The sequence below is a fragment of the Chlorocebus sabaeus genome, chromosome 5, assembly GCF_047675955.1.
Source record: "Chlorocebus sabaeus isolate Y175 chromosome 5, mChlSab1.0.hap1, whole genome shotgun sequence".
Lineage (NCBI taxonomy): Eukaryota > Metazoa > Chordata > Mammalia > Primates > Cercopithecidae > Chlorocebus > Chlorocebus sabaeus.
In genome coordinates this window covers 81,153,534-81,292,141 of record NC_132908.1, presented here as the reverse complement: position 1 = coordinate 81,292,141, position 138,608 = coordinate 81,153,534, and the positions used below count along the sequence as shown (strand labels likewise).

General features: G+C 49.7%; 2 protein-coding genes across 4 annotated transcripts; one reads left to right on the top strand and one right to left on the bottom strand.

The window, feature by feature from the left end:
- Window positions 1–36: 36 nt before the first annotated feature.
- Window positions 37–14,488, bottom strand: KLHL36 (kelch like family member 36). 2 transcript variants are annotated; one of them, XM_007994235.3, is made up of 5 exons: window positions 14,333–14,488; window positions 12,035–12,113; window positions 4,404–5,477; window positions 2,425–2,582; window positions 37–769 (listed from the first exon to the last, which is right to left on the bottom strand). In XM_007994235.3, exons 2-5 carry the CDS (start codon window positions 12,095–12,097, stop codon window positions 214–216), a joined length of 1,851 nt encoding a protein of 616 aa, XP_007992426.1. In that variant the 5' UTR covers window positions 12,098–12,113; window positions 14,333–14,488; the 3' UTR covers window positions 37–213. The 2 variants fall into 2 exon arrangements, with proteins under 2 accessions (XP_007992426.1, XP_007992427.1); XM_007994236.3 differs by lacking the exon at window positions 14,333–14,488 and adding an exon at window positions 14,083–14,201.
- Window positions 14,489–19,542: 5,054 nt separating this feature from the next.
- Window positions 19,543–98,673, top strand: COTL1 (coactosin like F-actin binding protein 1). Of its 2 annotated transcripts, none has more exons than XM_073015614.1 (4): window positions 19,543–19,693; window positions 45,953–46,035; window positions 73,270–73,427; window positions 97,318–98,673. In XM_073015614.1, the coding sequence occupies exons 1-4, from the start codon at window positions 19,656–19,658 to the stop codon at window positions 97,426–97,428; spliced, it is 390 nt and encodes a 129-aa protein (XP_072871715.1). In that variant the 5' UTR covers window positions 19,543–19,655; the 3' UTR covers window positions 97,429–98,673. The 2 variants fall into 2 exon arrangements, with proteins under 2 accessions (XP_072871715.1, XP_007992425.1); XM_007994234.3 differs by lacking the exon at window positions 19,543–19,693 and adding an exon at window positions 45,402–45,695.
- Window positions 98,674–138,608: the final 39,935 nt, after the last annotated feature.

Sequence of the window (138,608 nt, the reverse complement as noted above, 5' to 3'; positions counted from 1 at the left end):
GCTCATTGCCTGGGTTAGTTATTCGAGCAAGATATGTAAAGTTACAGAGAGTATTTAATTGGTTACTGTGATATCATAGAAATACCAAGAATCATAAAAGTAAAAAAAGCTGCTAAGTTGTACATAATGTTTCCGGAATACTAAGAAGTTGCTGCTGGTCTACAGAGCCCTGGGATATGATGGTGAGGATGGTCCCAGGAGGCGCAGCTGGGGTCACTGGCCCCGGTCCTGGTGCCTCTTGCCTTTGCCTTTCTTCTTCTTGTCCTCTGGCCTCGGCTCCAGGGCGCAGACACAGGCAGATCCGCCAGCGATGGCCTTGGGCAGGTCGACGCCCCTGCTCCACTTGTCGGCCTCTCGGTCGTACACCTGCACGGTCTTGGAGAAGGCGGTGTTCTCCCAGCTGTAGCCGCCCAGGATGTAGATGCGGCCCTCCCACACTGCTACGCCAGACTCACTGTTGGCGTGCAGAAGCGGCGCCACGCGGGTCCACTGGTTGCACTGCGGGCTGTAGGCCTCCACGCCCAGCACGTCGAAGCGCTCCATGGACTCAATGTTGTCGTCGCTGCCCCCGATGGAGTAGATGCTGTCGCCCAGGCTGCACATGCTGTGCCAGCCGCGCGCCGTGGTCATGGGCCGCCGCTCCTCCCACACGTCTGTCCGGTGGTCGTAGCACAGCAGGTTCTTGCGGTAGGGGCCGATTTGGTAGTCGTGGCCCCCAGAGATGTACACGAAGTCTTTGTAGATGGTGCCCGCGTGGCCGTACGTGAACCTACAGGGTTGACGGGCGGAGACAGAGAGAGTGCTCAGGGCTGTGCCAGGCTTACCCTCCCCGAGCCAGGGAACAGCCTGCCGTCTTAGGGGGCCATGAGGATTTAAGAATACAGGGATTTAAGAATACCCCACGAACACTCTATAGACAGCAGATGTCATTAGCAAAGAAATGGCGGGCAGGGCGGGGAAGTGGACAGCTTTGCAGTCAGACCGCCTGGACCAGAACCCAGCTCCACTCAGTCTCCCTTGCCCCATCTGGGAAATGGGAATAATCACAGGACCATCACCCCTTTCACAATGGCTGGAAATGACTAGGACAATGAGCCAGCAGGCACACACGCACCCAGTGAATCGCACATCAAAGAGGAATAACGACATACAGTCCAATTCTAACTGCGCTGGCACTCAGGAAAAGTTTTGCTTAAAATCGTAGAGACAGCAAAATCAGTGGCTGCCAGGGGCTGTGGGGAGAGGGGAGGGAGGGATGGACAGGGCGTGCACAGAGGGGGTTTGGGGCAGTGAAATGATTCTGCGTGAGGCTGTAATGGTGGATTCATGTTGCTTTGTGTTCCTCAAAATCCACAGAACTGTGCCAGGAAGTGGGAACCCTGATGTAAACCAGGGCTTTTAATGAATAAGAAAGGATCAATATGGCCAGGTGCAGTGGCTCACGCCTGCAATCCCAGCGCTTTGTGAGGCCTAGGCAGGTGGATCACTTGAGGCCAGGAGTTCAAGACCAGCCTGGCGAACATGGTGAAATCCTGTCTCTGCTAAAAATACAAAAATTAGCTCAGCGTGGTGGCAGGCGCCTGCAGTCCTAGCTACTCAGGAGGCTGAGGCAGGAGAATTGCTTGAGCTCAGGAGGCGGAGATTGCAGTGAGTCGAGACTGTGCCACTGCACTCCAGTCTGGGCGACAGAGAGAGACTCCGTCTTAGAAAAACAAAAACACGAGCGCTTACCCCGCACACTTCTAACTCTTGGGGGCACCTGGATGTATTCCACAGCAGACTGGTTCAGAAAGTGCACTGCTGGGTGTGGCAACAGGGAACTGGTGGGAAAAATGGTGTGCACCTGCTGCTAATCCCATGGAGATAATAAATGCTCGATACATGCACACCGGAAGGCAGGCAAGACTGAGGAGGGTGAGGCGGCCACCCTGGGGCACTCCCTGCATGTGGGCGCAGGTTTTCCGAGCAGCACCGCATCGGCTCTGCACAACAGTGCTGTGGGGTGGGTACGATTATCGTCTCCCTCTATTGATGAGGAACTAAAGGCTGAGCGGGGTGAAGACCCGTGCTTGAGACTTAGATCTAGCAGATACCCCCGTCTCTTCGAGCTCCTCTTGCCCAAGCTCAGGGAGATCCTCAGGCCAGGCCCTCACCCTCTGAAACTCAGCGACTGCACAGACTCAGCCACAGAGGGATGTCCGTCGTGGCGGCAGAGCTGACCCTTGCCCTAAGTCTGAAACCGGAGCCCGGACTGTGCTCCACCACGCCCTCTGCCCCTCACGGTGTACCCACTCTTCCTGACATGCCAGAAGATTTCATTCCTGGAATTGGAGGCCGACATGCCCAGAAAGTGAGGCACGTGGACTGAACTATGTCCCAGAAAAACATCCCATTTGGAGAGCCTTCCACCAAGCCCCAGATCACCTTGGCAAGCCCGCCACATAGGACCAGGAGTCGGTCTTCGGACTGTACGTCTCTACCGAAGAGAGCGCTCCGTTCTCATTCCGGCCGCCGACGGCCACCAGCATGTCTTCGATGGAAGCAAGGTAGAAATCCACACGGCGCTGGTTCATGGAGGCCACCTGTGGAGGTGAGATACCTGTACCTTCCCTTCCCCGAACCCGGGACAGCATCAACATCTGGCGCTGCGTTTCCCAAATGTGTCTGCGGAACACACAGTCCCGGAGAATGTCTGGGAAAGGGAACTGCACCTGAATAAAGGGGGCTTCTTTAGGCAGGAGCTCTGAGCCCCTGAGGTTTCCCCAAGATGCTCTGAATCCCCAAAAGTGGGATGGAGACGCTCTGAGCCCCCACACTTGTCTGGTCATGTGGTCAGCCTCGTGGACGGGAACTCTGTGGGTCACAGGGGTCAGAATTGCTGATCTAGGGGCTTTCTGAAATAAAAATTCATCTTTCCCCTCCCGGCATCCGATCTGTAAAGTTAGTGCTGCTCTGCCACTCTGTGTTAACAGAGCAGGATGTGGCATTCGACAGGAAATTAAACAGAAGAGGCCGGGAGCAGTGGCTCATGCCCGTAATCCCGGCACTTTGGGAGGCCGAGGTGGATGGATCACCTGAGGTCACGGAGTTCGAGACCAGCCTGGCCAACAGGGTGAAACCCTGTCTCTACTAAAAATATAAAAATTAGGCAGGCGTGGTGGCAGGCACCTGTAATTCCAGCTACTCAGTAGGTTCAGGCACCAGAATTGTTTGAACCTGGGAGGCGGAGGTTGCAATGAGCCGAGATTGTGCCACTGCACTCCAGCCTGGGCAACGGAACAACTCTGTCTCAAAAATAAATAAATAAATAAAAGTAGAAACTTTTTTTTTTTTAAATGAATCCAAGCCAAACACACAGGGAGCAAGAACAAGTCCCCGCGGGAGGCGAGGTTCAGGCCGTCGCTGCTGCCAGGCCTCGGGGAAGAGGGTCCAAAGCCAGGGACCCTGTCCAGTGGTGAGACTTCGACCTTGGAGGGCGGTCTCAGATTTCTGAGAGTAAAATCAAAAGGTCAGCTGGAGTCCATTCTGACTGCGTTTTGAGCTAAGAACAGCACTGAGTTGGGCGCGACGCTGAGGTGTGAGAATAAAGGCTGACACGACTGTCCCGGGGGAGCGGGTGGCTGGAGAGTGCTCCCAGCAGAAAGGAGACACCTTCCCTATGCCAGGGGCTTGCCAATCAACATGAGCTACTGCACTCCCTGTCCCCCATGTATTCCTAGAAGGGGAATCCAGAATGTGGAGAGGACAAGAATCTAAAATTTCCTAGCTATGACTTAGCCAGGCTGGGATGAGACCTCAGGTCTGACATCAAGGCCCACGCTCTTTCCAGAATCAGGCCACAATGCGTGCCCAACGGCCAGATGTGAGCCCTGGTGGCCTCCTTAAACTCTCTCCCAAAATGCTTCCAGAGGAGCCCCACAGAGACTCCAGGACCTGGGGACCTTGAACCACGGATCAAACATCTAGACCCATGCTACTGTCCAACAGGGCAGCCACGCCTCGTGTGGCCACACACACTTGCACACCAATCAGGTAAAGTGAAATGAAATTGAAAATTGGCTTCTTCAGTCGCACTGGCCACATTTCAAGCGCTCAGTTGCCACATGTGGCTGTGGCTACCGTATGGGGAAGTCCGGACACAGACCCTTCCATCTGCACAGAAAGCCCCACCAGGCAGCGCAGCTCTGAACCACGACCGACCCCTCGAAGGGGGTCGGTCAGCTCTCCCTCTCCCTGTCCAGGGTGTAGGCCCACGGTATGCTGCTCGCCACTTTATCGTCACACCTCATTCAGAAGCAGGATAGTGGCTGTCAAGGCCCCAGAGAGGTAAGGAAAGTCAAGGCTAGGTTAAGGAAACCGAGAGAGTCCTCAAGAGAAAAGAAATAATCCGGCTTTAATCTCACCTTGATCCACTGTTTACAGCGGGGGTCATACCTATAAAGAAGATTGGAGGCCGCGTCCCCTCCGTTGTCCCGTGAGAAGCTGCCGCCGGCGATGAAGATGAAGCCCCCTAGCACCGCGACACAGTGGTGGCTCCGCCGGGCGGGCAGCGGCGTCTCTTTGACCCACTGCTCGCTCTTGGCGTCCAGGTAGCAGGTGTCGTCACTGAGCTCCAGACACCGCTCGGAGACCTCGCCGCCCACGAACAGCAGGCGCTCCTGGTTGGTGCGCAGCGCCGTGCGCTTGGTCTGCATGACAGGCTGGGCCGCCAGGTTGTTGTGGTAACGCACGGCCTCCTCGATGAAGCCCTCGCAGTTGGCCTCCTTGGGCAGCAGCGAGCACACGGCTGGCTTGACGCGGTGCAGCAGGTCGTTCTTGGGGATGAGCGGGAAGTGGATGTTCTCCAGCACCTGGCGGGCGTGGGCCTCGCGCTCGGGCTGCTGCGTCAGCCACTGCAGGGCGGCCTGCAGGAGGTCGTGCTCACACTCCCGCTGCACCTCGCTGCTGCTCAGGTAGACACACAGCTTCTGCATGGAGACGTTCTGCAGGAAGTCGGGCGTGAAGGACAGCGTGCCGAAGTGGTTCAGGATGAAGCCATCGATGAAGGCGTCAAGCCGTTTGAGGCTGTAGATGGAGGCCAGCTCCTGCAGGTACAGGTAGTTGTCCTCGCTCACTTCCTGCTCCAGGTACTCACAGCAGAAGTCTACCACCGTCCAGATCTGCAGCAGGTGGGCCGTCTCCAGCACATAGTCAATGTTGCCGCCATCCAGCACCAGCTCCCCGCCGTACAGGAAGTCCACCACGGCCTTGAGCCCGATGTACGAGGCGCCGATCAGCTCCACCTCCTTCTGGAAAGCTTCCCGCATGCCAATGGTGAACATGGAGTTAAAGTAGTCGCTGCACACGGCCAGCAGGTTGCGGTGGGCTGGGACGCGCTGCTCATCGGCCACTAGGACAATGTCGCAGAAGAGGCCCCGGAGTCGCTGCTCGTTCAGCCGCTGCAGCACCGTGCTTGAGTGGTCGGCCCAGCGGTATACCTGGCCAGAGAAGACACATCAGAAACGGCACAGCAGCCTGCTCAGCCCTGGTCCAACCCAGTGGGTCCTGACCAGTATTTTCAACAAAATGAAATAGAAGAAAACAAGAAATAAAATGCTGCATCAGAGGGCATTGCAGGAAGTACAGGTGTTTCTTTTTTTTTTTTTTTTGAGACGGAGTCTGGCTCTGTCGCCCAGGCAGCAGTGCAGTAGTGCAATCTCAGTTCACTGCAAGCTCACTCCGCCTCCGGGGTTCACGCCATTCTCCTGCCTCAGCCTCTTGAGTAGCTGGGACTACAGGCGCCCGCCACCACGCCCCGCTAATTTTTTTGTATTTTTAGTAGAGACGGGGTTTCACTGTGTTAGCCAGGATGGTCTCAATCTCCTGACCTCGTGATCCACCCGCCTTGACCTCCCAAAGTGCTGGGATTACAGGCGTGAGCCACCGTGCCCAGCTCGGGGTTTGAGACCAGCCTGGCCAACATGGTGAAACCTTGTCCTACTAAAAATACAAAATTTAGCCAGGCATAGTGGCATGTGCCTGTAATCCTGGCTACTCAGGAAGCTGAGGCAGGAGAACTGCTTGAACCCAGGAGGTGGAGGTTGCAGTGAGCCGAGATCACACCACTACACTCCAGCCTGGGAGACAGAGCAAGAACTCCATCTCAAAAACGAAAAACCAAAACACAAAACAAACAAACAACAAACAAAACAAACCAAAAAACAAACAAACAAAAACCCCAAAATCAAACAAGACAACAATTCAAGCCAGGCATGGTGGCTCCTGCCTGTGATCTCAACGCTTTGTGAGGCTGAGATGGGAGAATCGCTTGAGGCCAGGAAGTTCAAGACCCATCTGGGCAACATAGCGAGATTCCTGTCTTTACATAATATTTTATTTATTTTTTTTTTTTTTTTGAGACGGAGTCTCGCTCTGTCGCCCAGGCTGGAGTGCAGTGGCGCAATCTCGGCTCACTGCAAGCTCCGCCTCCCGGGTTCACGCCATTCTCCTGCCTCAGCCTCCCGAGGAGCTGGGACCACAGGCGCCCGCCACTGCGCCCGGCTAATTTTTTCTATTTTTAGTAGAGACGGGGTTTCACCATGGTCTCGATCTCCTAACCTTGTGATCCGCCCGCCTCGGCCTCCCAAAGTGCTGGGATTACAGGCGTGAGCCACCGCGCCCGGCTACATAATATTTTAAAATGGTGGCATTCGCCTGTAGACCCAGCTACTCAGGAGGCTGAGGCAGAAGGATCGCTCAAGCCCAGGAGCTTGAGGCTGCAGTGAGTCATGATTGCGCCACTGTACTCCAGCCTGGGCAACAAAAACAAATCCTGTCTCTAAATTAATTAATTAATTAATTCAACAGAGGGAGAAACAGATAACTGAAAACTATCACATAGATAGATAGCTGGTCTATTCCAGGGCGACTGAGGTAAAGAACTGGCTGGGCACTAAGCCTGAAGACAGGAAATGTGGTGGGAGGAGGAAAATTGACTGAGAGCTATTAGGTATTAGCAGCTATGTGGTTCAACTTATTTATTTATTTATTTATTTTGAGATGGGGTCTCACTCTGTTGCCCAGGCTGGAGTGCAGTGGCACGATCACAGCTCACTGCACCCTGGACCTCCTGGGCTCAGGTGATTCCCCCACCTCAGCCTCCTGAATAGCTGGGACTACAGGTGTGTGCCACCATGCCCGGCTAATTAAAAAATTTTTTTGTAGAGACGAGGTCTCACTATGTTGCCCTTGACCTCCTGGGCTCAAGTGATTCTTCCGCCTTAGCCTCCTGAGTAACTAGGACTACAGGCACACACTCCCACCCTGTCTGATTTTTATAATTTGGAGGGACAGGGTCTCCCTAAGCTGCCCAGGCTCTGAATTCTTAAAAGTTACTTCTTAGCATGTGTCCTACAGCAGTGGGTTTTATTTTTTTCTTCCCTTTCGAATCTTCTTTTTGTTGCCATGCATGCATTTGTCATCGAGACACTTTATTTCCCTGTGGTTATTTCCACGTCCAGTCAATTCAAACAGCAACGTCTCTGTCCATGTTACAGGAGCAGGCCACGTTCTCACAACCTGTGGAGGATGCCACACAGATACGACCTGGCATTTCCTTCTGAGTTCAGAGGGCCAGGCTGACCCGCTCTTCTACTCCAGGCCGGCTTTTCGGTTCATAGGTCACATGCATGGAGATCTCTATTTATCCTGGTTACTCGCAGAGAGAGCCAGGCTGGCCTACACCGGGTTTTTAAAGTCTTTCTCATTTTTAGAAACAGGGTCTTGCTCTGTTGCCCAGGCTGGCATGCAACAGTAGATCAGAGATCACTGCAGCCTGAAACTCCTAGGCTTGGCCAGGCATGGTGGTCATGCCTGGAATCCCAGCACTTTGGGAGGCCAGGATGGGCGGGTCACCTGAGGTTAGGAGTTCCAGACCAGCCTGACCAACATGGTGAAACCCCATCTCTACCAAAAATACAAAATTAGCTGAGTGTGGTGGTGGGCGCCTGTCATCCCAGTTACTTGGGAGGCTGAGGCAGAAGAATTGCTTGAATTCCAGAGGCGGAGGTTGCAATGAGCCATTGCACTCCAGCCTGGGCAACAAGAGCAAAACGCTATCTCAAAAACAAAACAAAACAAAACAAAACAAAACAAAACACCTCCTAGTCTCAAGCAATCCCTCCACTTCAGCCTCCTTGGTAGCTGGGACTACTGGTGTGTGCCGCCATGTCCAGCTATTTTTTACTTTTATTTTTTGTAGAAATGGGATCTCACTACATTGCCCAGGCTGGTCTTGAGCTCCTGAGTTCAAACAATCCTCCTGCCTCAGCCTCCCAATTTACTGGGATTCCAGGTATAAGCCAGCGTGCCAGGTCTCGGCTTCTAATTATGCAGGAATGGTCTGTGCTTCTACAGGCACTGACGGAGGCCCCTCTTGGGTGCGAGCTGAAGGAAGGAAATTAAAAAGTACTACAGTGGCTGGTGATCAAGTCACAGTACAGGCTTAGTGGCCTGAGAGATGCAAGTGAGGGCATGAGGCGGCTATCTGCCACCCAGGGCACCTGGCTGTCTCCACGCTGGTGAGAGTGCTGACCTACCACGCTTAGATGGAGATACGCACAACCCCAGACTGCAGTGTAAAAAGGGAAAGAGCCCAGAGGGTGGGACTGGCGACAGCCCCAGTTAACGGCTGCGGCGGGGAGCCACCAGCTCCAGTTAGCTAGGACAGGGGGCAAGAGCAGTGTTATTTCCAAAACTGGGTTTCTGTTCTAAGTTGGCTGGACTGATGCTGCGCCCGGGTACAATCAGCTGCAATCTGCTTCTGGTGTTTTAGCACAGCTGCATAGATGACAACTTTCCAAAAACAAAGGCACATGATTTCCTTTATTTTTTTATTTTTATTTTTTTTGGAGGGGGATACAGAGACTCCCTCTGTTGCCCAGGCTGGAGTGCAGTGGCTCGATCTCAGCTCACTGCAACCTCCACCTCCCGAGTTCAAGTGATTCTCCTGCCTCAGCCTCTCAAGTAGCTAGGATTACAGGCACGTGCCACACCCGGCTAATTTTTAATTTTTTTTTTAGACAGAGTTTCACTCTTGTTGCCCAGGCTGGAGTGCAATGGTGTGATCTCGGCTCACTGCAACCTCCGCCTCCCAGGTTCAGGCGATTCTCCTGCCTCAGCCTCCTGAGTAGCTAGGACTACCGGCATATACCACCATGCCTGGCTAATTTTGTATTTTTAGCAGAGACAGGGTTTTGCCATTTTGGCCAGGCTGGTCTTTAACTCCTGACCTCAGGTGATCTGCCTGCCTCGGCCTCCCAAAGTGCTGGGATTATGGGCATGAGCCACTGCTCCCAGCATACATATATTTATTTATTTCAGTAGAGACGGGGTTTCACCATGTTGGCCAGGTTGGTCTCGAACTCCTGACCTCAAGTGATCCACCCACCTCAGCCTCCCAAAGTTCTAGGATTCCAGGCATGAGCCACTGCGCCTGGCCAATGTATCAATTTTAAAGGGACATTGGTAACAGAGTTTCCACATTTCAGGTAACTTAGAAGCTCCAACCTACAGCATTCTCTGATGATATGAGTCCTGTTCATTTCTCTGTTTCCTATTTTAGTGCCTTAATCAAATGCAAGGCCGAGCAGAGGGAGAAACTCAGGTTGTCAGGGGCTTATACCTGGGAGGAGGCAGCAGGTACAGGGTATTAGATGTGGAAAAAGAATTTAGTATTAACATGGAACAACACTTTTTTTTTTGAGATAGGGTCTTGCTCTGTCACTTAGGTTGGAGTACAGTGGTGTGATCATAGCTCACTGCAACCTCTACCTCCTGGGCTCAAGTGAGCCTCCCACCTCAGCCTCCTGAAGAGCTGGGGCTACAGCTGTATGCCACCAGGCCTGGCTAATTTTTGTATCTTTTGTAGAGATGGGGTTTAGCCATGTTGTCCAAGCTGGTCTCAAACTCCTGAGCTTATGAGATCCTCCCGCCTCCGCCTCCCAAGGTGCTGGGATTCCAGGTGTGAGCCACTGTGCCTGGCTGAGCAACATGTCTTACGGCAGACAGGTGAACAGTGTGGTCACACAGTGGGAAGACGCCAACATGCTGGAATGCACAATCTACCACTATCAACTAAAGCAGCAACACGGGTGAGGCTCACAGGCACAATGTCGTGCAAAAGAAACCACACAGGAGAGTACCCAACCTCGGATCCCATTTAGATAAAGTTCAAAAGCAGACCAAACCACAGCGGTGGGGTTGCGACAGTGACTATCTTGAGTGTAACAACTGGGAGGGTTTGGTAGTATTATTTCTTGCCCATCTGGGTGCTGGTGACATAGGTGTGTTTAATGTCTAGAAATTCATGGGTACACTTTTTAAAAATAAAAAGTTAGAAACAGGCCAGTCATGGTGGCTCACGTCTGTAATCCCAGCACTTTGGGAGGCTGAGGCGGGCAGGTCACGAGGTCAAGAGATCAAGACCCTCCTGGCCAACATGGTGAAACCCCGTCTCTACTAAAAATACAAAAATTAGCTGGGCGTGGTGGCACACACCTGTAGTCCCAGCTACTTGGGAAGCTGAGGCAGCAGAATCGCTTGAACCTGGGAGGCAGAGGTTGTAGCGAGCCAAGATCACACCACTGCACTCCAGCCTGGGCAACAGAGCGAGACTCTGTCTCAAAAAAAAAAAGAAAAAGAAAAAAAAGAGTTAGAAACATAATCCAGTGATACAGAACCCTAGTCCTAAGAGATTCAGTTCAGAGAAAAACAAACTCAGGGTCCTGGCGTTAAGGGACAAAGATTTCCAGTGCTGTCAAACTTAGAAAGCAGCAGTGTCTCCCAAGCCAAGCTCCAAAACAAAGCCCTTTTGAGCAAGCGGCGAGACCTCGCCGGGTTTTCACATTCGATGAAGCTGGGCTTGGCAGAAACCTTCTTGGGGAACTCACGTGAGAATAGGAGGTCATTTCGCAGGAGAACCAACCTCTCTTGAAAATGACAGCCAGTTTTTCTTTTAGAATCTGTAGAATCTCTTTTCCCCCTTTGTCTCAACTCTATAGGCTGCTCCCAGCTCCCTTCATCTAAAGAAGTGTTTCTGTACGTTTTTTCATTATTGCCCCCCAAGAAGGCTTTTAAGATTTTTTTCACTCATAGCCTCCCCAGCAAAATTTTAACATCACAGATGCACTGTATGTCTGCTCATGTACTGTATGTATAATGGTGTCTTATGCACAAAAGGAGTAAAATTCCTTCTACTCTCCCAAGAACCAATTTTCTCCCACTTCAGGGCAATATCATACTCATTGAGAATCCATGATCTGAGGTAACCGTAAGATTTAATCTCCAAAAGTGACACCTCTAAAGAACTGAGGGTATTACGAATATCTATAATGAGGAGACAGGTTACCAGGAACCTCGAACCAATGGCTCCCCCCATCTTTACCAACAGCAGCTGTGGTGACAGGAGTTTGTGGAAAGTATAGCAGCCGGGTCTGGCTCTTGGATTTTAATGTGGCAGGTGGGAACAGGCTACATATTTCTAATTAGAACTCCCCCAGCAGCCTGGCTCTGGGGAACTCACCCTCACTTGCTCTTGGGTTCCAGGGAATCATGACCAGGGAAGAGGACTCCAGGCCCTTGGGGTACAGGTACACAGTGTGTTACCCTCACCCTAAGATAGAAGGCTGAGTTCTCAATGGACCTGTCCTTGGAGTTTTTGAGCCCCAAAGCGGGCATGGGAACCCCAGTTTTCTTCCTGTCCCATCCACCTCCTTGGGTTGATGAATGGGTCAAGTTGTCACAAAGAGAAAGCTATGGGATGTCACGCTGAAAAACGAAGACGTCTGGCCATAGTGTCTCTAACATCCCTCACACTTCCGACTCTCTGATTTTATGACAATTTCCGCTCCTTGCCCATTTCCCCCTTTACTTGTCATGAAGGAGATTGACAACACCAATGACAAAAAAATCAGTCTGTGATTAGAAATGAGTGAATCAGAAAAAGGATCACACTTCTTAGGCAATTTGCACAGGTGGTGAGCGAACATTCACAGACCTTGGATGATTCGCTGATCTTGTATGGCCGAGACACTCGCGTCTGCCTGCTTCCCTCCATCATTAAAGAGATCTCAGCCCTAGGAGAAGAACAGGATTTCTGAGCATGCAGTCATAACTCTAGCTCATTCATTAATTTCAGGCTCTGCTAGCAGATACCAAGGACGACAGTGAAAACAGTCACACGGAGGAAGGAGGGAGGGAGGACTGTGCACTACAAAGAACTCTTTTACACTGAGTTGAGAACTCATCGGGTTGTTAGAATTGGACAGAACATTTAACTTGCATTCCTTTATCATCTAAAATCTGACATCATGTCATTTAGTTCACTTCCTACAAATAATTACCTTTTGGCTACACCGAGGTTATAATGATAAGTTATAATTTTGGAGCCCAGACTATAGCCCTAGAACCAAACTAAGGGACTTACATGTGCCATCTCATTTAACCTCCACAAAGACTACACTTGGCCAGGCTGATATCGCTTATCCCATTTCACACATGAGGATACTGATCTCATGGTCACAAAGCTAGTAGGTGGCTGAGAATCACACCTGGGTCTGTCCAGCTTCAAAACCTGGATCCATCACCATGACACGCTGCTGAATGAGGCCTGGGGTTCGAGAGTATCACACTTTAAAAATATGATACAGGTGAAGATGTGGTACAGCGATGACTACCATGTACACAGTACATTCTAGACACACTGTCCCCAAGTGCTTCTCTGTGGCTTCACTCACTTAGTCCCCATTGCAACCCCATGAGGCCAGCACTGTGACTGGAGGATGCTGACAGCAGTGAGGTGAAATAACCTGCCCCGTGTCACACAGCTGGGAACTGGCAGAATTGGGATTCCAGGTCAGGGAAAAGTCCATGCTCTTAACTCTTAGGCTACACTGCCTCGCTCTTGGAGGGGGGGATCACTGCAGGCAGAGTTAGGCTTTGGTGTGTAGGGGGGAGGGCAGGTGCTTCAAGGATGGAGGGGAACACAGAGAAGGGACTTTGCCAACTAATATTAGTACAAGTCACACACTGAGACTAAGGTTTTAAAGAGGATTTTTCCCCCTGCTATTTGAGTTCAGGAGAAGAGTTTGTTACCTATTGAACACACTGTCTTTACTAATAAAGAACAATGTGACAAGAAGTCAGCACTGTTCTTAGATAATTGGGGACACAGGGAGGGCACTCCAGTGTTCCCATGGAAGGAATGAATTCGGGCACAGTCCGTCCTGTGCAACTCCCCTAGAGAGAGAAGGGACGACGAGATTCCTCTTGACAAACTAGAAACTTTGTGACAACAACAAGCTGTTCCCATTCCCGGCCCTCCTGACTACCCCTAGGATGCTGGAGAGCCCAGAGAGGGAAGAGAAGAAACCCAGCTTTCGGGCAGTGCCCACCGCGGACCCGACTTCATTCCACCTTCACCCTTTGAGACAGGTGCCACCGTAGTTCCCACAGTGAGACCCGGCGCTCGGGTGCCCCGGGGGGGTTGCCCAAGGTCACAGAGCAGCAAGCAGCAGGTGCCTCTCTCTCCACCGCCCCAGGCAGCCTGCCCGGGCTCAGCCAGGCCCTCTAACGCTCAACGCTTTCTTTTCTAGGCCAAGATACCTAGAGAGAGTTCCCGGGGCTGGAGGCTCCCTGCTGTCTCCTGCAAGTGCGTGGGGGTAGGGGCTGATTTCCACGCGTGTTGGATGTCAGCGGCCTCCGACGCTTTTTGGAAGCAGGTGAAGGGTCAAGGCCACCCACACACACAGTGACAATCCCAAGTCACTGGAAAAGGTCTTCCAGTAAACATGGGAACGCAGGCCCCGTACGGACGGGGGGGGGCTCCCAGGGAGCCTCCTTCCCAAGCTCCCTCCCGACCTCAGCGTTGGAGAAAGCGACGCTGCTGACACCGGCTCGCCCGCGGGGTCTCCGGGGACGCCGCTGTCGTTCACTCGGACCCCGCAGCCCAGGCGGAACTCAGCGCAACGGCCGCCCAGGCAGGCTCCAGCCGGCGGCGAGGAGGCGGAGGTGGAGTCGGGACGGCCCGGGGCGGGGGCCACTCACCTGCCACGCGCGGGGCGGAACGCACAGGCCGCACCTGTGTCACCTGCGGGGGCGGCGGCCCCTCCCCTGGCCTCTTCCCCCAGCCGCGGCGCCCCACTCGCCCACCCGCCCGCCCGGGCACCAAGGGGCGCAGGGGGCTCGCGGCTCGCGGGGGCCGGGGGCCCTTCCGATCGCCGCCCGCCCCCCGCCCCGGCCGGGCGCGGCTTCCCGGCGGTCCCGGGCTGAAGGGTGGGCGCGCGCGTAGGCCCACCTGGCAGGACGCGCTACGGTCGCGGCGGGGATAGCCCCGGCGGCGGGGCCGGGCGGTCGGGGCTGCGGGGCCCAGGTTCAGGAGCCCCCCGGCCGGCCCGCTGCGCAGCCATGGCTCCGCCAGGAAGTGCGAGGCCGAGGGCGGAGGCGGCGCGCGTGGCCAATGGCGGCGGCCGCGGGGAGGCGGGGCCGGGCGGCGCGGGGCGGGGCCTGCGGCCGAGGGCGGGGCGCGGGGGCCGTTGGGTGAGCTCGCGGGGTGGACGCCCCCCTCGTCCGCGCCCCGGGGATCCCCAGTGTCCACCCCACCACGACGCCCGATTCCGTCCCTTCAAGGGCAGGCCGCAGCCCCGCCGCGCGAAATGCGCCCTGGTGCCACCCACCGTCACGGACGCAGGGCCACGGCGGGGACGGGACACGCAGGGTCCCGGGCCTCGAGGCACCGACGCGTAAGCTGGGACCTCCTTGCTGGCCCGGAGTCGCCGGGACGGGCACCGCGCCTCTCGCCTCCTTCCAGGCTGAGCTGGAACGTCCCTGCGGCCACCCTGCGGGGAGGCCTTTGCTGACCACTCTGCTTAAAGTCACATCCCCTCTCTCTCCACCCCAACTTCCAACCCCACGCTTCACTTGCGCTCTTATCAGCGTCTAATATTCCAAAGAATGTACTGGTTTATTCGGTTTATTGTCTCTCCTTCCTACCAGAAACCCTCCAGGGCAGGGTTTACTGTCAGTTCTATTCCTGACTGGACCCCCCAGACTGGCACACAGTAGGTGCTCAGTAAATACGTGTGGAATGAATGAACATAACCTTCATCGATCAATCTGTCGTCACACTTCGCTCATGCTACAGCGAGATAACCCTTGAGGATATAATACTTAGAGAAAGAAGCCCGACACCAAAGACCACACATTGCATGATTCCGTGCATGTGAAATATCCGGAAGAAGCCAATCCATAGAGACAGAAAGTAGATGAGTGGTTGCCAGGGGCGGGGAGTTGCTGGAGTGGGAAATGGCTGCTGAAGGATCAGCGATTTCTTTTGTGTAGTACTCGCTACAGCCTCCACCTCCCAGGCTCAAGTGATCCTCCTGCCTCAGTCTCTCATGCAGCTGGGATCACAGGTGCCTGCTGCCACAACCGGCTATTTTTTGGTTATTTTTTTTTCTTTGATTTTTATAGAGACAGGGTTTCAGTTTGTTGTCCGAGCTGGTCTTGAACCCCTAGGCACAAGCGATCCTCCTGCCTCAGTCTCCCAAAGTGCTGGGATGACATGTGTGAGCCAGCACACCCAGCCCACTTACAGGATCTTTATTTTTTAGTTGTTGATTTTATTTATTTATTTTTTGAGACAGAGTCTCTCTATCACCCAGGCTGGAGTGCAATGGCTCAATCTCAGCTCACTGCAATCTCCACTTCCTGGGTTCAAGTGATTCTCCTGCCTCAGCCTCCCGAGTAGCTGGGGTTACAGGCACCCACCACACGCCTGGCTAATTTTTGTATTTTTAGTAGAGATGGGGTTTATCATGTTGGCCAGGATGGTCTCAAACTCCTGACCTCAGGTGATCTGCCTGCCTCAGCCTCCCAAAGTGCTGGGATTACAGGTGTGAGCCAAGGACCTTTAAATGATGTTCTCACTGGATTGCTGTCCCCCATCTCTCTCTCTCCCCTTTTCTTTAGGGACTGTACACATTCACCCTTCCAAGCCTTACTTGCCCATCTTTGACCCTTCCTGGACCTGTCCCCACCACAGACAAAGCTAATCCTCATGTTGTTCTATCTCTGTTCCCTGACATGTGGATCTCTGTCTGACATGAATTCATGCACTGCCTCTCATTCATCAAACAGACTTTTCAGTAACACCTGACTTTTCAGGCACTGTGGTAGGTGCAAGGGATACAAAGAAGAAACTTTCAGGGCTTTTAGGAAGAGAGGGAAACAAGTCAATCAGCGATGGTCCTATCGTGGTGAGTCCTGTGTTGGGGCGATACATGGAGCACCATGAGTTGTACATATTCTTTTTTACAGCTAGAGTTAAAGATTCTCTTGATAGATAGATACAGGTAGATAAACAGATACATGCCCCTGTATATGTGGGTATCTATCATATCTCTTTATCTATCTAACAAGAGATTTAGCTGTATTTTAAGAGCCTATAACTCTTACATAGATAAATAGATACATGCACCTCTATATATGGGTATCTATGTTATCTATCTAACAAGAGATTTCACTGTAGATATTTTAAGAGCCTATAACTCAGCATCGACATCGGCCTTCCGGGTGTTGTGTTCATTATGAATGAGAAGACGTGCAACCTGGTGTATGGGGGCCAGAGTAAGCACCTAAGACAAGCTCATCCACACGTGACCTTGACATGAAAAGGGTGTGGACTTGGCTAACTTGGCTTCACCCTGCGTTCCCCAATGGCACTTTGTGAATCACCCTCTCACTCTTTTTCTTTCAGTAATGTTTTTGTCCTCCCAAATTATAAAAGTAATGCATACTTTACTCAACTACTCTCAATACAGAGAAGTTCAAACAGCCGAGTGTAGTGGCTCACGCCGGTAATTCCAGCACTTTGGGAGGAAGAAGGATCACTTGAGTTTAGGAGTTCGAGACCATCCTGGGCAACATAGCAAGACCCTCGTCTGTACAAAAAAATTAAAAATTAGCCAGTCATGGCTGCATGCGTCTTTAGTCCCAGCTACTTGGGAGGCTAAGGTGGGAGGATTGCTTGAGCCCACGAGGTCAAGGCTGCAGTGAGCTGTGGTTGTGCCGCTGTACTCCAGCCTGGGTGACAGAGCAAGACCTTGTCTCAAAAACAAAACAAAACAAAACAAATACTCATTTCTACATCATTCAAAAAATTGGTTCATATTTTTCTCTTGATATTTTCCTCTTACATCATTTCTTTGCCATAATGAACTAGACAGTGCTCTAAGCCCTCTGCATGTATTAACTCATTTGATACTATCTCTGTACCCTGGGATGTGGATCTCTGTCCTTACATGCATTCATACATTCCCTCCTTCATTCATTCAGCAGACTTTTCAGGAACACCTGCTGTGTGCTCGGCACTGTGGTAGGTGCCAGGGATATTAAGAAGAAACGTTTCAGGGGTTTTAGGAAGAGAGTCAAACAAGTCAGTCAGCGATGACCCTATCGTGGTGAGTTAATACCTCGACCTTTAAGGAAGGTATCACTACCTTCCCTGTTTGCAGATGGGGAAGCTGAATCCTGGAGAAGTTAAATCCCTTGCTCAAGGTCCCAGAACTCATAAGGAGCAGAGCAAGGCTTTGAACCCAGGGAGTCTGCCTCCAGTGTCTGCAGCCCTAGCCTTGGCCACTGCCCCACAGTACCTCAGTGCACTGATGACAGTAATGTGTGCTCAGTGCAGAGAGCTGGAAAACAGGCCCAGAAGAGGAAAGTATCACCCACCTGAGGAGAACAGCTGTTGGCATTTAAGGATAAACCAGCTCAATATTTTTCTCCTGCGTATATTCCCTGCATGTCTATGCAAATGAGATCCTGTGGTGCACACTCCTTTTTAGCTGACTTTTTCCCCATTTTGCGAATGTCATGAGTTTTTCACATGTCAGTAAGTCCTCATCTATGATATGATGTTTAATGGCTGTGCCTGATCCTTCAGCATCGATTGTGCCCTTCACCTCCCCGCATTGTTGGGCATCCATCTGGCGTCTCTATTATGAATCATGCCATGGTGAACATCCTTGCACACACATCCATGTGCACATCTCTGACAGTGAAGGGGAATTGCTGGCTCTGAAGGACTGCATGTTTGTAAGACCCCAAACCATGCCTCTCCCCTGAAAGCCCGTCCTAATCGGTGGCCCCAACAGTGGCTCAACACTGTCACTTCTGAGATTCAGGCACCATCCAATGGAGCCAGCCAGCTATATGTTTTGCATGGCCCAGTGCAGAATGAAAATGTGGGCCACCTCTTGTCCCAAAAGCAGGAGAAAAGCTTGTTCCTTTCTTCTGCAGATTCTCTCCCCAACATGGTGCCTTTCTTTCTGTTCCCTCCCTCCTCTCTCTTTCTCTCTTTCTCTCTTTCTTTCTGTCTTTCTGTCTTTCTGTCTTTCTCTCTCTCTCTCTCTCTTTCCTGGGTGGAACAATTGCCACTGTCACCAAAGACGATGACTGCAGGCTCAGGTTATCTTCATCCTCAATACCTCTGTCCAGAAACAAATGTCACAGAAGAGTACCCAGTGAAAGAGGCACGCCATCTGGAAGCCCAGAATGTCAAAAACATGAGGCAGGGCCTGGGCAAGTTAGGCCTAGTTTGATCGTAATTCACGTACAGGCCCCGTGCTAACTGCTCTGCTCCCTCCCCTGTCTAATCCTCACAGTAACTTATGGTCAGTGCTATTGTTCTCCCCACTTTACAGATGAGGAAACTGAGGTTCTGAATGATTAGGTGACTCACCCAATATCATACAGCTGGTAAGCATGTGAACCAGGATGAGAAACTCAGGCTGTCTATGCCAGTGCCCAGTTAACCAGTTCACTAGCACACCAGAAGCCGCCCCCAGGGCAGCAAGCTGACCACGCCTGGGGCACAGGAGGTTGCAGTGTTTACTAAGAACAGGCGGGGCGAGGAGCATCTCTGTCTTTCTCTGAAGACCATTTGGAAGGAGGTGTGAGAGCTGTCTCCGGGCTTCCCCAGAGAACAGCTGGGCCTGGAAGGGGCGGTCCAGGTCGCATAATAACTGCTACCTGCTGCTGCAGCAATTTTCCCCGTGGGGGTTTCCATGTCCGAGTCTCCTGGGGAAGGAGGCTGGCAGGAGGAGGAGGAGGGCTGATTCTCTAAACGCCCCATGCTTCTTACCGAAGGTCTGTCCTTGGCCCAGCTTCCCTTCCAAAGGTTGAGTAATCTCAAAAATTTGCAGCCTGGCATGAAAGAGCAGGCCTGCAGGCCAAGCCGGATCACGTCCACACGCAGGATGCTTGGCCCACACGCTCCTGTGTGCTTCTGACTGTTAGACCAGAGGACAAGAAGCAACAGATGTCCTCAGATCATCAGACCAGCAAATGCACAGAGCCACGGCGGGCATCTGGGCCCAGTGCTTGGGTGGCCCCTAACATCAGATTAAGGAAAAAAGACTTCCCCTCAGTTGGAACGTCCCACTTCCTCCTCCCTCCTCCTCACCAGTATTTTTCTCTCCGCTCTGCCTGGATTGGAGTCCTGACCTGGCTACTCCCCAGCCGTGTGAACTGGGCCAGCAACTTAGCTCTTTTGTGCCTCAGTTTCTCCATCTCTAAATGAAGCACTTATTCCTCTCTCATGGAGCTGCTGTGAGAATGACATGAATGAATACACGCTGACTACTTTGATCGGTGCCTGGTACGTAAAGCCCTGCACATTGTAGCTTGTGCTGATGGTGGTGGACACGCTGCTATTTAGAGAGGTGTTCTTTGTCTTGAGCCTTTGATTCCTGTTAAAATAGAAATCATTCAGAAATGAATAGCTTTTCCTAGTCACTTATACCATAGCATCCATCAGGTTCAGGCACTTTTTAGAGATTGTGTTTTGATTGGAATGAAAGGAAGATAGCAGCCCCCTAGACAGAGCGCTGGAGAAGGAGGGAGGGAAACAGGTAGGAGGCTCCCTGTGCATCAGTTTCACCTGAGCTGACTCTTGTTGTGGGGTCTGTTGGGTCAGACAGAATAGCCACTGAGGTGTCCAGCCAGCTGGCATTGCCCACAGCCTGTTCCTCCGAGGCACGCTGGACCTGACTGCGTGTCTCTCTTTCTGTCAACTGTGGAAATGAAGTGGCTCAGGGACTTCAAATTTCAAGGTTGCAAACCTGGCTGGACTCCAGGCTCAGCAGGTAACCCTATGTGAGCCACGCTTCCTTTGCACCCATCAGATCTCTCATATATAAAACAAGGCAACTCGGATCAAAGCCCTCCCAGCATTGTTGCAGCAGGAAGGGCACACACGCAGCTGCTTGCAGATTCATTCTGGTTACTTGCTGCCACTGTCAGCTACACACACGTCTCTGTATCCTGGAGACTTTTCTGTTTTGCTCTGAGATAGTAAGTTACTTACCACTCTGGGCCTCAGTTTCCTCATCTGCAAAATGAGAGTTAATCTACTTGCCAGCAAATACTGCCTGAGTGTCTGCCATGTGCTAGGAACTATTTTAGGTGCTGACACAGCATTCATCAGTGCAGATTAGAAAATTATGGCCCTCATGGTGCTGACCTTCTAAAGGAGGAATAATAATAGTATTTCTCTCCTAGGGTTAGTTTAAGGATTAAATGAGATAGAGCAGGAAAAGCATTTAACATGGTGCCTAGCATATTCTAAGTGCTTAATAAGCTGCTAATTGCTAGTAATTTGCCCAGCTCCCTTCTCCCGCGGCTCTGCTACTCAGGACGGGGGACAGTTAACATGCCTGCCTTCACTGTCCATCCCATGCCCATGGAAGCCATTGCTAGTTGATCACAGCAGCCCCCAAGCTCAGAGGTCCCCAGGGGATTCTAGGAGCAGAGCAGCAGGCAGCACTAACAGACACATCCTCTCAGAACTCACAGTCCCCCTCTGCACCGTCACCTCCTGTATCACCTTCCCTGACAAGCTGCCTGTCCCACACAACTCTGGAGGCTGGGACCCCTTAGGTCCTGTCTGCAGAGTTCAAGCTGGAACTCCAGGCCAGGCCTACCTCTTCTTAGGGAAATAGCAAGGGCATGGTCAGTTCCTCATCAGCTAAGCAGATGCCCTCACGTTGACCTGGTGCCAGGAAGTGGCTTCTTGCTCGGCTGCCTCTGGAGTGGATCTGGCTGTGTTCTCACCAGAGCCCCTAAAATCTTGAATCCTGTTCTCTCCTTTATTTAAGAAAAATGGGGGCCAGGCACGGTGGCTCATGCCTGTAATCCCAACACTTTGGGAGGCTGAGGTGGGCAGATCACAAGGCCAGGAGTTCAAGACCAGCCTGACCAACATGGTGAAACCCCATCTCTACTAAAAATACAAAAAGAAAAAAAAAAAAAAAAAAAGCTGGGCATGGTGGTGCATGCCTGTAATCCCAGCTACTCGGGAGGTGGAGGTTGCAGTGAGCCGAGATTGTGCCACTGCACTCCAGCCTGGGAAACAGAGTGAGACTCTGTCTCAAAAAAAAAAAGAAAAAGAAAAGACATAAAAGAGAAATGGGGCCCAGCATGGTGTCGCATGCCTGTAATCCCACACTTTGGGAGGCCGCAGCAGGTGGATGGCCTGAGGTCAGGAGTTCGAGACCAGCCTGGCCAACATGGTGAAACTCCGTTTCTACTAAAAATACAAAAATTAGCTGGGCATGGTGGCAGGTGCCCATAATCCCAACTACTTGGGAGACTGAGGCAGTAGAATCGCTTGAGCCTGGGAGGTGGCTGTTGCAGTCAGCTGAGATCGCACCATTGCTTTCCAGCCTGGGTGACAAGAGCGAGACTCCATCAAGAAAGAAGAAAGGAAGAAAGAAAGAAAGAGAAAAAGAGAGAAAGAGAGAAAGAGAGGAGGGAGGGAGGGAGGGAGAAAGATGGATTGTTTCTAGGCGAGGCAAACAGTCCTGGCTGAAAGGGTTGAGTGGAACCCTGGCCCTGTGTCTGAGGTGGGAAAGGCAGGTGCATGAACATGCAATTGCAGTATTGTGAGATACAGGAGGGCAGAGGCTGGCCCTTGGCCATGGGAACCCAAGGGAGGAAGAACTGCAGGGCCCTGGGAACCTGCTTCCCACAGGGGGTGCCCACCCTGGACTGCCATCTCCATCTGAAGCCAGACCCTTTAACTGCCCATCCGGGACCTTCTTTCCTGCTGCAGGAACTGGCTCAGTAGGGCTCTCTTCTCTCTAGATCTTGCATCATTTTGGCGTTTCTGGTTGCATTCATTCAGTCATTTGTTCAGTACAGCATGCTGGAATGACACACGGTGTAAAGACGGTCTGAGATCGACCCTTGCTTCTGCTGCTTGCCAGCTGTGTGACCTTGGGCAAGTTACAAAGCCTCTCTGTGTCTCCCTTTCCTCCTCTGTGAGGTGAGGGTTACAATAGAGCCCACCTCGAGGGTTGCAGGGAGGCTTTAGCAAGTTATGACATAGACAGGTCTCAGCACGGTGACTGAGGTGCCATAAACAAGTGACTGATACAGGTTTGCTGCTGCTGTCAGTCACACACACATCTCTGCCTCCTGGAGACTTTTCTGTTTTGCTCTGGGGATGGTAAATTCCACTAACTTAAAAAGAAACACTACACTTCCCTGGCATCCCTGGGATACGGTGAATTTGCTCATGATGTATAAATATTGAGGAGAGACGTTTGAATGGTATTTGAAAGTGTAAGTGGGGGATCACCCTGCAGATGAAGGAGAGAAGGGATCCAGGTGAAGGGAAGAGCATGCGCAAAGGCCTGGAAGAACGAAGCAACAAGGCCGGGCGCGGTGGCTCAAGCCTGTAATCCCAGCACTTTGGGAGGCCGAGACGGGCGGATCACGAGGTCAGGAGATCGAGACCATCCTGGCTAACACGGTGAAACCCCGTCTCTACTAAAAAATACAAAAAAAAATAGCCGGGTGAGGTGGCGGGCGCCTGTAGTCCCAGCTACTCGGGAGGCTGAGGCAGGAGAATGGCGTGAACCCGGGAGGCAGAGCTTGCAGTGAGCCGAGATCTGGCCACTGCACTCCAGCCTGGGCGACAGAGCAAGACTCCGTCTCAAAAAAAAAAAAAAAAAAGAACGAAGCAACATTCTGAGCCCATGAAGAGCCCAGACTGGCTGAACCACGATATGCTTGCAGGGAACGGCAGGAAATGGGGTGGAAGCAGTAGACCTTGGATTCCATTAGAGCAGAAACCACTCAGCACTGAGTTGGGTGTCTGGATGGGCTGATTCAAGTAGCTATATTTTATTGTATTTTTGTATTAGTCTGCTTTCATGCTGCTGATAAAGACATACCTGAGACTGGGTAATTTATAAAGAAAATGAGGTTTAATAGACTCACAGTTCTCTGTGGCTGGGGAGGCCTCATGATCACAGTGGAAGGCAAGGAGGAGCAAAGGTACATCTTACATGGTGGCAGGTAAAGAGAGAAAGACAGTCAAGCAAAAGGGATTTCCCCTTATAAAAACCATCAGATCTTGCAAGACTTATTCACTACCATGAGAACAGTATGGGGGAAACTGCCCCCATGATTCAATTATCTCGCACCCACTCCCTCCCACAACGTGTGGGAATTATGCGAGCTCTGATTCAAGATGAGATTTGGGTGGGGACGTGGCCAAACCATATTAATTTTTATTTTTTTTGAGACAGAGTTGCACTCCGTCCCCCAGGCTGGAGTGCAATGGTACGATCACAGCTCACTACAGTCTCAACCTCCCTGGCTCAAGCGATCCTCCCACCTCAGCCTCCCGAGTAGCTGGGACTACAGGTACAGACCACCACACCTGGCTAATTTTTAATTTTAATTTTATTTTTAAAATTTTTATTTTAGGTTTGGGTACATGTGAAGGTTTGTTACACAGGCAAACACATGCCATAGGGGTTTATTATACGTATTTCATCACCCAGGTATTAAGCCCAGTACCCAATAGTTATCTTTTCTGCTCTCTCCCTCCTCCCAACCTCCCCTAATTTTTAAATTTCTTGCAGAGAGAGGTCTCACCATGTTGCCCAGGTTGGTCTCAAACTGCTGGGCTCAAGTGATCCTCCTGCCTTAGCCTCCCAGAGTGCTGGGATTACAGGTATGAGCCACTACACCCTGCCAGTAGCTGTATTTTAAATTTCACAAGTAGATTGTAAACTTTGTAAAGATGAAACTCACATATTCTAACTCTTTGTCACATTCAATACACATTTGTTGTCTGCTTCAAAAATCTCAGCAGCTGAGAGGCTCCTTTTTCTTATCACTTGCAATCCCCAAGCAGACGATGCTGTCCAGGCCTCACTCACATCCCTAGTTCTGGGCCCCTGCACCCATCCCCTTCCTGCTGGGACTTTCAGTCCCTTGGGTAGGAGAATACTGAAAGTGCCCGAAAGATTCCAGCCTTGTTCCCTGGTTGCTGAGGGCAGCATGCAGCCGTGATTGGCCATTGAGAGGGTATAAAGGTCTGGCTCCTTTGCCTCAAGGTAGAGAGGTCAAGCGTGTGGCCCTAGCCACGCTCCAGAGCTCCCTGGGGATCAGGCTGAGGTCAGGCTCCTGCAGAGATGCCTCTGTGCCAGGCTTTCTCCCTGCCCTGTCATGTCCTGTTTCCCTCTTCTCCCTGTAGGCATCTTCCGAGAGCCCCTCCTCAATAAACCACTGCACAAGAATCCATATCTCACATCCCGCTTCTTAGAAACCTGGCCTGGCCGGACATGGTGGCTCACGCCTGTAAGCTCAGCACTTTGGGAAGCCCTGGCGAGTGGATCGCTTTGGCCTAGGAGTTGGAGACCAGCCTAGGCAACATGGTGAAACCCCATCTCTACAAAAAATACAAAAATTAGCCAGGTGAGGTGGCATGTGCCTGTAGTCCCAGCTACTCAGGAGGCTGAGGTGGGAGGGTCACTTGAGGTCAAGGCTGCAGTGAGCAGTGATTGCGTCACTGCACTATAGGTTGGGCCACAATGTAAGAATCTGTCTCATAAAAAAAGAAAAGAGGAGAGGAGTGGGGAAGGGAGGGGAGAGGAGAGGAGGAGGAGAGGAGAGGAGAGGAGAGAAAAAGGAAAGGGAAAAGGAAAAGGAAAGGAAAAGAAAGCTGACTTAGGATGCTACAAATGAGTGAGTGAAAGAGTAGGCGGGGCCAGGGCTGACAGTGACTGGTTCTGTCCTCCTTCCCAAAGAGCGAAGGCCGCTGCTCCCACCAATCCAGTTTTCCTTAGTCTGGGCTCCTGCTAAAGACACCCCTGAAGTTGGGCCTCAAGTTTGAGTAGTTAATTTGGAAAGTGCCGGAAGCATTGATTGGGAGGGGAAGTGAGTCAGGGAAGGGAAGGGATCCTACAGGCATGATAAAGCCTGTCATTGCTGAGGGTAACAGGGGCCTCACACTACAGAGAAGAGCCATCCTGCCCAGGGGTGGGGCGTTGGGGTCCTCACACATCCATCTTGGCAGTATTGGCTGACAGCTGCTCACAGGTGTTAATTAGCCCCCACGTCGAGCCTGCTGGGTAACTGGGAGAGCCATCTTCCGTGAATTTGGGGAAAAGCCCTCAGGCCCAGAGTCGCAGATACTGGCAGCCAAAGATTAAAGCCTAAGGGATATGGATCAACAGCTGCACCTCCCTTTAGGGAGCTCTTTCTCCTCAATGCCTTTCCAGAAATTTCTGTTGCAGCTGCTAATCTCTGTTGAAGTTGTCCATCTGAGAACCCCTCATAACACACCCCCATGGGCACATGGCCAGGTCCAGCCAATCACAGGAGCCTATTCCTTGGCTACAGTGATTGGTCCAAAGAATGGACATGTTGTCCCAGCAGGGCCAATCAGAATCCTTCCCTAGGATTTTTATATAGTTGCTGGGAGACAGACCTCTTCTTTCCATCTGTCACTTACTGGGGGTGATGTAAGCTCAAAGTTCTCTGCGTGGAAGAAAACTGTAGCTCATCTGTAGTAGAAGTGAATGTGAGGTCTGGTGCAGTCTCTCGTGCCTGTCATCCCAGGACTTTTGGGAGGCTGAGGGAGGTGGATCACCTGAGGTCAGGAGTTCAAGACCAGCCTGGCCAACATGGGGAAACCCCATCTATACTAAAAATACAAAAATTAGCCGGGCATGGTGGTGCATGCCTGTAATCCCAGTTACAAGGGAGGCTGAGGCAGGAGAATGGCTTACACCTGGGAGGTGGAGTTTGCAGTGAGCCAAGATGGTGCCACTGCACTTCAGCCTGGGCAACAGAGTGAGACTCGGATTCAAAAAAAAAAAAAAAAAAAAAGAAAAATGTGACCAACACAGAGAAACAGGACTGAGAGATGAACAAGACAGAGGGAGACAGAGGGTGAAGATGATGATGCTCAAGTCCCCAGGTCTCTCTGTACCTCCCCTTTCTATGGGGTGTTTACATGTGCCAGTAAATCCCCCATCTTCCCCCGGCTCTCCAAAACTGTTGGCTTAAGCTGATGTAGCTTCTGTTTCTCTTGACTGTGACAAGAACGTCCTGACAAATGCAGGATCTAATGATACTTTAATGCCCCAAACTCAGAAGTGGCGGTATTTCAGGGATGAAGACATATTTGTCTGCTGAGAGCCCTGGGTTATGAATCTGTGTACTTGAGGCCAGGCCAGGCCATTCCCATGCTGTTGATTCCCGGAAGAAAACTGGCATGCTTCATATTTTTCTTTTCCAAGTTACATAACACGTGTAACTTGGAATGTGGGATGGGGGTGTGGAAGAGGGTACTGGGGAAGCCAGTCTGGGATGCACTGTCATGCCATCCGGTGTTCGGGTGACAGAGTGGTCAATCCTGTGGGAGCTCCTGGTGAGTGAAATGCATCTCAGAACTGTCCACCCAGGAGTTGAAAGGGGGACACATGCATGTTTTTTGTTCATTTGTTTTGTTTTGTTTTTGAGATGCAGTCTCACTCTGTCACCCAGGCTGGAGTGCAATGGCACAATCTCTGCTCACTGCAACCTCCATCTCCCGGGTTCAAGCGATTCTCCAGCCTCAGCCTCCTGAGTAGCTGGGACTACAGGCACCCGCCACCATACCTGACCAATTTTTGTATTTTTAGTAGAGACAGGATTTCACCATATTGGCTAGGCTGGTCTGAACTGCTGACCTCAAGTGATCTGCCCACCTTGGTCTCCCAAAGAATGGGGGACACATTTGATTAACAGCTTTCACACTCCCATTGGTTGAGGGTGTCCATGGGTGTTGAGTCCCCTCCAAGCCCTGTCATCCTCTGCTTGTGCATGTATGAGCCCCTAGCGGGCTCTTCACTGTTGCACCCCATGGGGTCTGGGAAGTCCTGGGACAGAAAAGAAGAGGTAGGTGGTCCTGGCTGGTGGTCCCTGCCACTTTGCTCTTGCACAAAATATCGAGGCCTGTGCAAGCAGCTAGCTGTGCGGCAACAAGAGGAAGATGTGAAGGATGTGCCTTTCACCAGGACACTGTGTCTCATCTAACAGATTGGCGATCACAGTCCCATGCTTACTGGGACTGCCCTGAAGCAGGTTGGGACCTGTAGGGTCATTGCCCTGAATCAGGTTGGGAACTGTAGGCTCATCTCTGCCATCCTCTCGTGTGCCTTCTTGACCTTCAATCCCTTTTCTGGTCTAGGTGTCACCATTAAGAACATTCCTGGTTTTGTGACTTAGTTCCCTGATGCTGCCCACTGCCACTGGCCGGCTAAGAGGACTGGCACCAACACTGGTACTGCCCTGGCTGGCATGTCCTCCTCCTGCCCCCGCCATGTCTCTTGAGTCAGTCTCAGAAAATTCTTCACATTTTAAGAAAAAAAAAAAAAAAAAAGAGGCTGGGAACGGTGGCTCACGCCTGAATCCTAGGACTCTGGGAGGCTGAGGCAGGCAGATCACCTGAGGTCAGGAGTTCGAGACCAGCCTGGCCAACATGGTGAAACTCTGTCTCTACTAAAAATACAAAAAATGAGCGGGACGTGGTGGTGGGCGCCTGTAATCCTAGCTACTCAGGATGCTGAGGTGGGAGAATTGCTTGAACCCAGGAGGTGGAGGTTGCAGTGAGCCCAGATCGTGCCACTGCACTCCAGCTTGGTCGAAAAAAAAAAAAAGAAGAAAGAAAGAAAGAAAGGAAGAAAGAAACCTGACTCTATTAATTAAGCAGCTTACAGCACTTTTTGGCAAGCGGTGTGGGTTGGTTATTCCCTGTTCACTTCCCATTTTCCACTTTCTCTGACCTTGTCTGACCTTGAGGGATGGCATCACCTGGGCTCCTTCCCCTATGACTTCTGGTTGGGTTCAGCCACTGGGAGGCAGCGGAAGGAGACTGGAGGCTGGGGGGAGAGAGGTTGGGGCATTTCTCCCCAGCACACTCCCTGCTTCGGACTGAGGTCAGCCCGTGGCCACATCCTTCCATGACCACTGCTTCTGCTGGGCGATCTTGTAACAGAGAAATTATTCTGATGCTTTATTCAAAACTATTGCAATGGGGGAGAGAGACTGAGCTCAACTACAAATGTAGTAAAGACAGTGGAGATTGGTAGCTGGTGAGCAGATGAGAAGTCACTAAGGGAAGACACCAGGGCGGGGGGAGTCCTGCTAAACTGACTTCACAGGATTCTTGCTACAGACAGATCAAGAACTTACATAGCAAGGCTGGGGAGGATGGGGAATGTGATCAGATATCAAGGGTGGGGGCATTGTCCCTGAACTGACTTAGCAGGATTCTTTACTAAAACTGGACTCAGCAGACCAAAGACTGGATGGGTCCAAGGTCAAGGCCGAGTGGAGAGGCAGGCTCCGAGGAACCCGACTTTGGTCCAGGTGATCCCTCCCGCTCAACTCCCGCTCCCCGGCACAGGCTTTCCTCCTGCGCTCTCCTGCCGAGCATGGGAACAGCGCCCGTTCTCGTTCCCCTGGGTGTCTCAATGGGTCTTGTTGGCTCTTCTAACCCAGTTCTCTAAACAGTCCCTTGTTTACAGTCCCTTCAGAATTCCACCTGATGTGCCTTCTGCTTGGTTTCAGCACCCTGACTCTCTACACTGGGACACTGTGACTTTCCATCCATTTATCTGTCATTCTCCGGAATGGCTCCCAGGATGGCCTGTTTTCTAGGTGTCAACTTGGAGAACCTGAACTTCTGTCCTAATGGGAAGGTCAATCTGAACCCACAGCATTCCATAGAGAGCACATCAGGGTCTACAATCACGAGTCCTGGCTTCAGGGGCTGGCACTTTTACTTAGTTTTTTTTTTTTTTTTGAAACAGAGTCTTGCTCTGTCACCCAGGTTGAAATGCAATGGCACGATCTCAACTCACTCCAACCTCTGTCTCCCCGGTTCAGGCGATTCTCCTGCTTCAGCCTCCCAAGTAGCTGGGATCACAGGCATGCGCCACCACGTCTGGCTAATTTTTGTATTTTTAATATAGACAGGGTTTCACCAGTGTTGGCTGGGCTGGTCTTGAACTCCTGACCTCAGGTGATCTGCCTGCCTCAGCCTCCCAAACTGCTGGGATTACAGGTGTGAGCCACCATGCCTGGCCTACTTTTACTTACCATATATGACAATGAGCAAATGGCCGAGCCTTAGTCTTACCACCAATAAAATGGGCACAGCAACACTGACCCTGCCAGTCAGCCTGCAGCAAGCACTGTGTCTAGTGTTGTGAGGTTCCCAAGGGGATATCTGTTGAATGGAAAAAAATGAATGGATGGGACATGCACGGTGGTGCAGGCCCGTAATCTCAGCACTTTGGGAGGCTGAGGCAGAAGGATCACTTGAACCCAGGAATTTGAGACCAGTCTGGGCAATACAAGGTGATCCTGTCTCTACAAAAATACAAAAATTAGCTGGGCATGGTGGCATGCACCTGTTGTCCCAGAGACTTAGGAGGCTGAGGTGGGAGGATCACTTGAGCCTGGGAAGTTGAGGCTACTGTGAGCCGTGATTGCACCACTGCACTCCAGCCTGGGTGACAATCAGACTATGTCTCAAAAACAAAAACAAACAAAAAGAATGAATGGATGATTGAATGAAATTAGCCAATGCATGAAAGACACCTCTAACTTCTAATGTCTAATCAAATTTTAATTATTAAGCCTTTATTTAATATGCTTTCTTAACCAACTTCTTCTGAATCGACTCACTAGATTAACAGACTTGTCCCATTTCTCCTGTGAAACATGCCGGCAGCTGAACACAGGGTGCTGAAGCCTCCTCCCTTACCACCCGGGCTCTGTGCTTATCTAGAACTGGCTGCGTTTGCTCCCAAAACTGTTCATGGCAGTTGTGTTGATTATTGTCATTAATTGATTTAATTAAATGTTAGGTAAGTTGTGGGAACATGAGGGTAAACAGAAGGAATATCATCGCTATAAAACTCAGATGAAACTTTGGATGATTTGAAGATGTAACTAAGACAATTTATACTGAATTAGTTGCAAAAACTGGGGAAGGTTGGGTGGAGGGAATTGTGAACCCTGGAATGATTCTACACATACATGATTTTGAAAGTGTCTTTGTGTAAAGAGTAGGAAATGGGAAATTGTAGCAGAAGGATTATGGATGTGGTTTACGGGAGAAGAGAGACACAACGCCTATTTCAGCCAGCCCCGTCTGAAAGAAAGGATGCACTCATAAACATCAGGGCAAGTAAAAGATGTACGATATGAAAGAATTTAAGAGGACTCCCTGAGTTAACTGACTTCTTAGATTCACCATTAGCTGATTGACCAAAGTCCTGATTTCACAGGACAAGAAGGCTTCCACATCTTTCTGTTTTGTTTTGTTTTGTTTTGAGACAGGGTCTCACTTTGTCACCCAGACTGGTGTGCAGTGGTGCAATCTCAGCTCACTGCGATCTCCACCTCTGGGGTTCAAGAGATCCTCCCACCTCAGACCCCTAAGTAGCTGGGACTACAGGCGGACACCACCACACCTGGCTAATTTTTGTATTTTTTGTAGAGATGGGATTTCACCATGTTGACTGGGACGGTCTCAAGCTCCTGAGTTCAAGCAGTCTGCCTTTCTCGGCCTCCCATAGGGCTGGGATTACAGGTGTGAGCCACTGTGCCTGGCCCCACATCTTTCTGAAGGTCTGTCTTCTCTTTGCTCCTGTTCTTTCCATTTCTTTCTCTCTTTTCTCTGTTGTTTTCTTTACCTATTATGTGCCCAAATATGGAACTGAAGATCAGTAATTTATTATATTTACTGAATTAAATGGGGTATTCTGTGTTAAGTAACTTAAACAGTATTTCTTTACCTACTGCACACTGCTGTTATAGGCTGAAAGTCAAGGGCAGGCTTACTTCAGAGTCAAAGGCAGGCTTACTTTAGCAAATGCTGCAGATAATTGTGGCCTTTTATTTGCATGTTGTTCACATTAATTTCTTCCTCTCTGTGGGCCTCCCCAGTGTAATACTTTCTCCTTTCCAGCATGTAATAAATGTTTCAGAAAAAAAATGTATGAACCTACAATTATATTTTTATTGTTCTAGGAAAAATTACTGTTTAAAGGATTTCCGTGGTACATTTGTGTGGTTTTGGTAAAACCAAAACCTCAGATTTTCTTTTTCTTTTTTCTTTTTTTTTTTTTTTTTTGCCTAAAGTCACACAGATAAAAAGATCTGTCTGCCAGAAACTTATAGCCTGGTAGTGGGAAATAGAACAGATAGTTTTTACAAAGCAAGTGTAAAAACTCAACGAATGATACAAGATCCTCTGTGTCACCATAACTTCTTTGATGCAGCGAAAGGAGAGACCAGTTCAGAATGGCCACAGTCAGTAGGTCAAGAATTGACTCCTGGCTGGGTGCCGTGGCTCACACCTGCAATCCCAGCATTCCAAGAGGCCAAGGTGGGTGGATTGCTTGAGCCGGGGAGTTCGAGACCAGCCTGGGCAATATGGTAAAACCTCATCTGTACAAAGAATACAAAAAATTAGCTTGGTGTGGTGGTGCATGCCTGTAGTTCTCCCAGCTACTTGGAAGGCTGAGGTGGCAGAATCACCTGAGCCTGGGAGTTCGAGGCTGCAGTGAACTATGATGACACCACTGCACTCCAGCCTGGGCAACAGAGTGAGACCCTGTTTAAAAATATTCTCTCTAAAATACTATTAGAGGCTAAGCGTGGTGGCTCATGCCTGTAATCCCAGCACTTTAGGAAGCCCAGGTGGGCAGATCACTTGAGGTAAGGAGTTTCAGACCAGCCCAGCCAACATGGCGACATGCTGAAACCCTGTGTCTACTGAAAATACAAAAATTAGCTGGGCGTGGTGGCACACGCCTGTAGTCCCAGCTACCTGGGAGACTGAAGTAGGAGAATCCCTTGAACCCGGGAGGTGGAGGTTGCAGTGAGCCCAGATCACACCGTTGCACTCCAGCCTGGGCAACAGAGTGAGACTCAGTCTCAAAAAAAAAAAAAAAAACAGAAAAGGAAAAAAAAGCAAAGTACTATTAGAAGTAAAAATAAATACACAAAATTCTGAGAGCCTTTTGCTGTCACGGGGAACTCACTACCTCACAGAAAACAGTGTTTGGTCTCATTTGGAAAGAGCTTCTTTATGTCGACCCCAACACTGTCTCTCTGTAACTGGTTTTGTTCTGCTCTCCAGAGGTTCACGTAGGAAGATGACCGTCTGTGGCAAGAGAGAGCCCTCAGGAACGGGGAGACGGTTCTCAGGTCTCATGGACCACACTTTGGGAATTGTGTTCTGATGTGCTTAAGCAGGGACTTAGCTGACACGGAGTGGGCTTAGGAGGGGAGGAGAAGCTATGGGTGCGGGTTCATTGTGCAGAGGAGAGGCTTCCTGAGGCCCTAAGACCTGAGAACTGTCTCCCGTTCCTGAGGAGCTCTCTTGCCGCAAAGCAAAGTGTGGTCCAGCAGCTTACGGTAGAGCACCCTTGTTTGGGGTGTGAGCCCTGCTCTAGGACTTGTTAGACCTGCTCCTCCCCTTTGCCCGGCCCACTCTGCTGGGAATTTTGGGATGCTGGAGTCCTGTGGTGGGGAGGTGGAGGGGTGGGGAGGCGTCACCCTTTCAGGCTGTGTTCGCAAGTCCCTGGTCAGTGGCTCCCGGCTGGAGGGCAGGAGGGAAGAAAAGGCGGGGGTATTTCAACCACTCTCTGGAGCAAATCTCCAGCAGCCGCAGCTCTGCACTCCAGCAATCCCTGGGTGATGCTAGGCCCTGGTCTCCAGGGTCCCCCCTCCTTCCCCTAGCCTTCTGGTTCAGGGTCATTCGCTAATCTCTGTGCTGTGGCCAGTCTTGGGGGGCTTCACCAACCTGCTCAGCTTTCCAGCTTGCCCATTCCTGATGTAGCCAACGTTAACACCTTGCATTCATTTTTTCCTAGTTTGTTTGTTTGTTTGTTTGTTTTTGAGACAGAGTCTTGTTCTGTTGCCTAGGCTGGAGTGCAGTGGTGCAATCTAGGCTCACTGCAACCTCTGCCTCCCTGGTTCAAATGATTCTCCTGCATCAGCCTCCCTAGTAGGTGGAATTACAGGTGACTGCCATCATGCCTAGCTAATTTTTGTATTTTTAGTAGAGATGGGGTTTCACCATGTTGACCAGGCTGGTCTTGAACTCCTGACCCCAAGCAATCTGCCTGCCTTGGCCTCCCAAAGTGTTGGGATTACAGGCGTGAGCTGCCACGCCTGGCCTCCTACTTTTATATACTTGATAGTTTCTGTTTTCCAGGGTGAAGTCTAGCACTGCGTGCTACTTTTGGTAATGTAGTTAAAACTTGTGTACAGATATACAGGTTTGGGAAGCTAGCACTTAAAATACCTGCTATCATTTCATATGTTTACATGAATTTTTCTTTCTTTTTTTTTGAGACGGAGTCTCGCTCTGTCGCCTAGGCCGGAGTGCAGTGGCCAGATCTCAGCTCACTGCAAGCTCCGCCTCCCAGGTTCACGCCATTCTCCTGCCTCAGCCTCCCAAGTAGCTGGGACTACAGGCGCCTGCCACCTCGCCCGGCTAGTTTTTTGTATTTTTTTGGTAGAGAAGGGGTTTCACCGGGTTAGCCAGGATGGTCTCAATCTCCTGACCTCGTGATCCGTCCGTCTCGGCCTCCCAAAGTGCTGGGATTACAGGCTTGAGCCACCGCGCCCGGCCCCTTACATGAATTTTTCTACTGTGATCCGCAAAAAATAAAAACCCTCCATGAGAGATACTCACAGAAGAGAAAACTGGAGCTCAGGGGTGTGGCAGAGCCAGGGTTTGGGTGAGCAGCTGCCCAAGCTCCTAATCACTGGAGCACACTTCCTGGCTAAACGACCTGGGCTCCCTCTGCCACCTCTGCCCTTACTCACCGGAGGCTGAAGCCCCAGGTTGCAGGGCCTGGGGAGGACCACTCAAGAGTGCTGTTTGACACTCCCTCAGTCAGGGGCTCCACGTCTGCAACTTCCAATGTTCCTGCAAGCCTCTTTTCAGAGATTTGACAATCAGTGAGATCAGCACAGATTCCATAAATATCATTTTCTATAAATAGCCATTTCGTGTAAGGCACCTGCTTCAGAATGACAACTACCTTGCTGAGAAAAGCAAGGTTCAGGGTTATGTTTTATTCCCAGTTTCCAATTACAGCTGAGGTGGTTTTTAAAATTATTATTATTTTTATTTTATTTTTAATCTGTAGCCCGAAGGAAAAACCAGGACACCGACCTTAAAGAGTCTGTGAGGTTTTTGCAATGAAAGGAATAAAGTCCATGCAAAAACCAGGTTCTTAAAAAGCCGGCACAGATTTTTCAGTTGCTTCAGGGCACGTGTAGTGAGCTACCCCGGTTCTATGTCAAGGTCCCCAAACTCTACTTCTTGGTGTAGAGGCCAAGACCCTGGGTTCAAATGGCATCTCCACAGTGCTCGGACATGAGGAGGTATACTTTCCCGTCTTGAGGCCTGGGTTCCTTCATCTGTATTGGGGGAACAGTTGCAGCGTCTCCTCGGGTTGATGTGAGAATTCACTGAGAAAATAGCCATCAAGCACTTAGCATGCAGCCTGGCACATAGTGCACAATATATAGGAAGACGTTACATTTTTTTCTTTCTTTCTTTTTCAGTCTTGCATTGCTGTCTGGGCTGGAGAGAAATGGTGCGATCTCAGCTCACTACAGCCTCCGCCTCCCGGGTTCACGCGATTCTCCTGCCTCAGCCTCCTGAGTAGCTGGGATTACAGGCGCACACCACCACATCCGGCTAATTTTTTGTAATTTTAGTAGAGACGGGGTTTCCCTATGTTGGCCAGACTGGTCTCGAACTCCTGACCTTGTGATCTGCATTCCTTGGTGCTGGGATGACAGGTGTGAGCCGCTGTGCCCTGCCAGGAAGACATTTCTAGTATTAGTTTTACATAATGTGGTTACTATATAACATATATGATATAGAATATGATTACTATTACTAATATATGTTATAATAATGTAATTTTTTTTTAAGATGAAGTTTTGCTCTTGTTGCCCAGGGTGGAGTGCAATGGCGTGATCTTGGCTCACTGCAACCTTTGCCTCCTGAGTTCAAGCGATTCTCCCACCTCAGCCTCCCAAGTAGCTGAGATTACAGATGTGCACCACCACGCCTGGCTAATTTTTGTATGTTAAGTAGAGATAGGGTTTTCTGGTCAGGCTGGTCTCAAACTCCTGACCTCAAGTGATCCACCCACCTCAGCCTCCCAAAGTGCTGGGATTACAGGTGTGAGCCACTGCGCCTGGATGACAGAGCGAGAATCTGTTTCAAAAAAAAAACACAGTGAGAATCTGTTTAAAAAAAAAACAAAACAAAACTCTTCCTCTCTCTCTGTGGACCATCTTGTCTTCTTTGCAAGTTCCTTTCCCCATAAATGCTGGTGTTCCATGAAGCTCTGCCCCAGACCTTCTTCTTCCACCTAAGCATCCTCCACAGGCCAACTCAAACACCTTTGAGGCCTAATCACCACACAAAGACCTGTGGCTCCCAGATCCGTATCTCCAAGCCAGGCTCTGTCCTGAGTCTCAGACCTGTCCAGCTGCTGGATGTCTCCACTGCCATGTCCTACCAGGAGCTCAAATGCAGCGACCCCAAGCACGATGCAGCACTGCCACCTCATCCACCACCCGCCTGGGTGCTCAGCCCCAAACCTGGCCGCTTTCTGTGATTCTCTTTTTTTAATTCAAAAATATAATTTTGGGGCTAGTATTTTGCTGAGCTTAAAAAATATACAAGACTTTGGCCAGGTGTAGTGGCTCACCCCTGTAATCCCCACATTTTGGGAGGCCGAGGCGGGTGGATCACTTGAGGTCAGGAGTTTGAGACTAGCCTGGCCAACATGGCGAAACCCCGTTTCTACTAAAAACACAAAAACTGGCTGGGCGTGGTGGCTCACGCCTATAATCCCAGGACCTTGGCAGGCCAAGGCAGGTGGATCACCAGAGGTCGGGAGTTCCTGACCAGCATGGCCAAGATGGCGAAACCCCGTCTCTGCTAAAAATACAAAAATTAGCCAGGCGTGGTGGTGCACTCCTGTAATCCTAGCTACTCGGGAAGGTGAGGTGGGATAATCGCTTGAACCAGGGAGGTGGAGGTTTCGGTGAGCCGAGATTGCGCCACTGCACTCCAGCCTGGGTGACAGAGTGATACTGTGTTTCAATAAATAAATAGTAAAACATAAATAATAAACATACAAACATTAACTGGGTGTGGTGATGCACACCTGTAATCCCAGCTACTTGGAAGGCTGAGGCAGGAGAATTGCTTGAGCCCAGCAGCGGAGATTGCAGTGAGCTGATATCGTGCCACTGCACTCCGTCTCAAAATATATATGTATGTATGTGTGTGTATATATATATGACATATATATTACTTTTAAGTGTACAATTCAGTGATTTTTAGTGCAACCAAATTCACAAAGTTGTACAGCCATCATCACTATTGAATTTGAAAACATTTCATCAACCCCGAAGGAAACCCCATACTCACTAGCAGTCACTCCCCATTCTTCCTCCCCCTGCCCCTGCAGCCACCAATCGGCATTCTATTTCTATAGATTTGCTTATTCTAGACTTTTCATATAAATGGAATCATGCAATGTGTGGTCTTTTGTGGCTGGCTTCTTTGACTTGGCATAATGTTTTTGAGGTTCGTACATGTTGTAGAATGAATCAATACTTAACTCCTTTGTATGGCTGAGTAATATCCTATTATATAGACAAACCACTTTTGTCTATCCATTCATCAGCTGACAGATATTTAGGTTTCCACTTTCTGGCTATTATGAATAATGCTGCCATGAACACGCACATCCAAGTTTTCACGTGGACATATGTTTTCATTTCTCTTGGGTATATTCCTGGGAGTGGAATTCTTGGGTCACATAATAACTCTATGTTTCACATTTTGAGAAACTAACAAATTGTTTTCCAAAGCAGTTGCACCATTTTCCATTTCCACCAGCACTGTGTGAGAGTTCCAGTGTCTTCACGTCCTCACCAATGCTTGTTATTGTCTGTCTATCTTCTGGTGTGAAGTGGTATCTCTTGTGCTTTTTTTTTTGAGATAGAGTCTTGCTCTGCTGCCCAGGCTGGAGTGCAGTGGCTCACTGCAACCTCCGCCTTCTGGGTTCCAGTGATTTTCCTGCCTCAGCCTCCCAAGCAGCTGGGATAACAGGCACCCACCACCACGCCTGCTAATTTCTTTTTTTTTTTTTTTTTCAGTAGAGACGAGGTTTCTCTATGTTGGTCAGGCTGGTCTAGAACTCCTGACCTCAAGTGATCCACCCGCCTTGGCCTCCCGAAGTGCTGGGATTACAGGTGTGAGCCCCCACTCTCGGCCTCCTTGTGCTTTTGATTTGCATTTCCCTAATGACCAATGACACTGAACATCTTTCCATGTGCTTAGTGGTCATTTCTAAAACTTCTTTGGAGAAATCTCTCTTCAAATTCTTTGCCTATTTTTAAATTGGGTTACTTACCCTTTTATTGTTGAGTTGTAAAAGGTTTTTGTTTTTAATATTCTGAATACTAGACCCTTATCAGATACGATTTTGCCCAGACTTTCTTCTCTTCTGTGTATTATCTTTTCACCTTCTTAATGGTGCCCTTTGAATCACAAAAAGTTTTAGTTTGGGCTAGGCACAGTGGCTCACGTCTGTTATCCCAGGACTTTGGGAGGCCAAGGTGGGTAGATCACCTGAGGTCAGGAGTTCAAGACCAACATGGTAAAACCCCGTCTCTACTAGAACTACGAAAATGTAGCTGGGTGGTGAGTGCCTGTAATCCTAGCTACTCGAGAGACTGAGATGGGAGAATCTCTTGAACCTGGGAGGCAGAGGTTGCAGTGAGCTGAGATTGAGCCACTGCACTCTAGCCTGGGTGACAAGAGCAAAAAACTCCATGTCAAAAAAAAAAGTTAATTTTGATGAAGTCCAATTTATCCAATTTTTAAAATCACTCCTGCTTTTTGTGCCACAGCTAAGAAATCTTTGCTTAATACAGGATGACAAAGATTTATGCCTATCTTTTCATCTAAGAGTAACTCTTATGTTTACGTCTGTGATCCACTTTGAGTTAATTTTTGTATATGGTGTGAGGTAAAGGTCCAACTCCATTCTTTTGCATGTGCTATCGAGTTGTCCCATCACCATTTGTTGAAAGACTGTTCTTTTTCCATTGGACTGGCTTGGTATCCTTGTCAAAAATCAATTGACCAGGCCAGGCACGGTGGCTCACGCTTACAGTCCCAATACTTTGTCAGGCTGAGATGGGCAGATCACCTGAGGTCAGGAGTTTGAGACCAGCCTGGCCAACATGACGAAACCCCATCTCTACTAAAAATAAAAAAATTAGCTGGGCATAGTGGCGGCTACTCAGGAGGCTGAGGCACGAGAACTGCTTGAACCCAAGGGGAGGAGCTTGCAAAGCCAAGATTGAACTGCTTCACTCAAGCCTGGGAGAAAGAGCGAGACTCTCAAAAAAAAAAAAAAAAAAAAAAAAAAAAAAAAAAAAAAAAAATGGGGGGGTCATAAATGTAAGAGTATATTTCTGGACTCTCATTTCTATTTCATTGATTTCTATGTCTGTGCTTTTGTCCATACCACCTTCCTTGACTCTCCACTCTCTGTCGCCCTGCATCCTTCCATTCAACAACAAGTTGTGTGTCTGTCTGGGACTGGTGCTGTGCCCAGAGCTGGCATTCAGTGGTGAGCAAGATGAACATTGTTCCTGCCCTCATATACCTGATGTTCTAGGAGTGGATAGACAATATTCAAGTAAAAGGATAAATGAAAAAGGTAATTTCAGATCGTGATTAGTGAGTACTATGGAAAACAAAAAATGGTGATGTGATAGTGGCTGGTGGAGGGTTACAGAGGAGGACTCCTAAACTTTGGGATGCTGGGGAAAGCCCCTCTGAGGGAGGGGGTAACATTTGAGGTCAGAATGAGAAGTGAGCCGTTCAGATTTTGGGATGGGATGTGCCAGGCAGAGGGGTAGAATTTGCTTGAAGATGAAACTGATACACAAAGGAGGGCAAAGTAGAGACATGCAGAGCTACAGAGCCAGGATTAAACCATGCCTGAATTCTACCTTCATCTGGACTCTTGTCAGCGGGTCTTTACTTTTTTTTTCCATTGTTCAAGCCCATTTGAATTGAGTTTTCTCTTGCTGACAACCAACAGTGTCCACACTGAAGTAAATGCTTGTTACCCATAATAGACTTTAAGCCCTGAGAGATATTTGGGAGATATTTGTCTAGTTCACATCTGTACACAAGTAGCTCTTGTATGTCACATTTTTATCACCAAAATATAAAAATAAGAGATTTCACAGAGACATCCAGATTTTTTGCTTTGCTGAAACAACTGGAAGCTTGGCATGTGCATAGCAACTATGGCGAAGTTGAGAACCAGTGACCCTCTTTGGATAAGGAAGCTGCTCTGAGCATGAAACTTTCACCTGGAGGAAGACAGAGCAGAGAGGATCACCCTTTCCAGAACAAATTTTCTTACATGATCTGTGCTTGGTTCATTTACATTCCATGCCTGCCCCCTACAGGCAAGTAAGTTTGTGACCCCCTTGGACATGAAATAGGCTCAGTGCCAGGAAAGAATGAATGAATGGATGGATGAATTTATAGCACTTCCCAATTCCTTTTTTTTTTTTTTTGAGACAGGGTCTCGCTCTGTCACCCAGGCTGGAGTGCAGTGGCCGGATCCCAGCTCACTGCAAGCTCCGCCTCCCGGGTTTACGCCATTCTCCTGCCTCAGTCTCCCGAGTAGCTGGGACTACAGGCACCCGCCACCTCACCCGGCTAGTTTTTTGTATTTTTTAGTAGAGACGGGGTTTCACCGTGTTAGCCAGGATGGTCTCGATCTCCTGACCTTGTGATCCGCCCATCTCAGCCTCCCAAAGTGCTGGGATTACAGGCTTGAGCCACCGCGCCCGGCCTTTTTTTTTTTTTTTTTTTTTTTTTTGAGACAGGGTCTTGCTCTGTCACCCAGGCTGGAGTGCAGTGGCCTGATCATAGCTCACTGAAGCCTTGATCTTTTTTGGTTCAAGCAATTTTCCCACCTCAGCCTCTCACGATCTGGGATTACAGGCACTTTCCATCATACCCTACTAGCTTTTATTTTTATTTTTATTTAGAGACAGGGTTTTGCCATGTTGATCAGCCTGGTCTCAAACTCTTGGGCTGAAGAAACCTTCCTGCTTTGGCTTCCCAAATTGTTGGGATTACTGTGCCTGTCCTACTTCCGCAGTTCTTTTATTTTAAATATAGCTTTATTTTATTTTACTTTTATTTTTATTTTATTTTATTTTGAGACGGAGTCTCGCTCTGTCGCCCAAGCTGGAGTGCAGTGGCATGATCTCTGCTCACTGCAACCTCCACTCCCAGGTTCAAGCGATTCTCCTGCATCAGCCTCCTGAGTAGCTGGGATTACAGGCGCCCACCACCAAGCCCGGGTAACTTTTTGTATTTTTTTGTTTGTTTTTTTTTTTTTAATAGAGACAGGGTTTCACCATGTTGGTCAGGCTGGTCTCGAACCCCTGACCTCATGATCTGCCTGCCTCGGCTTCCCAAAGTGCTGGGATTACAGGCGTGAGACACTGCGCCTGACTTCCGCAGTTCTTAACACAATGCATAGCACATAGGTAAGTGTCAAATAGTTTGATTTCTCTTAAAGAAACATGAATTGAATTAGATTTTTTTCTATCACATGGATTGCCATTTAAACAAATATTTACACAGAATGTTTATTTCTGATATGAGGTTTATTTTTCTCCTTTAGCTGGGCAAATGGACAGCAAGGTGCTGAAAATTAGGGTTCTCTTTCAAACCAATCCCTTACACTTTCAGTCCAGTAGAGGGCGATCGCAACAATGACTAGAAAGAGAACAGCAACGAAAGGCGGAACCAAGTGGGGCTTCCCAATCCCCAGCACATTCATGGGGTTCCTCCAGGAACGCTGAACCATGGAGACTGAGGATCAAATTCAGCATGGCAGCCACGTTTTTGGGTGGTAGTTTAGCATCCTGAACAGAAAATACATTCACATGGTTGAGAACTAAACTAAGAAAGTATATAGTAAACCCCCCCTACCCCAATCCTTTTTGCCTGACTTTCTGCTTCATGTCCACCACTGGTACTGTTACTTTTCTCTTGTGTACTCTACCAGAAGTTTTAATGCCAATATAAACAAATGCAGGCCGGGTGCGGTGGCTCAAGCCTGTAATCCCAGCACTTTGGGAGGCCGAGGTGGGTGGATCACTTGAGGTGAGGAGTTCGAGACCAGCCTGACCAACATGGTGAAACCCCATCTCTACTAAAAATACAAAAATTAGCTGGGCATGGTGACGCGCACCTGTAGTCCCAGTTACTCAGGAGGCTGAAGCAGGAGAATCACTTGAACCTGGGAGGGAGAGGTTGCAGTGAGCCGAGATTGTGCCACCGCACTCCAGCCTGGGTGACAGAGTGAGAGTCTGTGTGAAACAAAACAAAACAAAACAAACACAATATTAACACTCCACCCCATTTTACCCAAAAGGTAGTATTGTTCCAAACACTATTCAGTAGCTAGCTTTGCTTATTCATGATCTATCTTGTAGACTGTTCCATATCAGCATCTAGAGAGGGTCCTCATCCTTTCTTTCTTTTACAGCTTCATAGCCCTGCATGGTTCACCAGCATTATTACCTATTCGTCTAGCCCTTCATTGATGGGGACTCAGGTTAGCTCTCACCTTCTGCCTTAAAAATAAATCTCAATGAATAACCTGGATATATTTTGCACACATACAAGTGTATCTAGCAGTGACTTTCAGCCCCAGCTGAACATAAGCATCACCCAGGGGGCTTTACAAAAATCCCCATACGGGTGGCGCACACCTCTAATCCCAGCACTTTGGAAGGCTGAGGCGGGCGGATCACTTGAGCTCAGGAGTTCCAGACCAGCCTGGGCAACATGGCAAAAATCTGTCTCTACAAAAAAAATACAAAAATTAGCCAGGTGTGGTGGCACACGTGCCTGTAGTCTCAGCTACTTGAGTGGCTGAGGTGGGAGGATCGCTTGAGCCTGGGAGGTCAGGGCTGCAGTGGGCTGAGACTGCGCCACTGCACTCCAGCCTGGGTGACAGTTTTTTGAGGCAGGCAAGAACCAAAAAAAAAAAAAAAAGGCCGGGTGCAGTGGCTCACACCTGTAATCCCAGCACTTTGGGAGGCCGAGGCGGGCAGATCATGAGGTCAGGAGTTCAAGACCAGCCTAACCAACATGGTGAAACCCTGTTTCTACTAAAAATACAAACATTAGTCAGGCATGGTGGTGTGCACCTGTAACCCCAGCTACTCGGGAGGCAGAGGTTGCAGTGAACCAAGATCACGCCATTGCACTCCAGCCTGGGCAACAGAGTGAGACTCTGTCTCAAAAAAAGAAAAAAAAAAAAAAAAATCTCCATACCCAGGGCATATATCCGACCAATTATATCAGAATGTCTGGGTGTGGGATCAGGGGACCTTGGTGATTCCCATGTCCAGCCAGGGCCGGGCACCACTGACCCTATAGGGTAAATGGGTTGATCAAGGGCACACAGACTTGTAAATTTGCTAGACATTGCCCACTGACCTCCATGCTGCTCCATGGGGGTTTTGTCAATTCACACTCCCACCAGCAATGTACAAGAGGGCCTGGGTCTTCACAGCCTCCCCAGCAAAGTAGGCTGGTCAGAGGTTTTTATTTTTCCCAACTTGCTTGTTTATTTATTTATTTTTAAAGGTATCTGTTTTGCTTGAATTTGCATTTCTCTTACTAGGAGTTGAGGTTGGGCATCTTTTCGCATGTTTAAGATCATCTAATCTGTCTGGTCATGTTCTGTGACCATTTTTCTTTTCATTTTCTTTTTTTTTTTTTTTAAGGTTGACTTATCTATATTTTAGCAAGACTAATTCTTTACTTGAGTTGCAAACACTTTTTACTGCTGTGTCTTTTAATTTTTATTCTTTGCATCAGGTGGTATGATATGGGTTTTTTTTTTTTTTTTCTTGGATCACTTTTTATGTTTGAATGTATTCATCTTTTCAATGGCTTTTGGATTTGGATTTGGGTAACATGGTTTGTGGTTAGAAGGAAGCTCCCCATATTTTCTTCTGGCACTTTTGTGATTTCCTTTTTTTGAGACAGAGTCTCGCTTTATCGCTCAGGCTTGAGTGCAATGGTGCGATCTCAGATCACTGCAACCTCTGCCCCCCTGGGTTCAAGCGATTCTCCTGCCTCAGCCTCCCGAGTAGCTGGGATTACAGTCGTCCACCACCATGCCTGGCTAATTTTTGTATTTTTAGTAGAGATGGGCTTTCACCATGTTATCCAGGCTGGTCTCGAACTCCTGAGTTTATGAGATCCTCCCACCTCAGCCTCCCAAAGCGCTGGGATTACAGGTGTGATCCACTGCAACTGGTCTGATTTCCTTTATTTGTGTTTACATTTTTGATCCTTTTGGAATTTTCCCTGATCAATGGATCCATCTTTGTTCTTCTTTCCAATGGCCAATTGTCCCATTACCCTTATCAAAGAGTTAAGTAGGAACCGCTTTGTGAGGAATGAAATGAGAATTTCTTTTTGTCTTATAACAGCATCTAGCCTCTATTCTTCTGAAACTGTGTTCCCGTCCATCCACCCATTCAACTACCCATGGATTGACTGGTTGATTCGTTCATTCAATCTCTTGTTTTTGTTTTTTTGCTTGTTGAGAATTCTAATACTAATTGGACATTGTCCCTGACCTTTTGGGTTTCTATTTAGGATTTGTTTTTATCACTTAATAACCAAAAATGATGACATTTTATCGAATGTCTAGTATATTTGTTCCATGTGTCATTTCAATTAAACTTAAAACAAAGCAGTGATATCAGTTATACTATTTTTCTCATTTGAGGAGTCATTTAAGAGAGGTTTTGAGGCTTTCCAATGGTCCTTTAGTTGGAAAGTGGCAGTACTGGATGCAATTTAAGAGCCCAGTCTTCAGGATCCTGCCTTTTTACCTGCCTGGACGCTGTAACTGGTCTTTGTGGAATGGCTGGATGAGGGAATGAATGAATGAGTCAGTGAAGGAATGAGGAAGACAGAATGAGTCAGCTCTTGCTTTCACAGGAGCCCAAAGGGAGAGGTTAAGATAGGAATGCAAATGAGTAAACAGAGAGCCCACCAGCGTTTTGGAAGCAGTCCACTTTCTACTTCTTCCTATTAAAAATGCTTCATTCTTTCCAATTCTTCCCCACCTAGAATCCACGGAACCAAACGCTGGGGTAGGTAGTGGCCAGCCTGTCTCCTTGGGTTTGATGCATTACGTCATCCACGTGGAGGTCCCCTGTGGAGCTCTGCAGCCCTGCAGCCTCGGGGCAGGGGCATGGGGAGAATGAGGAAAGGGGAGAGGGGGAATGGGAGGAGGGAATAGGGGACAGGGAGGGAAGAGATGCCGGGAGGATAAGTGGAGAAGAGGGAGGGGAAGCCAGGGGGAAGCAGGGGAGGGAGTCAAGGAGGAGGAAGGAAGAGAGCTTGGGGAGAAAGAAATAGGGAGGACGAAGAAGTTTCGGGCTGGGATAGGCAAGAAGAGGGAGGAGGAGAGAGAAAGAAGAATAAGGGGGAAGGGAGAAAGAGGGGGAGGGAAGGTAGGGAGAAGAGGTCAGGGAAGTGGGGGAAGCAAGGAGTAGGGGGAAGAAAAGGAAGGAGGAGGGAGAGGAGGAAGGCGGGGTGGGAAAGGGGGTTAGGATAGTGGGAATTTCCAGGGAGAGGTCGGGAGGGGAGGAGGGGAAGTGAGAATGAAGAGAGAGAAGAGGGATGTTGGGTGAGAAGAGAGCGGGAGGGAGGAGGGAGAGGGAGGAGGCAAAGCCCCTACTCCGGCCCCCATCTCCGAGTTGCGCAAGCCTTCCGGGCTGGGATTGGCCGCCGGAGAATCAAGACGCTCCGCCCCCGCAGCCCGGCGGCCAATGACCAGGCGGGCCGCGGCCTGGGTGGCCAATGGGCGCGGGGGGGCGGGGTGGGCCACGGCCTGGGGGTCCCCGCGCGCTCTCCGTCCGCAGTGGAAGCCGCCGCCGTGCTCGGAGCTCGCAGGCGCCGCGTCGCCGTAGCCACCGCCGCCAGCCCGTGCGCCCTCGGCGCGTACCCGCCGCGCTCCCATTCCCGCCGCCGGCCAGGGGCGCGCTCGGCCGCCCCGGACAGTGTCCCGCTGAGGCCCCGCGGCAATGGCCACCAAGATCGACAAAGAGGCTTGCCGGGCGGCGTACAACCTGGTGCGCGACGACGGCTCAGCCGTCATCTGGTAGGAACTTTTCATTCCTCTCCACGCCCCGCTCCCCGGGCTCGCGCGGGGCCTCGTGCACCGAGCCGGCCTCCAGGCGGGACGGATTCGGGGCCTCCCGCGCTGTCTTCCTCGCCTTATTCCGGGACGGCGTGCCAGGCCCCCGCGGGCTTCTCCGTGGCCAGCGCGTCTGTTAGATTGTCCTCTGCAAGCGCCGCGCCGCGCAGCCACCAGCGCTGATGTATGTGTGTGTGTTTTTTTCTTCTCCCAACCCAAAGGGTGACTTTTAAATATGACGGCTCCACCATCGTCCCCGGCGAGCAGGGAGCGGAGTACCAGCACTTCATCCAGCAGTGCACAGGTAGGGAGGCGCGCCTGCCGGGCGGATGCGCGGTCGTTGGGAGGTTGTCTGCACCCGGGGAGCCCCCGCCAGAGCCAACCTGGGAGGAACCGGTGGCCACATGGGGTGCCCCTAGCGCATGGCGTGGGAGGAACCCGATGTGAGCGTTTTAAGGCCTCATAAAACCTTCTCCCCTCTGGACATCCGAAGCAACAGAATTGACCCACCTGCCTCCGCCATCCCACAATGCCTTCTCCAGGCGGGGCAGCTCTTTTGCCCCCTGCGGTTCACTGGTTTTCCAAGGTCAACTCCTGTGTTTCCAAACTCCAGTGTCCAGCTCTTCCCACTGACCCGTTTGATCAGTCACTGAGCCCAAATACGAACAGGCTAGGGGGCTGCTTGGAAGGGAAAGAAACTCAGCCGCGCCCTCCTTTCTCCCACTATCATTGTCTAACCGTGTGCTAATTTTATGTGATTTTTAATTTGACGAGTAGAATCAGATGCAAGAGAGTACACACCATATGATTCCATTTATAAATCCTAGACAAGGCGAAACGAATCTATGGTGTGAATGTCAGACTCAGGTTAGCTTTTGGGGTAGATAGCCTCTGATTGGGAGGGGCACACCACCCGGACTGCTGGGAGCCGGAAATGTCTCTGTAGACATTTGTTGATCTGGGAGTGGGTTCTGCAGGTGTGTACCCACGTAAAAACATCAGACTGTATACGTAAGATTTGTGTGCCTTAGGCACTTCCCGGTTGTGTATGAACCATGAAAAGAAAGACCACGTGGCAGGCATGGCCATAAACCCCTCAGTAGTGGCAGAGGCTCTGCGATGTTGGTAATGGGACCTTTTAAAGAGATTGGAGAATGCGACTCCCTCCCATCTCTGGTCTTTAGTTGGAAGCAAAGTTTTGGACAAAGGCAGCACAGCCTGGAGGTTAGGGCGTGGACCCTGAGCCAGACCGTGTGCGTTTGTTATTTACTTATTTATTTTGTCTTTTTGCGACAGAGTCTTGCTCTGTTGCCCAGGCTGGAGTGCAGTGGCCAATCTCAGCTCACTGCAACCTCCCTCTCCTGGGTTCAAGAGAGTCTCCTGCCTCAGCTTCCTGAGTAGCTGGGATTACAGGCGCCCACCACCACGCCCAGCTAATTTTTTGTAATTTTAGTGGAGACGGGGGTTTCACCATGTTGACCAGGCTGGTCTCCAACTTCTGACCTCAGGTGATCTGCCCACCTTGGTCTCTCAAGGTGCTGGGATTACAGGCGTGAGCCACCGCGCCCAGCCGACCATGTGGGTTTGAATCCCTCAATGGCTGCTCCCTGGCTGTGTGGCTTGGAGCGAGTTCCTTCATCTCTGGGGGTCTTGGTTTCCTCACCTGCACTCTCACAGTGCCGTTGTGAGGGTAAGTGAGTCAGTATGTGTAAAATGCTCAGAACAGTGCCTGTACAAGCTACATGATTATTTGCAAAATAAATAAAAAGCACAAAATTGTGCCAGGGATCATGTGGGTGTTTCTTAACTGCTTCCATAATCAAATTATATTTTACATTTAGTTCAATTCAAAGGATATTTGTGGAGGGACTACTAGAAGCTGAGTGATACTAAGAATGTGCACACACACACACACACACGCACAACTAAAATTACTCCTTGCGCGCTGCCTCTAGACATTCATTCATTGCTTTTGTAAACAGTTGGCCTAAAATAGCAGCATAAAGCAGTGCAACGATGTGAAGAGTTGGCAGGACAGGATTTGAACCCAGGCCTCCGTCCCTCTGCCTCTGTGGTTGAACGTTTTTGCAAGCGGAATAAGTGTAAAATCTTAACTTTCTCCCCTCCGGTTAGTGAACAGCCAGAAGATTCAGCAGTATTTCTGCTTTGCCAGCTCTGAGGCTGTGCTTTACAGGCCAGCTTCCCTCGCTAAATTCACTTCTTTCCTCCCGCTGGTCGCCAGTCACTCCCTTCCCCCATCAAACCATGTTCTGCCCCTGAAGCTACTGTTCTCTCCAGCAAGTAGAAGGTGATGAGGAAAGGAGCATCCCTCCCTTCAGGAGACTCCTGGCAGATGCTCCCAGGCCTCAGCCCACTCCGGTGTAGTGGGAAAACACTTCCTCCCGAAGGCTTGTGGTTTTCTGCTCATACGCACCCCCTGCCCCCCAGGGACGGGAGTGGGGAGTGGCGCACGTCTGGCGAGGAAGCTAAAAATGCTCCCCTGCTGTGTGTGGATCCTCATGAATGGGCCATGGGAGCTTCAGCTGCAGTCTGCTTTCTTTCCCCAGCCATCTGTTGGACAAATGCATAGGAGAATTATGGTTGCCATGTCTGCTCTTGTTCCTCTCGGAAAAGCTTGTTCCTTCCTGCCGTCGTGTCCTCATAACCCAGGGACAATGGACTCAACCCTGGCGCTGGCTGGATACTAGTCACGCTCGACATGCCTCATCTTGGTCATGCCTCAGAACAGCCCGGTGTGGCAGGTACTGAGGTTGTTCCCATTCTACAGATGAGGAAACTGAGGCCCAGAGAGGTTAATAGGCTTCCTGTGTTCACCCAGCTAGAAAGTGGCAGAGTCAGGACTTGAACCCAGGCGGGCTGGCTTGGGGGACGTACTCTTGGCTTCTGAGGAGGTCGCTTAGATTCTCACCTCTGGGTGGGATTGCTTGCAGGTTGCACATGACATGTTTTTGCCCACTTGTGATGCAGAGAGGGCTCTTTTGTGGCCCCAGTTCCCTGCCAGGTATCCTGATCGGCCTGAGAAGAAAGGTTCCACTCTGGCTCGCGCTTCCTGCTTCCAAACATCTCACAAGGTGGCCAGCAGACTTGGAAGGCCAGAAACAGCACCCAGTTTCTTCCTTATAAACTCAGGGTGTGGGCCTTCCTGGGGTCCTGCTCTCCTCCCAACACTCCCTGCTCTGGCACTCAGGCATTCTCTCTAAAATACCCTCTTCCGTGGCCCTCCCACCTCAGGCTACTGTCCCTTCTCGCCTTCCTCCCCCGAGGCTTTCCAGAATGGGATCTCTCCACCCAGCCTCCCCTCCTCTTCTCTCCCCAGCCTCCTGGCCTGGCCTTTCCTCCCTCGGAGCTGTTTTCCAGAGGGCCACTGGGTGTCTGCACTGCCAGACCAGTTCCCTCCCACCCCCGCACTCATCCTCTCAATCTTTCTGCCTGCTCTGTGTCTGTACTGCTTCTTCCTGGGCTCGCCTGGCTCCCGGCCTTCCTCGCTGTCTGCCCCACCACTACCTCTGCTCTTGCTTCTTGCTCCATAGCTCAGTTCACCTGGGATGGTCAGAGACCTTGCAAGGGCCGTGAGAGATGCCCAGTGCAGATTAATGTAAGCAGAAAATCTACTGTGGCCTCTAGGTTGGAAACTCCAGGGGAAGTTCTAGCAGCAGCAAAGGCTGCCCAAACTCCAAACAGCCTGTCTTCCTCCTCCTAGCTCTGTTTTCATCCTTCACCTCCATTCTTGCGGGGAACGGGAAGGTTTAGCCCCTGGGCAGAGCCATCTTGGTGAAGAGACAGAGCAAGCCTCTTTGCCAGTGATTTTGGGGGTCCCTGGACTATCTGTGGCTCCCCTGAGGTCATGTGCCCATCCCTAGACCAACCACTGAGACTCTGGGTGGCCAGGCCTGGATCACATGCGCACCTCTGGAGTGGGGGGAGGGGGCAGCCCCACCCAAACCAGGAGACTGACTTGGGGAGGTGGCCTTCTAGGGAAGAATGGATGCCATTTTCAGAAAAGTGTTCATTTGCCCCTTAACATCTCTGCCTTCCTCTTTATGGCAACAGTCTATTTGCCCTTGATCTTTCTTGTCTGGTATCTACTCTGTCCTCCCTTGCTGGGGTAATGCTTTCTATAGTACATTTCTAATCAAGTCACTCCTCCGCTTATTAACCTTCTATGGCTCCCTTCTGCCCATTGGGTTACACTCAGGCTGTCTGCTTGGTTTTCTAGTCGGTTTGTCGCCACCCACATCTCCTCTCTAGTATCTCCATACAGCCTCCCTCACGCACCTGCGGCCCAGCACTGTAACATTCCCCGCCTTGGTGCTTTTGATTTTGGAGGTTTCTACCATGAGGAACTCCTCTTCCCCATCTCAACTCATCTGGGACTCAGCCGCCCACCTAGCTTACTGTGATTCCTTCTTTATTTCAACTCTGAGTACACTTTGGAATCAGAAACGCTCTAGTCTGGGCGCCATGGCTCACGCCTGTAATCCCAGCACTTTGGGAGGCCAAGGCCAGCGGATCACTTGAGGTCAGGAGTTTGAGACCAGCCTGGCCAACATAGTGAAACCTTGTCTCTACTAAAAATACAAAACTTAGCTGGGCATGGTGGCCAGTGCCTGTAATCCCAGCTACTCGGAGACTGAGGCAGGAGAATCGCTTGAACCCAGGAGGCAGAGGTTGCGATGAGCTGAGATCGTACCATTGTACTCTAGCCTGGGCAACAGAGTGAGACTCTGTCTCAAAAAAAGAAAAAGAAAAAGAAAAAAGAAACATTTTAGGCCGGGCGCGGTGGCTCAAGCCTGTAATCCCAGCACTTTGGGAGGCCGAGACGGGCGGATCACGAGGTCAGGAGATCGAGACCATCCTGACTAACACGGTGAAACCCCATCTCTACTAAAAAATACAAAAAACTAGCCGGGCGCGGTGGCGGGCGCCTGTAGTCCCAGCTACTCGGGAGGCTGAGGCAGGAGAATGGCGGGAACCCGGGAGGCGGAGCTTGCAGTGAGCCGAGAGAGCGCCACTGCACTCCAGCCTGGGGCACAGAGCCAAGACTCCGTCTCAAAAAAAAAAAAAAAAAAAAAAAAGAAACATTTTAGATTGACATCTCAGCTCTGCTTCTCACTCACTGTGTGGCCTTGGGCAAGCGCACCCCTCCCTCTGTGCCTCAGTTTTTAGGTCTGTAAAATGGGGATCCTGACATGCTTACCTCTGAAGGTAACTAGGAAGGTTCCCTGAAGTAATGGCCCTAAAATGAGAGCACAGGCCATGGTGTGTGTTGGCTGCCCTTACCACTGCTTTTCTTTTTTTTGAGACAGTTTTTTTCTGTCGTCCAGGCTGGAGTGCAGCCTCTGCCTCCTGGGGTCAAGCCATTCTCCTGCCTCAGCCCCCCAAGTAGCTGGGACTACAGGCACGTGCCACCATGTGAGGCAAATTTTTGTATTTTTAGTAGAGATGGGGTTTCACTATGTTGGCCAGGCTGGTCTCAAACTCCTGACCTCAAGTGATCCACTTGCCTCAGCCTCCCAAAATGCTGGGATTACAGGTGTGAGCCACTGTGCCCGGCCTCAAATAATTGTTTTTACTCTGATAGCACTCATGGAGGCATTATGCTTTCCATTCGGAAGCTTTCAGTACACGTCCCCACTCAGCACACAGCAGCACCTGGCCCAGGCTGGTATGCAATAGGCATTTGGCCCCATGTGGACACGCATTAGACCTTTGGCACGGGTCTGCGTGCAGGAGCATGGTGAGCGGTGCTTAGCTCAGTGGTTCAAGGTTTGGGTTTTGTCCGATTGCCTGGGTTCAAATACTTGCCAGTCGTGTGCTCTGGAGCAGTGAGTTACCCGTCTGGTAACCTGCTACAGTGTGGTCATTAGGAGGATTAAAGAAGCAAGTCCTTATGCTGCCTGGGACATAGTGAGCACTCCATAAATGTCAGTCACTGTGATTGCCATTTTTGTCTGTGGAATTTAAGTGACATGGAAGAAGTGTTCAAGAGCACCAAGAAGACGGAAGCGGGAGAGATGATGGGAAAGAAATGGGTGCTGAGCTGGGCTAGAGGGTCACAGGTTCACCTAACAGAGCCACTGGGAGCCAGGAGCAATCAGGGCTCAGCTGGTGGAGGTGGAGGGAAAGAAGCCATTTACCAGACTGGTCATATGATCTATCTGACCCCAGCAGAAAGGGCTTACAGATCATGTATGTATGGCGAGGCAGTGGCTGGGGCTGTCTATGAAATCACATTTTGTTTCTGTACCACTCAAATAATACATATTCTTTGTAGCATACTCATAAACCAAGATTAAACCAAAAGAAGAGAATACCAAGTAATACAGTTCAGATACAGTTTTGCAAACACTCAGGAACTTGTTCCCTCATTCATTCATTTATTCCTTCATTCTCTTGTTCATTTCTTCATTTAATTTATTCAACATATGGGAGTGCTACTCTGTGGGGGCACGATTCTAGGCACTGAGGTTAAGTATAGAAGCAGAAAAGGCCCCTGTCCTCATGGAGCTGACATTTTATTTTCATCTCCCAGGACAGACTACTGGTCTCATTTTTATCTATGTTCTTGAGATATTTTTGTATTTGTAATTCTACTACAAAAGGGGATCATAGATATTTTAGAGCCACCTCCCCCCATTCCAAAGTTTCCTCCCTATCTTCCTCTCTTATTCTGCAATACCAGTTTGAAAATGGCTACATAGTTCCTCTCATACAAATGTAACATTGTTAAACCAATCCTCTCTCCATGGACCTCAAATTATGTGTTGCAAGCAGTTTTATTTTAGAAGGAATCCAGGCATCTGGGAATGAGTCCAGTTTTCTGTTGGTGCAGATTTTAGAGCTGATTGGTTAAGAGCATCAGTGGTGGGGCTGGGGCATCTTGCTTTGAACGATAGCCTTGTGCTGTGTGACCTTGGGCAGATCTCCCAGAGTTTCTGTTTTTTCGTCTTTAAAGATGGGGATAATGATTGCACGTAGGTTGTTGTAAGGATAAACCGGCATGTTCCATATAAAGCTTGTAGAGTACTGCCTGACACAGAATAAATGCTCAATAAATGTGGTTGTTGTTAAAGTAGCACCTTCTGAAAGGTGTTACATATCAATGGATAGGTTGAAATAAATTTGAGATGTGGGGTGGTTACCAGAAAAGGCATCTTCATACAGGGCAGCATCGGCTTACTTGGAGGCAGGTGCCCTATAACATTTGTTGGATGATGGTCTGGGTGGAGATGATATTCCCATGAGGCTCTGGTCAACCAGTAATGTTTAATCCAAAACGTCACACAGAGAGATGTAGGGATTGATGGTTTTTTTGGTTTTGTTTTGTTTTGTTTTTGTTTTTGTTTTTGTTTTTCTGTCCAGCATTCCATCCTTTGGGGGAAACTCTTCCTTCCATTTCATAATAATCCTGGGCAGCCAGTGTAGTGCCTGTGAGAGGGCACATGACCCAGACTGTCCAATCAGAGTAAGCCACCCCTCTGCCAACTGGTTCAAGGGCCCTTGTGACTCACATCTAGCCAATCAGATTCATCCCTGAGACTTTGGACAGAGTTATTGGTAAAGAGTCTTTTTATCTTTCTCTGGGATTAAAACAAATAAGAATGATGAGGACTTGGAGCTCACAGGGCGTGTCTACCATTTATAGAGAGAACCTGTCTGAGAACTCAGGAACAGAGCCTGGTGGTGGGGGTGGAGACAGGTGAGGCGGCTTAAAACTCTGGGATCCAGCCATGCTTGAAGCTTTCTCCTTAGACGGTTCACTTTCATGAGCCAAGTAATATTTTTTCTTAGGCCAGCGTGAGTGGGTTCTGGATTTAGTTTCCATCTAAAAGAGTCCTGGCCATAGTCTCCAGGTTAGGCAGCTGGACACAGTCTCAGAGGAGAGGAGAACCCAGGCTGGACAAGGAATTTAAAGCCTCTCATGTTAGAACTGACTGAGGAAATTGGGCATATTTAACCTTGTGAGATCAAGAGGAGAGATCCTTGGGGGCACACGAGTGTTGTCTTCAGATGTTTGAGGGGCTGTCATGTGGAAAGTGTGGACTTCTTGTGTTCCTACCCCCACACCAACCCTATGTGGTAAATGGGACTATGCAGTAGGAATTCAGGGATAGTGTGTGTCTGTTCTCATACTGCTATGAAGAAATATCCGCAACTGGGTAATTTATAAAGAAAAGAGGTTTAATTGACTCACAGTTTTGCATGGCTGGGGAGGCCTCTGGAAAGTTACAGTCACGGCAAAAGGGGAAGCAAACACATCCTTCTTTACATGGCAGCAGGAGAGAGACTGAGAGCCAAGCAAAGGGGATAGCCCCTTGTAAAGCCATCAGCTCTGTGAGAACTCATGATCACCAGAACAGTGTGGGGGAAACTGCCCCCGTGATTCAGTTATCTCCACCCCGTCCTGCCCTTGACACAGGGGGATTATTACAATTCAAGGTGAGATTTGGGTGGGGACACAGTCAAACCATATCAGATAGATATTGGGTGGACCTGGAGAGGAAGAACGGCCCTCAAGGTAGAACGGGCTACCAGAGGAGAAAGCGAGGCCCCCGTCATGGGAGGTATGTGAGCAGAGTCCGATTAACCGCTTGGTGTAGATGTTGAAGAAAGGATTGAAGGAGACGCTCCTTCCCTCTGGGCTGTCCTGTCTCACAGCCCCGTTTTCTGGCCTGTTGTGCCTCCAGGAAGACTGACCAAATGTGCCTTAGTACAGGCCTGGCGGATGCCTCTCGGAGGTGGGATCAGCCCTACCTGGACGACAGACTGAGAGTGGTGGAGGGGTGGTTCCTATGGAAAACTGGAGTATAGTTACCAAAAGAAGGGAGCTGGAATGCTAAGGAGTCAAATTCACTTGCTGTCCATGACCTCCTCATATATAGCAATACAACGCACAGAGAGTTGGCAGTCTATGTATCATGCTGTTTTGCACCTGAATATTTTTTCCCTAGCTGCACATACACACACAGGTTTCAGAAATTTGGGTGAGAAGAGAAGGAGAGAAATTCCCTTCTTTCCTAAGGTCTAAGGGACTGAAGCTGTCAATCTGTGACAGGGCTTTGGGCAGTTATAAAGTGCTGAACAGTCTGTCCGTTATGCATGCGACAAACATTTTATTGAGTCCCTACTTTGCTCCAGAAACAATGTTGGGTTTTTAATTTAATTTAATTTTAGAGATAAGATCTTGCCCTGTCACCCAGGCTGGAGTGCAGTGGCACGATCTTGGCTCACTGCAACCTCTGTCTCCCAGGCTCAGGCGATTCTCCTACCTCAGCGTCTCCTAGTAGCTGGGACTACAGGCACCTGCTTTGGCTCATTTTTGTATCTTTTGTAAAGATAGGGTTTCATTGTATTGTCCAGGCTGGTCTCGAACTCCTGGGCTCAAGTGATCCACTTGCCTTGGCCTCTCAAAGTGTTGGAATTACAGGCGTGAGCCACCCCGCCCGGCTGGGTTTTTGCTTTTAAGTAGTACCCTGAAGGGCTGCTGAGACATTACCTTTGTAATTTTGTGCGCTATCCAGTCTCCCATTGCCTTCTTTGCCCACATATCTGTTGCTGGGAGGCCCTGAGCCATGCTGCGTAGGTTTTTTGTGTGTCCAAAGGCGCGTGGGCTTTGTGGTAGCTCTTTCAGTCTACTGCATGGTGATGTTTGTGCTTTCTTTTCTGTTTGTGGCCTTGTCACCCATGATGAGGGATGGTAGATGTGTATCTTCCTGGTAAGTACAGTGTCTCATGTTTAAAAAAGGCCTTCCCCAAACACTAGTTAAATTGTGTTTTTGCCCCTTGAAAATCTTCAGAAGTTAATGCAAACTTTTTGAAAGCATTGCTTACAGGTTTTAGGGACGTTATAAATACCTCCTTGTCTTCCATCCTTTCTTTACCCTATTTCATTCTGGCACCCACCCACACCTGGAGCATGGAGCTCTATGCCTAGGTCTTTGATCATATTCCAGTTGCCAGATTTAGTGGTCATTTCTTTGTCTCTGATTCACTTTACCTCCCTCCAGCATTTGCCAGTGGCCAGCACCTCCTGAAAAGATAGTCCCCCTCGCTCGTGCTTCTGCTTCTGCACGGCTAGACTTGCCTAGTTCTCCTTTTATGTTTCTCTCCTGTCGTTCTCACTTCCTTCTGCTGCTGCTGCTTCTGCTTCCTGCCTGATAAGTCTAGGCGTTTCTTAGGGCTCCACCCTTGATCATGACCTTGTCTTCTCCAGGACATTTCTTGAGCATCTACTATGCGCCAAGCCCTTTGCCAAGTACTGAGTTGAGTCCTTTCCCTGACCCCAGTGAGCCTGCAGTTCAGGCCAGGGGTGGCTTTCTAACCTTCAGGTCGGGCTGCTCCCCCACCTCCCACTCCCAACACCTTTTCCCCATAAGGTCCAAATGCTCAGACATGACATGGGGTGCCCTTTATAACAGGTGCTGGCCAGCCAACTCCTCCAGTGCGTGTCCCCAACACACACGATGCTGACCTCAGGGATGCCCAAGTCCCAGGCCCTACGTAGGGGCTCTGCGCGTGTTAGCTCATCTAATTTATCTTCTCTCTGAGGGTGTAATGAGCAGAGTGACACCCACAAGTAGGAATTATCCGCACTTCACTGAGGAGGAACCTGGCATTTTCCTTGGAGAGTCAGAGTCGCTTGCTGGAGATGCTGCAGCTGGGAACAACTGCACTTTGAATCCAGATCTGTGTCCGAGGCTCCCAGCCCTTCCCTGTGCCGCACTGCCCTGCCTTTCCGCTTCCCTGTGCCTGTGGATGCTCTTCCCTCTGCCTGCACTGTCTTCATCTGTTTCGCCTTCCTGGAGGACTCCTACACACCCGTCAAGGCCCGGTGTGAATGTTCCCTCTGCTCGGATGCCCTCCTTGTCTTCGTGGTGCTAGTGTCCTGTGTGGTAGTGGTGTGCATGTCGGTTTCTTCATCTCCTTGGCGAAGTCCTGGAGAGAGGGACTTTGTCCGTTTAGTGGTGGAATCCCCACGCTTCATGGTTAGCTGGCTCCCAGTCTCTTTTCCCCACGGGTGTGTTGCTTCCTTGAGTGGGCCCAAATCATGGGCTGTATCCTGGGTCATAGGCTTTTCCCAGCAAGTGCTGGCTGTCCACCCCTTTGTCTCTTGCTTATAGAAGAGAACTCATAATGCCTGGGTTCAAATTTCAGCTCTACTTCTTATGAGCTGTAGGCACCTGGGACAGAATCCTACAGTTACTGCTGTGGGCATCTGGGACAAAGTCCCACAGGAACCCTTAGAGGAACGTGGAGAGTACAGCCCTGGGAGGTGGGGGCACGTAGCCACCGACTCTCATCCCCCATTGGTTGAGGGGTCCTTTAGGGGCTTTAGGGTTTCTGCACTCCAGGCTGTGCCTCTGTGGGGTTGAGCAGCTGGCACATGGCAGGATGTCATGGTGTACCCAAATGGCTATGCCCACCACCGCTGAAACCAGACGTGGCCTTCGAGAAGGTGACAAGGAGTCAAAAGGCATATCCTTACAGCATTTAGCAGTGCCTAAGATCATAGCTACATGTGCAGTTATGCACCTGTTTATTGTGTGACTTTCCTGGGAGCATTCAAGCCCCGTGGGGCAGAAACCTGGTCAGCTTTGTTTTCTGCAGTATTGGCAGTGCTGGGAACAGCGCCTGGTAGCCTGCACAGATGTCATTGAGTAGGCATATGAGTGACAGTCTATGTAGATGTCTGAGAGCTAAGCTCACACAGGAGGGCCCGCTGTCCCCTCCTCCAAAGTAACAGCCCAGTGGCCCACAAGGCTCCCCGGCTGCTACCACTGGCCATGTGACTGCTCTGGCCCCAGGCTTCTTACTCCAGAGCCCAGACATCGCCACCTTCCTCTCCCACTTAAACAAGTGCCAGAGACTTTTCTGATTTAGCTCAGTGGCCTCAGCAGTGGCAGGTCCCCAGAGGCTGGTTTCAGAAGACAGGCATGGCACCTCAGCATTTGATATTTTATTTCATGCGTGGATTTTGAAATTAACCCGTCATAGATCTTGTTTTTAGTTCTGTACTTAGTTTGTGGCCATGATGCTTTTCTTCATGCACTTATTCTTATTTTGTCTTCTATGTAGTTAGGTAAGCTTCCTTGCCAGTAATAAATAACTAAGTTGATAACAGCAGTGGTTAACAGTGGACCTTTATTAGGCCAGGCATTAGCGAAGGTCATTGTGTTAATTTCCTATGGCTGCTGTAACCAATGACCACAAACTTGGTGAATTAAAACAACATAAATGCATCATCTTATAATTCTGGAACTCAGAAGTCTGACATTAGCCTTCCAGGACTAAAATCCAGGTGTGGACAGGGCAGTTTCTCCTGGAGGCTCCAGGGGAGAATCCATTTCCTTGCCTTCTCTGGCTTCCAAAGGCTGCCTGCATTCCTTGGCTTGTGGCCTCTTCCTCTGTCTTCAAAGCCAGTCGTGGCAGGTCGAGTCCTCATGATGCCATCTCTCTGGTTCTGGCCCTCCTCCCCACCCTTCCCCATTTAAGGACTGCAGTGATGACACAGGTCTCACACAGATAACCCAGGAGAATCTCCCATCTCAGGATCCTTACCTTAATCGCATCCTCAAAGTCCCTTTTGCCATGTGAGGGACATATTCACAGTTTTGGGGTTTAGGACGTAGATGTCTTGGGGGCCATTGTTTTGCCTGCCACAGTCACTTTCTTGTGATTTCATTTAATATGCACGGTCACCCAGCATCACAGGCCCTGTTGCTATCCCGTTTCACAGCTGGGGCGGCATGTGGCTGGACTGCAATTCTTACCTGGTGCATGTGCTTCTCGCCCCCATTCCTGACACCCCCTGCACCCCAGCTTGCAATGTAAAATCTTTGTGAAACAAGGAGGTAAGACCATGGGAGGCTCTTTTGTGGAACACCAAGGGGCAGACCTAAGGCCCAGGCCCAGGCTGTGGGGGAGCCGTGGCACTGTTTAGAAGCCACTGTTGTCTAGAGGCCATTTCTGCCATTGTTGTTGACACAGAAAACCTGTGAGTGTGTCTGGGGAGCAATGCTCCTTAATTCCTGAACCCAAATGTTCCCTCCTGCCCTGGAGAGACTTTCCCAGGAAATCCCGATTTCCCTACTTTTGCCTGAAGGGCTGGCCTTTGGAGGTCTGATCTGGCCCGGAAGCGGAAGCGCTTTTCTCCCCCTTTCTGGCTAGAGCTTTTCTCCCCCTTTCTGGCTAGAATTCTACCCTGCTTATAAAATGGAGTGTATTGTTCATGGCTTGCAAATACAAGCTGCTGCTGCCTCAGGCGGGCCAGGGGTCAGCTGGAACTGGGGGAAGGGTGAAAAGAACCTGGCTTGAGATGCAAAGAGCCAGGCTCGTGGCGCCCCCTGTGTGACCCCTGCAGCCACAGCCCCCTCTGGGCCCCTGCCTCACAGAGGGACAGAGAGGGCTGTGTCCACCCTGGAGCTCTCTGGATTTGGCCAAACCTGGCTGCTGTGTGGCCCGTTCTTGGGAACACCATACTCTCTTCCTGGGTGACTTTGATCACTCATCCCCACAGCAAATATAAACTGAGCACTCATGGTCTGCTGGGCACTCGTGCTGGGAGAGCTCAGTGGGGTGCATCACTGTGCACAACCTTGTGAATGGACCGAAAACCACTGAATTGTACAGTTTAACAGGGTGCCGTTCATGCTGTGTAAATAATATCTTAGGTTTAAAAAGCGTAAAGAAAAAAGGAGGATGAGGCTCCTGGGTGGGCAGGAGGGCAGGAACCTAGCAGGGCCGTGGGGTGTGGGCCATGGGAGGGGAGTGTGGGTGGGGAGTGGAGGTGGAGAGCAGGGGGTGAGGACTGGAGGGTGAGTGTGGGGTGGGGATGGGGAGCAGGGGATGGGGGCCGTGGGATGAGGACTATGGCTGGTGAATGTGAATGGGAGCGCAGGGTTTGTGGAGTGGGGGGTAGTGTAGGTGGGGGCCATGGGGTGAGGGCTGTGGAGAGGGAAGCGTGGGTGGGGAGTGGGAGGGGAGCACGGGTGGGAAGGCGGTTGGGGAGCATGGGGTCCTGCTGTGGCGGGGCAGCGGGAGGGAGAGGGGAATAGGGGTGTAGTAGGAAGTGGGGAGGTGGGGAGCATGGGGTGGGGGCCATCGGGGACGAAGTGTGGGTGAGGAGTGGGGGGTGGAAAGCGGGATGGTGGGGAGCTGGCAGGGCCCAGGGTGCAGTAGCCCCCGGGAGCCACGTGAGGCCTCCGGGTTTTCCTGGAGCAGCACACATTTTATTCCGACTGCTTTGGTTTCATGTCCTCCTAGAACTTTGCCTTGGCCATTTTTGTGGCTCATTCCCAGCTGGGCAGTTTTATTCTGCCACTTCTTCCTCTGGGTCCCCAGGGATGATGCGCCAACCCCACAGGCCCTGAGCAGCCTCTTTCTCTGAGCACAGCCCTGCTTCTCCCCACTGAACTCCCGGCTCCCCCACTGCCTCCATTCGCTTCATAGTCTGTTGCCATTGTCCCCGTTGGTCCCAAGGCCGCCTTGTCCTTATCCTCACCCAGCGCTTCTCAACACTTTGTATGCCAGGCCCAATTCCCAGGGCGTCACCCCCTCAGCTGACTCTGATGAGGATCAACGTGCTGTGTCACCGATGAGGAGACCTCCAGGGGGAGGCTTGCTGGTCCCCTGGGCTCTCAGTGGAGTCCTCTTGTGTTTAGGGCTGAGCCACGACGCCGTATCGTACCCACGTTTCCAATGTGCTCACTCAGAGTCTGGCGCAGAGCCCTGGCTGAGTCATGCTTCGTTGCCTCGGTCCTTTGGGAAGAGGGGAGGTTCTGCCTCCGACGTTGCATGGGGTAACGAATAAGTGAATCTATAGAAGAGTAAAGTGAGTCAGCCATCCCCGTGGGGGCTGGTGTGCGCAGGCTTGCGGGCTGGAGTGTTGTTAAAGTCCACCGGGAAGGAAAACCAGCTGCGAGTCTGCCCCCGCCAACCAGGGGCTCCCACGCAGAGGTGGAGAGGCCTCCGGGGAACTGGGGGGCAGAGAGGGGAAGTCGCTGGGCCATTGTCACATGGGAGGACAGGGGCAGAGCCAGGACCTAAACCCTACTCTCCAAGCTCTTCTGCAGCTGAGGTTTCAAGCCAGCTGCGTCCCTCTGGGCCACCGTCCTTGGGGTGTGTGAAAGGTGGAGAATCAGCTTCCTCATTATGCAGGCATCGCTGACTCTAGCAACACTACCTTATCGGCCTGCCCTTTCCATGCACGATTTTTTTTTTTTTTCTTTTGAGATGGAGTCTCACTCTATCTCCAGGCTGGAGTACAGTGGCATGATCTCAACTTACTGCCACCTCTGCCTCCCAGACTCAAGCGATTCTCCTACTTCAGCCTCCTGAATAGCTGGGATTACAGGTGTACACCACCATGGGTGGCTAATTTTTATATTTTTAGTAGAGACAGGATTTTGCCAGGTTGGCCAGGCTGGTCTCGAACTCCTGAGCTCAAGTGATCTGCTCACCTTGGTCTCCCAAAGTGCTGGGATTACAGACATGAGCCACCGCTTCCAGCCCTATGCACATTTACTAAACCACAGATTTGTCAAAACAAATCACTTGTTATGTCTGTCCATATCCATTCATTCTTGCCTGTCTGTTCATTCCCGCTCTCGGGGGGTGGAAGTCACACTTCAAAAATCCTGAGAAGGAATTGGTTTTATTCTTTTTTTTTTTTAAATTAAAAGAAAAAAAATTTTTGAAACAGAGTCTCACTGTGGCCCAGGCTGGAGGGCAGTGGTGTGATCACAGCTCACTGCAGCCTCAACCTCCTGGGCTCAAGCGATCCTCCTGCCTCAGCCTCCCAATGTGTTAGGATTACAGGCCTGAGCCACTGTGCCCATCTGCTTTGTTTTACCTTATAAAATTGCACCCCCAGCTGCAAATTGGGAACTGAAAAGCCTCTGAGAGGTCAAAGATGCCATGCAGATGCCCTTCATTTGTTCAGGATGTATATATTGAGCACACGTGGGGCATCGTCTCGGTGCTTTGGATGTGCTAGGGAACAAGATTCCTTCCCTCCTGGAGTAGGGCTGAGCAAGCTGAAGGAGCCCTGTAGCTCATTCTGAGCCTTTAAGCTCTTATTTTGCACACAGTTATAATCAACTGCATCCCATGCCCCTCTGGCTTGTGGTGAGTGAGAAACAGAGAGACGGCTGGTGGAGGAAGGCGTTTTGAACTTGCCAGCAGAGGCTGTTACTTTGTTTGGAGTTTTGTCACAATCTCTCTCTCAAATTGTTAACAAGAACCCTCTTTGTCCTTTCCCTGTTCTCTGGAGGAACTCTAAGTCATCCTTCAAGACCCTGATCAGGAAGGGTGCGGGCGCTCATGCCTGTAGTCCCAGCACTTTGGGAGGCCAGGATTGGGGGCCTTTGCAGTGAGTTCGAGACCAGCCTGGCCAACATGCTGAAACCCTGTCTATACTAAAAATACAAAAATTAGCCAGGTGGGGTGAAGCGTGCCAGTAATCCTAGCTACTCAGGAGGCTGAGGCAGGAGAATTGCTTGAACCCGGGAGGTGGAGGTTGCAGTGAGCCGAGATCGTGCCAATGCACTCCAGCCTGGGTGACAGAGTGAGACTCCATCTCAGGGAGTAAAAAGAAAAAGACCCTAATCAAACATCACCTCCTCTGCGAAGCCTGTCGTGATCACAACCGTCCAGGCAGAGTGGATTTCCTTCTTTCCTTGATGCTCCTGTCACTGCCAGCCACAACTCTTTACCATAGCAGTAGTGTCATGGTATTCACACACTACATTTTTGTTTGCCATGGTAGACGGTATATTTTTTGAGGGTAGGGATTGCATGTTTTTCAGCAAAATCCCTATATCACAGATTGTCAGTGTTTGTCAAATAACCATCTCACAGCGATGGAAGACGCAGTACAACAGTAAAAAGCAGATACAAGAGTATAAAGCAGTGTGTGCCAGGGCTGTTCAGTGATTGGGAGCCAGACACTGAATCCCTCAGTGGCCGAGTGTCTCCTTGTAAATGCCATAGATGTTGTAATAAGGTCCTCAGAGCCTCCAGGGACTGGTTACAGCCACCCTTCACTAAGTCAGAGGGTGGAGTCAGGTCTAACACACTAACTCCCATTTAAGGAAGTAGAGAATTATCATTGAAGGAAAGTGCTAGTGCTTTATCATAGGGGGAAAACCTTTAGCTCTCGGTTTAATTTGGGTATCCAGATCAGCTTATACCCTGGAGGTTCTGCTGAAGTAATCATCTTTCTTTTCCTCTGGCCATCCTGCACTCCATTTTCTTATATTCTCTGTCAAGCTAGGAAAGCTGGGTCATTCACACCTAATGAAAATGCAATGAGTCAGGGATCATTTGAGGAGTCTTCTGCATTGGATATCAAACTGCATTTACAGTGTGAGCTCCAATGCAGAAATGATGTGCCTACACGCAGATACCCACACAATGCAGATCACATAAAGAAACAGAGCCTTGACCGGGCGCAGTGGCTCATGCCTGTAATCCCAGCTCTTTGGGAGGCTGAGGCGGGCGGATCACCTGAGGTCAGGGGTTCGAGATCAGCCTGGCCAACGTGGTGAAAGCCCGTCTGTACTAAAACTACAAAAATTAGCCGTGCATGGTGGCAGGCAACTGTAATCCCTGCTACTCGGTAGGCTGAGGCTGGAGAATCGCTTGAACTTGGGAGGCGGAGGTTGCAGTGACTAAGATCGTGCCACGGTACTGCAGGCTGGGCAACAGGGCGAGACTTCATCTCAAAAAAAAAAAAAAAAAAAAAAATGCCGGACACAGTGGCTCACGCCTGTAATCCCAGCACTTTGGGAGGCTGAGACGGGCGGATCACGAGGTCAGGAGATCGAGGCCATCCTGGCTAACACGGTGAAACCCCGTCTCTACTAAAAAAATACAAAAAAATTAGCTGGGCAGGTGCCTGTAGTCCCAGCTACTCGGGAGGCTGAGGCAGGAGAATGGCGTGAACCCGAGAAGCGGAGCTTGCAGTGAGCCGAGATCTGGCCACTGCACTCCAGCCTGGGCGACACAGCAAGACTCCGTCTCAAAAGAAAAAAAAAAAGAGCTTTTAGTCATTCCCTATAAGGAATAAACCAAAAGGAGTTTATTTCTAGAGTAATGGGTTTTAGTTTTTACACTTTTTAATATTTTTGCAAAGTTTTTTGAGCAGGACAGGAGGGTGCGTTTGGTTTGGTTTGGTTTTTGTCAGTCAGGGGAAGTTACGAAAGTCACTCTGAAAAAAGACAGCAAGTGCTACAGTGATACGCGGCCTCTTAGTAGTGAGAGCTCTCCCTTCAACTTCAGCCACGAACCTGGCGCCTTCCAGCCCCAGCCTCAGGCCCCTCCCTCTTACACACATGGGCGCCCACTGAGCCCTCCTTCCTCTTTGGTGGCGAGAAGACATTTCTCCTTCCTCAGCCTTGCCCCCCTCCCCTTAGCCGCCTGCTAGAAGCCAGCCGCTGCCATGGCGACTGCCCAGCTGTCCCCTTGCTCTGGGCAGCAGGATGTAAGAGTTCTTTCCCATTTCCTTTCCTCCTAGCTCCGGGGAGCTCCCTCGGTGGAAGCTGACAACTCAGCTTTTTAGTGTGTGGGTTGTTTTTTCCCTTCCTGAGCCGTGTTTGCATAACCTCTCCGGAGTCTGTAAAGTTAGGGCAGCGTTAGAGTGAGCTGCAATCTTGCCGCCCTCTGGGGCAACTTCCTCCCACCCTCCCCTTCCCCCTTTCTTTTGCCTTGCTCTAAGGTTGAGTGTGGGGTTGAAATTCTGAAATGATTCTCTCGTTTTTCTTTCCGTTGGCCCACAGATAACGTAGAGGGTGCCTATGACATGCCTGGCGTGGGGATCAGTGCTGGGGCCATAACAAGACCCAGACAGATATGAAAGTAGCTGAAAAGATCAAAAGGACTTACACAAAGAAGTTTCTAGGGTGGTGGGGGACCCTTAATTTCTTAATTTGGCTTTTTTGTGTTTCTCATTATTCTACACCTAGTATATGCTTTTGTAATGAAAAAAAAAGTTGTTCAGAACATTTGCAAACGTGTTAAGAGAGTTGTGCGGTACTTGGCCCAGCCAGATCCTCCTTCCTCCGGGGGTTGGTCCTCCAGCCAGGACTGGCTTTGGGGATAGGCAGAGGAGACTAGAATCTCTTTGGGGAGAAGGCCCCCAGTCAGTGTGGATCCTGTGTCGGGGCTGCCCTGGTGAGAACACTGGGTGGGCCTGGTCAGAATCTCTTCCTCAGAGCTGACCTGAGCCTGAGATTTCCAGTTTGGGTGGGAGGGGGAAGGGGGGAGGGGCAGGCCTTCCGAGCTTAGTGGGTACCATATGCCGTTTGTAACTTTTGGGGAATTATTAGAGCAGCTCATCCTGGTGGCTTTGGTGATTACAGAGAATTCTTGCCTTTGCCCCCCTTCCTAGCTAGCCACTTTGAGGTCATCCTCCGTTTCCGTTGTCATTGGGGTTTTTTCCCCACATCCCCATCACTTTGACTGCTCAGCAGCTCCGGCTTGTTCTCCTCCGATCCCGCTTTAATCCACCCCCCCACCCCACCTTGGTCCCCACCCCCACTTGGTTCTCCCGCTGGGTCTCCCTGTGTGGTCCCTCCCACCCCCACTGTCTCTCCTTTACCCCCTCCGGCCTTTCCCTGCCCCATCCCTCTCTCTTCCTGAGAGGTTGGGAGGAGGGAAGAAGGGGAGGAGGAGGCACCGAGGAGGAGGAGGAGGAGGCAAAAAGGCACTTCCAGCACCCAGGGGAAAGGTCAGAGGAGAGCCAGGAGGGGGAAAGGTCAGAGGAGAGCCAGGAGGGGGAAAGGTCAGAGGAGAGCCAGGAGGGGGAAAGGCCAGAGAGAAGAGCCTGTAACAGCCACCAGGGCTGAACTCCGCTCTGCGCCAGGCAGTGTCCTGAGAACATTAGGATGCTGATGTGTTGACACAGATGAACTTACTTAGTAAATGAAGGTGGGGAACCGTGAAGAGATGACCTGGGCATTGGACTAAGGCTCCCTTTACCTACCTGCAGGGCCCTGCCTGGGGCTTCTAGGTCTCCAGGGGTCCTTTCCAGGAGCCAGAGCTCCATCGTTGGCCTCTGATGAGGCTTCCTAGACCAGCGGAAGGAAGGGTCAGGCTCTTTTGAGAGTGGAGTTTTATTAATGTTAAACGTGACAGCTGCGTTTTCATAAACAAGACTCTCCCTGGGTGGGAAGGGGAGGGCATCCATAGTCTCCAAATCGGGAACTTCCAGTGTGCAATCGGCCTGGGCTCTGAGTGCATGACACTGACCAGAAGGAGACCACGGTCCTCAGGATGGAGCTCCTGACCTTGCTGTATCCTCGGTGAGACAGGGCTCGGTGTGATGCTGTGATGCACATCTGAATCCTCGTGGCTTATGGGCAAGCAGAGGAGCTAGAGGCAGCACAGGCAGAAAGGCCTCCTGGTACCCAGGGCTGATCTCAGTAACTCTCTTGCTAATGATGGCTGTTCTGTTCCCTCTCTTTGGGTTGGGATTTTGGGGAGAGAACACTGGAGGGACTGTCCTGGTGGTCTTTGATGGACGAGCTCAGGAACCATGGACTCTGCAGGAAGCTGCTTCATGCCGTCACTTGCTTAAAATAAAAGGCAGACAGGCAGCAAGGAGGACGTGGGGAACTGAGCTCTGAGCACTTCAGCTTTTCTGCCCTTGAGACCTTTGTCTCGTCCCCTCTCCCAACAGCGAGTTGTCACCATTTCCTCTTCTCCACCTCTTCCTCTAAGCCAGTGGGTCTCAAGGTTCAGCAGCCTCAGAATCACCCTGGGGCTCATCCGAGCCCAGTTTCAGAGCTCCACTCCCAGTGTCTGGATCAGTAGGGCTGAGTGGAGCCTGAGCACTCACATTTCTAGTAAGTTCCTGGGTGTCGTGGTGCTGCTGGTCCAAGGACCACGCTTTGAGAGCTGCTGCTTTCGACTTCAGCAGCTCTGCAGCGGGCAGGGAGGATTGTGTGGTTCATGATCACTTCACCTCTCCAAGCCTCGGTTTCTTCATCTGTGAAATGGGTCTGTGATCTGTGCTGCCCTCACAGAGAAGAAGAATCTGCGATGTGCAGGTTCTTGGAGTGGGGCCTAACCCCGCATAAGTGCTCGGTAGACTTGGGGCTCAGTTCCCTCCCAGACCTTCACTGTCTTCCATCTGTCCTCAAGAGAGACTCACAGGAGTGACTCTGTGACTTTGTGCCTCGGAATGCCCCACTCTGAAACCCAGAGCTGGATGCAGAAAGTTGTCCCCATTCTACAGCTGGAGCAGCTGAGGCTCAGAGCATGAAGCACCCTCATCTGATGTTCCATAGCTAGAAGGAAGCCAGCTGGGATGCAGCCCCGGCTGGGATGCTGCTCCGGCTGAGATGTGGCCCCGGCTGGGATGTGGCTCTGGCTGGGATGTGGCTCTGGCTGGGATGCGGCCCCGGCTGGCTGAACTCTGGAGTTTGTGCTCTTCTCAGTGCGCCAGGTTGCCTTAGCAAACAGTTGTGTGTAAGGGGCACGAGGTGCCAGGAGATGGCGAGAAACGGAGGGCAGACTCTGCGTATCTTGTTAAGGACAGAGCAGTGGACAGTTGTGAGGGCAGGGGCAGGTGTGCCGGTGTTCTGTGGTGGTAGCTGAGATCTCCCGGGGAGAGAGTGTCAGGGGAAAGGAGAAGACGAGGTAGAACCCTGGGGAGTGCCTGTGTGGAGACAGAGGGGGTGGAAGAGCCAGGGAGAAAGTAGAAGGCAGGATCAGCGCTATGAGGACCAAGATGGCGCCATGCGCTGGGTGCCATGCGAAGGGAGAAGTTCAAGGAGGGCAGAATTGACAATGGTGTGAAACGCCACCAGTGGGCATGGAGAAGATGCTGTTGGCTTTGGCAATTAGGGTCCCTGTGGACCCCTGAGGGCAGTTTCACTGGAGAGGTGTGGGGGGTCAAAAACCAGCAATGAGTCCCATCCGCCAAGCCCTTCAGATCTCGTTTCTTTTTCATGGAATCCTCCCAACCACTTTATGAGGTAAGTATTTGACCCATTTTGTGGATGAGGAAACTGAGGTTTAGAGCCATTCAGGACTCCGGTCTGGGTCACAAGGCTAGTACATGTGGGGGTAAGTTTTTAAAGGATTCTGAAATTTGAACTTGCCATCTGGATGTTGCAGAGAAGGTTAAGGGTATAGACTGTTCCACTGTGCCGAGGCCTCCAGCAGAAGCAACTCATGGCATCTGTCTCTGGTGCCTGTGTTTGGGTGAAGTCCTGGGTCCCCTGTCCCCCACTGGGGTTGCCCAGTCTCCCTGTCTCCTCTGTCTAGACCTGGACTCTCAACCTCAGTCTGAAGAGATGGACCGTTGGCCGTGTTGGGGACCAAGTGGCACAGTGGGGGTGATGGAGAGCCCAGGTACCAACCTTCTTCTGGTGCATACAACCTTCATCTTAGTGCATACACACACAGACACACACATATATATAACACACATACACATACACAAATACTTGAATATATATACACATATATATGTACACCTGTACTCACAAATATATGTATATACACACATACAAACACACCTATACACATATATATACATATTATACACACAAATATATGTATATATACACGTACACAAATATACACACACACATCACATTAATATATACATGATGGCGTTTCTTTGTGCCCTTTAGTAGATATGCTGGTTTTCCTGTGTATAGGAGTGACAATAGCCCAAGGTAGATGAGGGAGCCTAGGGCTGTCCACTGCTGATGGGGGCTGTGACTGCCACTGGGGCTTGTGGACCCGATTTGTTCAGAAGAGGGAAAGTAGCTGAACCAGGGACGAAGAACTAGCACTTCCCCTTCCACTGCCCAGTGTGAGGTCAAAAGGGGCTGAGAACCTCCTTCAGGGTGAGCGGAGTAGGGGAGAGGCCTCCAGTCTGCCGGGCAGCTGCAAAAACGATACGCAGACCAACAGGTTTTCCGTCTCAGACTCAGCTGACCTGTCACTGTCGTGCCAGATCTCTAGCAGCAAACATTTGTAAGCACAACGTGACTCGGATTTTCAGAAACAGGCCTGTCAGCAATCTTGTTGACCAAACCATTGTCAGATAAGCACCCAGCAGTCACCTAGCAAACCATGTCCCTCTTTACCCCGCTCCCCCACGATCATTTAAATGACATCAGGCTGCGGTTCTGGAAGGTTCCCGGTGTCCTTGGGGCTGGGGCTGTGACTTACTTATTGTACATCTATCTTGTGCCAGGCCCTGGGCTGCTACTTGGGACATAGGGACAATGCTTGTGGTTCTTCAACAAGAACCTGTGAGCCTACAGGGGCAAAGGGTGTTGCCCAAGGTAGACCTGGGGAGGTCTGAAAGAGGGGAAGGGTGGATGTGGAGGGTTGGAGGTGTACAGAGCACGGCCGTCGTGTGGAGGCACTTGGCAACCAGCAGAGAGGGCAGACGCTGGAAAAGCCGTGACGCTCCACAGAGGAGCCTGCCAGAGCCGTGGGAGGGGGGGACATCGAGAAGAGAGAGGCTGGGAGAGCTGGCTCAGCCCAAAGGCTTGGCACTGGGCTGAACACATGGTCAGGGTCCCCAAAAACTGCGTTGGCCCAAAGCAGGGCTAGTAACTTTCCTCCATGGAGGCTTGGGCCAGGGATGGGCAGTTTGGATCCGAGTCTGGGCTGACCACTGTGGAAATGGGAACCTGAGAGTGGCTACCATGGAAAGTGGCTACCATGGAAACAGACTCATTGCATTCTTTTGCTTGTGAAATGCAGTCGGAGGCGAATGCGCAGCCCCTCCTCCCCCTCAGGTCAAGGCTGCCATTTAATTAAGCACTTTGGTGTTGATGCTCTGACAACACTACTCTAAACAGAGCCCTGGCTTCCCAGACACCACGGGGACTGCTGAGAAATGCTCTTGAGTTGAAGGGCTGCTCCCCCACACTCCGAGTCTGCACCTGCCGCCTGTGGCTGTGCACTTTGCACCTTAGAAGGGAGGAACTGCCCTCTCTTGCCCCAGTCTCATTTCCTGTGCGCAGTGGCCACCTGGCAGCCCCGCCCTGTGTCAGGAGCTTGAGGTTGGAGGTTCCACCCTGACAGCTAGGTGGGTTTTGTAGCTTTCACATTTAATCACCATGGTTACCTGATATGGGAGGCGTGAAATCACCCCCTTTTGGAAGGATCCCAAATGTCTATCAACTGATGGACTGATAAGCAAAATGTGGTCTCTCCATACAATGGAGTGCTGTCCAGCCACAAAAAAGAGTGAAATGGTGACCTACACACGCAGCAGCAGGGATGAACCTTGGAGATGTGGCGCTGAGTGAAAGAAGCCGGACCCCAGAGGCCACAGAGCGTATGAGTCCATTTCAATGAAATGTCCAGCACAGGCCAATCCATAGAGACAGAAAGTGGACGAGTGGTTGCCAGGGCCTGTCCTCACTTCGCACATCCAGTTGGTCACCAGGCCCTGTTGATTCACTTGCACAGTGTCCCTGAGATCATCCTTCCTTCTATCCCTGCTGCCTTGTCACCTACTGACCCCCAGATGGCCATGGCCTGGTGGGGCAGTTCCCTGGAGAAAGGGGGCTGAGCGCACACACCTAAGGTGTCCAGGCCCTTGGCTGTGGCCTCACTATGTTGTGACTCTGGCCACATCACATGGCCCCTGAGCCTCCAGCCCTTATCTATGAAGGTGATTTGGATGTTGATGATGAAAGTGATCATGGTGTCTCTACCTCATCTACCTCCCAGCATTGTTACAAAGACCAAATGAGATGAAACAGAAGCATGTTTTGTAAACTGAAAAGTGCTGTGCCAGTGTGAGTGTTTCCTTTAAGAAACACGTGTGAGATGATCAGTTTCCTTTAAGAAGTAAGTGTAGTGGAGTCCCTGAACCTGGACCCCAGTGAGGATCATCTGTTCATGGTCTGCTGCGAGCTGTGTGTTCCTTAGCTCCCGGGGACAGATGGATGATCCATTAGACAGTGCGGCTTCTTGTCGAAGGCGAACTTGCTGGTTGCCCTTCCGGTTTTGAGATAATCACCAGGAAGTGAACTTGTCAGCTCCAGGCCCATGTCTCCTTTAGACAGGTGGTTTGTGGCCTTGGGTCTTGGTACTAACTTACATACTTTGTGTGGGTCTCTGCAGGGAGGTACTTAGATTCTAGGAAGAAATGCAGATTGATTTTTTTTTTTTTTTTAAACTCAAAGTGTGATCCTTTGACCAGTAGCATCAGCATCACTGGGAGCTTCTTAGAAGCGTAAACCCCAGGCCTGTTTAATCAGAAGCTCCATTTAGGAGGATTCCCCCAGTGATGCAAATCCACGCAATGTATGAGAAGCAAACGTATCACTCTACGATGTCATTGGGTGCCTGAGAAACCCTCACACCAGCAACTAAATGCCCTGAGAGAGCATCAGTTCATGCAAGTGGCTAACACAAGGTGCATGACTCCAAACCAGTGGCATCCCTATGTGCCAGCAACCACCAGTTAGGAACTGTCATGAGATCTTGGTGATAATGGCAATTAAAATATGAACTAGTTGTGAAGTAAGCTGAATAAGGATATGTGGTCCCCTCAAGAGGCAGAGAACTTTGTTGGAAAACATAAAAGGGGTCCTGATTAAATGGGGACACCAACGGTTTAGAGCAGAGGTTCTCAACTGGGGGTGTTCTGCCCCCTTTGGGGGACATCTGCAATGTATGGAGGCATTTTTGTTTGTCATAACTGGTGGGTCCAGGTGAGGGGTGCTGCTCAGCGCCCTGCAATTTACAGGACGGTCCCTATTAGAGAGAATGATCTGGCCCCAGATGCCAATTGAGCTGATGTTGAACAATTTTGGTTTATCCTAGTGGAGTACACATGCACTCACATGTCACACGCACACACATGCAATGCACACAACACACATGCACACACACATATTTTGTTTTATTTTATTTTATTTTATTTTATTTTATTTTATTTTATTTTATTTTATTTATTTTATATTATTTGAGACAGGGTCTCACTTGGCCACCCAGGCTGGAGTACAGTGGCGTGATCTTCACTCAACTGCAGTCTCAACCTCCTGGGCTCGAGTGATCCTCCCACCTCAGCCTCCCTGGTAGCTGGGACTACAGGTGCCCGCCACCATGCCCAGCTAATTTTTTGGTTTTTTTTTTTTTTTTTTTTTTTTTTTTTAGAGAGGGGGTTTCGCCATGTTGCCCAGGCTGGTCTCAAGCTCTTAGGCTGAAGTGATCCTCCCACCTTGGCCTCCCAAAGTGCTGGGATTACAGGGGTGAGCTACCACACCTGGCTAATACATCACTTTAAAAATTCAAGAATATCAGGCCGGGCTCAGTGGCTCACACCTGTAATCCCAGCACTTTGGGAAGCCGAGGTGGGTGGATCACGAGGTCAGGAGATCGAGATCATCCTGGCTAACACGGTGAAATCCTGTCTCTACTAAAAATGCAAAAAATTAGCCAGGTGTGGTGGCGGGCCCCTGTAGTTCCAGCTACTCGGGAGGCTGAGGCAGGAGAATGGTGTCAACCCCAGAGGCAGAGCTTGCAATGAGCAGAGATTGCACCACTGCACTCTAGCCTGGGTGGCAGAGCAAGATTCCGTCTCAAAAAAAAAAAAAAAATTTAAGACTATCAGATGATATTTTGATAACAGAGCAGTAGAGGATGGGAGAACTTAGCATAGTGGATTGTGAAACAGATTTTAAAGTCATGATAATAAAAACAGTGTGACATTGAAATAAAACTGAATGTGGATCAATGGAACAAAATAGCTCTCAAAGCCATTTTAATAAAAATGACTGTATAAGATAGAACAAGCCTAACACAGCCAATGGAAAAGTGTTCAGAATTCATTGTTGACCTAATTGCCTAGTCATAAGAGAAATATCCCCGGAGCCATATTCCAGGCCAAATTTAGAGCCCCTTTCTTTGTTTCCTCTTCATACCCACCCCGCCTTGCCCCAGGGTAGTTCCTGTCTCTCTACAGTGTAGAGTCTTATTCCAAGTAGGACTGCACAGATTGAGGCAAAAAGAGTTGATGAATTTCTGGTCTACAAAGAGGATGAATTTCTGGTCCCTATAAATAAGAGCCACAGTTTGAGCCTTTTTAAATTTTCATTTTTAAATTTTTTTTGGCTGGGCCCTGGCACTGCTGGCGGTACCCGCATCTGTGCAATGGGCCCACCCAGAATTTGAGCCTTGATTGTAGGGAGACTGTAGGCGTTGCAGCCAGAGAGGCCTGGGTTTAAATCCCAGCATGACCTTGAATTCCCTCACAACCTTTAAAGTGTCATGTGACTTCTCTGAACCTCCATTTCCCATCTGTGAAATGGGCATGAAGCCTGCAGCGCTGTTGCCAGGATTCAGGAGAGAGTGCCAAGGGCAGCCGATGAGTGCTTCCCTCCTGCCCTCTGCACATGGCGCTCCCAGGGAACGGCACCGGGCTCCTGCTGTGCTGCTCCAGGCGCACTCACGGCTCATGGCCTCTCCTCGGGGACATGACGTGGGGGTGTTTTAACGGAGCACCATGTTCTCTTTTCGCTCTTGGCCACAGATGACGTCCGGTTGTTTGCCTTCGTGCGCTTCACCACCGGGGATGCCATGAGCAAGAGGTCCAAGTTTGCCCTCATCACATGGATCGGCGAGAACGTCAGCGGGCTGCAGCGCGCCAAAACTGGGACGGACAAGACCCTGGTGAAGGAGGTCGTACAGGTACTGAGTTCCTCCAGGGTCTGGAGGTCACAGCTCACCAAGGGTTACCATCCTGCAAGGAGAGAGAGGGCTGGGTTGGACTCCTGGGTCTGTAGCTTAGCTGTGACTTGGGACAAGCCATGCTGTGTCTCTGCACCTGTAAAGCCATTGGTGAAATGTCACCAGAATTGTTTCAGGATGCGGGCTAGGAGGAGGTGACTGTGTCTGTGGTTCCACCTATCCCGTAACAGAAGCATGGCGGCTGGGTGCCTGCCTCCGTGGGTAGGGCAGGTTGCTTGCTTCTAGAGAAGGGGACCGGTGGGGGGACCAGAATAGCGGCCACTACCCTGTGGCGTCCTGGCTGACTGTTGGCGGTGGTCACAAGGATCCCGTGGGAGAATCCGTGTGTGCCCTCTCTGAACAGTGCCTACTGTAAGTCTTTTCCATTCTGGCCGTTAAAGAAAATGGACATTTTCAATGTCAGAAACTTCCAACGTTGTTCACTTGGGATACGGGTAACGGTCATGTTGAGAAAAGAACATCTGAACTCCACAAAGGTAACCCTGGGGTAGGGTAGAGGAGGGAGAGAGGCCTTTCCCTACTAAAGGAATCTCCATTTTGCAAAAGGATTTCTCACAACCCATGAACTAGGGAATCTCTCCCTCTTACCACCCCTTTAAACTGTTGTTCAGGTGAGCAGAAATAGTGCGTTACACGTCCCTTCAGCAGCTTGTCTGTTACAGAGGGCGGGGGGTACCACTGCCCGTCCTCCACCATGCACATTGTTTTAAAGATTCAAAGCAGTGTAATTGGTCCATGATAAAACAAACGTTTAAAAAGAATAGACTCAGCTGGGTGTGGTGGCTTACGCCTGTAAATCACAGCACTTTGGAAGGCTGAGGCGGGAGGATTTCTTGGCTAAGGAGTCTGAGACCAACCTGGGCAACATAGTGAGACCCCATCTCTACAAAACATAAGAAAATAAAATGAGCCAGGCATGGTGGTACATGCTCATAGTCCTAGCTTCTTGGGAGGCTGAGGTGGGAGGTTCGCTGGAACCCAGGAGGTCAAGGCTGCTGTGAGCCACGATTGCACCACTGCACTCCAGCCTGGGCAACAGAGCGAGATCCTGTCTCAAAATAAATAAATAAAAATAAAAATAATAGTCTAATGATGGAAGTCTAATGATGATAGCTAAAGACACAGGGTTTCTTTTTGAGGTGACGAAAATGCTCTAAAATTGACTATCATGGTGGTTGCACGTATCTGTGAATATACCAAAAATCACCAATTGTCAAAAACAAAAACAGGCTGGGCACAGTGACTCACACCTGCCATCTCAGCACTTTGGGAGGCTGAGGTGGGAGGACTGCCTGTGTCCAAGAGTTCAAGACCAGCCTGGGCAACATAGTATTAATATTACTCCATCTCTACAAAAGAATAAAAAATTAGCCAGGTGTGGTGGTGCATACTGGTAGTCCCAGCTACTTGGGAGGCTGAGGTGGGAGGATCACTTGAGCCTAGGAGGTCGAGGCTCCAATGAGCCGAGATCTTGCCGATGCACTCAGCCTGAGTGTGGTGAGACTGAGACCTTGTTGTAAAAAGAAAAACAACAACAAAATAGGCTATCTGCAATGCACTATCTTGAATTGGACCTCAGAACAGAAAAGCTGTGGAAATATGAAGCAAGTCAGGAGTTTAATTAATTGTAAGGTATCAGTGTTGACTTTTTCACTGTGACAGATGTACTGTAGTAATGTAAGATGTTAACAATGGGGAAATACGTATGTGTGTGTGTTAAGAGGAAGGTAATATGGAAACTCAGTACTACCTCTTGCAACTTTTCTGTAAATTCAAAGTTTTTCTAAAATATATATATATTTTTAAGAGAGACAGGGTCTCACTATATTGCCCAGGCTGGCCTCAAACTCCTGGGCTCAAGCATTCCTACACCTCGGCCTCCGAAAGTGCTTGGATTATAGGCCACCACGCCCAGCCCAAAATAAAACTTCTATTTAAAAAATAACAATATGGCCAGGTGCCATGGCTCATGCCTGTAATCTCAGCACTTTGGGAGGCCAAGGCGGGTGGATCACCTAAGGTCAGGAGTTCGAGACCAGCCTGGCCAACATGGCAAAACCCTGTCTCTACTAAAAATACAGAAATTAGCTGGGCGTGGTGGTGGGTACCTGTAATCCCAGCTACTCAGGAGGCTGAGGCAGGAGAATCTCTTGAAACCAGGAGGCAGAAGTTGTAGTGAGCCGAGATCTAGCCACTGCACTCCAGCCTGGGGGACACAGCGAGTCTCCAAAAATAAATAAATAAACATAAAGAATAATGATAGGACATAATAGAGTCATGTTGTCCCCCTGTCAGCTCCTGCTTTTGGACGTCCCTCCTGGCCACTCTCTGGACGGGCTCGCCTCCTGCCTTTCGGCTTTGCTGTGGTCCCAGCCTACAGGTCACACTCTTGTCTGCAACTATTTTTTTTAAGGTTAATGTAATTTCATAAATGATATGGCTGTACCGCCTCTGTAATTCATGGTTTTCTGGTAGCAGAGTGTCCTGGTTCACAAGCGTACTGTCATGTACTAAATGTTCCCCTGTTCTTGGTCTCTTAAGTTGCTTCCAATTTTTATTTTTATAAACAATGTTCCAACCAACATTTTAATACATGCGGCTCCTTTCTTCTGTTGAATTATTCTTTTAGAATACAATCTCGGCAGGTGGGGTTCTGGAGTTAAGAGGCGAGATCATCATTTTTTTTTTTTTTTTTTTTTTTTTTTTTTGAGACGGAGTCTAGCTCTGTCGCCCAGGCTGGAGTGCAGTGGCGCAATCTCGGCTCACGGCAAGCTCCGCCTCCCGGGTTCACGCCATTCTCCTGCCTCAGCCTCCCAAGTAGCTGGGACTACAGGCGCCTGCCACCGCGCCCGGCTAATTTTTTCTATTTTTTGTAGAGACGGGGTTTCACCATGGTCTCGATCTCCTGACCTTGTGATCCGCCCGCCTCGGCCTCCCAAAGTGCTGGGATTACAGGCGTGAGCCACCGCGCCCGGCCGAGATCATCATTTTTAAAAGGTATGGGCATCAGATTGGCTTTGAGCAGTGCTCGCACTGTGCCTGGGACCGAGGAAATGCTGACAAAGGCCATTTGTTTCACATGCTAGTCAGCGTTCCTGGTTGACACTGCTGTCTGCACCCTGTCTGGCCCTGGAGCCCTTGTTTTGGAAAACCACTTATTCAACCCTACAGGCTGTTTTTCTCCAGGCCAGTTGGGTTTTAATGGTTAACCAGCTTCCAGGGGTCTTCCGAGGGGCAGCAAGATGGAAAATGAAAAAGAAGGCCTGTTCTGTGGCCAAAGGTCTCCTGCTGAATTCTGCCCGCCGTGCTTGGCCCACTCTTGGACGTGGCCGGGAGGAAAGGGAGCAGAGGGAGGGGGCGTTCACCAGGATATGTGCACAGGGCACCACACTGCAGATCTTGCGATTCCCTTTTGTCTTCCCATTTAAAAAACTGTGGTAAAATACAGGCCAGGCATGGTGGCTCATGCCTGTAATCCCAGCACCTTGGGAGACCAAGACGGGTGGATCGCCTGAGGTCAGGAGTTCGAGACCAGCCTGGCCAACATGCCAACACAATGAAACCCCGTCTGTACTAAAAATACCAAAAAATTAGCCAGGGGTGGTGGCGTGTGGCCTGTAGTCCCAGCTACTCGGGAGGCTGAGGCCAGAGAATTGCTTGAACCCAGGAGATCACGTCAGGAGATTGAGCTGAGATCGCAGCAAGACTCTAAGATAAATAAATAAATAATAATAAATTGTAAAGTACAATAACATAAAGTTTACCATGTTAGCCATTTTAAATTACAGTTCAGCAGCATTAAACAGAGTCACAATGTTGTCTAGTTCCACACCGCTGTCTAGTTCCAGAACTTTCTCATCACCCCCAAAGGAAACCTCATATCCACTAAGACAGTCTGCAGAGTTTCTTTCCGCTCTGGAACTCTCTTCAGTTTGGGTAGATGCGCCGGTGACTGAGGGGGATTGGAGGAAATTAATTCCTTGGTGGGAACCTTTAGGCGGGAGTAGTGGCGATAATTTATATGTTTGCAAGCTCGAGTAAGTTGAAGCACAAAGAGGAATTGCTTGGCTCTTGGTAGTGGGAAGTGCAGGGGTTTTGGCTTTAGGTGTGGCTAGATTGAGGGCGCACGTAGTATTTTCATCTCATCTCTCAGTTCTGTTTTTCTTTGCGGTTGGCGTCAGGCAGCCTCTGCACAGCCAAAGAAATGGCCCATGCTATGGTGGTCCGTCTGGGTCAGGATCCCAGAAGAGAGAGGCCTCTTTCCTCAGTGTCAATCAGTCTCTTCAGAGGACCCTGATTGGCCCAGCTTGGGTCACATGCACACCTCTTTGGGCAGGGAGGCGGGGTTTCGTGGTGGCAGCTCCAACGTAATCCCAGTTGTTAAAGAAAGTCATGCTGGTGAATGAAGAAGCTCAGATGTGCGCTGCAGTGAGGGAGCTGGAATACTGTCCTGAACTACAGGTGCAGGCTCATATTTTGACCATTATCATTTGCATTTTCCACCTCTCCACTTAAAAATGTTAATTATCTGAAGCTGCTACAAGACCTATGTTTATGCTGCAGTTGCAAATATAGCCATTTAGGTTACAAAGGGTCCGTTCTGCTGGTATCATGCTATCTTTCCACAGCCGCTAAAGCCATGCAGAGGCTGGCATGCCCATCAGCTTCCCCTCTGCTTCATGGGGGTTCAGAGCAGACGTTCCCTAAGGAACCTTCCAGATGGGCCCATTCTGGATGCCATGTCCTGGGGACCGGGTCACTTCCCCGGCTGCCTTTTTGCCATCATTTCCATGTGAAGAAGAAGTAGATTGGTTTTTAAAGATTACTGTATTAATAAACTCTTGACTTTGATTGTAATAAAGTAATGCACATACATTCCTGTGCTTTGTGTGAAACGTGGAGGGTGTAAATTAATTGCATGGTCATTGATGTGGAGGAACTGGAATCCAGGGGGGCGTTTTTTTTGGTTTTTTTTTTTTGGAGACAGAATCTCAGTCACCCAGTCTGGAGTGCAGTGGCACAATCTCAGCTCACTGCAGCCTCTGCCTCCCATGCTTAAGCAATGCTCATGCTTCAGCCTCTCGGGGAGCTGGGGATTACGGGTGTGCCACCACGCCCAGCTAATTTCGAGGAGGGATCTGCATGTCACTAAGCACCTGCCTGACCATGGGCAAGTCTCTCCCTCCCTGGGCCTCAGTGTCCTCATTTGTAAAATGAAGAATGGGATGAGTTGACTTGCTGTGTCATATTCTATTTTGGGGTATTCTGGAAATGTTTCTCTTCTTTTCTTTTAGTGGAGTAATTTGTTTATGAAGGCATTTTGCCTGTAAATGAACCTTATTTTACTTTGCCAAGGGGGAAGGTGTAGTACGGTGGACTTTGGAGCCAGGTGGCGTGGGTTCAAATTTCAGCTCTGTCACTTACTGTGTGGCCTTGGGCACATGGCTTACCCTCTCTGGGCTCAGTCACCTGATGTGTAAAATAAGGGTAATATAGTGCCTGCCTTTAGGGTTGTAGTGAGGATTAAATGAGCAAATATAGGGAAAGTGCTTAGAACAATGTTTTAATTTCTGGGACCCGGAAGTAGTAGCTGTTATTTCCAGTTTTCCGTCTAGACAACCCTGTGATGCACAGTTTGGGCAGGAAATGTTTGTATACTGTAGATTATTTCCTTAGGAGATGCTAGATACAGATGCTGAGCTCCAGGGCATGAATCTTGTTGTTCACCAATATTGCCAGTTGTTTTACAAATGACTTGGGCCAAAGTCACAGCCATCAGCCACACAGGAAGGGTCTGGCCTCACCCACACTTGCCAGCGCTAACCTCAAAAAGTTCATACTTCACCTGTGGCCGGCACACAGGTGCATCAGCATATGGGGAAACTGAGGCCCACAGCAGTTATAGGACCTGCTCTAAACCCACAGCTAATGAATGACAGAGCTGGAGCTAGAGCCTGGAAGAATTAGGAGTGAAGTTAGACTCTGATCCTCTTTAGTTTGTATTCAGAGCCTGAGAAACTGAGAGGCGTCTGTGGCTGGGGGAAAACAAGACAAAACAAGACAAATGCCAGCAAGGCCACGGGGCAGCAGGGGCTGCCAGGCAAGCAGGGCGGGGCGATTGCGACGCCCAGACTCGAGTCCGGGGAATGCGCTGAACGCACAGCACGCACGGCTGGCTGGCCACAGCTGTTGTCTGCCACACAGAAGTACCCGGCTGGTGCCCAGGACAGAACCTCGGTCCCATTGTTCTCGTGTCTCTGCAGGATTGTGGGGACAATGCAGTGACCGCTGGTAGTGACCTGTGATGTGCCAGGGCCAGGCTCTCTTGATTTAGAGCCATGTTTGGTCAATGCTGCATCATGCTTGTCTTGCAGAATGGGCTCATTCACTTGATCCTTTTATTTATTCTTTAACATAATATGAACATTCACGGAGCCAGGAATCCAGAGGGCGTGCAGCTCAACTTTCAGGGTCAGGAACAGAGGACATCAGAGGGTGCTGCCTCTAAGCAGAAGTGGAAGTGGGAAGGACGACATGCCAGGGATGGTGTGAACTAGTCAATTGGAGTCTATTCTGATGGTTTCTAAGCCCCAGGAGTAACCAGGCTTAGTGGCTCACACCTGTAATCCCAACACTTTGGGAGAACAAAGCAGGAGGATTGCTTGAGCCCAGGAGTTGGAGACCAGCCTGGTCAACATAGTGGGACCTTGTCTCTACTAAAAATAAAAAAAAGCTAGCTGGCACGTGGTGTTGCATGCCTGTAGTCCCAGCTACTCAGGAGTCTGAGGTGAGAGGATCACTTGAGCCCAGGAGTTGGAGGCTGCAGTGAACTGTGTTTGTGCCATTGTACTCCAGCCTGGGGGACAGGAAAGCTCTGTCTCAAAAATAAGTAAATACATAAATAAAAATAAACCCTAGGGGCAGGATCGGCTTAATTTCTGGAACTAGATTTACCCACCCCTCCCCTCTGAGGGCCTCTTTTGGGTACCAATGTAGCAATAATATGAATAACAGTAGTTTTACTGTGGCCCTACTATGTGCCTGACACTCTTTGAAGGACTTCCGTGTATTAAGTCATTTGTCCTTCACGAGGCCAGGTCTGCCACTTTCCCTGTTTTATAGATGAGGAGCTTGGGATCCGAGAAAACTGAGTAACTTGTTCAAGGTCCGGGTGCTTGGACGTGGCAAAGCTATGCCTGGAATCCAGGCTGTGGGCTCAGAGCCCCAACACGGCCACTTCACCACACTGCACATTTCCCAAGCCATCTGGCGCCAGGGAAGAGGTTCAAAGGCCGTAAGCAGGGCCGGACACTCCTTTTGTAGACTCGTGTTGCCCATGCAATTAGTTTTCAAATTTTCCGATTCTCAGTTTTCCTTGATGGTGGGACCTTTAAACTGGAAAGTGAGCTTTGTTGCTGTGTGCCTGCTTTTAAAAAACGCGGCTGTGTAAAATGCAGAAAGTTATGGCATGTGGGGAGTGAGGCTCAAGTTGATATTCTGGCTCCATCAGCTCACAGGCATGGGACTTTGGGCAGGTATTTATCACTAGAACTTCTGTGTTTTCACTTAGGAAAAGGAGAATGTAAAATGTCACAGAGTGGTTGGAAGGATTAAAGAAAAGCAGTGGGTATGAAAAGGGCTTCTCCATTTTGACGCCCGGTGAACTGTTCATCCATCAAAACCCTGATTTCTTACCCCATTCTCCTACCAGCCTCCATCAGAATTAATTGTGCCTGCATCTGTATCTTCTATGGTCTAGATAGTATTATAATTAAGGACTTATAATTAAGTAACTAACAAGGAGATAATCTCCTAGAAGGCAGAAGTCATGGCTGCTTTGTGAATCGTACTCCTAGTGCTGGAAGATTACTGTGTGCTTGCACGTAACAAAGGCTAAGAAATGAAGAAATGAGGCCGGGCGCCATGGCTTATGCCTGTAATCCCAGTACTTTTTGAGGCTGGAGCAGGTAGATTACTTGAGCTCAGGAGCTTGACACCAGCCTGGGCAACATAGTGAGACTGCATCTCTATTTTAAAATAATTTTTAAAAATTAAGAAATGGACTGGGCACAGTGGCTCATGCCTGTAATCCCAGCACTTTGGGAAGCCAAGGTGGGTGGATCATTTGAGGTAAGGAGTTCGTGACTAACCTGGCCAACACAGTAAAACCCTGTCTCTACTAAAAATACAAAAATTAGCTGGGTATGGTGGCATGTGCCTGTAATCCCAACTGCCAGCTACTCGGGAGGCTGAGGCATGAGAATTGCTTGAACCTAGGAGGCAGAGGTTGCAATGAGCCGAGATTGCACCACTGCACTCCAGCCTGGGCAACAGAACAAGACTCCGTCTCAAAAAAAAAAAAATAATAAGAAGTAATGAATCTGCTCATGTAGGCTCTTTGGGTATTACCAGGACAGAAACTTATAAATGCTCAGTAACTGTTCTCTGCATTAAATTAAATTGTGGAAGCTAATTACACTCAGGGGACTCGGGGCGAGGTTGAAATTTCCAAATCTCTACTTCTGTTTCAATAGAAAGCAGGAGGCTGAGTGCAGTGGTTCACGCCTGTAATCCCAGCACTTTGGAAGGCCGAGGCGGGCAGATCACCTGAGGTCAGGAGATCGAGACAGCCAGGCCAACATGGTGAAACCTCGTCTCTATTAAAAATACAAAAATGAGGCTGGGCATAGTGGCACACACCTGTAATCCCAGCTACTCAGGAGGCTGAGGCAGGAGAATCGCTTGAACCCAGAAGGAAGAGGTTGGAGTGAGTCGAGATTGTGCCACCAGCATTGCAGTCTGGGAGACAGAGCGAGACTCCATCTCAACAACAACAACAAAAATGAGAGAAAGCAGGAGTGAGAGCTGACCGGGGCAGCCAAGAGAAGCTACACCCCTCCATGAGATGAGATTTATGAGGCTGCTGCTCCCCTCTGCAAAGCATGAGTTACCACTTAGCACTTTGTGGACCACCCATAGACTGCCCGTTGCCTTCAAAGGGTTTCCGCTGTTTATTTCTATGTGGAGTGTTTACGCTTGGACTCTGTATTTGCATAACCAGAAGGGCCTTTTTGGCCTGATGCATTTTACCTGGGCCTGGGCTCAGGCTGGGGAGGCTTCTTGTCGCTCATGTCATACATATATATATATATAAAAATAAAAAAATACATGTATATATAAATATATAAAACATGTATTAATATAAACATATATATTATATATAAATATTTACATATACATATATAACATAGATATAATATATGTAATATATATTACATATATTATAAATATATATATATATGTTTGTTTTTAGATGGAATCTCACTCTGTTGCCCAGGCTGGAGTGCAGTGGTGACATCTTGGCTCACTGCAGCCTCCGCCTCCCGGGTTCAAGCGATTCTCCTGCCACAGCCTCTCAAGTAGCTGGGATTATTGGCACCTGCCACCACGCCCAGCCTAATTTTTGTATTTTTAGTAGAGATGGGGTTTCACCACGTTGGCCAGGCTGGTCTCAAACTGACCTCAGGTGATCTGCCCGCCTCAACCTCTCAAAGTGCTGGCATTATAGGCATGAGCCACTGTGCCCGGCCTCATGTCATGTATGTTTAAAACACAAATTGCACAATTGAAAACTCAAAAGCTCCCATGCAGCCTGTGAATGGTGGGATCAGGTACTGCATATGGAGGGCCAGGCTTATTCATCCATGAGCCGGGGGCTGTACTGACCCCAATATAGAGATGAGGAAACTGAGGCTTAGAGAGGACTAGTTCTTGAGCCAAGGTGAGTGTTCAGGCAGAAGTCAGATGGTGGGGGACCGGAGGCCACTTTCAATGTGGGACTTTTATAATGGGAGAGCAGTGAGGAGCCCTGGGAAGATCTGAAACTGAAGAGCGATGGGTCTGCTTTGTGGATCTTTTACTTAAGAGGTTAAAAGCTCTTAGGGGAGCTGAAATGGGAGGATTGCTTGAGCCCAGGAGTTCCAGATGAGCCTGGGCAATATAATGAGACCCTGCCTCTACAAAAAAATATAAAAATATTAGCCGAGCGTGGTGGTATGTACCTATAGTCCAAGCTACTCAGGAGGCTGAGCCCAGGAGGTCAAGGATGCAGTGAGCTATGATCACACCACTGTGAGGATGCAGTGGCACTCCAGTGTGGATGACAGAGCAAGACCCTGTCTCAAAAAAAAAGTCTTAGAGAAAAAAAAAAAATCTTTTAGGAGAAAGAAGGAGATCCCTGCACCCTAGGTTTGGGCCTGGGATGTATATGAAGCCGCCTTAATAAGCAAATAATTCTGCCCAGCAGGCTGTGACCTGGCTGCCCTCCACCAAACTCCAGACCAGTGCCAGCCTTCCCTAGCCTGGTACCTGCCCCAGGCACCTGCCAGCAGCTGGCCTCCGGACGCTCTGGTGCAGTGATTCCCGACACAGTCGCTAGCACGGTATCCAGTCGCTGTGCCGTGAGAATGCAGCATTCGAACGTGTACAGGTCTTAACCTGAAGAAATGAATCTGGAGAGGTCTTTGTGTGTGAAGGGCATGTTTCCCAGCCTTCATGAAAGGCCGAAGGCTCACTGCACTCTCAATCTTGCCCCTGTGTACAAGTGTCTTTCCTCCCCGTCTTTTCTTCCCCTTTCCTGCACGCTTTTGTCCACCTCTTGCCATTCTTTGTTCCCGGACATCTTGCCTCTTGAGATTCCCTTACGAAACAAGCACACATGCTTAGTCTTCGCCCCATGGTGGTTTTATTCTAAGTCGCTGTGGTTTGCCCAAAGGGTTCCGACAAAATGCAGGAGCTAAGTGATCAGCCACTACCCCCGACCTCACACAGAGGGGTCTGCCCCTTCCCATGGAGCCCTTGCCACAGCCTTTAGCGGAGCAGAGATACAGCCTGTGTCCTTTCTCTTGACATTTCATAAATGCTTTTTGTTTTTATAATTTTTCTTTTGAGATGGCATTTTGCTCTTGTCACCCAGGCTGGAGTGCAGTGGCACAATCTCGGCTCATGGCAATCTCTGCCTCCTGGTTCAAGTGATTCTCCTGCCTCAGCCTCCCAGGTAGCTGGGATTACAGGTGTATGCCAATGCACCCAGCTAATTTTGTATTTTTAGTAGAGATGCCATGTTGGCCAGACTGGTCGTGAACTCCTGACCTCAGGTGATCCGCCTACCTGCGCCTCCCAAAGTGCTGGGATTACAGGCATAAGGCACTGTGCCCGGCCTGTTTTTATTACTGTAATGGCCAAATATGATTTTGTAAGTAGATGTAGTACAACATAGGTAAGTCTGTGATACCCATTTTGTGTGTGTGTGCACCTCTGTATGGTGTGTGTGTGCTGCATGCCTGGGATGTGTGTGCCTGTGTGTATGTATGTGTATGTGTGTGCACTCCTGTGTATGAGTGTGGATATGTGTGCACGTATGTGTACATGTGTGTATGCATGCTTGGATGTGCATGTGTGTGCATGTGTGCATACCTGTGCGTGTACTGCATGCATCTGTGTGTATGCACACGTGTCTATGTGTGTGCATGCATGTGTATATGTGTGTGTGCATGCCTGAATGTGCATGTGTGTGTGCATACCTGTGTTTCTATGCACCTGTGTGTGTATACGTTTGTGTGGACACATTCCTGCGTGTCTGTATGTCTGTCTGTGTGTGCATGCCTGTATGTGCATGTGCATGTATGTATGTGGGAGGGTGTGTGCATGCCTGTGTGTGTGTGCACCAGTGTGGGTACATGCCTGTGTGTGTGTGCACTGGTGTGGGTGCATGCCTGTGTATGTGTGTGTGTGCATGCCTGCATATGTGTGTGTGGGGTGTGCATATCTGTGTGTGTGTGCATGCCTCTGTGTGTGTGTTGGTGTGTGCATATCTGTGTTTGTGTGTGTGTGCATGCCTGTGTGTGCATGCCTGCGTGTGTGGGGGGGGTGTGTGTGTGTGCATATCTGTGTGTGTGTGCATGCCTGCGTGTGTGGGGGTGTGTGTGCATATCTGTGTTTGTGTGTGTGCATGCCTGCGTGTGTGGGGGTGTGTGTGCGCCTGCGTGTGTGGGGGTATGTGTGTGCATATCTGTGTTTGTGTGTGTGCATGCCTGCATGTGTGTGGGTGTGTGTGTATATCTGTGTTTGTGTGTGTGCCTGCCTGCGTGTGTGTGTGTGGGTGTGTGTGCATATCTGTGTTTGTGTGCATGCCTGCGTGTGTGTGTGGGTGTGTGCATATCTGTGTGTGCGTGCATGCCTGTGTGTGTGTGTGTTCCTCCACCTGGTGAGTTCCCTGGCGTGGAATGAATCCTGTGATCTACTGGCTACTTCACTTCCCTTGTCCTCAATTTTCTCATCTGAAAAATGTGTATGATAATATCTCACTTATGGAATTGTGAAAATTCAGTAAGATACCATGTGTAGGTGCCTGTCGTATATGAAGTGTTACATAGATACTATTTACTTACTTTTCCAACTTTTGCTGAAAAAATGGAAACAGCCTGGTATTTACCGGCAATGAACATCTTTGAATATGTATGTTGTCATTAAAAAAAAAAATTCTGTTTCTTCTTTGGGAAAAATCCCCAAACATGGATGTGGCTGAGGAATAAGAAATGCTGGGCACAATTTCGATGGGGCAGAAGTTGAAGATCTGAACCTGGATTTAATCTCTAGCTTGTCAACTGATCAATAAGCCTGGGCTATTTGGAGCTCTGGGTTAAGGGGGATTCTGAGGTTAAGCCTGGACTCAGTGGGGAAAGTGCCATGATTAATTTGTGATGTCTGCTGTGGACACTGGAGAGAGGAGAATGTTTCCCACATGCTTTCCATGCCTGGTCTAGATGAAGCTGTAGTTAGAAATTAGGCAAGGTGCATTTGGGGCTTCTGTAAATCTCTGTGGTCAGGAAAGCCGAGCCTTAGACCCCAGGCAGTTGCCCAAATGCTGAAGAGGTCGGGGGCTCTGTCGGGGTCACGGATCCAGGCATAAGAACAGCTGCCCCTATTTGGTTTTGGCCAAAACACTCACAGCATGCTTCTAGGACGCCACAGTGTGCTTCTGGGACACATGCCTTCCATCTTCATTAGATGGTTACCCTGTGTCCTCCCGAAATACAGCCGTGTGCCTCTGTCTTGGCTTTTGTACTCTCACAGTACAGCAGGGTCGCGTCACTCCTGAACTGCGAGGGTTTGACCTGGGTGCCTTTGTTCCTGAATCTGTCAAAGCCTAGCCAATGCCATTTTGATCTGTTAGTTTTTCCCTTTATCTATGATGACTCATGCCTATTATAAGAACCTGTTCCGGCCAGGTGCAGTGGCTCACACCTGTAATCTCAGCACTTTGGGAGACCTAGGCAGGCAGATCCCCTGAGATCAGGAGTTCAAGACCAGTCTGGTCAACATGGTGAAACCCTGTCTCTACTAAAAATACAAAAATTAACCGGGCGTGGTGGTGCACACCTGTAGTCCCAACTACTTGGGAGGCTGTGGCAGGACAATCACTTGAACCTAGAAGGTGGAGGTTGCAGTGAGCCAAGATGGTACCACCGTACTCCAGACTGGGCAAGAGAGCAAGACTCTGTCTCAAAAAACAAACAGACAAACAAAAAAGAACCCATTCCTTTTGAGTAAATGATGCCTTGCTGGTAGATTTTAAAACCTCAGTCTTTTAAGCACTTTGACTAGTTGTGGGAGGGAGGTATAGGGGCCTCGGTGGGGTTGGCAGTGCCCAGTGGGTTTCATGGCTGTGCGTTTTCAATTGGCTACCGTTCCTTGGAGATTGCCTTGTCGCCTAGCAAGATGCAGGGTGCTGGGGACGGTGGCTGCTTTTCTTCAGCAGTCCACGGTCTTTGGTTTATAAGTCATCATCACCCACTTGTGGAAAGGACACATTCATGTGGCCAGCATGTGTCTTGTCTATCCCCAGCGCCATCTCGTGCCTGCGGGAGGGGAGATTCTAGCCCCAACACCTTGTTGCGAGGGTTTGGGATGGACCTGAAGGCAGCCTGCAGCCTTCGTTGCCATGCTCTAATCCCAAAGCTGACTTTTGCATGCCAGGTTTCCCCATTGCCTTAAGATCTGGTGTCCCTGGTGGAACTTCGTCCCGTGTCCATGTGCTCTGGAGGCATATGCATAGGATCCCCGGATGACTGGTGGGGAAAGGTTGGGGGACCCTGTTGCCTAGCCGCCTTCTTTCACAGAGGTGGAAACCAGGGCCCAGAGCCATTAAATACTGCCTTCTGGGCATTTTAGAGCCCGCTGCTTCTATTTTTCTATTCTCAGTCTGTCAGAGAGACCAGTAAGTACCAGAATTTTGGCTTCAAGTGTTTACTAACATGTGTTTGTGGGAAGAACAAATTGTGTTGCTTTCATTGTCTTTCAATACAATGAAAATCAGCTCCTCTCCTGGGCCCCACTTCATAGAAATACGCATTCCTGACTTCACAAATGGAACTGCCCAAGAACCCCCACTCGTGTTTTCTCCCCGGAGCTTCCCCTGCACCCACATTCTCTGCATTGGTTAGGAATATCCTCATGGCCCAAACACTCCTGAGTAGCAGACCCTACACTTGTACCCCGACAGGCCTCCCCGTTCCCCTGAAGCTAACCCTGGGCTTGGCTTTGGAGTTTGCGGCCGATTTGTCATCTTCTCTCTGCCAGTTTCACTGACTTGGTTATTCCAAGGAATTCCTGGGACTTCCCTTCGTTACAAAGTAAACATTAGGAATGAGAAGAGGAATCAGCGACTGCCTGTGTCTTCACTCTGAGTGACTGAGGGAACTTCATTATATCTCAAATTCCCCTAATGATCCTGAGAATGAAGGTGAGCCCACAGTCCTGTAGAACATTCTCTCTGACTGTAGAGCACTCCGCTTTGTACCAGGCATTCTCACCAAGTGTGCAAGCCCCTTTTATGCTCATACGACCCTCACAGCAGCCCTAGGATGTGAAGCTGCTGTTGTCCCCATTTGCAGATGAGGAGACTCAGGCTTAGGGAGGTTGAGTCCCCAGGGAGGCTCAGGCTACTGGAGATGCCTGTGGACAACGGTGCCTGTTTGTATTTGGCCTGTACCTACTCCCAGCATGCTGGGGTTTAAGCCTGGGCAGTTGGGAGACATTTAAAAATGAAAAGGGGTGGGGTGTGGTGGCTCATGCCTGTGATCCCAGCACTTTGGGAGGCCGAGGTGGGTGAATCACTTGAGGCCAGGAGTTTGAGACCAGTCTGGCCAACATGGTGAAACCCTGTCTCTACTAAAAATACAAAAATGAGCTGGCCGTGGTGGCTCATGCCTGTAATCCCAGCTACTTCAGAGGCTGAGGCAGAAGAATTGCTTGAACCCAGAAGTGGAGGTTGTGGTGCGCTGAGATTGCACCACTGCACTCCAGTCTGGGCAACAGAGCGAGACTCCGCCTCAAAAAATAAAAATAAATAAAAATAAAAATGAAAAGGATGGGCTGGGCATGGTGGCTCACGCCTGTAATCCCAGCACTTTGGGAGGCTGAGGTGAGTGGATCACCTGAGGTCAGGAGTTCAAGGCCAGCCTGGCCAACAGGGTAAAACCCCGTCTCTACTAAAAATACAAAAAATTAGCAGGGTGTGGTGGGGTGTGCCTGTAATTCCAGCTACTCGGGAGGCTGAGGCAGGAGAATCGCTTGAACCCAGGAGGTGGAGGTTGCAGTGAGCTGAGATTGTGCCACTGCACTCCAGCCTAGGTGACAAGAGCAAAAACTTCGTCTCTAAATAAATAAATAAGAAAAGGATGATTTAAAACCAAGATAGGAGAACATGCACTTTAAAATCCAGCCTTGCAAATAGACGGCTAGACTCTGTACAGAGTCCCCGTACCTAACCCATACCCTCTGCTGTATTACCCTCCTCAGAAAGGTGGAGACAAGTTTTGCTGCATGTTTGTTTTGCATCTTTGAGGCATGAATGTATAGGCACTTGAGAAAGGTCACAGGGACAAAACTTGTCTTCATTCATGACCAGCCTGGCCAACATGGTGAAACCCCGTCTTTACTAAAAATACAAAAATTAGCCAGGCGTGGTGGTGGTTGCCTGTAATCCCAGCTACTCAGGAGGTGGAGGCAGGAGAATCACTTGAACCCGGGAGGCAGAGGCTGCAGTGAACCGAGATGGTACCATTGCACTCCAGCCTGGGCGACAGAGTGAGAGTCCGTCTGAAAAAACAAAAACAAAAACTTGTCTTCCACTTGCTGGTTGCATAATTCCAAACCATTCAAGCAGCTTCAGCCGTTTGGAGTCAGACTTAGTTGGATGAGGCGCTTGGGAAAAAATCCTGCTTTGGCAAGAAAAAAGAAGTCCCCTGTCTGGCAGCTATGAGAGAGCAACACCGAGCTCCTAGACAAAACAAAGAGCTTTCTTCAGCCACAGGTGCCAGTGCCCCCAGACTGACACATGTCGCCGTGCAGTCTCTGGCAGGTTGTGGCAGCCACCTCGAGGGCTTGGCAGTCTAGAGCAGCCCCTGGAGGCGGGATGTGGGGAGAAAGTGGGGCTGGCACCAGGAACGCATCTCCAGGGCCCTGCCGGGAAGTTGCTGTGTCCCCTGGGATGAATTGTGTCCCCTCTCTGGGTTGCTGCTGGTCCTCTACGTAATGAAGAGGTGAATGGCAGGTCTGAAGGGTGAGGTGCAGTGCTGTGATCATGGCTCACAGTAGCCTCGACCTCCCAGGCTCAAGTGATCTTCCTGCCTCAACCTCCCAAGTAGCTGGGACCACAGGTGCACACCACCACTCTTGGCTATATATTATTATTAATATTATTATTATTATTATTTGTAGAGACAGGGTCCCACTATGTTCCCCAGGCTGGTTTTGAACTCCGGGGCTCAAGCGATCCTCCCTCCTCACCTTCCCAGAGTGCTTGGGATTACCAGCATGAGCCACCACGCCCCACCACCTCCCTTCACTATTTTGTTTAACTGAAACAAATTGCACAGAGTAAAACACACAGATCTTAGGAATACTACTCGATGAATTTGTGTGTGTGTGTGTGTGTGTGTGTGTGTATGTGTATTTTTTTTTTTTTTTAAGACAGAGTTTCGCCCTTGTCACCCAGGCTGGAGTGCAGTGGCGCGATCTCGGCTCACTGCAACTTCCACCTCCCCGGTTCAAGCGATTCTCCTGCCTCTCACGCCCAGCTAATTTTTTGTATTTTCAGTGGAGACGGGGTTTCACCATGTTGGCCAGGCTGGTCTTGAACTCCTGACCTCAGGTGATCCACTTACCTTGGCCTCCCAAGGTGCTGGGATTCCAGGCGTGCACCACTGCATCTGGCCCAAATTTTTGTGTATTTTGAATGTTCGTGGTGCCTACCTTTGAAGCCACCACCCAGATCTGGACATGGCGCAGATGTCTACCCCGCTCAGATGGGCTCTAAGCTCTGCAATTCATGATTCTCTTTGCCTGATCACATTATTCTTTCAGACTCCTTAATGTTCTGTCCAGACCTGCACTGTTGCCGGCCACTTCAAGTGCAGCCGGCCATATCACTGTGTGCGTAGACCTGGAGGGAACACAGCGTTTCTAAGGCTGGGTTCAAAAGAAATGAATGTAAAGGACCTCATCAGTAACTTTTAGCATTGATGACATTGTGGAAATGACAATATTTTGCATATATTGGATTAGGTAAAATACTATTACAATTAATGGCACTGGTTTCTTTTTTACATTTTTCACTGTGGCTAGTAGAAAATTGAAAATTCCAGGCCAGGCACAGTGGCTCTCGCCTGTAATTCTAGCACTTTGGGAGGCCAAGGCAAGTGGATCACTTGAGCTCAGGAGTTTGAAACCAGCCTGGGTAACATGATAAAACCCTGTTATCTACAAAGAAAAAAAATAACCGGGCATGGTTGTGTGTATCTGTAGTCCCAGCTGCTTCCGGGGCTGAGGCGGTAGGATTGCTTGAGCACGGGAGATGGAGGTTGCAGTGAGCTGAGATTGCACCAATGCACTCCAGCCTGGCAGCATGGGTGACAGAGTGAGACCTGTCTCAAAACAACAACAACAAAAAAAAAAAAAAAAAAAAAAAGGAAAGAAAGAAAATTCAAAATTCTGGCCTTTGGGAGGCCAAGACGGGTGGATCTCCTGAGCCCAGGAGTTGGAGACCAGCCTGGGCAACATGACAAAACCCACATCTCTACAGAAAAATACAAAAATCAGCTGGACATGGTGGCCTGTGCCTGTAGTTCTAGCTACTAGGAAGGCGGAGGTGGGAGGATCGCTTGAACCTAGGAGGTTGAGGCTGCAGTGAGCTGAGATCGCACCACTGCACGGCTAGCCTAGGTGACAGAGTGAGACTGAGTTTCAAAAAAAGAAAATTTAAAATTCTGTATGTGTCCGCATTGCTCTAGGCCCTGGAAGTCTCCTTCTGATGAAGGACTTACCTTCTGAATCTTGCCACCTGCCCCTGGCCCCGTGGGTGTTGGTGGCATGTGGGTGCTGGCGAGTGCTGTGTTGTGAGGAGGTGTGTGTGGTATAGGGGTGGCCACACTCTGCATACATATGTTCCCTGTGGTTTCCAGCCTCAGGTGCAAGGCAGACTTCAGCTGCTCCACGCAGGCTCCCTCCAGTCTCAGGCATTGCTCCCAAGTCAGACTCCATCTGCCCAGTGCCATTTTTGCTTGGCTTCTGCCTCATTTTGAAGACTTCCAATGAAGCCTACTCCCCAGTGGGGACTGCGACTCCCTTATCTCGCGGGAGCCGCTGGAAAGCGCGGAGGTGGAGGGGTGCTGAGGTTGTTTTGCATTGGTTTTTGGGCTGAGGCTCAGGTCAGACATTTTGGGGACGTTCTGTGGAGTCCACGCACTGAATGGGAGGTGCTGGCTCACCTCTGTAAGCTTCTGAGGGCTTAGGAGCACCCCGTGTAGGATGGAGGCCTGCTAGTACCCGCTCCATGCAGCCTGACCACGTGGGCCCCTGCAGAGTTGGTGCTGGCCCTGTAGAAGGTGGGAGCGGCTTGGTGTCCACTCTGGAGCAGGCTGGGGTCCAGCTCTGGCTCCAAGGGAACTGACAACTGTTGGTCACAGGCCTGTCTCACCCATGTGTCCACGGGACATCTAGGCGGTGGGCCTGTGCATGACCAGTCTGCCAGTGAGGTGACAGCGGGGAGCCAGTCCCAGGGGGATAATTGGATTGAGATGCAGACACTTTATTTGGAAGGTGCTAGGAGTCACTACCAGGCTCAAAGAATGAGGAAGGGGTGGACATGACAGAGGAGTAGCACGAGGAGGAGACACGAAGAGGGTTGGGAAGCCGATGGGCACAGGGGAGAGGCGAGCGAACCCAGGTGCAAGGGTGGAGAGCGGTGGGCTGGGGGATGACCACCACTTAACCAGCCTCATGGTGTCACTCACCGAGCCTTAGTTTCCCCTTCTGAATTGAGGGGCAAGAGATGACCTCTAAGGACCACCAGCCCTGCTGTCTATGAGGCCATGGCAGTGGTAAGGCCCAGGGGAAGCCCAGCCCTCCAGTGTCCTCCATCCATCCCTTCTCTCTGCTCAGCTTCGCACCAGCGTAGGCTGCAGTGAGTCCCAGGCTGTACACCTTGGCAGCCATGCGGCGGGGGCTCTTGTGTGAGGAGAGGAGCAGTGCCAAATGCGCCAGCTGTCAGCCAGACTGAAGGTGAAGGGAGCCAGTAGGCTCATGTCTGAATACAAGGTCTTCAGCCCACCCCTGGAGGCAGTATGTCAGGATGTCAGGATTCTTCCAAACAGAGAATCTGGGGTCTGTTCTAAAGGGGCCTACAGCATGGCCACGGTCACTGTAGCTTCAGAAGTGTTTAAAGTTTGGTCTTTCTTGGTCACTGGAGGAGGCAAAAAAAAAAAAAAAAAAAGAAAAAGAAAAGAAAAGCAGTAAGGAATGAGGGAGGACTCAGTTTTGCACAATCTAACTCTCTGTGTTCCCCTGAGGATAAATTGGAAATGAAATATGAATACAGGACTTTTAGGTGTCAGTTAGTTCAGTGTGTTAAGACACTTGCTTTCTAACCCTTCTTTGCTTTTTGGCAGTAATCGGATTGCTGGACAACTTGGTTTTTAAGGCCTCTCTAAGTACTGATAATAAAAACAGCCCTTCTACAGGGAAAATAACCTTCCATTCTCTTTTGTACCGAGCAGAGAGGAAAGAACGTCGGCTGAGCCAGGAGGGTTAGCAAGTTGCAGGATGACCCTGTTTATCTTGTGAGATTCAGTTGGCTTTAAACGTTTTCCGAGATCATATGGTTGCTTTTGTATATATTTTGTTTGTATAACTTGGAATCATTTTTCTGCTAATCTTTTGATTTTAAACATGTCTCTGGTATGTAGTAAAAGGTTTGAGGGGTTTTTTTGTAGTTTGAAACATAGCATTTTTAAAGGTAATTTTGTTCCTTTACATTTATTGTTATGTTTTACTAGATCTGCTGTCTGTTTTGCTTCTTTTTGTTTCATTATAATTTGATTATCTAAGTACTTGTGGTTTTAGGTTGGCCTGTGCCTAGCACCATGTATCTTTCATTTTAGATTTCTTAGACCTTATCAAACTTATTTTTCTTTTTTTGAGATGGAGTCTTGCTCTGTTGCCAGGCTGGAGTGCAGTGGCGCCATCTCGGCTCACTGCCATCTCTGCCTCCCAGGTTCAAGCCATTCTCCTGCCTCAGCCTCCCGAGTAGCCGGGATTATAGGCACACACCACCACACCCAGCTAATTTTTGTATTTTTAGCAGAGACAGGGTTTCATCATGTTGGCCAGGCTGGTCTCGATCTCCTGAGCTCGTGATCTGCCCACCTCGGCCTCCCAAAGTGCTGGGATTACAAGCGTAAGCCACCATCCCTGGCCCTCAAACTTATTTTTCTTAATCTAAATCTTCTAATAGCTAATCGACTCGAACTTCAAGTGTTCTTATTTCTGTAGATTGCCACATATAGCTATCACAAAGCAGAGGAACTTTGGACTTTCTTCTATAAGCATCTTAAGCTGTTGGCTTCCTCCTTCTGAACACTCTCTGCCCCTCCCTCATGCTGTGGGGCTCAGGGTTGAGAAATGCATTAATTCTCGATTCTCCTTTCTGGCTCTTACATCCAACTTGTGTTCTTTCATTGCACTGATCACATACACGTAGTAACATACTATAGTGGGGTGGGAACAGAAAGGATCTAAAGGGTGTTTTTGTCATTCTGGGCAAGTCTCTCCAAGCCCAGCCTATGAGTCTTATCTTCAAAAAGTGAAATAAAATAAAGCTAATATACTGAGGACTGAAAGAGAACATGAGTGAGGCTGTTCCTGGCACACATGAGCTACTTGATAAAAATTAACCTCCCTTTCTCCACCTTGTTAGTGTTCTCAGTGGCTTTGCACACCAAATGTTTTGTCTTTTTATTGTAAAGCTTGACCTTGAGGATGTTCCTGGGCTCATCATTCTTGGCGGTATGGTGACTTTTTTGCTTTTTATTTATTAATTGTGGTGGACAATTAACAAATAACATAAAATGAACCTTTTTATTTGTATGTTTATTTATTTATTTTGAGATGAATCTCACCCTGTTACCCAGGCTGGAGTGCAGTGGCGTGATCTTGGCTCACTGCAACCTCCACCTCCCAGGTTCAAGCGATTTTCCTGCCTCAGCCTCCCAAGTAGCTGGGATTACAGGCATGCACCACCATGCCCGGCTAATTTTTGTATTTTTAGTAGAGATGGGGTTTCGCCATGTTGGCCAGGCTGGTCTCGAACTCCTGACCTCAGGTGATCTGCCTGCCTCGGCCTCCAAAGTGCTGGGATGCTGGGCATGAGCCACCGCACCCGGCCCGAACCATTTTAAAGTATACAATTCAGTGACTTTCAGAACGTTCACAGTGTTGTACAAGCCTTACCTCTGTCTGGTTCCAAAACTTTTTCATCATCCCAAAGGAGATGGTGGCTCTTTCAAGATGCCAGCTTTGGCGTCACCTGGACCTTCTGGCTGTCTGACTTTGGACAAGCGTTGTAATCTCCAGCCTTTGTTTTCTCACCTTTAAAATGGAAATAATGTTGATCACCTTACGGGCCTTTTTAAAAAGAACTTGATTGAGGTATAATGTGTGTACCACAAAAGCAAGTCATCCTAAGTGTACTTTTTCAGTACTTTTTCGTGAATTTGCAGAGTTGTGCACCCATCACCACAATCCCAATTTTAGAACGTCTCTATCATTTCCTGTTCCTATCTCCAGCTCCTTGTAACCACGAGTCTGCTTTCTGTCTGTATGGGGTTGCCTTTTTTAGACATTTTGATACCAATGGCAGCTGACAATATATGGTCTTTATGCCTAGCTTCTTTCACTCAGTGTCCTGTTTTCGAGGTTCATCCATATAGTTGCATGTGGCAGTGCTTCATTCCTTTCTGTGGCTGAGGAATATTCCATTGTGTGGACGGACTGTGTTTTGATAATCCTCCCCTCTGTTGATGGACATAGGGGTTCCTTCCACCTTCCATGATTCATATTTACTACTGTGTGTCATTCTCAGTACCGTGGCACTGTGCTGGTACACAGAAATGCTTAATAATTGTGGTTGGCCGGGCGTGGTGGCTCACGCCTGTAATCCCAGCACCGTGGGAGGCCAAGCTGGGTGGATCAGTTGAGGCCAGGAGTTTGAGACCAGCCTGGCCAACATGGCGAAACCCTGCTTCTACTAAAAATACAAAAATTAGCCGGGCGTGGTGGCAGGCGCCTGTAGTTCCAGCTACTCGGGAGGCTGAGACATGAGAATGGCTTGAACCCTGGGGGCAGAGGTTGCAGTGAGCCAAGATTGCGCCACTGCCCCCCAGCCTGGGCAATAGGCTTTTCTCTCAAGAAGAAAAAAAAATGATGGTCATTGTTGATGTTATTTCCTTATGGGCTTTTTTTTAAATGCGGATGATTTTCTTACCTTTAGACTTGTTATTTGTGGTTTTGATAGCTTTTTTTTGTCAAGCTGTCCATCATCCTGAAATTTCGTTTGTTAAAGTCTTACGGTCCACATATGGGAGTAACTGTGTATCATCATGGCTTAGGGCTGTCTGATAAGCCAGGTCACCTACTTCCCTCATTCATGCCACAAGTGTTTACTGAGTGCACCATGGGTGCCTGCAGGTTCTGTGGGTGAAACCTGTGTGCTCCAAGAGGAGAGAGTGACTGCATCCATTTTGCTCAGCCCTGTAGCCCCACAGCCTGGATGGTATTTGTTGAATGAAGGCAGAGCCTCTACCCTTGTGTAACTCAGTGCGGGTGGAGAGCCCATGGCAGACCCAGGACTGGAGGCTCCTGCATCATTAGGAACATTGGTGGCTGAAGCTTGCTTGTCCCAGCTGGCAAGAGCCAGTTACGCCTGTCTCCTTCCACCTCCATGTATGGTGACGTCACTTTGATAGCTTGACATCAGCCACTGTGGGACTATTTACACCATGGAAATGGGCAAAAGACACCAATCTGAGCTTTTGTCCTTTTATTATTTATTTTTTTTGGAGTGCCTGGTGTTAAACATTTACCAGAACACCCATCTGCCTTTCCAACCTCATGACCTATTATTCTCCTGACAAGATGTTTTTTTACAGATGAGGAAGTTGAGGCACAGAGAATTGAAGGGACTTGGCCAAGGTAACACAGCCAAAATTCAAGCCCCGGCTTCCTCGGGCTGTCCCCACGGACATGGGAAGACGCCGCATCAGATCTGCCTCACTCCCTCCTCCCCAGTCAGGTTTTTTCTGCTGCTGAATTTCCATTTCCATCCCTCGCCAGGGTTTTCAGTGCTTTGCTTCCCAGTGTGTTGCCTGAGCCACCCTCACATCCTGTCCCTTCCTTCTTAATAGGAACACTGTGTTTTCCTTTTTTCTTACAGAATTTCGCTAAGGAGTTTGTGATCAGTGATCGGAAGGAGCTGGAGGAAGATTTCATCAAGAACGAGCTGAAGAAGGCGGGGGGAGCCAATTACGACGCCCAGACAGAGTAACCCCAGCCCCCCCCGCACCGCCCCTTGCCAAAGTCATCTGCCTGCTCCCCGGGGGAGAGGACCGCCGGCCTCAGCTACCAGCCCACCAGCCCACCAGGGAGAAAAGAAGCCATGAGAGGCAGCGCCCGCCACCCTGTGTCCGCAGCCCCCACCTTCCTGCTTCCCTTAGAACCCTGCTGTGTCCTATCTCATGACGCTCATGGAACCTCTTTCTTTGATCTTCTTTTTCTTTTCTCCCCCTCTTTTTTGTTCTAAAGAAAAATCATTTTGATGCAAGGTCCTGCCTGCCATCAGATCCGAGGTGCCTCCTGCAGTGACCCCTTTTCCTGGCATTTCTCTTCCATGCGACGAGGTCTGCCTAGTGAGATCTGTATGACCTCACGTTGCTTTCCAGAGCCCGGGCCTGTTTTGCCATCTCAGTTTTCTTGGGCCCTGCTTCCTGTGTACCACTGAGGGGCAGCTGGGCCAGGAGCTGTGCCCGGTGCCTGCAGCCTTCATAAGCACACACGTCCATTCCCTAGTCAGGCCCAGACCTCCTGGAATCTGCCCTGGGCTCCCTCATCCCACCTCCATCCAGTTGCCTAAGCTGCATGTCCAGCAGAGGCAGGATTGCTTGGTGGTGAGAAGGTTAGGTCTGGCTCAGACTGAATAAGAAGAGATAAAATTTGCCTTAAAACTTGCCTGGGGGTGGCTTTGCTGCACGGTCTGAAACCACCTGTTCCCAACCTCTTGACCGAAATTTCCTTGTGACACAGAGAAGGGCAAAGGTCTGAGCCCAGAGCTGACAGAGGGAGTATTTCAGGGTTCACTTCAGAGGCTCCCAAAGCGATGAGAACGTTAGGGAGAGAGGCCCAGGGTGGGGACTGGGAATTTAAGGAGAGCTGGGAACGGATCCCTTAGGTTCAGGAAGCTTCTGTGCAAGCTGCAAGAATGACTCGGCGAAAGGGTTGCTTCGCCCGCCGCGCTAGCTGTAAGCTGAGCAAAGCCCGGGGCTCACAGCACCCCAGAAGCCTGTGGCTTCAATCCTAGGCCTGCACCACGCATTCAAAAGGATCGTTTTGTTTGGTTTTTGAAGAAAGATGAGATTGGCTTGGTTCTTCATGAGCACATTTGATATAGCTCTTTTTCTGTTTTTCCTTGCTCATTTCGTTTTGGGGAAGAAATCTGTACTGTATTGGGATTGTAAAGAACATCTCTGCGCTCAGACAGTTTACAGAAATAAATGTTTTTTTGTTTTTCAAAAAACAGTTTGGTTTCTGATTTGTCCTACAAAGTTCTTTTCTTTGTTGTAAAAACAAAGGCAGTCATCATCACCTTCAGATTTACTGGGTGTTTGCGGAGCTGCTGGGGCCAGGCACGTTTGTGTTCACTAGCTTATTTAATTCTTAGCACCCATAAGAAACAGGGGCTGCTTTTGTCCCCATTTCCTCAAAACTGAGGCTCAGAGGGACTCATTCACCTGAGGTCACCCAGATAGAAAGTGGCGGTGCTGAGATTTTTCTTTTTTTTTTTTTTTTTTGAGACAGAGTCTCACTCTGTCGCCCAGGCTGGAGTACAGTGGGGAGATCTCAGCTCACTGCAAGCTCCGCCTCCCAGGTTCAAGAGATGATCCTGCTTCAGCCTCCATAGTAGCTGAAATTACAGGTACCTGCCACCATGTGTGGCTAATTATTATATTTTTAGTAGAGATGGAGTTTCACCATGTTGGCCAGGCTGGTCTCAAACTCCTGACCTCAGGTGATGTGCCCATCTCGGCCTCCCAAAGTGTTGGGATTACAGGCGTGAGCCACCACACCCAGCCAGAGCTGGGATTTGAACTGAGATCTCTCCACGCCCCTGGTGCTGTGGCTTGTGAAGGGAGCGGGGAGGCCACACATGTGGGACAGTGATGGGACCACAGGTAGTGATTCTTTTTGAGTGGCCAGAACTCCCCTGTCTGCCTTTTTAGGAAAAGCCAGAGAAAGCATCTTCCTCGTTGGCCGTGACATTCTTTCTAAGGTTATCCTTCAGCTGAGAAACTGGACTTCCAGCACACCAGACCCTGTGGGAGCCCAGAATCAGGGCAGAGGAATTTCAGACACAGACAGCAGGGCTTGGAGGAGCTGAGCGTGGGGCAGGGAGGGTGCGGGGAGAGGGCAGAAGCCGAAATCAGGGCAGGAAGGAATCCTATGAGGTATGGGCAAGACCCTCATCATGCTGCCCAGGTGGCAGGGGGCCATAGGTCACCACCACCCCCAGCCCCAGCCCGCTCCAGCCACGTCTGGGTTCTAATTTCTGCTCATCTATTCACAGCTGTGTGGCTTTAGGCAATTTAGTTAACCTCTCAGCCTCGGTTTCCTTATCTGCAAAATGGACAACATTGCCTACGTGTAGAAAGGCTTAAGAAGCAGTGAGGATTGTGTAGGCAAAGGGTGCCTGTCAGGGCGCAGTGTTCTTATCTCACACCTGCCCCTGGTCTTGTTAGCTCCGTGGGCTTCCATCTTTTCCTGTACCTAGAGTCGAGGGAGCTAAACTAGGTCCATTCCCAGTGCACGGGTTTTAGCTCCGTTCCGAACTTGGGCTCCGTTCAGAATATGGGCATGACTTCATGTCACCATGCACTCCGCCCCACAAGCCTTCCATCCTCTCCTGGAATCTCCTGGTCAGCCAAGCCCTCCTCCAGGCTCACTGCCTACCCCATTCCCTGCCCCAAATCGGACTAGAAAGAATGAGCAGCTCTCAGATCTGCCCCTAGGTCTGTGGTCTCATCCCTGGCTGTGAATTAGGATCACTGGGAGCTTTGAAAATACAGATGAGGCCTCTATTCCAGACTAGTGAAATCAGAGTGCCGGACTCAACAAACGCCAGCTTTTCCTTTCCAGACAGCTGCAGAAGTGGCCCTGATCCCGGGCAGGAGGGGCTGGAAGGGAGGTCTGCATCTCCTCCGTGGGTTCCTCTTGTGAGTAGAATCTTTTTTGTTTGATTTTGTTTTGTTGGTTTAGAGACAGGGTCTCACTCTGCCACCCAGGCTGGCATGCGGTGGCACAATCACAGATCACTGCAGTCTCCATCTCTTGGGCTCAATCGATCATTCTGCCTCAGCCTCCTGAGTAGCTGGGACTGCAGGTGTGCACCACCACGCCCAGCTAATTTTTGTATTTTTTGTAGATAGGAGGTCTCCCTGTGTTGCCCAGGCTGGTCTCAAATTCCTGGACTCGAGCAATCCTCCCACCTCAGCCTCTCAGAGTGCTGGGCTCACAGGTGTGGGCCACTGCACGCAGCCATGAGTGGAATCTTGAAGGGCAAGTGCAGACAGGTTTATTGAGCCCCTACTATGTGCCAGGCACTGGCCTAGGTATGGGGATTTGATGATGAACAAACTCAGACAGCCCCCACCCTCAAGGAGGCTGAGTCTAGCAGAGATGATGGATATTAGTCAACTTGTCCCACCAGAAGGTGCGTGTTTCCAGATGAGGATAAGTCCCCTTCAGAGGAAAAAGCCCGGGTTCCGTGAGAGCTCATGAGTGCCCTGGATCTGGTTGGGGTATGTGGGAGGGCTTCCCTAAGGAGGTGGTGCCTGAGCTGAGAACACAGGGAAAGGCAGGGAGGAACAGGAAAGCGTGGACACAGGCTCCATGGAATGTTTGCCCACGGGTGAACCAGGGTCTGAAGCAGCTTGTTTGTGTGTCAAGGAGCTTGGCTTTAACTCGAAAACTGCAGCTTGGGCCTTTGCTGGGGGATCCCAATGGATCATGAGACCATTGAAGGGAGAGAAATCTTGCCTTTTTTTTTTTTTTTTTTTTTTTTTTGCGACGGTCTTGCTCTGTCACCCAGGCTGGAGTGCAATGGCACTATCTCAGCCCACTGCAACTTCTGCCTCCTGGGTTCCAGTGATTCTCCTGCCTCAGCCTCCCCAGTAGCTGGGATTAGAGGCGCCCACCACCACGCCCAGGTAATTTTTGTGTTTTTAATAGAGACAGGATTTCACCATGTTGGCCAGGCTGGTCTCGAACACCTGACCTTGTGATCCACCCACCTCTGCCTCCCAAAGTGCTGGGATTACAGGCGTGAGCCACCACACTCGGCCCTATTTCTCTACTGTGCCGGGTGTTTATACCCCAGAGGTTATCTGGTGAGGGGGTCCAGGCCCAGGGTGCCGCCCTGGCTGGGGGAAAGTTCCCCTGCAGCTCCTGCCCTGAGGATGGGCTGCCCTCGTTGAAATCTTTCTGTTCCCCATTTCTTAGTGAACCGTAAAAGAGAAAAACAAGAACCAGAAAATCTGCACAGTCCAAGTGATGTAGAAAGAATTTTTTAAAAGAACCAGAAAAGGCCGGTCACCAGATGACTCAGTAAGAGACAGTGGCAGCACAGCCGTGGCTCAGAGCTCAGCCTTGGGCTCAGGTTTGAGTCCGAGGTCCGTGGCTCACCTGCCAGATGACCTTGGCCAGCAGTGTCACCTCTCTGAGCCTCAGTTTCCCCCTCTATAACACAGGGCCATGATCACAGCACTTCCCTCATGCATTTATTGTAAGAACTAAGTGAGCTGAGCCTTGCCAGGTGCTTAGCGTGATGTGATCTGTTAGATTCCTATAGTGACTCTGCACAGTCCTGGGGGACCGTCCTTGTTTGGGGCAAGGGCTGTGGCCATGAGCAGCTCAGGCCTAACCCTGAGGCAGTGATGGAGCCATCTGATCCTTCTACCCCTGCCTGTCAATGTCACCGCCCATGGGCTGCCATTATGAATCTAGGGCTTGGCTGGCATCACTTTGAGTACACAAATGTCTCCACCTGGGCAGGGCTTAGGAGCGAGCAAAAGGCATGGCTCTTCTATCCCTGTTGGGAAGGTGGGGCTGGGACTAGGAGCCAGCACGGTGTGAGGGGAACGGTTGGAACTCAAGCTCCCCACCTACGGGCCGCATGACCTTAGGCAGGATGCTTGTCCCCTCTGAGGAGTTCCCAAGGTGAGTCACACAGCTAGAGGAGGTTCAGCAGGAAAGGGATGCACCCGTCTCTTGTAACGGGGGTCACCAAGTGTTTGTGAAGAGAAATACAGCCTACCACACACTCCCAGGAAACAGCTGAGCCAGGATTTGAACCCAGGCAGTGCCGAGTTCAAACATCTTTTATGAGATTATGCTGTAGGATCTCACAGAAATGAATGAATGAGTGCACCCTAACATTCTGTGCAACAGAAAGAGACTGGTTAGTCTGCCGGGGTCCTCAGCTGCCTCACAGACCAGGACACCACCACTCCCCAGCACTCCCTTGGCAGGTGCTCCCTGCATGCTGCAGGAAGGATGGAGCAGGAACTCCAGGAATCCAGGCTGCTATCCAAAGAGGAGGAAGGACCAGGCAGTCAAACTTCACCATGGCCATGGTGTCCCAACAGCATGAAAACAAAAGCTAGCCAGGCACAGTGCGCACACCTGTAGTCCTAGGTGCTTGGGAGGCTCAGGCAGGAGATACCTCGGGCCCAGGAGTTCTGGTCTGCGGTGCACTGTGCTGACCAGGTGTCCACACCGAGTTTGGCATCAACGCAGTGAGACTTTCTGGGAGCGAGAGAAGCTTGGCCTTGCGCTGGGGTTGTTTTCAGCTCCGAGATTCCTCCCAGTCTGATAGATGAGGCACTTGCAATATTACATTTTTGTTTGAATGTAAATAAATTCCTTTGTCTGTCTTTCTTTTCTCTCTCTCTCTCTCTCTCTCTCTCTCTCTCTCTCTCTCTTTCTTTCTTTCTTTCTTTCTTTTCTGGAAACAGAGTCTCCCTCTGTCGCCCAGGCAGGAATGCAGTGGCACAATCTCTGCCTCCCAGGTTCAAGCAGTTCTCCTGCCTCAGCCTCCTGAGTAGCTGGGATTATAAGCGCCCACCACCATGCCCAGCTGATTTGTGTGTGTGTGTGTGTGTGTGTGTGTGTGTGTGTGTGTGTGTGTTTTGTTTTGTTTTTTGAGATGGAGTCTCACTCTGTTGCCCAGGCTGGAGTGCAGTGGCGCGAACTCGCCTCACTGCAACCTCCACCTCCCGGGTTCAAGCAATTCTCCTGCCTCAGCCTCCTGAGTAGCTGGGATTACAGGCACGTGCCACCGCGCCTGGCTAATTTTTGTGTTTTTGGTAGAGATGGGGTTTCACCATGCTGGCCAGGTTGATCTCAAACTCCTGACCTCATGTGATCTGCCCACCTCGGCCTCCCAAAGTATTGGGATTACAGGTGTGAGCCACCACACCTGGCCAAATAAATTCTTTTTTTTTTTTTTTTTTTTTTTTTTGAGGCGGAGTTTCGCTCTGTCGCCCAGGCTGGAGTGCAGTGGCCGGATCTCAGCTCACTGCAAGCTCCGCCTCCCGGGTTCCCGCCATTCTCCTGCCTCAGCCTCCCGAGTAGCTGGGACTACAGGCGCCCGCCATCTCGCCCGGCTAGTTTTTTGTATTTTTTAGTAGAGACGGGGTTTCACCGTGTTAACCAGGAAGGTCTCGATCTCTTGGCCTCGTGATCCACCCGTCTCGGCCTCCCAAAGTGCTGGGATTACAGGCTTGAGCCACCGCGCCCGGCCCAAATAAATTCTTAAGTCATAAAACTAAGGGAAAAATATGTTTTAGAGCTTTTTTTCAGCAGGATTGTGCCTTAATTTTGAGCCTTTCCTTGCCCATCAAAACAGTTCATCCTAAATTGAGAAGAGAATTTCACCTTTTCCAACAGCAACTCCATGTTAGCTTTTTGCTACCCCTCACCCACTCAGCATCCTGTGGTCAAGGGCAAACTTCCAGAAGAGCCAGAGGGGCTCTGCGTGACCCTCTAGCCAGGACCTTGTCCACCTTCCTCCTCGCATGCCCGCATCCGGGCCCTGACATTCTTCCTCCACTTTTCTGAAGGCTCCTCTTTTTCCCTCTAGAGAGAGACTGGTCTCTGCTGGTCTGCCTCTTCTAGAAGGTTCCCTGTGTCCTGTGAAGTGGGCTGAATGATGACCCCCAAAAGATTTGTCTGGGCCCCAGAACCTGTAAATGTGACCTTATGTAGAAAAAGGGTCTTTATAGATATAATTAAACATCATCCTGGATTTAGGGCAGCCCCTAAACCCCATAACAGGCATCACAGGGAGATTTGAGACAGAGACAAGAGAGATGAGAGACAAGAGACAAGAGAGACGAGAGATGAGAGATGAGAGACGAGAGAGATGGCCACGTGAAGGCAGAGGCAGAGACTGGAGTGGGGCCTCTGCACGCCTGGAGCCTCCAGGAGCTAGAAGAGGCAGGAAGAGCTTCCAGAGAGAGCATGGCCCTGTCCACACTTTGATCTTTGACTTCTGACCTCCAGAATCGTGAGAGAACATCTTTGTGCTGTGTTAAGCCCCTGGTTCGGTGATTGACTGTGGCAGCCATGGGGGATGAGTCCGCCCTCTTCCCTCCCTCCTCCAGTTGCTTCTCCCCTCCCCCACTCACTGTGTGCCTCTCTGGGGCAGATGCCCCATCCCAGTGCCCGGCGTGAGGCCTTGCACACAATAGGTGCTCACTAAGTGGTCACTGGGTCGGCTTCAGTGGAGTTCCCCAGTCTGAAAGGGGAGGAGGTGGGGGCCCTGCCCAGCTCTTCAAGCCACACACAGAATCCATACTTGCTCAGGGGCTCCGACCTAGTCTGTGCTGAACTGGGCAATGAGACCAGAGGTCTTTCTGGTTTTCTCTGCGTGGGTGCTGGCTCCCGCCTCTGGCTCTGCCCCAGGGCTGGCCCTGGAGGACAGCTATGCTGTGCGCCTGTCCAGCTGTCTGGCTCCTCCACCCCAGCGGCTTGACCCCATTACCCTGAGTCCTCCTCCCTTTTAATCGTCTCTGCGGGAGTCTTAAGATACCACTGCCGGGAGGGGGCCGTGGAGGCTGCCGTGTGCTCCAGGCTGGGGGTTCTGCCAAGTGCCCCCCCAGGTGCCAGGTGTGGGACCTTGGCTCCCTCTGGGTGCGGCAGGAGAGGCAGGTGTTGCCCTAAGGCTAAAGGCACACCAGGGAGTCTGGGGCAGGGGCTGTTCTGTCTGCTTGTGCTGGGAACTGGTTGAGGGAGCTGCCCCTGCAACTGGGGGATCAGTGAGTAAAGAGGCCCCTTTGGGCCTGGAGCGTTGGCTCATGCTTGCCATCCCAGCACTTTGGGAGGCCGAGGCAGGAGGATCACTTGAGCCCTGGAATTTGAGACCAGCCTAGGGAACAATGCAAGACTTTAACTCAGGAAAAAAAAAAAAAAAAAAAAATAGAGATAGGATCTTGCTCTGTTGCCCAGGCTGGTCTCGAACTCCTGGGCTCAAGTGATCTTCCAGCTTCAGCCTCCCAAAGTGCTGGGATTATAGGCGTGAGCCACTGTGCCCCGCTGGAAACCCCTTCTCTACGAAAAATACAAATGAAATTAGCTGGGCCTGGTGGCATATGTCTGGTCCCGGCTAATCAGGAGGTTGAGGTGGGGGAACTGCTTGAGTCCAGGAGGTCAAGTTTGCAGTGAACCATGATCGTGCCACTGCACCCCTGTGTGAGCAGCAGAGGAAGACCCTGTTTCAAAAAAAAAAAAAAAAGAAAAAAAAAGAAAAAAGAAAAAGAGAAAGAAAAGAGAAAAGAAAAAGCCCCTTTGAACTGAAGGCTACACTGCATGGGTTATTTCTGGTAAACCTGAGAGAATGAGACCAGGCACGGAATTCTTTGCTCCTTGGTTCATCCCCAGCAGTTCCCATGTCTGGTGTCAGTGCCAAAGACAGGCCACACCACTGTGTGTATGCACAGGCAAGACAAACTGTGATGACTCTGATACACCCCAGAACATAAAGGCAAGGGTAAAAGGCAGCTTACAAAGTGATGGGGCACGGTGATAACACTTGTGCTAAATTTCCAAACAAAATCCTAAGACCTTGGTTACGAGTGGGTCCACCTGAGCAGAGATGCATCTGGCACAATGAAAACGAGAGGTGAGCCCTGGGAGGAGGGTAGGAGGAGGGAGGGAGGAGGGTGGGAGGAAGGAGGGAGGAGGGAGGGAGGAGGGAGGGAGGGTGGAGGAGGAAGGGAGGGAGGGTGGAGGAGGAAGGGAGGGAGGGTGGGAGGAGGGAGGGAGGGAGGAGGGTGGGAGGAGGGAGGGATGGGGAAAGACAGTGCTGGAGTGGAGCTTTGGTGTGTCTTTCTGGGCTCCTGTATTTTTAAAAGAGCTGAAGGAAATAAATAAGATGTAAGCATCTGGGTAACACACCTTACAGATGCATGTAGTAAGATGTTAGCATCTGTGTAATGGGTAGGTGGAAATTAGATAATTTTCCCTATTTTTCTGTCTGTTTGGAGTATTAAAGTTAAAAAAAACTTTTTTTTTTTTGAGTTGGGTCCCGCTCTGTTGCCCAGGCTGGAGTGCTTTGGTGCGATCTCAGCTCACTGCAAGCTCCGCCTCCCGGGTTCACGCCATTCTCCTGCCTCAGCCTCCTGAGAAGCTGGGACTACAGGCGCCCACCGCCACGCCCGGCTAATTTTTTTTTTTTTTTTTTGGTATTTTTAGTAGAGACGGGGTTTCACCCTGTTCGCCAAGATGGTCTCGATCTCTTGACCTCGTGATCTGCCCGCCTCAGCCTCCCAAAGTGCTGGGATTACAGGCGTGAACCACCGTGCTGGCCAAGAAATGCTTTTTAAACAAAGAAGGGAATTCATGTAGTACCTGCTAATCAGAGGGAGGAATGTCAAACTGCTCACCTGGAACAGGCGATTTGGTTTAGTACACCTGTTGGAAGAGTCAGCAGGAAGCTAAGAAGAAAGTAATGAGGGTTCTTACAGAGGGTCAATTAAGAACAGACAGGAGAGATGGCTGCGCCATGAACAAGTTCTGAGTATGAAGATTCAGACGCTACCAGAATGAGGTTGGTTGCTGCTGAGAACCAAATTCTTTGTCTGAAAGGTCAAGAGACTGAATGGCCCGAAAAGCTCCCAGTGCCCTCCTGTAGACTGCCTCCCTTAGCCCAGGGGCACTCACTGCCCAGGCCCTCATTTCCTGTACCCCTGTCCCCATCCCCCAGCCTCCTCAGATGCCTTCCACCGGGGTGCTGGCTGCATTTGGCTCCCCGCAGTCCCCATCATCCCTAGTAGAGCCCAGGGCTGCACCAGGGGCATGTCTTATACATCTGTCCAGCTCCTCCAGCTCCCGGCCCAGTGCCTGGCAAACAGTGGGAGTCCAGTAGCTGCCCACTTAATAGTGATGCCACCTAAATGAGCTCACGCCACAAAAAGACCAGCAATCCCTCAATCCCATCTCCAGGTTGGCTTTTAGAGCCGTGCTTCTCAAAGGCTGTCCCCAGAAACCACCTACAGCAAAACCACCCTGTGTGTTTGTGAAAATGCAGATTCCTGGGCCCCACTCCAGCCAGTGAGTTTCAGTCTTTGGGGATGGTCCCAAAACTACATTTTAAGCAAGTTTACCAGGTGATTCTTAGATATTCTTATGAGAATATCTTTACAGAGTACAGAGCCTAATAAGGCCTTTTTTCCCAGTGTTTGAAATGCATGGTCTGGGGACCAAAGCACCAGTGTCACCTGGATACTTGCTTAAACAGCAAATTCCACAAGACCTATTCCAGGCACAGCCAGGACAGGTAGTAATCTGTGTTTGAGTCAACTGTCCAGGGCCACGCTGAAATACGTTGGAGTTTGAAAACCATTGCTTTTGGTCACAGCCATACTCTCTTCCTTTTTGCTAGAAAACAAATTTTGATTCCATTTTAGAAGAATTATTGTTATTATTTTTTGAGACAGGATCTCACTCTGTTGCCCAGACTAGAGTGCAGTGGCTCAGTCCTGGCTCACTGCAGCCTCGACTGCCCAGACTCAAGCGATCCTGCCACTTCAGCCTCCCAAGTGCCTGGGACTACAGGGGCAGGCCACCATGCCTGGCATTTTTGGGGTTTTTTTGTAGAGACGGGGTTTTGCCATGTTGCTCAGACTGGTCTTGAACTCCTGGGCTCAAGCAATCTGCCCATCTTGGCATCCCAAAGTGCTGGCGCTACAGGTGTGAGACACTGCGTCCAGTCATTAGAAGACTTTTTGGAATGAACTTAATTTTTAAAATTTTATAAGTATTTACATGCCATCACAAAAAATATTGAGAAAACACAGAGATAAAGAAGATGAAAATAACAATGACCTTATACCTCTCTGAGATCAGTGTTTTCACATTTGGGGGTGCAGCCTTGCAGACTATTCTGAAAAATTTTAAGTTCTGGGGTACATGTGCAGGTTTGTTGCATAGGTAAACGTGTGCCATGGTAGTTTGCTGCACCCGTCAACCCCATCACCTAGGTACTAAGCCCAGCATGCATTGGTTCTTTTTCCTAATGCTCTCCCTCCTCTCTCCTTGCAGACTTTTTAATACAATGTGTACATCTTTATTTTCAAAAATTAAGATTATGCTCTTTATATTTTTGTACTGTGCTTTTTTCACATGTCAATATATGGTGAACACCTTTTCACATCCATGAGTACTATTCACTATTTTTGGTGGCTTACATTGGGTAGTTGGACAATAATTTCTCTAGCCAGACCTCTACGGCTGGATACTTAGAATTGGAATTGGCACACTGGTGACAAGCCAAATTTGGCCCCCTGACATTACAGGACTACACACATCTGGCTTCGCAGTGTGCAGTTTACGGCAGGGAGCACTCCGCACTTGGACACACACGAAACTGACGTCCTTGGAGTTGTGCAGGGCATGACTTGCACGACAATGCCTGGAAGCCCCAGTGCAAAGTTTGGATTGGGTGCTAACATTTATAGAGGAAAAGATTTCACCTAAAAACCTAGCTTTCAGCTTTTCTTGACGAACATGAAGATCCAGTAACCCTGGGTTTACATTCCTGCAGAGTAACAAGGGGCTATGACTGAGCTACAGTTGGCTGCATGGATGGGGGCAGGGGGAGGTGCACTATCCAGGGCCCTTCAGCCCCCAACTACCCACTGAACCTCCCTGCCGTCCTTTCATTAGCTCCTTTACGTTGTCTGTTCGCTTCCTGTGAGCATTTGCGTTTGCCACCCCTGGGTGACACTGCTGAATGTCTGCTGAAGGAATCATTCTTCAAAGTCACAATGGTCTGGAGACAGAAGATGCTTCCTTTATTTCACGTAAATAGCCCAGATGGGGAGTTGCTATGGCAACTCTGGGACCATATTGTAGATTGCTTCAGGGAGGATCACAGAGCATCCTCCAAGAAGCAGGCCCCCTCCCCTGAGCCCGCCTCCCACCCTGGCTCCACGGGTAGTAACTTCCAGCATGGATGCAGTCCCAGTTGCTATTGAACAGGGAATAAAGAGGCATGCTTGTAGAACAGAGCATTGGCTCTGAAAGGGCACAGGGATCATTGAGTACCACAGGCTCCGGTTCCTTCACTACAAAGCATTCCTTTTACTATTCACCTCCCCATGCATTTTATATTTTGGAACAATTGTCTTCCAAAGAAACTTGATTTAGGAAGCACAGATTTTTTGCTTATTTCAAAATAAAATAAAAATGAATAATGGCAGCCAATGCCATCATGTGGTTCAGCAAATAGGTTCTAATCCTGGCTCTGTCATTTACTTGCTGTGTGACCTTGGGCAAGTTATAAAACCTCTCTGAGCTTCAGTTTCATCACGTTTTAAATGATAATAGTAACAACAGTCCTAATCATATACAGTTGCTGCAAAATACCTGATGCACAGTAATGCACGAAGCTCTCAGCGCAGTGCTTGGCAAGCCACTCAGTGCAGAGCAGCCGCTAAGATTGTGATGATCAATAACGATCAGAGTGCAAGACTCACAGGAGTGAATCTGCTCAGCCGCACTGAAGCTAAAGCAGAGGAACTTGACCCCCAGTACTATGTTTAAAGATGAAGAGGTCACCCAGGAAACCTAGACCAGGGACCGTGTCGAAGTGTCAAGGTTTTCCTTGCAGCTAGAATGGTGATAAAGATTGTATACTTGGCCCTGCTCAAATCTCATGTTGAATTGTAGTCCCCAGTGTTGGAGATGGGGCCTGGTGGGAGGTGACCAGATCATGGTAATGGGTTTATATATATACATATATATTATAAACACACACACACATATATACACACACACACATATACACACACACACACACACACATATATATATATATATATATTTTTTTTTTTTTGAGACAAGGTCCCACTTTGTCGCCCAGGCTGGAGTGCAGTGTGGTACCATCTCAGCTCACTGCAGTCTCTGCCTCCTGGGTGGGGTGGATTTCTCATGGATGGTTTAGCTCACGCCCTTGGTGCTGTCGTTGCGATAGTGAGTAAATTCTTGTCAGATCTTGTTGTTTAAGTGTGTGGCGACTCCCTGCCCCCTCTGTTTCTTGCTCCTGCTCATGCCATGTGAGGGGCCTGCTCCCTCTTTGCCTTCTGCCATGATTGGAAGCTTCCTGGGGCCTCCCCAGAAGCAGATGCCAGTGCTATGCTTTCTGTACAGCCTGCAGAACCATGAGCCAATTAAGTGTCTTTTCTTATAAAGTAGCCAGTGTCAGGTATTTCTGTAGAGCAATGCCAGCGTGGCCCAGCTCAGACAGTGAACATGGCATTGGACCTTGTAGCTGGATTCTTTCCTCCCTCCTGGGCCCCAGTCTGAGTTCTTGGCCTCCCGTGGTGAAGTCCCCATCCTGGGTAGTGACTCTTGGTACTCGGCATCCGTTCCCACTTCCTTCCAGGGCTTTCAACACTGAAAACTTAAAATGAATTACCCAGACTCTCTGACATCTGGGGTTTTGGGGGCATATTTGGTTGTGACAGTTAAGCACGTTCACATGAGATTTGGAAGACAGGAGGGAGATAGAAGCATCCCTCAGTGGCCCGTTTTCTCTTGGCAGGCAAGGTTGTGTGGATACGAGTGTCCAGTCTCCAGCTTCGTGGGTGCTTGGAGGCAGGTGCGGAGGCAGCTGTGGGGCCTCCGATCCCCGGGTTGCAGCTCTGAGGGTGTGCAGAGGCAGGTTTGGAGGCAGCTGTGGGGCCTTCGATCCCCGGGTTCCAGCTCTGAGGGTGTGCAGAGGCAGGTTTGGAGGCAGCTGTGGGGCCTCCGATCCCTGGGTTGCAGCTCTGAGGATGTGCTTGGCTCAACAGTCCCTCGGTCAGGTTTCTGATTCTGCACATTCCTAATCGGGCAGCCTTGGTGGTGAGTCGATTCTGCAGCATCTGGGGGGTCCTTACGGTCCTCCAGCCAACCCGTCAGTTTTGTCAGCATCAAACACTTTGTGTTCAGTTGTCTTCTGCCTGAAATACTTATGTAGGGGAGGAAATTGTTCATTTTCCTCTACCCACCTTAGGCTCCTTGGCTGAGGCCCTATGAACTGACAAAAGATTGAGGCTGCAATGAGCTGTGACAGTGACACTGCACTCCAGCCTGGGTGACATAGTGAGAGCCTGTCTCAAGACACATTAACAAGAGAAAAACCCACAGAAGTTTATTAACATGTGTGTCACATGTTAATGTGGATGTCACACCCAGGATCATCCACTGACGAGTAACCCCGGGGTGGTGAGAACTTGAACTTGCATTCCACCTCAACCAAAAAAGCAACACATCTGTACAGAAGGGACAAGACCAAAAGGAAAAAGAAAAAAAGGACTTGGAGTTTCTGGGGCAACAGAAGATTGGGGGAAGACAAAGATGGGGAAACCAAGAGAAGATAAGGGCCAGTTAGCAAAGTTTGTTACGTAGATTCTTCTGGTGTCATCTGAGCAGTAAGGGTCTAGGGCTATGTCTGGTGATGAATTTCTGCCCTTCCTGGTAGAAAGATGACCAGGAGGCACTGTTAGAAATCTATGTCCTGCTTTTAGGGCCAGGCACGGTGGCTCACGCCTGTCATCCCAGCACTTTGGGAGGCCGAGGCAGGCGGATCACTTGAGGTCAGCAGTTCAAGACCAGGCTGGCCAACATGGTGAAACCCCATCTCTACTAAAAATACAAAAAATTAGCCAGGTATGGTGGCAGGTGCCTGTAGTCCCAGCTATTCAGGAGGCTGAGGCAAGAGAATCGCTTGAACCCAGAAGGTGAAGTTGCAGTGAGCTGAGATCGCGTCACTGCACTCCAGCCTGGGCAACAAGAGTGAAACTCCGTCTCAAAAAAAAAAAAAAAAGCTGGGCATGGGGGTATGCATCTGTAGTCCCAGCTACTCAGGAAGCTGAGACAGGAGAATCACTTGAGCCTGGGAGGTGGAGGTTTCTTTGAGCCAAGATCGTGCCACTGCACTACAGCCTGGGCTACTGAGTGACACTGTCTCAATGAAGAAAAAAGAAAAGAAAAAAAGAAAAAGAAATAAAAAGAAATCTATGTCCTGCTTAAATAGGGGAGGGCAGAGCTTTTCCTTCATCTGCTTCTTCTCAACTGTCTTCAGCTCAAAATAATCCTGATGCCAGAATGGCATATTTTGGGGTGGCCTCATCTGTGACTCTCTGGCAGAATAGAATCATTCCTACTTTTGGCATCAAGCCTGATTTATACAACCCCCCGGGAACCCATCCCTGCTGCCTGGTGTGTGAGCCCACCCCACTCTATCCTCTGCAGCTCTTGACCCTCAGCCTGATTCAGGTCTCAGGGGTGCTGCTGACCTCCAGCGTGGACAGTCCCTCTACGCTGCAGCTGCCTGCACAGACGCATTTGGGCCCCTCTGAGAGAACAGATCATCAGGTGTGGTTCCGGGTCCTCACCACAGTCTGATTTCTAGACCTCTCACCGAACAATGAGGAAGTTCAAGAGTCACTAAGAAATAGTTCAAAATGGGAAAATAACAAGTCTGGACTGGATACAGTGGTTTACGCCTGCAATCCCAGCACTTTGAGAGGCTGCTGAGGGAGCATCACTTGAGCTCAGAAATTTGACACCAGCTGGGAAACATGATGAGACCCCCCATGTCTACAGAAAAATAAAGATTAGTCAGGTGTGATGGTACGCACCTGTAGTCTCAGCTACCTGGGGGGCTGAGGCTGGAGGATCACCTGAGTCCATGAGGTTGAGGCTGCAATGAGCTGTGATGGTGATGTTGCACTCCAGCCTGGTGACAGAGTGAGACCCTTTCTCAAAACAAACAAACAGAAAACAAGACAAAGGACCAGCCTGGCTTGATAATTTCTGCCAGTGAGGGGGAGGCTAGTGAGGGGGGACCAGCTTTCCTTTATGAACCTTAAACATTTAGTGATTACATTGTGAGCTTTTTTTAAATTTAATGTTTCAAAATTTTTTTTTTCTTTTTTTTTTTTGAGACAGAGTGTTGTCCTTGTTGCCCAGGCTGGTGTGCACTGGTGTGATCTCAGCTCACTGCAACCTCTGCCTCCCGGATTCAAGCAATTCTCCTGCCCCAGCCTCCTGAGTAGCTGGGATGGCAGGTGTGTGCCACCATGCCTGGGTAATTTTTGTATTTTTAGTAGAGACGGGGTTTCACCATGTTGGCCAGGCTGGTCTCAAACTCCTGACCTCAGGTGATCCACCGCCTCAGCCTCCCAAAGTGCTGGGATTACAGGCGTGAGCCACTGCACCGGGCCCTTAATCTTTTTAACTGTGAAAGTAACACATATTCAATGTAACTAATTCTAATGATACAGAGTATATAAAATAAAAAGTGAAAATTCTGCTTCATAGAGCCTCACTTCTTTGAGGTACTTGCTATTTATAGTTTGGTCTACATTCTTCCAGACTTTTCTTTGTGCATATACACACACACTTGTACAAGCATGCATAGCTTTCTTTTTTTTTTTTTTTTATGAGACAGAGTCTCACTCTGTTGTCCAGGCTGGCATGATCTCAGTTCACTCCTGGGCTCAAGTGACCCTTGTGCCTCCACCTCCTGAGTAGCTGGGACTATAGGCACCCACCACCATGCCCAGCTAATTTTTTGTATTTTAGTAGAGATGGGGTTTTACCATGTTGCCCTGGGTGGTCTTCAATTCCTGAGCTCAGGCAATCTGCCTGCCACGGCCTCCCAAAGTGCTAGGATTACAGGTGTGAGTCACCGCACCTGGGCCATGCATAGATTTTGTTTTTTTAAATGAAATTTTATATATATAGGTGAAATTGTACATATACAATTATATGTGAAATTATATATATATAATATGTATATGTGTAGTTTTGCAATTACATCAAAGAAACTGACGAAATTGCATCAATTATTTGCATGTCATTAATAATGTCTCAAGGAAAATATTCATATAGCTATATCTCATTTATTGAAAAACTCTCCAGTATTTGAGATTATGGAGATGAACTAGTCCCCTACTGACAGACACTGTTGCAGGCTGACGTCTATAACCCATAGAGGATCCTACAAATATGATAGGGGTATCAGTCCGTGATTAGATTAAAGTGTGTTTTATGACGTTGTTGACTTTAAGAATGGGAGATGACCCTCAGTAGGCCTGACGCAATTAGTCAGCCCTTAAAAGGGCTGGGATTCTCTCTGGCAGGGAGATTGTAAGTAGGAGAGGGATTTGCCTTGAGGGAAATTCTCTATTCCTGTGGGGGTGGGTCAGAAAGGACCTGAGAGAGCCCTTCAGGAGATAAGGATGACTCTTGGCTCTCACAGTCAGTCGGAAATACGGGAACCTCTATCTTAAAGCCACCAAGTGATCTCAGAAGAGGCCCTTGGGCTCCAGGTGAGAATGCAGTGAGCTGGCACCTTGATTTTGGCCTTCGGATGCTCTGAGCAGAGAAGCCAGCCGTGCTTGTCCAGACTGCTGAACTGCAGAACTGTGACATCACCAGTGACTTGGGGGTTTTTATGGGGAGGGAAGAGTGTTATTTGAAGTCATGAAGTTTCTTGTACTTTGCTACACAACAAAAGAAAACTGGTAAGGCATTCCTATGGCTTCCAGCAATTGTGCTTTTAAGGAACATTTCTGTCTTGAACCTCCTTGCTTGCACATCTTTATTTCAGAATTTCTGTGGGATGGATTTCTAAAAGATTTTTGGGCTAACCATTTAAATTATTGATGTGTGCTGGCATGAGCAGTGGCTCATTCCTGTAATTCCAGCACTTCAAGAGGCCAAACTGGGAGGATTGTTTGAGGCCAGGAGTTTGAGACTAGCTGGGGCAACAAAGTGAGATCCCCGTCTCTACAAAAAATAAAAACTTAAAATTAAAAAATAAAAAAGGAAATGATGGATGTGAATGACCAAATTGTCCTCCTGAAGCCACGTGTTGATTGACAGTTTGCCCCCTTTCCCGCTGCCCTCACCAACAATGGATACGAGTCATCTTTTTTTAACTGTGGTAAAATACACACGACATAGGACTTACCGTTTTAACTATTTTAAAGTGATCCAGTCCGTTGCATTCAGCACACTCACAATATTGCGCCACCCCTGCTGCTCTAGTCCCAGAATTTTCCTGTCACCCCAAAAGGAAACCTCGTATCCATTAGGCAGTCTCTCCCCACCCGCTCCCGGGCCCCCGGCAGCCACTCATCTGCTTTCTGTCTCCTGTCATTAATCTTTTTACTTGTTGCCAATCGGATACACAAATAGGGGCATTTATTTCAAGCTGCTCTGATGACAGGATGTGCACACAGCTCTCTCTTCCTGGAGCTCAGACAAGCGCGTGTCCTGGTTGCCGACACAATGGCCCCACCACGGGTCAGGGCTCCGGACGCATGGACACCTTTCCTGCCTTTCCTGCTTCTCCCAGCAGGCCCTGTCTCTGCCACCTCCCCATCGCCCCGTGTTCTCTGGCTTGAGACCTTGGCATGTCCTTCCTCCACCCTCCTGCCTCTCCTCTTCCACCCTCCGTGCCCCAGCTGCTGATTCTAAGTGGGCAAGGCCTCCTGCATCTCGGCCTGCCTCCCTACTCCATTGAGACCCTCATCTGGCATGGGGTTGGCTGCCCCGGAGCATCTCTGGGCAGGAGACTGGGGATCCAAGGCCTCCGGGGTCTGGCAAGTAAGCGGAGGCGGGCTGGAGGCTGGGCACCAAGGAGACAACAGGGAGAGGTGGAGACTGGCCAGGGGAGGGCATGTGTCTTTCTAAAGGGGGCAGCTGCATGGTGACCGTGTGCTCCCAGATCTTCTTATTTTCTAAAGGAGTCCTAAATGTAGATATTTATATAAAAGTGATTGACATTTCATCAAAGCAAGCATATTCTCATTGCCCTGGCCGACCAACACGGAGGAGTGGGGGCGGTGGGAGCAGGGAGCCACTCGCCCCACAGGCTGGCTCTGTGTGAAAGGCGTAGAGACAGCAGGTCTCCAGGTTGCTGGAGGCTTGAAAGCCTGAATAGATGCACCCGGCTGCATCTCCAGGTCCCCTGGCTCCTGCCAGGGATTCTAGAACATTCTCTTCTGCTGCCTGAGTCCCTGTGGCTGTTTCCATGGCCCTGCCGAGTCTGAGGGAAAAGTGAGGCGTGTGCTGCTGTCTTTTTTTTTAATTGAGACGAAGTTTCGCTCTTGTTGCCCAGGCTGGAGTGCAATGGCGGGATCTCAGCTCACTGGCACCTCCGCCTCCTGGGTTCAAGTGATTCTCCTGCCTCAGCCTCTCGAGTAGCTGGGATTACAGGCATGGGCCACCACGCCTGGCTAATTATGTGTTTTTAGTAAAGACATGGTTTCTCCATGTTGGTCAGGCTGGTCTCAAACTCCTGACCTAAGGTGATCGGCCTGCCTCAGCCTCCCAAAGTGCTGGGATTACAGACGTGAGCCACCACGCCCAGCCGTGTGCTGCTGTCTTTATAGCCTCTCAAGGCCCCCTTTTTAGCCAAGCACCCCCCTCCCCACTTATGTGATATGGAGATGCCCCAGGCCTGGGATTGTCCCCATGGATTTATGAGCATCTTAAGCAGATGCCGTGGGAGGGCCTGACCTCTCCTGCAGGGTGAACTGTGAGGGGGAGGGGCGGGGGCTGGGCTATTCCTGGGCTGAGAGAGAGACCCCAAGCCCAAAGCCCAGCCTCTGGAAGCAGGCTCTGCCCACCAGCTGTCAGGGAGGGATCCTGGGCTGGGGGAGTTGGAGGGGGCTGTCAGACAGAAGAAGACGTTGGCTCCCACAAGCCCCTGGAGGCCTTCAAACCCGGCCCCTGCTGGGATGTTTTTCTAAAAGGCTCTTCTTGGCAATAGCCATAGGCCCAAAGGTCTGCAGTTGATATGAACTTAGGGTCTCAGGTTTCTTTGGTATGTGGACAGGCATTCCCTCTGGGCCTCCATGGGAGCCTACAGCCTAAACAGGGGCCCCTGGGCCACAGCAATACTGCAGAGGAGTTGTCTGAGTCATCTGGGGGAGGGGCAGGACAGGGCGAAGCTTCCATTTTCACTGAAGGCCTATGGAAAAAGTGCCATAATGGGAACTTTGCTGACAACATTCTCCCCTATGAGAGAGGCGGCATGGTTAAACCATTTTACACAAGAGGAAACAGGCTCAGAGAGGCGAAGCTGGTTGCCTGAGGAGGTGGAGGAGCTGGGATTTGAACTCGTCGGTGAGCTAGACAATCTGGTGTTTCCCCTCCTCCTTCCTTCCTTTCCTTCCTTTCTTCCTTTTCTCTCTCCCTCTCTCCCTCCCCCTTTTCTCTTCCGTTACTCTCAGAACCATCCACCCTGGCCTCTTTACATTCCAAGCTGGATATTCTCCTCATGTCTCCAGTTCTCCAGGCAAAAAACAAAGTCAATGCTATGCAACAAAGGCCGGCTGTGGTTTCGACCCCAATGTCTCACTGGCTTCATCGCCCACTGCGGTCCTCACTTACTCCGTTGCAGGCACTCGGGTCTCCTCGCTGGGCCTCCTGCTCACACAGCACCATCCTGCCTCAGGGGGACTCCTGCTCTGCCTAGAGCCTGCTGACCTCTAAGTTCCCATGCTACTCCCTCATTCATGCAGCTCCCTGCTCAATGTCACCTTAGTGGAGAGGCTTGCCCTGACCCCACTCTAAAACAGCACCCCATGTCTTTTTGAGGTCCCCGAGCCCCACTTATCTTTCTTTGTAGCACTTATCACCACCTGACACCGTGTGTCTATTGCCTGTCTTTCCCCGCCAGAAGCCAGAGTGTAATCTCCAGAGTGTAATCTCCAGAGTGTAATCTCCAGTAGAGCAGGGACTTCATTTTGGTCATTGTTACTTCCTCAGCACCAAGAACAGTTCCAGGCATGGGGCAGATGCTCAGTAAAACTCATTGAATGCCTGACTCTATCTCTGTATCTGTATCTATGTATGAGCCACCACTCCAGCTGTCTATATAGATAAATGGCTTAGCTTTATTTATTTATTTATTTATTTATTTACTTACTTACTTACTTACTTACTTACTTACTTACTTACTGAGACATGATTTTGCTCTGCCACCTAGGCTGGAGTGCTGTGGTGCAATCACGGCTCACTGCAACCTCCGCTTCCCGGGTTCAAGTAATCCTCCGGCCTCAGCCTCCTGAATAGCTGCGACTACAGGTGTGCACCACCATACCCAGTTAAGTTTTTCTATCTTTTGTAAGGAGGGAGTCTCCCTGTGCTGCCCAGGTTGGTCTCAAACGCCTGGGCTCAAGCGATCCTCCCTCCTTGGCCTCCCAAAGTGCTGCGATTACAGGTTCGAACCACCACACCTGACCAGCATTGTATTTTTTTAATGCATACAGTTCTGTAACTTTTTTTTTCATGTATTAGTCTGTTTTGGAGATCTTTATATTTCACTGCATATAGACCGGCTGTTCTCAGCCACTGGCAATTTTACCCTCAGGGAACACGTGGCAATGTCTGGATGCATTTCTGGGTGTCACACCAAGGAGGTTGGTGCTACTGGCATCTAGTGGGTAGAGCCAGGGATGCCGCTAAACCTCCTGCAATGCACAGGATACTCCTCCACCACAAAGAATGATCCAGTCCAAATGTCAATTGTACCAAGGTTGAGAAACCCGGATATAGACATAGCATTCTTTCTTATGGTGACAGACTCCGTAGTGTAAATGTACCATCATTTAACCACTCACTTACTGATGAACATTTTAGGATATTTCCAATTCTTTACTGTTGCAAACAATGCTGGCAAGGAACATCCCTGCATAAACATCCATGCCGCTTCATGCACATGGGCAGGTATTTCCCCAGGGCGGATAGCCAGCAGAGGGTCAAAAGAGGACGTGCACCATTTTTTTTTTTTTTTTTTTTTTTTTGAGACGGAGTCTCGCTCTGTCCCAGGCTGGAGTGCAGTGGCGCAATCTCCACTCACTGTAACCTCCGCCTTCTGGGTTCAAGTGATTCTCCTGTCTCAGCCTCTGGAGTAGCTGGGATTACAGGTGCCCGCCACCACGCCCGGCTAATTTTTGTATTTTTAGTAGACACGAGGTTTCACCATGTTGGTTCCTGACCTCGGGAGATTCACCCGCCTTGGCCTCCCAAAGTGCTGGGATTCCAGGCGTGAACCACACCCCTGGCCAGGACGTGCACCTTTGACATGGAGAGAGCCTCTCTCAAATTCGCCCTTCACACAGGCTGTAACCAAAGCACACTTCCAGCACAGCATGGCAGGGGTGCCAGCTTCCACCATCTGTGCTGTGGGTGATGGCTTTGAGACCTTCCCCAGGGACCTCTCAACACAGTGCACCCAATCAAAGGGAGACTTGTCCTGAGCATGGAGCAAAGGCGATCCACTTTTGCTGTTTCTCTCTGTGCCAACTCCTCCCCACCCTCCTCTGTGACACTTCAGATCCCAGCTCTGCCACTTTTCATCACCTCGCCTCTCCGTGCCTTACTTTGTCCATCTGTAAAATGGAGCTAACAATAGCAACAAGGAGAGTTGGGAGGATTGCATAAGTTAATACTGGTGGAAACTTTCAGGCCTGCTACGCAGTCCTCGAACATGAGCTATCATCATGTGACATTCCTCCACAGACAGCAGCGTGCATCATCTATAGTGCCGAAAACTGGAAGCAGCCGGGTGTCCCCCTGTAATGGAAACACCAAGTGCTTTGCAGGGCACCACGAAGCAGGGTGATAACCAGGTTTTAAAAATAATCCCAGGATTCAGGCTCAGGGGTCAGTCAGGAGGAGAGGACACACGAGAATAGCCCCGATGGAATGCAAATCCTGAATTTACCCAGGAATTGGCCAAAGGGGCTTTGAGCCTGAACGAGGTCAATTATCCTAAAATGCCACCATTCAGAGTTTTTTACTACTTCATAAGCACATGGAGTGGAGTTAGAAATTGAGAAATTGAGTTTCATGTTTGCACATTTAAACAAAAATGATCCTGGGGACTCTGGGGCACAGAGGAAATACCCAGATGGTGTGAAATGAGGGGGTGTCCAGCCCCTGATGCCCCCAGCTCAGGTTCCAGGCCTCCAGGCCCCTTCGTCTGCTTTATTTTCTTTGCAGGAATCTCGGGCTGCAATGACATGATTTGCTGCTGGTTCTCCAGCACTGCCTGTCTCCTCTGTCAGATGCTCGGGGGCGGCTTCGTTTGCTTCCTTCCTTCTCTGTTCCAGACCTAAGAGGAGGCCTGGGCCCTCGTGGGCGCTCGGCAAACAGGTGTTCTGTCCCAGCTGTAAAATACTGGCAGTATGACAGTGACTGTGAGGGAGTGTGGGGAATTCCAAACTGTGTGCCGATCAGGCTGCATGACAGAAAAACTGGGGAAAGTTGAGATGAGCCGTACCCAGATTTCTCCAAAGAAATTCTCAAACGGGCACGTCCACACATTATGTGTATAGAAGTAAAAAGAATCTTTAATAAATCCAGAAAGGGTAGGTTGGGGACGGCCCAGGCCAGGGCACCAAGTGAACAGGAAGGTGGCGTGAACGCTGTTTGTAATGAATGTTCCCTTTGGGGACACCTGGTAGGGAGGACCCTGTGCACACATCCCAGAATGCTCTGGAAACCCCTAGGAATCCATCATAAGGACAAGCCGGCTATTTAATTTCCCATGAGTCACATTTTTTTTCAATGTTTTTATAAGAGTTAAAGTCAGAGCCTAGGCCAGGCGCAGTGGCTCATGCTTGTAATCCCACTCTGGGAGGCTGAAACGGGAGGATCACTTGAGCCCAGAAGTTTGATATCAGCCTGGAAAACATGGCAAAATCCTATTTCTATGAAATTTTTTTTTTAATTAGCTGGGCATGGTGGCATGCCTGTAGTTCCAGCTACTCAGGAGGCTGAGGTGGGAGGATCACCTGGGCTCAGGAGTTCGAGGCTGCAGTGAACTATGTCACCCAGCCTGGGTGACAGAGTGAGACCCTGACTCATAAAAACAAAAAACAAAAAACGGAGAGTTAACATCAGAGGGCTTTTCCATGGTTCCTTAGGTTTGTTCCAAAACCCACATCTAGGCTGTGGTCACAGAGTTGCTGATTTCAACCCTGGGATGACCTAGAGGCCACTTTACCAACACCACCTTTAGTGACCTCTCATTGGTAGCCTGAAATCAGTCACAATGGAAGTGTTTACCCAGAGAAATTGGAAATCAGTAAAGGCCTTCCCTCTGAGCCATTGTTAAACAGTTACCAGCCCACCACTGCATGCCCAGAGCTGTTCTAAGAACTCTACACAATTCACTCATTTCATTCTTTCGGCCACCCTGTGATATGTGCTATTGTTATTCTTCCCATTCTACAGATGGGAAAACCGAGGACCAAGAAGTTTAAGTAACTTGCCCAAAGTCACACAGCTCTAGAGGACGCAGGCTTTATACCTAGACATTCTGGATACACTGTCTGTGTTGTTAACTGCTGAACTCTATAGCTCATGGAAACCCTGACTTCATGGACATTATTGCTTAGGGTTATGTTGAGAAAGGGAGAAAAAAAAAATCCCACAGTAGTAGGTTGATTTCAAAAAATATGGGATGGGTGCGATGGCTCATGCCTGCAATCCCTGCACTTTTGGAGGCTGAGGCAAGAGGATCACTTGACCCCAGGAGTTTGAGACAAGCCTGGGCCACATAATGAGACACCTATCACTATAAAAAAAAATTTAAAGGCCAGGCGCGGTGGTTCACACCTGTAATCTCAGCACTTTGGGAGGCCAAGGCGAGCGGATCACCTGAGTTCAGGAGCAGAAGTTCGAGACCAGCCTGGCCAACATGGCGAAACCTCGTCTGTATTAAAAATACAAAATTAGCCGGGCATGATGGTGCATGCCTATAGTCGCAGTTACTCAGGAGATTGAGGCGGGAGAATCGCCCGAACCCAGGAGGAGGAGGTTGCAGCAAGCCAAGATTGCACCATTGCACTCCAGCCTGGGCGACAAGAGCAAAACTCTGTCTCAAAACAACAACAACAACAACAACAACAACAACAAAACAAACATTAAAAAATAGCTGGCTACAGTGGTGCAGGCCTGGAGTCCCAGCTACTCAGGAGGTTAAGGTGGGAGGATGGCTTGAGCCTGGGAAGTTGAGGCTGCGGCCCCCACCCTCGTCCCGAGGTGACTGCTGCCTGGACCTAACACCTGAGCTTGGCTTTGCTGGTTTGTGTTAACATTTTACACACAGGGTGGACTTTGTGTCTGGCTGCTTTGCCTCCCCATCATGTCTGAGCTCCATGTAAGTTTTGGGCATAGTTGTAAATCATTCTTTCTCAACTTTTGTACCGTTTTTCATGGTTGGTCGTATATGTTTTAGGGAGACAGGAGACATCAATCAATACATGATTTTTCACAAATTTACACCCTGATTTATTCACCCATTCTACTATGATGAGTATTGGGGTGGTTTCTTGTTTGGGGCTACTCGAAGAGAGCTGCTGTGAACATTCTAGGACATTCTAGGACATTGTAGGAGCTTCTAGACTTTTGGTGTGCACATTTCTATTGCGTATATCCTAGGAGTGGACTTGCTGGGTCACAGGAATACAAGTGTCCAGAGAAAGATTGAGTTTTATCTGAAATCTCCCAACTTTACAGTGACAGAGGCTAATGCATGTATTTTTTTAAACAACAAAGACTCAACCAAGCAAGACATTCTTCAGGCAGGTCAGACCTGCTGGTGGCCAGTTTACAGCCTTTTGTCTAGATTAGACTTTGCTTTCTCTAGTAGCCCTAGTAGCCTACGATCTGTTTCATTGTTTCATTTTGCTTTTTAATTTTTTTTCTTTTTTTTTTTTGAGATGGAGTCTGGCTCTGTTGCCCAGGCTGGAGTACAGTGGCGAGATCTTGGCTCACTGCAAGCTCTGCCTCCTGGGTTCATGCCATTCTCCTGCCTCAGCTCCCAAGTAGCTGGGACTAAAGATGCCTGCCACCAAGCCCAGCTATTTTTTTTTTTTTTTTTTTTGTATTTTTAGTAGAGATGGGGTTTCACCGTGTTAGCCGGGATGGTCTCGATCTCCTGACCTTGTGATCCGCTTGTCTTGGCCTCCCATAGTGCTGGGATCACAGGTGTGAGCCACCGCACCCAGCTGCTTTTTAAATGTTTATAACTGTTTTCATTATAAAAGAATGATAACTGCATTATGGAAAATTCAGAAAATGGAGTAAAGAAAATAAATTCACTAAGAGTTCAGCCCCCTAAAGCAAACACAGTCATAGCTTCATATATCTTGTTCTAGTGCTTTTTTCCTGTGCATATGTATTTTAAAATAAATTTGCAATATTGCTCCATATAAATTATATAAACTGCCATTTAATGTAATCATTTTTGCATTTGCATGTTATAACACACTCTTCATATTCCCCTACAGTCGTTTTTCGATTCACTTAATTTTCTGAGTAGAGAAAACAATTCCTGTCTTTCTATTTTAGACTTATCATTAAATCTATAAATAAAAAGGTTGCTGGTAAGAGGGCGTTTTCTGCTATAATAATAAGGCTTTACTCAAGGAATAAGAAATGTGGTTTTAAGAGGATGAAGCTGGACACAGTGGCTCACGCCTGTAATCCCAGCACTTTGGGAGGCCAAGGCAGGCAGATCACTTGAAGTCAGGAGTTCAAGACCAGCCTGGCCAACATGGCAAAATCCCATCACTACAAAAATTACAAAAAATAGCCAGGTGTGGTGGCGTGCGCCTGTAGTTCCAGCTACTTAGGAGGCTGAGGTGGGAGAATCGCTTGAGCCCAGGAGGCGGAGGTTGCAGTGAGCTGAGATCACACCACCGCACTCCAGCCTGGGCAACAGTGAGACCCTGTCTCAAAAAAAAAAAAAAAAAAAAAAAGCATGGAGCCTGCAGCCACACTACTTGGATTCAGAATCCCAACTCTACTCACTCCCCACTGAGTGACCACTCCAGGCCTTGGTTTGCTTCATCTTGCAAACGGAGATGATAAACAGCTCCTGACTCACAGGTCGCCATGAGGATTAAATGAGGTGATACCTGTAATGTGCTCAGAACAGGGGTTGGAACGTGGCAAACATATAGCAAGGGCTGGCTATTGATTCCTACGTACAATGGTCACTATTTTATTCGTCATAGAACAAAAACCCAGCAAGAACCCCTGTGAACATTTGTGGGAATATTCTGCTGGTCTTGTGTTAGTGCCTATGTAATATGCACATGTAGACACCAAATGTTCAAATTCACACATGTATACTGTTTTGTTATCTGTTTCTTGGCGACTCTAAATTTTCTTTTTTTTTTTTTTTTTTGAGATGGAGTCTTGCTGTGTCACCCAGGCTGGTATGCAGTAGTGCGATTTCAGCTCACCGCAACCTCCGGCTCCTGGGTTCAAGTGATTCTCCTGCCTCAGCCTCCCAAGTAGCTGGGACTACAGGCACATGCCATGATGCCCAGCTAATTTTTGTATTTTCACCATGTTGGCCAGGCTGGTCTCGAACTCCTGACTTTAGGTGATCTAGCCGCCTCAACCTCCCAAAGTGCTAGGATTGCAGGTGTGAGCCACCATGCCCTGCCTAAATTTTCTTTCTATGTCATTGTTGGGAGACAGTTCTCCATGGGTATCTCAGGTTTCTGCATGTCTTGCAAGTAGAACTGACTATCTTTACAAGGATGTTTATATAGCAAACAGCCTTGGTAGATAGAGATAGTGTATCTCCCCAGATCAAAGGGCAAATTTGTTTTCTGTCCAATATAGATAGATGTCTGCCCCCAGGGCAAGGATCAGGATTTCTTATAAGAATTTGGGCTCCCTGAGCTCAGGGCTCCTCAGGTGTGAGGAATGTGCTGTGTGCCCAACACCCACCCGCTTCCTGGGCCCCTTTGCATGGCCCCTGTAGGACCTGGGGGCAAGGGAAACTGATGCAAACGTAAAGCTCAAGCTACTTGCTGTGCTGTGAGTAACAAAGTCACTTGTCTCTGACCCAGGAGTCTTGTGTCTTCTGCCAGCAGCCATGGTACTGCAGCAGGCTCACCTGGGGGCTTGCACAGAGGGTCAAATCCCAGCTCAACCATGGGCCTTGAGAATCATGCAACAGTCTCCCCCAGCATCACTTCCAGGTTCTACCAGAGTCCCCTCATTTGGCCCCTCTATCACTCTTTGGGCTAATCTTCCATCTTTGGAAACATAGCTTGCTTTCCATTTTGTCACTGTATTAACGCTGTAGTGTGCACTTGTAGCTGAGCTTCATTCTCCTGTGACTACCCTGATACTGTAAGAGATTCTGAGGAGTGTTGGCAGGACCCCTGATGCCAGCAAGTTCAGCCTCTTGATGCCCGTTGCGCATTGAGGCCTAGTGGGTCCTGAGCCACTGGGAGTTGCCCTCACCCCTCGTTCTCCACTGGCCTCTCTCCCTGGGCCTGTAGAAACTTCCCAGCCTCCCTCATCTTCCCGAGTCTCCCTGAGGGGGATTTAACACACTGGACTCTAAGTGAGGGTTCCTTTCTCTCCAGATCCCGAGCTCTTTGAGGGCAGGGACTTCCTCATCCTTGTGTCCCCAGGACCTGGCATATTGGGTGTTCATCCAATGTCAGCAGAACCTAAACAGGAACCATCATTAGATTTAAGGGACATCCAGGTACCGTAGGTCACGACATTGAGCCTGCTGGTTCACTCTGGTACCACTGTAGTCCAGGAGGTATTCTGAGCATCACAAAATCACATCTGCTGTCAGGGGGCTGCAGTCAGAGGAAATCGAGAACTCGGAGGGAGAGTTGCACTGAGGAGGGGCAGAGTCAGCTCCTTCACCTTCCTAAGGCTTCTCACAGTCAGCCCTCTAGAAAGGCTTATTTTTTTTTTTTATACTTTTACTTTTTGATTTTTATTATTTATTTATTATTTATTTATTTTTGAGATGGAGTCTAGCTCTGTTGCCTAGGCTGGAATGCAGTGGTGTGATCTCGACTCAGTGCAATCTCCACCTCCTGAACACAAGTAATTTTCCTGCCTCAGCCTCACGAGTAGCTGGGATTACAGGCGTGTGCCATCACATCTGGCTAATTTTTGTATTCTTAGTAGAGACGGGGTTTTGTCATGTTAGCCAGGCTGATCTTGAACTCCTGACCTCTGGTGATCCACCTGCCTTGACCTCCCAAAGTGCTGGGATTACAGACATGAGCCACCGCACCCAGCCTTATTTTTATTTTTTAAGCCCCCATTCCGAGAAGCAACTTTTACTTTTTATTGAGATACAGTATATACAGAGAAGTGCACACGTCTGACATGTACAGCTCTGAGAACGCCCACACACTGAGCACAACCATGAATTCAGATCAATAACACGCTGGTGTCGGCCCCCAAGCCCCACTTCATGCCCCCTATTGAGTCACCCTTAACAGTAAGTGTGACCCTAACTTCCAACAGCACAGAACCATATGCTGTGTACGCTGTTGTGTCTGGCTTCTTTCATTCCGTATTGTGTGTGAGAGTCGGCCATATTGTGTGTGGTTTGAAGCCATTCTTCTTTCTGTGTGGTTTTCCATCACTTGGATAGACAACATTTATTTAGCCATTCTACTATTGACAGGCATTTGGGTGGTTTCCAGTGTGGGGCTATTGTGAACAGTGTTGCAAAGAACATTCTAGTTCAAGTCCTTATCCACACGCATCCCCCTGTTGGTGTGTACAGAGTGAAAACGCTGGGCTATGGTGCACATCCATGGTCTGCTTTAGTGGATGCTCTGAAATTCTTCAAAAATTGTTTATTTAATGAATAACTTTCCTGAGTCAAAGAATCAGGGTGATGGATAAGTTGAAATTATAGCTACAGTGGGGGCTAGCCTCGTGGGAAATTATCTCCCAGAGCAGCAGCCAAGGGCCCTGCATTCAGAAGGGCCTGTGCTTGGGATTTAATTCTTTGAAATTCCTAATACTTTTACCGATGGGACAACAGAGCATGTCCCGATTACCCTCTGCATCCCCCGGTGGCATCGGCAGAAGGTCTGGCTGACATTTATGGCTGAGAGGTTGTCAGTCCCCTGGGGCTGGCCTGAAGGAGCCATCGGGGACACAGCCCTGAAGGGGCCAAGGGGTCTCCAGCAGCTGGGCAGCCTAAGGCTGAGGAGTGGCCATTTCCGAGCGTGAAAAGCTTGTGAAATGATCTTGAGGCTCCATTCATAATGCATGAGGGGTCGGGTGGGGGAGCCTCTCTGGACACAGGGCCTTTGTTCTTGTCAGGACTATGGGAGCACTTTCTTCATAGTCGTCTCAGAGAGGAAGGAAGCGAAGAAGATTTATCTCCCAGAGTCGAATCCACTTCCTTGGGAGAGGCATCTATCTGTCCCTCACAGAATTGACTGCCCCCAAGAGAATTCTTTGCAATGAGTTACAAAGAGCCAGACTTTGAAGGGTCAAAGATACATAGCTTGCTGACAGAGCCTTGGATAATATATATTGTGTGCGTGGAGAGAGAGAGAAGCTTCTCCCCACACCAGCCTTTTTCACAGCTGTCTATATTGTGTGCCCTCCCAGCCTCCTAGTGAAGGAGTTTTGTTTGTTTGCTTTGCTTTGTTTTTAAACAAGAGAAACAAAATGACAATAGAGGACAGGATTTTCTCTAAACCCCCAGCACAAAAGTCAATAGCTCAGCTAGAAATGGGCTTGAGGCCAAAGGTCAACTAATCAATCACCAAATACATTTTGAGGGCATTTCTAGAAGGGGTGCCCATAGGAGAGTCAGCACGAGATGGCTGGGCAGTGAGTTCAGGGCTGCTGCAGCGGGTGGGGTAGGGTGTGGCCGAATGTGTTTCCTGGAAACTTCAAGGTGGATCTGTTTTTTGCAAACTGCTGACTGTTTCCTGCTTCCATATGGGTGCCATGTGGGCACTATGGGACCCTGCCCTGTGGGCTGGAGCTGATTGGACCAGGGCTGGACACCTGACCCAAGCTGGGCTAATCAGAGTCTCTGTCTCACGAAATTGCCATTGTGTCTGATATCTGCAACAAAGGAGATGGAGTCTTGGGTGGGGCCAGCATCCATGCTGTCTCTCACAGAGAGAGAATAAGACAGAAATGGGCCAGGCCCAGTGGCTCACACCTGTAATCCCAGCACTTTGGGAGGCCAAGGTGGGCAGATCACCTGAGGTCAGAAGTTTGAGACCATCCTGGCCAACATGGTGAAACCCTGTCTCTACTAAAAATACAAAAATTAATCGAGCGTGGTGGCGTGAGCCTGAAATCCCAGCTATTCGGGAGGCTGAGGCAGGAGAATCACTTGAACCTGGGAGGCGGAGGTTGCAGTGAGCTGAGATCACGCCACTGCATTCCAGCCTGGGCGACAGAGCAAGACATCATAAAAACAAACAAACAAACAAAAAAACCAGAATAAGACAGAAATGATGCACAAGTAGAGACAGAGGGAGAGAGAGAGAGAGTGAGCGAGTGCCAGACTCCTGGACCCTGGTTTTCCAGGCCCCGTTTCCAGCTCTGTACATTTTCGCCTTTGGGTTCTCTGAGGCACCCCCTTGTCCTTCTAGTAAATCTCCCCTTGGTAATCCAAGTTACCAGAATGGCTTTATGCAAGGTCAACTACAGAACGTAGAGGCTTAATGCCAAAGGATATGGTGGGGCCTTTTGTTCAAAATATGTTAAGAATTTCAACACGGCAGCAGCAGGACCTGAAACAAAGCATGAAGCCATTCTGAGTGTGAGCCTGTGCGGCTGGTGGCTTGGATGCCCACGGAGCCCGCCATGGATTTATGTCGCCTGCAACCAAACGAACCTTGAGCAAGTCTGACCTGTTTGGAAAGGTGGCCTTCCCATGTGAAGGAAAGGCATCGACATGGCTATGTTGTCTGGGGTATATGCCCTGGGGTTCTTTTCTCCTGCGAAGAAAGAATTCAGGACACGGGCAAATGTGGGTGGGTTAAGCAGTGGACAGTTTAATAGAAGAAAGGAGAGAGGAGAGCAGCTCCTCGAGAGAAAGTCTGAAAAAAATGGGGAGGTGGCGGACCGCATCGGATTTTATAGGCAGGCTGGAGAAGGGGTGTCTGATTTACGTAGGCTCACAGATTGGTTCGATCATGTATGACGTTTACGTAGTGTACAGGGAAGGCTGGTTGCCCCACCCTAATCTTTTTTTTTTTTTTTTTTTTTTTTTTTTTTTTTTTTTTTTTTTTTGAGACGGAGTCTCGCTCTGTTGCCCAGGCTGGAGTGCAGTGGCGCAATCTCGGCTCACTGCAAGCTCCGCCTCCCGGGTTCACGCCATTCTCCTACCTCAGCCTCCCGAGTAGCTGGGACTACAGGCGCCCGCCACTGCGCCCGGCTAATTTTTTTCTATTTTTTAGTAGAGACGGGGTTTCACCATGGTCTCGATCTCCTGACCTTGTGATCCGCCCGCCTCGGCCTCCCAAAGTGCTGGGATTACAGGCCTGAGCCACCGCGCCCGGCCGCCCCACCCTAATCTTATTCTGCAAATGGACTTCCCAGTTGATTGTGCCATCTTGCTTGTTCCTTTGCACGGGTGACTGACAAAGACAAAGGAAGATGGAGCCTCCATCTTTAACGTGATTGGCACAACTGCCGGTATCTATGTCTGTAGCTTGATTTTACAGGCTGCTCTTTGTTAGAAAAGAAAATAATTTGGGGCTGCTTTTCATTTAAAAGAAAAGCCTTACCGAGGACTCCCACACCGTTACTATCTGTGTAAGTGATTTCTTCTTAACTCCTATATCAGAGTTTAGAAATCCTGCCTAGAATTACATCAAAGGGGCAGCTATAGGTAGTAAAACTTCAGAGGACAGAGAAAGTCCGGGATAACTAAACAACATGAAAGAAAAGGCATTCCTGGGACAGGTGGTCAACAGAGAGCCTTTGGGGGATGAGAACAAATGCCTTTAAACTCCATGCTACTGGCCCAAGAGCAGACAGGGCCTGAGGCCCAGGGAGGGCTGTTCATAGGGCAGATGGTACGGTCCAAGAATCCAAAAGGCACTAACACAGGCAGGATGATGAGGAGGAGTCCAGATCAGATCAGGACAAAGAGACAGAGACCTTTCTCTTCACCAAATGCATCAGCAATGCAGTGGGAGGGGCCGGGCAGGACCATGGCATTGCTTGGTAATGTATCCGAACACTTGCAGTTTGGCTATATTATGTTTAATTAACTGGAATTAACTGAATACTGTATTCATTCTCCATGGTGGCTTCAAATACCGCCATCCAATTCTTTATAAACTCTGAGGTTAAAAAGAAGAAGAAGAAGAAGAAGGAGAAGGAGGAGAAGGAAGAGGAGGAGGAGGAGAAAAAGAATAAGAAGGAGAAGGAGGAAGAGAAGGAGAAAGATGGGGAGGGGGAGGAGTGGGAGAAGTGGGGGGAGAAGGAGGGGGAGGGGGGAGGAGTGGGAGAAGGAGGAGGAATGGGGGAAGGAGGGGGGAGGAGGGGGAGAAGGAGGAGGAATGGGGGAAGGAGGGGGGAGGAGGGGGAGAAGTGGGGGCAGAAGGAGGAGGGAGAGGGGGAGGAGTGGGAGAAGGAGGAGGAATGGGGGAAGGAGGGGGGAGGAGGGGGAGAAGTGGGGGCAGAAGGAGGAGGGGGAGGGGGAGGAGTGGGAGAAGGAGGAGGAGTGGGGGGAAAAGGAGAAAGAAGGGGAGGGAGGAGGAGTGGGAGAAGGAAAAGGAGTGGGGGGGAGAAGGAATGGGGGAGGGGAGGAGTGGGAGAAGGAGGAGGAATGGGGGAAGGAGGGGGAGGGGGAGGAGGGGGAGAAGGAAGAGGAGTGGGGGGAGAAGGGATGGGGGAGGGGAGGAGTGGGAGAAGGAGAAGGAATGGGGGGAAGGAGGGGGAGGGGGAGGAGGGGGAGAAGGAGAAAGAAGAAGAAGATTTTGGATTGGATAAAACCCATCTGTGTAAGCAGCTGAGTTGCTGGGGCTCCGAGTGGAAGGGGATCAGTCAGCGGTGACCGTACTGGGGGCTCTCTTAGCTGGCTGTGTCTGCCCAGGTCAGGAGCATATTGCATCTAGGCACCATGCTGAGGGCTGACAGGGCATGGAGGTGTCAGAAATATCCTGCCTCTCTGCCTCTTTCCAGATCACTTATTAGACTGTTGGCCAGGACATGCTGAGCCCACAGCCCTGTGACATGTCACCCCCTTGGGTGGCCATCAGTCCCGCCCATGAATCAGTAGGTTCCCATTCAGGGCCATCTTGCAACAATTTGGAACCCACCTAATTGGATTAAATGTCAAGGAAATAATGAGAGACCTTGCCAGCCATCTCTGACGTCCAGGTTCACTGTGTCTGTTGCCTTTTCCTGGTCGACAGCCTTTTGTAGCCTGTTGGAAATAGGTTGGCATGGTGCTTTTAGTGTCATGGAGATCAGGCTTAGGTTGTGAACAGGTCTAGATCTGAGTCACAGCATCTCCACTTACAGGCTGTGTAGCCTTGGGAAAGTCACTTAACCTGTCTGAGCCTCCCTTTTCCTCAGCTGCAAAATGAGAATAATAATATTTCTTTATCCCCCAAGATGACTATGAGGCATAGGGAGATAATTTGATCTTTAATGATATGGAAATCATTCGATGAAGTTGCCTGGCATGTAGTGATGCAAATTATTAATATTATTATTAATTCACGTGAGTTTGTAATGAACATGAACTATTTCTTTTCCAAGTGTTTCCAGCTTTCCAGGTCCTCCATTTAATAATCCATTCTAGAGTCCTGGCTGGGGCTCACATCAGGCTTGTTTGCTTGTTTGCTTGCTTTTTTTTTTTTTTTTTTTTTTTTGAGACAGAGTCTCACTCTGTCGCCCAGGCTGGAGTGCAGTGGCGTGATCTCGGCTCACTGCAAGCTCCGCTTCCTGAGTTCACACCATTCTCCTGCCTCAGCCTCCCAGGTAGCTGGGACTACAGGTGCCTGCCACCATGCCCGGCTTAATTTTTTGTATTTTTAGTAGAGACGGGGTTTCACCGTGTTAGCCAGGATGGTCTCGATCTCCTGACCTCGTGATCTGCCCAACTTGGCCTCCCAAAGTGCTGGGATTAGAGGTGTGAGCCACCGCACCAGGCCAGGCTTGTTTGTTAATCATACCTGAAATAATGCCATTTCCCCCGGCTCTTTGGTGACCGGAGCTTGTCTAGTTTTTCAGGCTTGCACAACAGGTGCATAAAGAGTGAACATCAGAGAGACAACCATGCCCTGTAATAAATCACAGAACAGCTGCTGAAGGGAATATCACTCATTTAGTAAATACTAGTGGGATGCGTGCATGATTTCAGTCACTAAAAGTTACGTTATGAGGCTGGGTGCAGTGGCTCGTGTCTGTAATCCCAGAACTTTGGGAGGCTGAGGTGGGCAGTTCACTTGAGGTCAGTTGGAGACCAGTCTGGCCGATATGGCGAGACCACGTCTCTACCAAAAAAAAAAAAAAAAAAAAAAAATTAGCCAGGCGTGGTGGCATGCGCCTGTAGTCCCAGCTACTTGGGAGGTGGAGGCAGGAGGATCACTTGAACCTGGGAGGCAGAAGTTGTAGTCAGCCAAGATTACACCACTGCACTACAGCCTGGGCAACAGAGTAAGACTGTGTCTCAAAAAAAAATAAATAAATAAAAAAAATAAAAAAAATAATAATGATATCAAGTGAAAAAAAGAATATAAAATTGTATAATTCTGTGTTGCTTCACTTCATATGACAAGATTATAATTAAGATGTATAAATAGTCATGGGTTAAAAAAAAAAGGAAAGAAAGCAGGGCAATTCACAGAAGTGCTAGGGGTGGCCGTATTCCAGCTGTATATATGTCATTGTGCAGACAGAAATTAGTATAGAAGGCTTGAGACTGCTATCTTTTTTTTTCTTTTTTTTTTTTGAGATGGAGTCTCACTCTGTCGCCCAGGCTGGAGTGCAGTGACCGGATCTCAGCTCACTGCAAGCTCCGCCCCCCGGGTTTACGCCATTCTCCTGCCTCAGCCTCCCAAGTAGCTGGGACTATAGGTGCCCGCCACCTCGCCCAGCTAGTTTTTTGTATTTTTTAGTTGAGACGGGGTTTCACTGTGTTAGCTAGGATGGTCTCGATCTCCTGAGCTCGTGATCCGCCCGTCTTGGCCTCTCAAAGTGCTGGGATTACAGGTGTGAGCCACTGCGCCCAGCCAAGACTGCTATCTTTAGGAAGACCTGCTTGCTAGGTTGGTTCTTGGCTAGTGTCTGGGAACTTGGCACTTGAGCTGTTTCCTAAATGATAAAAGTGGTTCACTGTGCCTAGATCTCAAACAACGTGGTTCATGCTAAACACGTGCTTCCCTTCTGGGAGTTTGGAATTTGGTACGTGCTAAGGAGAAGGTGCCAAGTGACCAGCCCTTAGAAAAACTCTGGGGTGCTGAGTCTCTGATGGGCTTCCTTGGACAGAAGCCTTGCAGACACACAGCTGCATTTTCGTTGATGGGGACGGAATGCGCTCTGTGCAACCCTTCTTGGGGAGGGGAGGGCATGAGAGAGCCTCATGTGGACTCCTGCAGACTCCACCTCTATGGTTTCACCTTTTGAGCTGGTCGTGCATCCTTACTACACAGTTGTAAATAAATCTTCTCCACACATACAGCCACCTGAATATGCTGAAGCCCATATGAATTCTTTTAGCAAATCTGTGAATGTGAGGGTGGTCTTCAGAACTCACAGCATAATTTGTGTGAGGAGGTTTCTTGCTTCTCTTTTCTGGAAGGTGGTTACGTTACTTTCATAAGGAAAAAAATAAACATGCTTCTAAATTTTGCCAAATGCGTGTGCAGCCATGACGCTCCAACAGTCATAAGGTCATGTTCCCAGTGCCGCATTCTCAGCGGGAGTTTCCAGTAGCTGCTTAGCTGGCAGCTTCCTTCCCGCCCTGGCCTTGGCTCTAACCTCCCTCCTGTGGAGATTGTCAGAAGCCACCGCTCACTCTCTTCCTACTGGGCTGCAGGCAGGAAACGACCCAAATAGCCTGGAGCCGAGGCCTCACCCTGAAAGGGAACCACATAAATGCAACAAGACACAAGAACTCCCAAATATGGACATGAGATGTTAAACAGCCAAGAATGTGCTTTTAGAAATGGTACCAAGTTCCTCAGCTCCTCCTGGGGAATTCCTCTCGGGAATGTGGAGGCGAATGGTCATTCTTTTCCGGAAAGGTCACTGCTTGTGTTAACATTCACCCTCCCAGTGAGTGCCCTGGCTAAGCTTGTGAACGAGAGAACCAGAATGGAGTGATTTCAGCAAGCAGAGGGGACTAAAGGAACATTTTGCCAAAAACACAAACACAGCAGCCAAGATTGCAGTCATTTTCAATAAACGTCAAGCTGCAATACATTTTCAAGTTGCAATCAGTTTGCAAGTTGGTAACACTTTTGGGTTCATTTGTTCGGGATCTGGCTTGTCCGCTTGGAGGGTGCGTTCCTCTGGAGTGTCAAGACTGACCTGGGGGTGGGGGTGTGGGTGGCGCCCAGGACTTGTTCACTTGGGAAGGATGCCGCATCTCCCAGCCTTTGGAAGGAGTGAATGGATAAGCAAATGAATGAGTGCATGAGCAGGGATGATGCTTAGAAACGCGGTGAACCAACTCCGATCCCAACTGCAGCAGGCTTCGTGAGAAAGGGAGCAGAACGTACTGATGAGAACAAGGGCTGTGCTGTCAGACAGGCTTGGTTTCCAGACCTGCCTCCACCACAGTGAACTTGGACAAGCCATGCATCTGACTTGTGTATTGGCCACAGAGATCTTGGGCAAGATCTCTGAGCATCTGTTTCCTCATCTGTCACATGGTGCCCATCATTTCTACTTTGAGGGGCACTGTGAAATGAAATGCAATCATGTGTGTCAAGTGCAGGCACTTGGGCAACTACTTCATGGTTTATCAGAAGGGCATATCAGGAGGAGGGTAAAGTTTCTACCTTCCAGCTGGGTGCGGCTCACACCTGTAATCCCAGCACTTTGGGAGGCTGAGGTGGGAGGATCGCTTGAGACCAAGAGTTAAAGTCCAGCCTGGGCAACATAGCGAGATCCTGTCTCTACAGAAAACAGAAAAATTAGCTGGGTGTGGTGGCACGTGCCTGTGGTCCCAACTACTCAGGAGGCTGAGGTGGGAGGATCGCTTGAGCCCAGGAGGTTGAGGCTGTGGTGAGCTATGATCATGCCACTGTACTCCAGCCTGGGTGACAGAGTAAGACCCTGTCTCAAAAAAAAATAGTTTCTATATTATGGTGGGAGAAGAAGGGAAGGGTGGGGAAAGAAAATTAACCTTTATCAAAACCAAAATGTACCAGGAACTTTAAATTTTATTTAATCCAAACAGGAATTCTTTTCAGGTAGGGTTGGCCTTTTCAAAAATTAATGTATACATGAATTCCTTAGAGATTTCATTAAAATGTGGACTGATTTAGCAGGTCCCAGGTTGGGGGCTGAGAGTCTGGATTTCTTTTTTTGTTTTTTTCTCCCCGCCTGGCTAATTTTTAAATATTTTATAGAGATAGGGTCTCACTATGTTGCCCAGGCTGGTCTCAGACTCCTGGGTTCAAGCAGTTGTCCTGCCTCAGCCTCCCTAAGTTCTGGGACTACAAGTGTGAGCACCCTACTCAGCCCCGCCTGCATTTCTGACAAGCTGGAGGGTGGTGGTAATGTTCCTGGTCTGTGACCACGCTTTGAAAGACAAGAAGGTAGGCAACTCTTATTGTGCCCATTGCATAGATGAGGAAACTGAGGCTCAATGAGGAAACCCAGGACTGTCTGTCTCCAAAGCCAATATTCTTTCTTTTGTGCGACTCAAGGTTTCTCAGTGGCTGATGACCACCCAATGGGCATATGCCATCAGGGAAGGGTGGCACACCCAGAGGAATAAAGGGGATCTTCACAGAGGATGGGCAGGCTAGAGGGACCAAAACAGGACGCCAGAGCTCCCAGCAAGCTGCAGCAGGGGTGAGAGGAGAGAACGGTGTCTCCGGAGTTTGTGAGCCAGAGCTGCAGCATGGAACAAGGTTTTTCAGACAGGAGCCAAGACCATAGCAGAAGAATGCAGCCACTGCCAAAAGCAAGCCCAGTGCATGTGGTGCTGAGCGGAGGGTGACGGGTGCCCCGGCCTCTGTCTCCTGCCAGCCTCTGAGCTCCTGCTAGTGCCTCCCACTGGCCGAGCTGAAGGGGTGAGATCCTAGAGATTAGCTTTCTGGGCTGGAGAGCAGAGAAGAGAAAGATCGAGAATGGGTGGGGAAGGGCACACAGGAAGTAGTTGGCATGTCCTGGAATCCCAGATCTGCTACTTACTAGACACATGGTCTTGGGCCAGACATTGTCATCTCTGAGGCTTGGTTTTTGTCACTGTAAAGTAGGGCAAATAATAACACCTTTCCCACAGGCTTATGGTAAGCATCATAAAGGTGCTGCGTGTCACTGCCACTGTGGATCAGGAAAGAAGTTTTGGGAAAAGAAAAAGGCTTTTTCTCAGATGCCAAGATCTAAAGACACAATGGTTCTGTTAAAAGTATCAAGAGTTCAAGCTGGAGTTCTGCTTTCTGAATAAAAAGACCTCCAGGCCCTCTGTCATGCAGTGGTGGACCAGCACTCTGCTCAAGCATAGCAACTCTCTCCATATTTTGACGGTTTACATACAGTGCAGAGGCTGTGAAAATGCTACTTGATGCAGCTTTGGCTGCATCTGATGACTGGTGAAGAAACGGCCGAGTAGACAGGGAGCTGCAAAATAACAACCCGTTCCTGTCACTGTCTCCATGAAGGACCCTGCTACATTCCCAGATGCACATCCCAGAAGCCCAGGAGGCATCTTGATGGCACTGAGTCCGGCTCCCTTCCACTTCTAGCCCTGTAGTCCAAGCCCCTGCCATCCTACACCTCCTCACTGGGTTCCACTCTTTCCATCTATTCCCATACAGCAGCCAAAGTGACCTTCCTACAGTGCACATCTCAGCACGACACTTACTGCTAAAACCTGTGAGCGCCTCCCATTGCTCTGACAACACGGTCCTACAGGCTCCTCCTGAGCTGGTGTTGCTCACATCTGTCCTGTATTCTCTTCTCCAACGAACACCTGCTTCCTTTGGACTCCCCATGCAGTTCTCTCTCCTTTCCCAGGCCTCCCCATGGCCTGGACTGATGCACATTCTCTCCTCTCATCCATCCTCTCCTCTCCATCTCCCAGGTCTCAGCTGGCCTTTCGCCTCCTCAGGAAGCCCCTATTCTCCCTGAGTGGCTGTCATGCAGCTGTTACACGCCCTGTGGTGTTTTTCTCCTCAGCACTTGCGACTAAGGGATTATGTACATAATATGGGGTTTGATGGCATCTTCCCTTTAGAATATCCTAAGTGGTAGAAACAGTGTTCATCTTATTCACCATGCTTTGACGGTGCTTAACCTAATGCCCAGCAAGGAGTAGTTGCTCCAGAAACATTTGTTGAATGAATGAATGAATAAATGAGAAAATAAAGAAATGACAGCCAGGTGCAGTGGCTCTCACGCGTGTAATCCCAGCACTTTGGGAGGCCGAGGCTGGAGAATCACTTGAGGTCAGGAGTTCGAGACCAGCCTGACCAACATGGCAAAACCCCATCTCTACTAAAACTACAAAAATTAGCTAGGTGCGGTGGTGCATGCCTGTAATCCCAGCTACTCGGGAGGCTGAGGCAGGAGAATCACTTGAACCTGGGAGAGGTGGAGGCTGCAGTGAGCCGAGATCAGGCCACTGCACTCCAGCCTGGGTGACAGAGTGAGACTATATCTCAAAAAAAAAAAAAAAAAAAAAAGAAAGAAAATGAAGAAAGGAGACACAGTCTCATAGGCACCTTCTGTCTCTAGCTCCTAAATCTTCACACTCATGGTTTCAGCATGGGAGGAGCTGAAAGAAACAGTAGTTCCCTCTTTGAAGGCAGGAACATCGAAGGTTTGGGTGTCCAAGTGAGGGAAGTAACCCACAGAAACAGTTGTGACCCCTTTATGACTTTTACAAAAGCCATAGGCGGAAATCACAAGTTCCCCGTG

Bases quoted from the DNA above. Each gene is read 5' to 3' on its own strand.
- KLHL36 (XM_007994235.3), bottom strand. From the start codon at position 12,097: ATGATGGAGGGAAGCAGGCAGACGCGAGTGTCTCGGCCATACAAGATC. The intron at 5,478-12,034 runs GTCTGTGAATGT...TTCTCTGGCCAG, and splicing joins AGATCAGCGAATCATCCAAG to GTATACCGCTGGGCCGACCA. The intron at 2,583-4,403 runs GTGAGATTAAAG...TCACCTCCACAG, and splicing joins GCTGTAAACAGTGGATCAAG to GTGGCCTCCATGAACCAGCG.
- COTL1 (XM_007994234.3), top strand. From the start codon at position 45,619: ATGGCCACCAAGATCGACAAAGAGGCTTGCCGGGCGGCGTACAACCTG. The intron at 46,036-73,269 runs GTAGGGAGGCGC...TCTTGGCCACAG, and splicing joins CTTCATCCAGCAGTGCACAG to ATGACGTCCGGTTGTTTGCC. The intron at 73,428-97,317 runs GTACTGAGTTCC...TTTTTCTTACAG, and splicing joins TGGTGAAGGAGGTCGTACAG to AATTTCGCTAAGGAGTTTGT.